Here is a 115,627-nt window from a genome sequence, read left to right as displayed (position 1 = left end):
CTGAAACGATATTACCTGCCCAGCAAAGGCAGACAGGCTCAAAACGATTATATGGGCCCTGCCAGTTTTGCTCAGCTGTTAGAGCGTCAGCCGGCGGACCAGTGACGCACTTGTTCCATTCGGTCAGGGCACGTGGCCCTGGTGGGGTCGTGTGGGGAACTGGTCGCGCTCTCCCATCCATGTTTCCCTCCCTCCCACTCTATCTGGTGATAAATGGGAAAATATCCTCAGGTGAGGATTTTTTAAAAAATGATTATATGGGGCTGGTATTGATGTGCAATGCTTGGCCTGCTCGGATCCCTGGGTCCCTACAATCCCGCTCGCTTTCCCCCAACCCTGCTGGTCCTCACTCCAGCAGTGGCTTGGAGGTTCGAGTGCAGCACAGCGACAACTAGCACAGCATTTCTTGGAATATACACTGTGGTCCTGTTAAAAAGATCTGTAGGAAAATATACCTTGTATCCTGTACTGATGATTCAAAGCATATGGTGCAGCGTAAAAGATCTAACATCCTGTAGAAGCCCTTTTAAGCTGCTTGGCAGAAACACTTTGACCACAAAAGCTTACCTTTTACACTTAACCTTAGATGTTGAAGAAATTTGAGAGACACCTGCTGCTTAGGGACCAAGCAACGGGTTGAAGAGCGAACATCCTACAGTTCTAACAAGGAGCCATCCCTTTCTATATAATAACCCAACCCTGCAGATCCGGATATAAACCTGCAACACGCTGTTAACGACAATTGGATCAGACGTAATGTTCTCCAATTTGCCAAATATTGTCTTAGCATTTTAGATAAGAAAATGTGGGCTGTAAGGAAAAGGTAAACATAGCAAACACCTGTCAAAATTCATAGTCTTATAGGGCATAGCTTTTTAATGTCATTGTTTGGGATAATCATTACTAATTTCTAAATTATTAAATCCTAGCTGTAGTCTACTGAGGACATACTATCAGATTGGGCTATTTTTGACCTATAGAAATGGCAAGTTCATGTTTCAACCTGACAGAATTTGCCCATAGGAGAAATTGGGCAAAACTCAACATCTATAAATCAGGGTGTTTGCTTTCAATTCATTGAGGCCATTGGAGCTGATACCTGTAACACCTCTCTGGAGCTGTTTCGAGAGTTGAGAACGTGTTGGCCCCTCTTGCCAAGCGCTTAGAGCCTCGCTTAGAAGTTTGCGTGTGCCTCTTAACCTGTATTTCAAGTCGGCCCACCCCAAAGACAGTCTTCGAGTTTGGTGAAAATTTGTCCAGCTGTTTTCAAGTGTCATAATAAACAAGGAATTATACATAGGAAAGAGGGTCAAGAAAAAGAAGAAACAGTTTTTAAGTCACTAGTCAAAGTGGCCCTTGGGCATGTGCTTATTTCATGACTAAAATGATCAGTTTTGAAAATTGGTGGCTTTCTACAGTCAACTCTAGGAATCAGCCCTGTTTTACCCTCCACCCACAACCCCAGTTTAATTTGAAGAAATAAGAAAATTCCATTCTCACCCACTCCCATGTAGTGTTCTCTGTCAGATGCTCTCTCCAACTGAAAAGCATTCTTCTGGAAAGAGAAAAAGCACTCATGGCCTAGTAGACTATCTTTTTTTTCTTCTTCTTCTTCTTTCTCTCTATTGACTTTAGACAGAGAGAGGAAGGGAGGAGAAAGAAACATCGATGAGAGAGGACGATTGGCCGCCTCCTGTACCCCCCCCCCCCCCCGGGGATTTGGCCCACAACCTGGGCATGTGTCCTGACTGGGAATCAAACCGGCGACCTCTTGGTGCATGAGCCCTCGCTCAACCACTGAGCCCCACCGGCCGGGCCCAGTAGACTATCTTCATATGAGTTTAATTGAGGCTGCTGTCAGTAACCACTACAAAGAGCAAATAGTTTTTCTAAGGAGATAGTACCCATGAGAGAATGTCCTTCATTCTCAGAACTAAATCCACGTGTCTGCATATATCCTAGAGAAGAACCAGCCTCTTTTCTAATGCATTGCCGCCACTTTAGCGGACTGAAACCAGGGTGGGTCCAACTTCTCTAAAATAAACGAAGAAGTGATCAAGCCAGCCACATGACAGGGCCTGGAAGGGGAAATGATTTTGTGTGCTATGCCCAATTCCAATTCTGCTTTAGCACCACGGGGAAGAAGAAACAGCAAAGCAAGAGGAACCTGTTCCTCAGTGCGCGGGGTTCTTGAGGTTTTCGATTCCTTTTGACGCTGCTGGTTTGTACTTCATTTCCATATTTAGCTCTATTAAGTGGAAACCGTGAAAAGTCCCTTGGACAGAGCTCTAAGCTGGGGACCGTGATCTATGGAGAAATGGGGATGCAGGAAAGGGCTGGATGCCACAGCTGGCGGAAGCTGTGGGCCATTAAGTGACAAGGACAACTCCCGGGCCTCGGAGCGCATCTGGGTTTGCGGCTGTCCAGGTGGGCATGCTTTCTAGAGCGCCCCCCAGGGCCCCGGACACCCCACGGGTTCGAGAGCAGGCGCTGACTTTCCTCCTGCCACCTGCCCACGATCAGGACACCATGGACAGCTCTCCAGGCGCCGCCCCGCGGCTGCCCGCCCCTCCCCGGCCCCGAGCCAGTCCGGCCGCCAGGGCGACAGGGGTGGTCCTGACACGCGCCGGCGCGCGCATCCGGGCCCCAGAGCCCCTCCCTCAGCTCTGAGGGGCCCACGCGCGGGGCCAGGGACGCCGAGCCTCCGTCTCCCGGCAGCCCCCGCGGCGCACCTGCGGCCGCGGCCCGGGGACACCGCCCGAGGGGACGCCCGTGCGCGTGGAGGCGGCGCGCAGCCCCCCGGCGCCGGCCGCAGGGCGCTCCGCGTGGGCGGGGCCTCCCGACGCCCCGCCCCTTCCCCGCGAGGGCCGCGTCTCCGCCCCCTGCCGCGGCGCAATGCGGAAGAGATGGGCCTGCTGGAGCGGAAGTGACGCTGCCGGCGGCGGCGGCTGCGGGGGCGGAGGGAGGCGGAGCCGGCGGAGCCGGAGGATCCGGAGGACGACGTGAGGGGGCGGGGAAGCGAGCGGGCGGGGGGCGGGAGCGGCGGGGCCGCGTCCGGAGGCAGCGTCCGCGGTCGCAGGCGGCGGGAGCGGTGAGGGCGCCGCGGCGGCCCGGAGGGCGGGGTCTGGCGGACACCGCGGGTGCGGGCGCCGCCGGGCGGGGCTGAGGTGACAGCGGCTGTCAGCCGCCCGCGCGACGGGCACCGGGCGGGGCGGGCGCCGCCTTCCCGGCGGGCGACTGTCCGCCCTCCCCGAGGACACGGTCAGGTCGGGTCCCGGGCCGTGGCTCCTGCCGCCGGCTGGCCGGGTCGCCGCCGCCCCGCAGCGCCTTGCGGGGTGGCCCCCTCCCCCCGGAGCGGGGAACCCCTCCCGCCCCTCCCAGCCCCCGAGGACCGGCGTCAGGCCCGAGTCGGTTCCCTTCCCGGTAGCGACAGACCCGCAGCAGGAAGCTGATAAGGGGCTCCCGCGAGATACGCCCCAACGGCCGGCCTGAGCGCCCGGCGCCCGGCAGCGCGGTCACCGCCCGCTCCGGCTCCTGCTGGCCGACCGCAGGCGCCCTCCTCCCCGCTCCCCGCTCCCCGGCGACGAGGGGACGGCTCGCCTTCGGGATAAGCCCTCTGCCCGTGCGCGCTGCGCTCGCCCCCGCCCCGGCCGCCCGCCGCCCGCCGCGGGGCCCGCAGCCCGCAGCCCGCAGCCCGGAGCCCGGAGCCCGGAGCCCGGGGCCGCAGCTGCTCTGCTCGCTCCGCACAGGCCGCCTCCGCAGCCGCGAGGATGGCGTTCAGCAAAGGGTTCCGGGTCTTCCACAAGCTGGACCCCGCGCCTTTCAGCCTCATGGTGGAGACCAGGCACAAGGAGGACTGTCTCATGTTCGAGTCCGGGGCCGTGGCCGTGCTCTGTAAGTGCCCCTGCAGCCCGGCTGCTCGCGGGCCTTCCCATCGGAACCGGAACCGGCTCCGAGCCCTCCGCTTCGCAGAGGCGCCCCCCCCCCCCCACTGTCCCTCTAGGCGATTCTGCTTTTATTTTCTTTCAGTCAAACCTTATTTTGGCTTAGACTTTCATTTTCTTTTTCTCCCCCTGAGGCAGGTTTCTTTGGGGGGGGGGCACCTCTTGGCTACAGGATTTTGTGGGTTCCTCTGCTGCTTCTGAAAGTAAGCCTTTCAAGGGAATATTGCTGCAGTTTCTGTCACATCCCGTGGGCCCATAACAGGGCTTGCTTCGCATTTTGCCTATAATGAAGGGAATTTCTTACAGGCCAGTTGGAGTAATGAACTGTAAGAATATGTACTTGATGGTTTTGGAGTGTCTTACGGTGAGGACCTTAGGTTTGGGTTAAGAGAAGTGTCAACAGTTTTTAAAATTTCATGTGGAATATGTGATTGCTTTCATGTCATTTAAAAAATTATTTTGATGGTCTGTTTTAAAGAAAAGGATTACTGTATCACACAAAATATCATAGATTAGGCCCTGGCCAGGTGGCCCATTTGGAGTGTCCTCCCCTACACCAAAAGGTTGTGGGTTCGATTCCTAGTCAGAGCACATACCTGGGTTGTGGGTTCGATCCCTGGGTGGGGAATTGTACAGGAGGCAACCAGTAAGTGTTTCTCTCACATCGTTGTTTATCTTCCCCTCTCTGTTTCTTACTCTCAGCTTTTCTCTCTCTAAAAATAAATTTAAAAAATATCTTTGGTTGAGGATTTCTTTAAAACAGGGAGACTAGCTCTGGCCTTGGCTCAGCCGTTAGAGCTTCGGCCTGCAGACCAAGGAGTCTCGAGTTCAATTCCAGTCAAGGGCATGTACCTTGGTTCGTCCCCACCCTTGTCCAGTCGTGTGGGAGGCAACCAGTAGATGTGCCTCTTTTGCTCACATCGATGTTTCTCTCTCCTCCCCCCTCTCTCCCTCCTGCTCTATCTGAAGATAAATGCGAAAATGTCCTTGGATGAGGATTAAAATAATAATAATAATTTTAAAAAGGTAGACTAATATGGTTTGGGTTATTTTATGGGCAAATGCATGAAATTAAAAATAAAATATTAATTTGAATATCATACTTCTTTCTTAATATAAGATTTTGGCAGATTAGTCCAGTTTAGGGTTATTTGACATGTGAGTGTGTTTTTAAGAACATTCTAGTGATAATTGCTTATTCTTTATTATGTTTTTGCTATGTAGAGGCACATATAGCAGGAAGGGGCTATATGTGTTCTCAGAAGCAAGTGTTAATAATATGGGTTATACTCAGTGAGGACTTAACTTACTCAAATCATTTTTTATACCTAGTAAACCAAATTAAACTTGCTGTAATATTGATTTGCATAGCATATTTTTTCATAGTACAATTATAATTCTATACTGATGAATTCTTAAAATATCTAGGGGAACATGTTTGTTTTAGCAAGTGAAACATTTTTCAGCTGCTTGTGTTTTGGTGACAGTACCTGATTTTCTAATTTGTCTAAATTCTCAATGTTTCTTTAATTGCGGTTACTGGTAGCAATAGGGATCCAAATTTTCAGCTGCCAAGTATGCATTACCTACAGTTACTAGGGTCATTGCTGTACTTTACTCCAAGGGCAGGAAACCTAAGGATAATCGCACTTCCAGATCTCCAGCAGCTCTCTCTTATGCCAAAAAAAAAATGTTTAAAAAAATCCCTAATCCATCCATTTGGCATTGCCATTCATTTTAAAGGAAAAGAATATCAAAAATACTTTTTAACTACTCATTCATTGTACTTATTGTCAGTAGATTTAGACTATGTAAGCAATTCTTTAAGAAGGAAGTTTGAACATTGCCTCTGTGAAGCTCGCGTATGTGGACGTGTAATCTCCTGGGTATGTTATCAGCTCTCTCGTTTTAAACTTTACAGCAATACCTAAAATGTTAATGTTTAAGAGCTAACAGACCCTCTTATAAATCACTTGACTTATAAAGTTGATTTGACATTGAGTAGAGGGTGATGATGCCAAGGTGTGTATCGTGCTGTGGTGTTTATCTTTACAACCTTCCCATTTATAATTGCCTGCTGTGTTCAGGGAACTGTGCTTGGAAAGTGCCAAGGAGCGCTCTTCACCTTCAGCAGTCCCAGCCCCTTGAATCGTGCACGTTAATCTACCAGGAGAATCTCCTAAAACAGTGTTTATATTAAAGGAAGTATAACCCCATTTTTCAAGAAGATTAAGTTCAAATGCCTCAGCTTGTTAATCAAGGCTTCCCGTAATTGGGCCCTACCCCGTCTGTCCACTGTTGAGCGATCTGCTTTAGGGGAAGCTGGTGCTCCTCACCGTTTTCCCCAAGTACCGTGCTTCTTCCGGCCTTCATCATGCTGTTCCTGGCCTGCCCTCTCCGAGACCACGGAGTGCTCTTTTCTTCCTTTCCAGCGCAAGCCCGTTAGTTCACCTGCTCGTCCTGCTCATAGAATCTGTCCCACCGAACCCTCCAGCTCACTCCTGCGTCGTCCTTCCCTTGCTCTGTGTAGGACTCTGTCCCAAGAGGAACTGTTTACGTGCTGGTTTGGTTGGTCTCTGCATGCTTGTCTGCAGGCATTTTTTTTTTTGAAAGTGGATGGTGAAAGTAACCCCGGCAGGACTCAGATTCAGGTACCAAGGGTTTGTGATTTCTGCGGGCTCTAGTTGTCCTGGCTTTAATGAGTAAGGTTGAAAAAATTAGACATCTTGGGCAGTACCTATTGAGGGTCGGTGATCGCTGACGTGAAGTCTTATCTTTCATATTATTAGCACGTATCAACAAAGGGGGTGCAAGTGAGATAATCTCCGACCACGGATCCTCTTAGGGCCAAGTGTCCTAATGCAGCCTGGGGACTGCTTGATGTTGATAGGATTCCAAGCTTAAATCAGTTGTGATGCTAGGACTTGATCAGAGGGCCCTGGGTACACATTATAATCACCTGGGAGACTTTATAAGTACTAGAGCCTGGGCCCCAGCCCCCCACCCCCACCCCCACCCCCACCCCCACCCAGAGATTCTGATATAATTAGATTGGGATGATAATTTCTAAGCATAGTTTACATAGGCCTTTTTTGTGATCGATACATTTTATTGAAAATAACTGTGCTTCCAGAATTATAATGCTGTTATTGCTATTCTGGGGCCAGTACTGAGTTTCATTGAACCGAAAGCCTGGGCCGAGTGCTGATGCTCCCGCAGCACTTGCAGTGTGGCGCCGGCACATCGCGTGGAACTGCGGTGTCTGTCTGGTGCTCACTCACTCCCAGGTCTTGGTCATCTTCGTACCCCTAGTGTTCGTGCAGGGTTTGCTCACACTTGCAGAATGCGTGGTTGTTACGTAAGTGGCGTAGGGAAGAAGATCAACCTAAACTAGACAGCAAAATTGACAAACATGCAATATTCTGCATTTGAAAGTAGACACCTTTTTCTATAAAATTTATTTTCTCTTTTAAAGAATTACTGTTTGACTGAGCTGCTGATATAAAAGATATCCATATTGTTTGGATTTGTTTATGAAATAACTATAAACACATTCTTAAGTTCTTTCTGAAATGTCAATTACAAATGAGGTATGTTATTTATGATTTCTATAAATACTATTAACAGTTTGTTCTCAAATTTTCTTTAAATTAAAAATAATTTCATTATTGATTTCTTTTACTGCACTTATTTAAAAACCCTTCTGGACATTCTTATCCTTAGATAAATCAATATGTGCATTTATATTGTACCTTTGTTTAGTGTTACTCCTTTTAAAAAATAATAAGTCTAGAAGAATGTTCACTTAAACTGGAAATTGGACATCTATGGAACAGTGGTCCAGTAGCAAGGGGTCTTCTAACTAGTGTTCTGTGTCTGGCCCCGGGAGGCTGCAAGTGTGATGGTCAGCAAGTGGCAACACTGCCTAGAGGAGGGTTCGGTTTCCCCATTCTTTCTGCAGCTGTAGACACAAAAGGGCCATCACGGGAAGAACAGGTAGCCAGTCAGACGCATGTGTGCATTAAATTCACAAGCTATCTCATTTTCCAACCCATTTCCTGCTGTATTATTAAATAATGACTAATTGAAGAGGTCAGCACTTGGGAAATGGAAGAGGATTCCTCAAACAGAACTTAGGGATCACCTCTTTAAAGTATGTAGATTCCTCTGGAAAGGAAAGCGTTTGCTCTTTTGGCTGTCACATGGTAGTAAGGATTGCTTGCTTTCCCCTTCCAGTGGTAGGTAAGATCATTTCAGGCTTTCCAAGTAGCGTGAGTTGAGTGAAATCAGCACCCAAGTTGTGCACTTTAATAGACAGCACACCATATCCCTTAACTCTAGCCTGGTTTTACTCCAGGTTGTTCATCTGAGTTTCACTACCTGATGTTTTCTTTTATCATAGAAATATGAGCCATAAAACCATAGTACAGTATTTTGGGGATCTTTGTCACAGAATCTGAGTATCACCTTTTCTGTGAAACTGCATACTGTAAAGGAGTAATAATAATGAAATAATAGTGCCATTTCCTGGATGCCTCCTCTGCCCGTCACGGCAGTAAGCCAGAGGTCCCCAACTTTCTGGTTTCATGATATCCTTGGTGTCTCATTACATTCCTCACAGCACACTAGGCCACAGTTCTGTTTATTCGATAGGCCCAAACAATAAATAATTCTTTCCTAACAAGTTGTTTGAAAAAATAATGCAGATAAGTTGAAAATAACGTAAATAACCACAGTTATTTACTAATGGGATGCGTGTGTTGCAGATTGTGGGATAGCTTCTCAGACCCTGGAGTCAGATTGGACAGTGCTGTCTCGTTTCCTGTTCCATGCTGATGTTTAGAAATCAAAAAGCTAGGATGTCGGCCACGGACTGCACTGCACTGTGATGTGGAAACTCTGAACTAACGTGTTGGATATCTCCATGTTTCCTCCAGTTGAAATACCCTGCAGCGCCCTGGCCAGGTGGCTCAGTTGCTTGGAGTATCGTCGCATAGGCCAAAGAGTTTTGGGTTCGATCCCTAGTCAGGGCGCATAGGCCAAAGAGTTTTGGGTTTGATCCCTAGTCAGGGCCTGTGCCTGAGGCAACCAATCAATGTTTCTCTTTCACATCGATGCGTCTTTCTCTCTCCCTCTCTCTTTCTCAACATATATCCTTGGGTGAGGATTTAAAAAGAAAGTATCCTGCAGCTCTGGTTGGGGGCCTACTGAAGAATCCTGGAGCACCTCAGCATACATGTGGGAGATGTGGAGTTAGACACACTATTGCATTTAATCCTGTGGGTTTGCTGTACTCCACATTGCAGACGTGCCCACTGAGGCTTGGAGAAGTGAAATAATGGCTCCAATGGCAGTCTTACCGTCCGGCTGTCTTCACGGTACTTAACTGTGGGTGCCATTGTGAGGGCGGTGGCTGTTCTGGGGAAAGTTTGGGGAAACGGGGTGCTAGCATGGCTTGGGCAGCACGCTCTAGTGAGGAGGTACTCAGCTCGCTGGTTTCCACCCACAAACTGGAACACCATGGAGGGGAGACCTGGCTTAGAGTGGGCATTAAAGGCACAGTTTCTTTGGTGGGCGAAGTTTAATGTCAGCTTCTAGAATTGTACGTGATAAGTGGCATAGGTGGTGACAGCACTGTGCACAGTTGTTCCTTTGTATTGAATTGCCAGGTGCTGCCAGGCATCCTGATTGCCCTGTAGAAAAGTTGTAGTGTCCTGTCTCTTTAAGAAATATTTTCATGTTGAGAGAAGTGACTTTATATAGTTGACTTTCTGCACAGAAAGGATGAAATGTAGACTTGGATATCACTTTATGATTGGGTTGCAAAAATTCACTTTTGTTTTGTGAATAATTTTTGGAATGTTCATATTTAATGGAAATATCTTAAATGTCGGCTTAAATATCAACCCTTAAAAAAGTGCTCAAGCTGGCTCCCCCATGCTGCCTGGGGGCAGGGTACCCAGGAAGGAGGCCCACGAGTGCTTTGCCTCTTGCACTGAGGTTTGCTGTGAGCAGCGAAGGTGAGGCAGGGCAGGCTTGCCCTCTCTGAACAGTGAAACCCCATAGGAGACTTCATCACGTGATTTAAGATCTGTCAGATGTTCCAAATCGGCCTATAAATTGTGTGTAACTAGCCCAGGACTAGAACAGGGTGTTTGCTTCTGACCCTGATGGTGTAACAGTAACTGATTTACCCCCTCCCCCACAAATAACAACACATAATACAAATAAGCATATGAAACAGTTTCCAGATCTTGAGCAGCCGGCAGCTCCAGAGAGAAGGGGAATGAATGAGGTGAGCCTAGGCTGGCTCAGCTCACACCGCCACAGCGTCCAGGTGGCAGCAGCAGGACAGGAACCCCTCAGGGCCTGGCGGTCTCCCAGCGCTGAGACGGTCCGGACGTCGGGGAAACTAAGGCAGTCGAATTCTCCAGGCTGGGTGCCAGAGAGCAGATGGCTGCACAGAGAGCCCCAGAGCTGTGGAGGCGCTGCCACTTGAGACTCCAGCCACAGACCCATCAGTGCAGCACGGGAGGAAGCCACTGGAGGCAGGGAAAGGACCAGAAAGGAGCAGGCAGACCTGCCTGGAGCTCGCCTGGAGCTGCGAGTAGTTGCTGTTCTGACCAGCCAGGGTGGAGCAATTGCAGTGCTTGGAGAATTGAGTTGAAGACGCAGGCGGTACATTGAGTGCTTCAGTAGTGGGGCAGAGTAGGCCTTGACTGCATGCTGCCCTGGTCCCCCCGGACCTTTTAAAAGCAAGGCCCAAAGGGATTGAACTGTTTCCAAATAACTTAACTTTATTCCAGAACAAAGTATAAGAACATAGGAATAAATAAATACACACACACACAGCATTCAACTCAGTAAAATTCGGAGTGTCTGCATTCAGTTAAAAAGCACCACACATGCAGAGATGCAGGCAGATCCAGACACCACCTGGAACAGAAGCTGCTTTTTCCATCAACCCAGGAGCCTTCTTTCTTTGTCATGGGGGCACAGAGAGCCCATCACCTCAGACTGGACCAACCTGTGCCCGGCAGCGCATAGCTAACAGGTGTGGACTCCAGTTTCGTACAGAATTGTCCTGCGTTATTGAGGCTAAAAATGAGACAGTTCGTGGAGGTCTCCACCAGACTCTGTGTAGCTGTTTCCCTTGAACCGTCCGTTCACTTTACAGCTGGTTCCAGCTCTGACCAGAATTGAAAGGCTTTACATCAGCACCGTGGGATTTCTGTTGCCCATTCCCCTACTCCCTCCTTTTTAAACCTTAAATCAGAAAACAAAGATGGTTAAGTACTGACGCAGGATTTAAGTCATGGCTTCAGTGAGGAATATCAGGTGTATCCAGTTCTCTCCTCTTTTGCCACAGTGAATTGCGAGTTAAGAGGAACGCAGCCTGCACAGGAAGAGGAAGACAGCGTAGGCTGGGGAGCTGCAGAGCAGCCTGGGCAAGCCCTGGGCAGAGCGCTGTGGTCCAAGCACATGCTTCCCTTACTGGTGCCGCTCAGAACAGGAAATGCTGCGCAGTGCATGTTTACGTCCTCCAGTAACCTGGACTGGAATGAATATCTTTGTGTCCCCACCCCCAATTACCATGCATGAAAAGAAGCAGGAAAATACACCCCATAAGAAAAAGAAAAGTCAGTCTGTAGAAACTGATGCTAAAATTAATACATAAGGACATTGCAATAGTAGTATCAATGTGCTCCATATGTTCAAGAAGTAGAGGAAAGAAGAAGCATATTAAGGAGAGACATGAAAAAATGTGAAAAACCTAAATTAAATTGTACAAACGACAGTAATATCTGTAATGAGAAAAACAGCACACTGATAGGCATCAATAGATTAGACACTGCAGAATTAAGTGATTGGTGAATTTGAAGACATATAATGGGAACTGCCTAAAATGAAACACAGAAACAGAACTAAAATAAATAAATAAACAGCATCTGTGGGCTGGGGACAAGTTCACATGGCTCAATTATATGTGTGATTGGAATCCTAGGAGGAAGGGGGTGGGGCAGAAAAATAGTTGAAGAAATAATAGCTGACAATTTTCCAAATTTGATGAAAACCAAAAATCCATAAATCCAGGAAGCTAAATGAACCCAAACAGAAGAAACATGAAATAAACTATACATACCCAAATACATAATAAAGTTGCTTAACATCAGTGATACAGAGAAAGATCTTAAAAACAGCCGAGGAGAAGAAGAAGACACATGTACAGAAAAAAGAAGAGCCCTGGCCGGTTTGGCTCAGCGGGTAGAACATCGGCCTGCGGTCCAGAGAGACCCAGGTTCGGTTCCCATTAAGGGCACGTACCTTGGTTGCAGTTTGTTCCCAGCCCTGGTTGGGTCGTGCGGGAGGCAGCCACTCGATGTGTCCCCTTCACATCGATGTTTCTCTCTCTCTCTCTCTTCCTCTTTTCCCTCCCACTCTTATCTGAACAAAAAATTGAAGAATGTCCTCAGGTGAGGATAAAACAAAAACGAAAACAAAAAAGAGAGAGAGAAGATACAAATGATGTAGACTATTATAATCCAAGGGGACATAGCAAAACGTCCTTAAAATACTGAAAGAAAAAAAACAACAACTCCCCACGTGGGATTCTACCCCCAGCCACAAAGATGATGGAAAGACTTTCATATATTCAAAAGCTGAAAAAAGTATGAGCCAAGTTTAATGGGTAGCAGTTTAAATAGCATTACTTTTCTTTGCAGCTAGTGCCAACATTTCCAGAAATTCTGTGCTAATCAATCTGATTCAGTGAAATTTTGTTAACTTAGTTTGCATAGAGAGGAATGGACTAGTGTAATTGGGCCTAGCCTCGCAATTAGGGTGCCAAAAGGGGGTTGAACTTTAAGAACTGCGTATTATATTTTTACTAGTGGAAAGCAGGTTAGATTTGCTTGAGTTTTTAAAATAAGAATATACAGTTTGTCCTCTTCTACCAAAATAAATTTTTCAAGTGCAAGTCGTCGTTTCTCTGTGATGTTGCATAATATGGCACAGGTTCGCCTTGGAGTGTGTTGTGGCTGCTGAACTAGGCAATTACTGAGAGTAAAGTGGGCAGTTGGACAGCCCTGACCTCTTCCCGGTCGATTGGACACTCTTTAGTTACTCCTTCAGTGCCGGTTGAAAGAATTTCTATGCCCTTTAAATTCCCGGATGATTTTGAGATAACAAAGTCAGTGAAAAGGACAAATAGAAAACATAGTTTTCATGAAATTATTTTCTTTTTTTTTTTTATCCTCACCCGAGGATATATTTTTCCATTTTTTGTACAGATAGAGTGGGAGGGAGAGAGAGAGAGAGAGACATCGACATGAAAGGACACATCGAGTGGCTGCCACCCGCACGACCAACCAGGGCCGGGGACAAACTGCAACCGAAGTACGTGCCCTTAGCGGGAACCGAACCCGGGTCTCTCCGGACCGCAGGCCGACGCTCTAACTGCTGAGCCAAACTGGCCAGGACTGAAATTATTTTCTTAAACATTAAGTATTTTTATATGTTGGATGTTATACTTCTTAAAATACCCTTTTTTTGCTTGGTCCGTGTGGCTCAGTGGTTGAGCGTCGACCCATGCATCAGGAGGTCGCCAGTTTGATTCCCGGTCAGGGCACATGCCCAGGTTGTGGGCCTAATCCCCAGTGTTTCTATCTCTCTCCCCCTTCTTCTCTCTCTAAAATCAATAAAGAAAAAAATTGTTAAAAAAGTAAAATACCCTCTTTTTTCACTCGGTGTCAGGTGGGAGAGATCACCATGTTGGCGCCTGGGGCAGTAGTTTATGAACTTGTATGGCTGTGGGTGTTCCCATGTGTGAATAGTCCAGTGTGTGTTCTGTTGGCATTTGCCTTATTTCCAGTCTCTCCTATTCTGAATGACACTAGTGTGAACATCCTTGTCTGTGCCCATGGGTGCACATATGTACACATTTCTGTTGGATATATTCTTAGGGACGGAATTCCTGGGTCACAGGCTGTGTGCATGTTGCCTGGAACATTTCTATCTCCACTTCTCATTTGGCTGACTCCCTGTTAATTCTGCAGGTTTCAGCTTGAAGGTCACTTCTGCAGAAATGTTAAGTTGTTGCAGTCTATTGGAATTCCATCATAGTACTCACCATAATTTGTGATTTTGCATGTGTATGATTATATAATGCCTGTCTTCCTAACACAAGGATTGGGGCACTGTCTTTTTCTTGCTAGGTCCTGGTACGTGGTAGACATTCAGTAAATACTTGTTGCACGAAAGAGTTTTATTTGGGGCTGTCGCCAAGATTGAAATGGGTAGTTTAAGTGGAACATTAATTTGGATAGCTTAATGTCTTTCCGCTGGAATTTTAATTACTTAATTATACAGAGAAAGAATTTTCCCTGTAAAAGAATCTTTCCCTTTGTGCTCGATGAAATGGAAAGCAGCTTACCTGCTGCTGGTTCTGTGGTCTTAGATGCATCACCTAACCTCCTGTCTTCTCCTGAAAATGAATGGGTTCCCTGCCTCATCTCTAGGCACCTCTGCCTGGAGGCTCTGAGTCTGCACCCCAGTATTGCCTGCATGCAAATCCACAGACCACAATCATGGGCATGCAACCACAGGCAAATTGTGGTTCTAGGACGATCATGCTCACTCGTGTTCTTGTTCCCACCTTTTGTTAACTTTCTCTAGCTCCGTCTTCCTCCCTGTCCGCTGGAGAAAGACAGTCTCTTCCCCATCTGGAAGGTTTGGCCACAGCAGAATGTTGACATTGATTAGAAGGATCTTCATTACGCAGCTTATTGTTTACTTTAAATTTTTGTAATTCATCAGAAGTCAGAGAAGCCCTGGCTGGTTTGGCTCAGCGATTGGAGAGTTGGCCCGTGGTCCAGAGACACCTGGGTTCGGTTCCCGCTAAGGGCACGTACCTTGTTTGCAGTTTGTCCCCGGCCCTGGTTGGGTCGTGCGGAAGGTGGCCACTGGAAGGTGGCCACTCGATGTGTCCCTTTCATGTCGATGTTTCTCTTTCTCGCTCTCTCCCTCCCACTCTGTCTGAACAAAAAATGGAAAAATGTCCTCGGGTGAGGATAAAAAAAAGAAGTTAGAGAAATTTACATTTAAATTTTATCCTCAAAATACCATTTAAGTTAAAAACAAATGACTTTTAAATTACCTGATGGTGTTAGGTAGTGAGTTGATTTTGTTTTTTTCTGTTCAGATGGCAGAGTTAGCAGTGCAGATGCGATCACCATGAGTCAGTTATGCTGTTTCCTAAGCCTTCGCTTTCAAGCCAGAACTCATGAAAATAGGAAGTGGGTATATGACTGTTGCCACCTGGATTTCTATAGTCTGATCGTGTGCTTCCCTATTTGCATTAAATTCTCACTTGAGCAGGGAGGGTGTAATGCCAGCCATGCTGAACACTGCCGGTGTGTCATGACAGTGCTGGACCCGTGAACCACTCCAGCAAAAGGGGTGTCTGATAACTGATGGGCAGCAGTTCATATGTTAGGTTTTGTTTGTTTCGAAAAATGTTTTTTGTTTTTTGTTTTTTTTTTAGAGAGGAACGGATAGGGAAAGAGAGAGAGAGAAAAACATCGATGAGGGTGAGAAGCATCAATCGATCTGCTGCCCCCTACTGGGAATCAAGTCCGAAACCCAGACATGTGCCCTGACCAGGAATTGAACCACCGACCTCTTGGTGCATAGGTTGATGCTCAACCACTGAGCCACACCTGCTGGGCAGTATGTTTGTTTTGATAGAGAACAACTGATGTATTTATGCTCTATTTTCTATCACCTATAAATAGATCGTGTCTATAGCTTCTATTTTCATTGCTTTCCTGTAGCTTGAATGGGAGATATAGGTTAGGCCTGCCTTCATGAATCTGTTCAGTTAAGAAAACTTTGAAAACATGCACTGAGCTAAAACAATGAATGAGTTAAGTTATCGGAATTAAGATGTAGGATATCACTACTTCATGGCTTTAAGTACTTTTAAATATTTCTTAACCTCTCTGTAATGAGCAAAGATGAGCTTATTTCTGTCCAAGGATAGTTTCTATATAATAGGATATGAAAGCTAAGTTACTTAGGATGGATGTATGGAAAACATTATGACAGTATGGCAATATTGACCCTTTTGGGGGTCTCCGACCTGGAACTGCCAGTTCTTCTGCTTTCTCAGATGTCCGTTGTGCTTTTGACTAGATACCTCCGGTCGAGGGAGATCGGAGGACACACCGCTCTGACTTGGGATTTCCGAGGCCTCTGCTCTCTCACTGACTGGACAGTTACCTTGTCTTCCCTCCTTTTTGAATTTATCCAGTATGTCAAAAAAATGTTGTTAGTATAAATTTTCTATTATTTTATTTAGGGAAGTATCAAAAATACATCAAAGAAGAGAGGATAGTGGTGCTGACTCCATGAACCCCTCACCCAATCTCAACCATGATCAGCTTGTGGATACTTGTGTTTCTCCAGGTCTCTGTCCACTCTCTCCCTGCCCCCATTTATTTTGAAGGAAATCCCAGACATCATGCAGTTTCATCCATAAATATTTGTATGAGAATCACTGTATCACATATTTTGTTTGAGATTTTACTCTGTGGATTTATTTTCACATCCACTAAGAGTAGAATCAGAGGGCCTTCAGCTGACCCGTTCTCATGATGTGAGGAAATGTTCAAAGGAGAGCTGTAATGATAGACTTGCATGTAAGATAGCTCTGCGTTCTCAGGAAATGCGTGTTCGCGTTCCATCGGAAACTAAGCAAAGGTTACGGCGTGAGCGAGAGCTGACAGTGCTGACTGTGACACGGGAAGAAATGTTCCCTCTGAAGAGAGCTGTTGAGGGCCCTGGCCGGTTTTTGCTCAGTGGTTAGAACGGCGGCCCACGGACCGGGGAGTCCAGGTTTGATTTCCGCTAAGGGCACGTACATCAGTTCCGGTTCATCCCTGGCCCTGGTTGGGGTTGTGCGGGTGGCAACCAGTTGATGTGTCTCTCTCACGTTGATGTTTCTCTCTCTCTCTTCCTCCCACCCACTCTCCCTCCCTCTTCTATCTGAAGATAAGTGCAAAAAAAAATAAAAATAAAAAATTAGGAGAGCTGTTGAGGGACTTAGGTGCACTGAGCTAGATGTTGTGGTAGTAACTCCAGAGTTGGGCTTTGCCTTAGTTTACATGTTTGACAGGTGCACTGAGCTAGATGTTGTGGTAGTAACTCCAGAGTTGGGCTTTGCCTTAGTTTACATGTTTGACAGGTGAGCAAAGGTCCAGGGCCCCCTGCCTTAGCCTAACTGCTCCAGATCTTGATAGGCTTGGAATTACTCCTAAAACACAGTCAATTTGGACATTCAACCTGCTAGTCGTTAGAAATCAATAACACATGAAAGGAAAGGGTTATTTTTGTTTAACAACACCAAACATGAGCAGGAGGAAAAACAATCGAAAAGCAGTCTATTCCCCTCATTGAGAGCACAGTGTACACTTTGAAAGACGGCTCTAGCAGGAGACAGACCTGACTTCCTGTCACTATGTCCCTGAACTGCCATTTCTGCTCATTCTTTCACTTGGCTTATCCACACACCTTATCATTTGATAAGCTGCGGGTTTAACCCCTGGAGGAAATAACTGAACAATGCCTGTCTTCCCAACCTCCATGTCCCACCACAGACATCCTGGTGAGGGATCCTTGGATTTCAGTCAGGAGAGCATTCAGATACTATCGATGCTAAGGTAGAATGCTTCTCTTTTTATGTATTATTTTTAAACTAAAAACATTTCCTTTCGTGCTGCAACTCTCTATTTGTTTTTGTCTAGTAGATGAATACTTAAGAGCCAAACTGTTGGGCGTCTCTGTGTCAGGTGGTGTCCTGTTGCGGTGTGAAGAAAGGAGACCGTGTTCCTACTGCTGTCAGTAAGCAGGGCTCTGGAGTGGGAGATAGAGAGAGAAGGAGATTGGCTTGCAGCCCGAGATCGGGGGCACTCGGGAAGGAAGTGCGTTTGAGTTGGGTAGAAGATGGATGGGTAGTATTTGGAGAGATGACTAACAGATATTCTCGATGGAAAGAACATAGAACGAGGTGGAGGGGGAAGAGTGTGGCTGCTGTGTGGGACACGGGGGAGAGCGGGAAGGGACAAGGACGGTGGGGACGGACTGAGTAAACTGTTTACAGATGCAGGTTAGTTCTACGCAGTGTTTTAAAGTAGTATGGCTTTCTTATTTTAACTAATCTTAGAATGGAAGACTGTTTTCTAAAATTAAATTACCAGAGAAATGGGACAATAATTTGATTAGGTCTCTCCCTGTTACATGACTTATTTCTCCATATTTCATGGAGTTTCATAAAATAAAGGGATCTCCCTCATTTTAAAAAATGTACAGGAAGGGGATAGATTGTCAGAGAAAGTTGATTCACAGGGGGTTCACCCATATTCCCCCATTTTTGTTTGGAATTAATAATTTTAAAGTAGCATGAGCACGTTCATCAATAGCTTGTCCTGTAGGGTTGTAGGGGATGCCAGTTTTATGCCCAGTGCTCCGTTGTTGGAGAAATAATTTAATGCTTTGAGATGTATAGGCTAGCCTATTATCTGTGTTAATTCCCAGTGGCACCCCCATATGTGCAAAACAGGACAGCCAGTGACACTTAACGTCTTTGGCTTTTTCCTCGGTAGTGGCGGTTGCATACAGAAACTTGGAATGGATGTCAACAGCATGTACCCACCCAAATCGATCAAATGATGGAATATGTGTTACATCTGTTTGCCGTAAGGCATTAGAGGTTAAACCCCGAGGATTGACTCCTGCTGATGTTGGAGTCCCTCCCGAAAGTTGGCAGTCTGGGCAAGCCTTAATAATGTCTTGAGCTTGCAAGAGGGTCAAATGCAAGGTTTTCGTGAGTGCTCGCGCATTCTGGTGACAAAGGCCTGCGGACACTGGACTTGCTGAAATGAGAATTGCTGCTACGATGGCATCCGCCTGCGTATTTCCTTGTCTTAAAGGTCCGGGGAGTGTGGAATGAGATCGAATGTAGGTTATAAAAATAGGATGATTTATTTATTTATTTATTTATTTATTTATTTATTTATTTATGTTTTTTATCCTCACCCGAGGACATTTTTCCATTTTTTTGTTCAGATAGAGTGGGAGGGAGGGAGGGAGGAAGGGAGGGAGGGAGGGAAACATTGATGTGAAAGGGACACATCGAGTGGCTGCCACCCGCACCACCAACCAGGGCCTGGGACAAACTGCAACCGAGGCACACGCCCTTAGCGGGAACGGGTCTCTCTGGACCGCAGGCCGATGCTCTAATCATTGAGCCAAACCGACCAGAGCTAAAAATAGGATGATTTAGTTGGTCTATCAAAGTTTGGACAGAAAAGAATAGGGTTAATAGATGCTAATCAGCTAAAGGCTTAATAAAAGCTTGCTCTGTTCTTTGTAACACTTTACATACTGTGAATCACCAACTGTATTTAAGGGCTCTTCTGTACATTGTTGAAGAGCTAGTATTGCAGCCCGTAATTCAGCACACTGAGTTGACCCAGGCTCAAGGCTGCTAATATTTCTCCCTTCCTCCTTTTCTTTCCTGGCTACTCCTGCTTTGTGAGATTTACCTGATCCATCAATGAATATAGTTCTAGCCCCAGGTAATGGGGTACTACTGAGTTTTTGTACCATGTTAAGAGGTAATTAAGGAATATTTTGTAAGAATTTATTTGCCAGAATAGAGTAATTAATTTCCCCAAAGAAATCTTCCAGAGCTACTTGAAAGTCCATTGCCTGGCAAATCAAAATGACAAATTGTTCTTGAGTAAGAGGGAAATGTAGAATCTGAGGGTCATATCCTGTCTGTTCTGGTGTTCTTTTTTACCTTTGGTTATTAGATTTGCTAACAGTTCGATAAGTGGAGTTCTTGTTTTAGACCGGGTAGCTGGGAGAAAGATCCATTTGAGATATTTTACTTCAGGAGTTCATTGTCCTATTAATGCTGTAGGGTACGGCACAGTTGGATTTACAAATAGCTGAATAGGGTCCTTGAATGACCGTGATGAGCTTGTCAGATTTGTATTTGAGTGGTTATTTCTCTAAGTTCCTGCTGCGCTTCTACAGATAGTTCTAGGTGAATGGTTCACCCTGAGAGTGTTAATAAATGAGTTAAGTGCCGAGTAGTGATACCAAGCATGGGTCGAAGCCAATTTGATGGCCCCCAATAATTTTTGTAATTCATTTAAAGTTGTTACTTTTACTGGAATGGTAAGTTTCTGGGGGCAAATAGTTCTTGCCCCTAATATCCACCCTAAGTGTTGCTAAGGTTCTAATTACTGTACCTTGTCTGGAGCAATTTATAATCCTGCCTCTTTCAAAGTCTCCTGAAGCATTACATAGGCCTGATTCAATTCTTCTAGGGTAGAGGCAGCTAACAAAATTTCACCCATATAATGGTATAGATAAATGGCAGGAAATAGTTTCCTTACTGGATCAATAGCAGGATGGACATAGTATTGACAAATTGTTGGACTAGTCATCATTCCTTGGGGTAGTACCTTCTATTGAAACTGTTGTATTGGTTCACTATTGTTAATGGAGGGAACAGAAAATGAATTTTTCTCAATCTGTAAGGACTAAAGGGATAGTGAAAAAATAATCCTTAAGATCTAATAACAATTACAGGACATTTTTCAGAAATCCTTGTAGGATTGGGGAGCCCAGGTTGTACTGCTACCATGGGTTCCATAACAGTATTGATTGCCCTCAAATCGTAGTCATCTCCATTTACCACCTGTTCCAGGGACTGAGTGAAGGTTCTATATGACCTGCTTCCGATTGTTCTTTTACTAATTTGCTTGTAGTAATTTTTCCCCTTTTAAAGGCCACTGATCAACCCATACCAGCTCTGTCGTTTTCCAGGCCAATGACCCCCTAGCCAATCATTCCCCACAAATTTAGGGGAGACTCCATGACATAAAGTTGAATCCATCTTTTTTGTCCATCTGGACCTACAGAGGAAAGGGAGCGAGTACTTTGTTGAGGAGCTCGAGTTTCTCCCACTCCTGTCACTGACAGGGGTACTTCTGGGGCTTTAGGCCATTTCTCAGGCCACCCCCTAGCTGTTAAAATAGAAATGTCTGCCCCTGTATCCAGTAATCCTGAAAATAGTTGCCCTTATATATTAATGGAGAGCAAGGGCTTCCTGGTTTTAATAGCAGCCTGTCCAGAAAATATCACACTGACCAGTGCTCCCCAGCTCTGCATTTCCTCTTACTGTGGAGGTGGCTCTGGGGACCCAGTATGGTAACAAGAGGAGCTGAGCTGTTCGGGTCCCTGGGTTCCAGTGTTAATACATGAAAGCCCACTGCCTTAAGTGATACTTCAGTCTGTCCTTCAGAAATCTGAGTCAGTTACCCCTGGCGTCAATTAAATTCTTTTCATTGTTAAGCTAGATCATCCAACCACTAAACCCATCTTTCCCTCAGGCAAGGGGCCATAAACTCTAGTAGGAGCTAGATAAATAATATCAAACTCCTTAAGGGTTAATTCTGTGGTGGTGATAAAGTCCAGGCCAGCACTTCCTGCTGTTGATGCTGAGGTCTCCAACCCTTTGCTTGATTGGCTGAGAAAAGCCTGAAGCTGAGGGACCCAGGCAGTGCCGGAGCACTGGGCCTCGCGCCCCTCCTCCCATTTCCAGACAAGGAATTCCCAATTTTGTGAAGTTTAGACTGGCACTGATTGGCCCAATGCAGCCCTTTGCCACATGGAGAACAAGGCTTAGTAGGAGTGCCACTGGTTCCGACTGCCCCTTTTCTACATTCCTTCTGAAAATGTCTGGCTTGCCACAATTGAAACATAACTCGGACCCTTGTGGCCCTTTTTAGAATCCTCCAGTTTGCAATGTTCTGAGAGCAGCAGCTAATGCTCTGGACCGATGCGCTCCTGTCCCTACATTCTGACGTGCTTTGATATGTTCCCCTGCTGTGGAGGTTCTTCCCTTCAAGGAGCAAGTACAGCCCGACAATCTGCATTAGCATTCTAGTAGGCTAATTGTAATAACAATGTATCTGCTGCTTCTGTATTATCAACCTGTCTACTTACTGCTGCTTGGAACTGATTAATGAATGACACAGATTCCTGTGCCTAACTGTAGCAAGAGAGCCTGTCCTTTCTGCAGACTCTGGAGGCCTTCGCCAAGCTTTAGTAGCCAAATCTGAGGCCTGACAAAACAATCCAGCATCTTGCCTTACCTGTACTCGGGGATCTAAATAGCTTCCTTGTCCTAGTAACATGTCTTGCCCAATAGGAATCCTTGCTCCAAGATTTTCCAATGCCTGTTAGGTGTCCCTCTCACATACCTGTGATGGTACCACACAAAAGCAACACTGCACCCCTGGCCATCCTCACTGATTCCTGGTAACACTGCACCCTGGCCACGCTCACTGCACCCCTGGTAACACTGCACCCCTGGTAATACTGCACCCTGGCTACGCTCACTGCACCCCTGGTAACACTGCACCCCTGGCCACCCTCACTGCACCCCTGGTAACACTGCACCCTGGCCACCCTCACTGCACCCCTGGTAACACTGCACCCCTGGTAATACTGCACCCTGGCTACGCTCACTGCACCCCTGGTAACACTGCACCCCTGGCCACCCTCACTGCACCCCTGGTAACACTGCACCCTGGCCACCCTCACTGCACCCCTGGTAACACTGCACCCTGGCCACCCTCACTGCACCCCTGGTAACGCTGAACCCTGGCCACCCTCACTGCACCCCTGGTAACGCTGCACCCTGGCCACCCTCAGGCTCTGGTCAGTTGCACTGGTTGTCCCAACAGTGACTTATCCCAACAGTGACTTATTTCATAACAAAAAGATCTAGTTCATTTTGTGTGTTTTATTAGTTGTCACGTCTTTTTTGTTTCCTTAAACCTGGAGAAGTTCCTTAGTTATGGACATTTCTGAATTAAAATTTGTTAAGGTGCAGGCCAGTTGTTTGTAGAATATCCCTCACCTTGGGTGGGTCTGATGGCTCCCCTTGCTCAGATTCCGGTTATAGGTCTTGGCAGGAATGTCACCGAAGGGGTGTGGTTCTTTCATTGTGTTCTGGCAAGTGGCTCACAATTTGACTTGCCCCCTTATTGTGGGTGTTCACTTTGAATACTTGATTAATGTGGTATCTGTAAGCCTCTGGCAGACTCTTTTTCCTTGACAGTTAATAGGCGTTTTGAGGTGAGGTACTCTGAGACTATGTAAATATCCCATTTCTCATCAGACTTTCAGTTAATGGACTTAGTGAGTCAGAATCTGTTACTCTTATCATTTATTTTGATGTTCGGATTGCCCCAGGTTTCTCCAGCAGTCCCTTCATGCTGGCTTCTGCATCTCTGTGATTTGTCTCCATTGTTCTTGTTTTTTTTTTTTTATCCTCACTCGAGGACATTTTTCCATTTTTTGTTCAGATAGAGTGGGAGGGAGAGAGAGGAAGAGAGAGAGAGAGGGAAACATCGATGTGAAAGGGACACATCGAGTGGCTGCCACCCGCACGACCAACCAGGGCCGGGGACAAACTGCAACCGAGGTACGTGCCCTTAGCGGGAACCGAACCGGGTCTCTCTGGACCGCAGGTGGACGCTCTAACCGCTGAGCCAAACTGGCCAGGGTGTCTCCATTGTTCTTTGAAGAACCCCTACTCTCCGGCACAAGAATGTGCTCCAGGCTCCCCTTGTCCAGTCCTCGCCCTGGACTCTGCCGTCTCCCCCAGGAGGCCTGGTGCGCGTGGTGGAGCGTGTGCTGGAGAGCGAGGCCAGGGGTTGAGCATGCTGGCTGCTGTGGGGTCTGGCTGGTTCCAGGTGCTGTCCATGGACAGAGCTAAGGAGCTGTGCATGTGTGTGTGTGATCACACATGCCTACTTTATATCTGCGTCTGTCTGTCCAGAAAGCTGGGAGTTCACACTGCCAACTCCAGTTCCAGCAACACTCCAGAGTGTGTGCTCTTTGCTCTCTCTCCGTGTTTGCACTCACTTCCCTGATACGGAGAGACCTGCTCCCATCTTCATCTTTCTCCTGTGTGACCACCCGCTCTCCTGTTGCCCCTGCGGCCTGTTTCATGGGTACCCTCCTCGGCCCACTGGGCCTCCCTCCAGTGCCTCTGCCCTCCCCATACTTGTTCAGCTTTAACTTACCATGCCAGGACCATGCCAGGCTGCTCCTGACATTCCTGGGCGGACACCACACAGACCTCAGTGTCTCACACCGACCTTTCCCTTCCCCAGTGGATGCCCTCTTTCCCCGCCTCTTTTGCACAGAGCCATCTTCCTGGCTCACTGGGCTCTGGCAGCCTGCAGAGAACCTCCCTGCCTTCTCCCCAAACCTTGGCAGCCTGTGTGGAAGAATAGAGGAACATCTGCAGTCCTCTACATCAGAAGTGTTCGGAGGAAACACTGTTCTCGTATGGACTTGGAAGAGTCTGGAGATTAAAGTGCGGGTGGTCTGACATTTCATCCACCAACTCACTGAACGTACAATTACTGAGCTCCTGGTGAGGGCCGTGCTGCGCTGGGCCACTGGGAAGGGCCATGAACTAGACAGGACCCCCTTGTGGAGCTGCGCTCGCTGGCTGTTCACACTCAACAAGCTAGAGAGAGTTAGGACCTCTCAGCCTGGTTCCTCATATGTCAAATGGAAATAGTAGTAACTATAATTTGGGGTGGTTGTGGAAATTGAATAATGCATGAAAGATACCTAATACTGTTGGTGGTCAGTACCATAATCATCACCGAAACAGTGAACCGGAACCTCAGCTGGAACATCACTGGTCACTCTAAAAATGGTCTACAGTTCTGAGGGCAAGTGACATCTCCTGTTCTCGTCAAGCTCTTCCTTGCCTTGACCTGTGAGTGTGCACGTCAGTTACTTGTGAGCTCGTCGTGTGCACCTGTCCCTCCTGAGTGAGGAGGAATGCGAGAGTGTGGTGGCCAGGCACTGTGGCCTCTGTTCGCATGTGGAAATCAGGTGACAGTCTAGTGGGTCTTCTTTGGGCCTGAGAGATGTGACATATTCTTATATTTGGAGCACAGTTAATGAAAAGGCAATCACAATGCATTGTTAGAAGAGAGAACATTTTGTTGCATGGTAACTTAAGTTATAACATTTTTGTTTTCTAAGGGAAGGTGATGATTGAATATTTAAAAAAATATATATATATGTTGTTAATCCTCACCCAAGAATATTTGCCCATTGATTTTTAGAGAGAGTGGAAGGGAGTGAGGGAGAGAGAGAAAAACATCCAGGTGAGAGAAACACATTAATTGTTTCGTTCTGCGTGACCCCGATGGAACCTGTAACCCAGGCATGAGCCCCTGACTGGGAATCTAACCTGAGACTCTTCGGTTCGTGGGCAGTGCTCCAACTTCTGAGTCATACTGGCCAGGGCTAAAAATAGATTTTCTTTTTAACTATTACTAGCTGCTGGTATTTGAATCCAGGTGTTCATTGCACTTGAAACTGATATATCTAGTAATATCTAGCTTACTGTATGGTGATAGTATTTAAATGCACATAGCATGTAATTTATAAAACTCTAGAAAAATAGTTGCCCCGGGAGACATGTTTTCTATCATCAGAGATACAATGAGCCTCCTAATGTTTTAGGGGTAGGTAGTCCTTTATAAAATATAATTCAATTTTCTGTTGTGTTGTTTTATGTTCATGTGGCTTGTCATGGAACCTTAGGAGTAACGGTTCTGTAAACATGGCAATATAGTAGCAGTAGGAACTCTAGGAATGTAGAATGAAATACAGATCCCCATAACGAACGGCCTGGCGAACTATTCCGCACTCCCAGATCTCATGCGTGTGGTCTGATAAAGACAAAGGCTGCCCTGATGATGAACATACAGGGATTGTGAAAGTGTCCGCTACCTGAGCGGTTAGTTAAATCATTTAGCCTTAGCGCGTGCTGCCAGCGAACGGAACACACCTCTGAAGGTGGCAGTGGGACAGCTAGGCAGAAGCTGGGGAGGGGTCTGCAGAGAGGGGCAGCAGGCAGGGAAGGGATGACCTGTGGAATCCTGAGAAGAGTGTGGCGGCAGGGGAAACAGTGAGGCACAGCGCTAGGGAGTGGCAAGCAGAGCCCTATCCCAGAAGACAGTCCTGTGTTGACAGTTTAGATGGACAGGAAGTGGGAAGGCCACAGGCTGTGCTTCTGTGCTGGCTGGGGTCCTGTGGAACCCATCCAGGTGCACTGCCCTTCTGTGCCGCAGGTGAGTGAGGGCAGGAGAGGGGACAGGTGACTCAGCCACAGGTGAGAGGGCTGGGGGGAATGGGGAGGGGAGGGCAGTAAAAAGGAAAGAAGTTGGAAGAGAACAGGCACAGTGAACAAGAGGGCCACACCCCTCTAGGTTTGTGGACTTGAGGAGGTGTTTCTTGTGATTATCCGTTGAGACACTAGCTGTGGTTTATATTTCTTTGACTCTTTGTCAAAGTTTTAATAAGTGTATTTGTTAAGGACTAGGAGGATTTTTCCTTCAGAGTTTCAGAGTTTGTGTTTGTTTGTTTTTTCTTAATAGAACAACCACAACAGCCTGCCCTAGGAAACTGTCTGTGGGTTATGTTCATTAGCAAGATAACATTAATTTTATTGAGGAAGAAATAAATCAAGACAAAGGCCAGACCAACGAGTTCCTGTTCCTGTGCTAAAGTGTGGTCATTAGCTTTTATTATGTAAATGTGGGTCAGTCCTTGTGGAGCCCTAGTCTAAGGGCTGGTAAAGAGCTGACTAGGACAGGGCTCTGCCTTCAAGGAGCAGGTGGCAAGTGAAAGAAAAGGTTTCGGGAACATGAAGAGGGAGCTCTGGGGGAGAATGTGCTGGAGAAGTAAAGAAAGGTTCCCGAGAGTAAGCGTCTGCCTGTGTGTATCAGTGGATGGAGCTGTGCCAGGAGGCAAAGGCTGGGGCGAGCCTTGCAGCAGAAGGCTGGATTGCTGTGCAAAGGTGCAGAAATGTGAAGCATGTCTGGCGCCAGAGAGCGTTGTACGTGGTTGGAGCATGGGATGCAAGGAGTGGGGCTGATGAAAAACGAAACAAAGACTATGTTGAGGCCAGATTCTGAAAGATTTCTTGTTAAGGAGTTGGGTATTATCCTGTTCGGAACATCATAGCAGTGTGGTACTCGTAGTAAGAGCAGTCGAACACATCATTGGGAGAGAAAAGAAAATTCTAAAACAAACCCCCAAACATGAACATTATTCAAGGTAACAGCACTTCAGATCAGTGGGAGGGGATGGATCAGCAGACAGTGATGGAGCATCGCTGAACTCTTTGGGAAGAACAATTAAGTTACTAGTTTGAGAAAGCATTTTATATAATACATTTGTTAAGAATGTCAGATTTAGATTTAGAAATTTGGGTTTAAAACCTTGACTTTATAGCTAAATAGAATCTGATGTTTCAGGTCGTATTTCTTACCTTAAAACTTTTTTGTGCAGCTTCTGCAGAAAAAGAGGCAATCAAGGGTGCATACTCCAAAGTACTGGATGCATACGGACTACTAGGTGTTTTACGATTAAATCTTGGTAAGTTTATTATTCAACATAATTAATCTCTTTTCTCATTTCTGTTCTGTAATTTTAAGGATTTGAAAAAGACTATTTATAAATGTCAGATTCCATATGTGAGCTATGAGTGTGGTAACATCTTTTAAGAGATCGGTGCCATTTGTCAAAGGAGACTGTCGTTACCCTTTTTCTTTGCCTCAGTGCATTTAGTAAAATATCTTAGTGGGAACCATACAGTCGTTTATCACAGTTAATCAGTTCCAGACCCTACCATGATAAATGAATTTCCACGAAGTAGGATTCTTTGTTTATACAGGTCGTCCCCCCACTTCGCGCTTCTACCCGACAGAGTGAAGCTGCGAACGTCCGAGTGCGAAGTGGGGGGACGACTGTGCTGCTTCCCTGGCTTACAGTGGGAAAGCGTCTGCTTTGTCAGGGGGTCTCAGCTTGGGTCTGCCTCTGCCACTTAATGTCACCGTGGGCTGCAGAGTGGCCTTTGCGATGACAGGTCTGAGTGTGTGACAGCTGGCCGAGCGCGACCTGCCAGGGCTGTTTTGCTGCTCTCTGTGGTGACAAGAAGCCTGCACCGTCACACAGCTCAGCACATGGCTCCTGATAACGTCAGGCGGCGGGCTCAGTGGGCCGCCGATCTCCACTCTGGGGCGAGCACCTTTGCTCGCTGTGAGCACGGGTCCAGGAAATGGAGAGGCACCATCCGCCATGACTCCGTCACGTGCCTTGGTGCTTAGCTAACATAGTCCTGGGTGATCCTCAGAGCCCAGTGGGATAGGCTCAGTCCCGTATTAGAAGGAGGACAGCGCAGGTTGGTTCTGTCCACACGAGTAGTGGGGCCAAGAGGCAGAGCCCCCGGTCAGGCTGCACCGCTGCCGAATTCCAGCTTCACGCTGACTTCACTGGGTTCTTGTCAAAAATCCCACGAAAGTTTTTATAAACTTAATTGTTTATAAATTGTCCCAGGGACTCTGCCCACATATCATCATCAGCTCACATTCTATACCCTTTTTTCCACATGACTGCCAAGAACTCTCACATTCATTGAACTTCCTAACAATCACAAAGGAAAAGTAGGGAAGATAACACATTTTTTTTATTTGATCATTTTTGTGTACCCTCCGATTAAGTAGTAAACAGTTTCATAAATGTGAGATTATTCTGTTAATGTTTAAATGCTTCATTATTCTAAATGTGCTTAAACAAGGATTTCTTCAGCTTTTGCCAAAGTCTAGATGTGACCATAAACACATCTCTGATGCGTTTTAAATAACCATGATGTGAGATTTTAAAAGGTGGAGACAGGAGAAGAAAGTTGGAAGAAATTTTGAGTAGCTTGAAAGATACTGGAACTTTCCATCCACTTAAATCTCTGCTTCTTTGCAGGTGATACCATGTTACATTACCTGGTCCTGGTCACTGGATGTATGTCTGTGGGAAAAATTCAAGAATCTGAAGTTTTTCGAGTTACTTCCACTGAATTTATATCCCTGCGAATCGATTCTTCAGATGAGGATCGCATCTCAGAAGTGCGAAAAGTTTTGAATTCAGGAAACTTTTATTTTGCATGGTCTGCCTGTGGAGCCAGCTTAGACCTGAGTCTGAGTGCGCATCGCAGCCTGCAGGAGCACGCGACCGACAACCGGTTCTTCTGGTGGGTGTGCCGCGCCTGCCCTGTCCTCCTGCTTGCGCTCGGGCCAGACAGCAGGTGGCCCTGCGCCCAGCCAGCGCACTCGGCCCTGCCCCAGCGCCCAGCAGGGCAGGGCAAGTGCCCGCTGTCTCCTGATGAGAGTTGTCCTGTGACCTTCCATTTCAGAAATAGATTTAAAACCTTCCTTTTAAAATTGGGAATGAATTAGATGTAATAGAACTGTGTTACTCAATGGACTATTCTTAGTTTTGAGATCTTGTCTCTAGCAATATGGCCTTTCTAAGCCAACATTCCCTTATTATTATTTTTTGTTTTTAAAACATGTTTTTATCAATTTTTTCAAAATATGTTTTTATTGATTTTTTTTTTTTAGAGAGGAAGGGAGGGAGAGATAGAAACATCTATGTGAGAGAGAAACATTGATCACCTGCCTCCTGCACACCCCCTACTGGGGATCGAGCCCTAAACCCTGGCATGTGCCCTGACCGGGAATTGAACTGGGACCTCTCAGTTCATGGGACAGCGCTCCATCCACTGAGCCACAACCACCGGGCTTATTTTTTCATTGTAGTTGTAAGCAGATGATCTTGATTCAGTAGGAACAGCGTGCTGGGGTGCGTTCAGCAGCATAACGTAAGAGTCAAATCAGTAACGAAGATGCTCCCTGCTCGTGCACAGGGTGTGGTGGTGTCAGCGTGCATAGACAAGCGGAACGTGTGGCCGTGGTGAGGACGGCTTGATTGGAACAGGCCCAGTGTTCGCTGTGGTGTCCTCTTATCCACAACCGGCACCGCACCAGTGTTGACTTTCCCCTTAACACCATGTACACATTCTATTTCCTTATGTTTGCACGTGTTCTTAGGCCAAAGTTCAGGACCTCTCTGGGCCTCCCTCAGCAGTTCAGACCCAAGGTGTCTCCTCCTACAGTGCTGCTCTCCTGAACTTTCACCATCTGTCTCTCTGGCCCTCAGTAGCACCGTCAGGTTGGACCCGTTTGCCCTGGGGGTCACAGGGCTCAAAGTCAGCAACAGCCTCAAGACAGCAAACTAGCTAGAGCAACGACTTGGTCACCTTCTGGCTCACGTGTTCGGTTCTTGGCCCAGAGCAGTGGGAGTGGGGAGGGGAGAGGGCCATGGGAAAGGAGCACTGGAGGCAGAGACGTGGAACCCAGCAGAGGAGGAGGAGCGGGAAGGAGGGGCGCAGGTGAGGGAACAGAGTCCTGGCTGCTCGTACCAACCCTCCATCTGTCCAGTGAACAAGACATTGAAGTCCCAGGACGAGGTGAAGGAAGGCGTTGCCGTGGGCTGAGGGCAGCTGTGCTCACTTTCCCGCCTGCTCCTTCTCACCCCCGGTTCCTCAGATCCAGAGAGCACTTTTCCTTCCGGAATCTGGAGTCCGAGCAGGTGTGCTCTTTAATCAGAAGGAATGGGTCACGTATCTTTTCATTCTGTGAGGGTAACTTTTGACCCCAGATTGAAGGTTTACACAGCAGTTTGCCCAGACGTGTGCAGAGGCGGGCACATTTAGAGACTGCACGGAGGGTTATCCAGTAGGAGGAAGGTTAAACACAGGGAGGCTGAAACAACACGGGTGAGTTCGCTCATTTCACACTTTCCAGTTTTGCTAAGGATTAGCATTGTCGAGCCTCACTTTGCATAAGAAAATGAAAGCTTTAAGAACTCATGTTTGTTACACATACTCTTGCAGTTTAGTAGAAATCTCCAGGATGTAGCCAAGTCAGCTTGTCGCTGCAGGAGACTGCAAATACCTGTCATAGAAGCCGGTGGTTTTCCTCCACTGGAGCCTGGAAGCCGCTGCCATTAGAGGTGTTTGTAGTTTAAATAGAATTAAAACAGCCACACATTCACTGCAAAGAAAACTGAAAACTGACGGTGCAGGGAGAAACTCTGCCTGAACGAACGCATGGGATCCCACACACTGTTTCAGTGGGGACACCCGGGTCTCCTGTCCCTCTGTTGGGACTGGGCCTCCCTGTGGTGTCTGGATGCACTGGGTCACAGTCTCCTTCAGCCTGCCTCAGGTCAGTGCAGGGAGCAGGTTATGGAACCTTGTTGTATTTTCTAAAATAACTGGCCCTGGCCGGTTTGGCTCAGTGGTTAGAGCATCGGCCTGCAGACCAAAGAGTTGTAGGTTCGTTTCCGGTCAAGGGCACGTACCTAGGTTGCATTTTGTCCCGGCCCTGGTCGGGGTCGGCAGGAGGCAACCAGTCGATGTGTCTCTCTGGCATCGATGTTTCTCTCTCTCCTCCTCCTCCTCCTCCCTCCCACACTATCTGAGGATAAATAGAAAAATATCCTTGGGTGAGGATTAAAAAATAAATAAAATAAGGACTGGTAATTGGATTCACTGTTCTCCTGGTGGTGATTTCAGCACCTGTTCACGGCCCGCATGCTTTCTCATGTGGGTGAGGAGGGGTGTGGCTGGGCTCCCAGAGCTGCATGTGACCAGCATCTGCTATTTCCCCTGCAGCCCGAGTCCCAGGAGGAGGGGTTGGGGACTGCTGGACATTATTGACATTAATGACCCCAATCTTCAAGAAAATGCTGTTCATTGTTTTTATACCTTTAAGACAAGATGGTTTAGAGCACTTAGGAAAGGTTTCCACTTACTCCAGTAGGAGGGTTTTAAAACTCAGAGAGCCAAGCTCCAGTATCACAGAAAATCCCCTGTGTGAGGCACCTCGTTATTTGAAATACCAGGTAGAAAGTTTCTGCACAGGATTCTATTTTCCTTGGTGCTAGATGGGTTAGGAGCTCCCCAGGTGTTCTTTGGAGAGACTCCTGAGGAGGTGGCAGCAGGATGGGAAGGTGGCCGGCCTGGCGGGGCTCCAGTGTCCCTGCTCCGGGGTTTGACAGCCTCGGCCTTCTGCACATTGTTTGAGAACAACTGCTCCGAGTGTTGGGGAGCCAGGCCCGTCTTTCACCTAGAACACTAAAGTATTTAGTGAGGGAAAACAGGCATGCGTTAAGACATGGCTCTTTAAATTTAAATGCATTAAAGTTTAGCCTTATGAAATTCAAGCCTTAAAAGCAGAGCTTTATAAAGTGGGGTGGGATATGGAAAAGTTAGTTATAAATACATTGTCTGAAAGACGACAGGAATGGGGCACAGATACCAAAACCATGAAAGATAGGCTTCTTTCTTGTGGACCGCAGGCCTGCCCAAGGACCTCATTGCACAGCCCCGTCCTCTGACGCCTAGCACACCACCTGAGAAAGAACGGACGCACTCCAGGTGCCTTTTCACCCACTAGCATTAACGCGATGTCCTAGGAGTACAGTGCGGTCCAGAACTCGGTCGGTAATGGCTCCCCCTCTCTCTGCAGGAACCAGTCTTTGCACCTGCATCTCAAGCACTACGGTGTGAGCTGTGACGACTGGCTGTTGCGCCTCATGTGTGGGGGAGTAGAGATCAGGACAATTTACGCCGCTCACAAGCAGGCCAAGGCTTGCCTCATCTCCAGGCTGAGCTGTGAGCGAGCGGGCACCAGGTTTAACGTCCGGGGAACGAACGATGACGGTCACGTCGCTAATTTTGTAGAAACAGAACAGGTGTGTAGTGTCTTATGTCGCTTAATTCGTGTGTGAGTGAGGGGCACAGCAAACATGTTTCACTCAGGACTGTGTGTCATGTTATGGCTGTTCCCAGCTACTACTGGCGCTCAGATAAGGAGCGGAGTCTTGCTGCCAGGTGGCATGTAAGGGCCCTGTCCCCGCACTGAGCCAGCCTCCTCCTGGACGCAGTGCCCCGTCCCCGCACTGAGTCAGCTTTTCCTGGAGCTAGCCCACTGGGAAAACGGCTTCTGTGACATAGAGTCAGTCCCGTCTCCCACACATGGGCATACGAACCGTCTAAAATAAAAAGTTATGGTATTGCCCTGGCCGGTTTGGCTCAGCGGTTAGAGCATTGGCCTGCGGTCCGGAGAGACCCGGGTTCGGTTCCCGCTAAGGGCACGTACCTCGGTTGCAGTTTGTCCTCGGCCTTGGTTGGTCGTGCGGGTGGCAGCCACTCGATGTGTCCCTTTCACATCGATGTTTCCCTCTCTCTCTCTTCCTCTCTCTCCCTCCTCCTCTGTCTGTACAAAAAATGGAAAAATGTCCTCGGATGAGGATTAAAAAAAAATAAAATAAAAAGTTACGGTATTTTTGGCTGTGAAACTATATACTGTAATTGTAAATTTAGTCCGTGCATTGAACCCAACTCAGATCTTCAAATCCCTTTAATATTTAAAAAATATAAGTAACTAAAAAGACATTATGTGAAAATAGAAAAATAAATGTATAAAATATTGAGATTTAAAAGGAATTTCTTTTTAAAAGCTGTGATTCTTATGCTTATATTTTTAATATTTTCCTGGTTAATATAGGGAGGGACAAAAGTAGGTTTATAGTTATGAATACATAAAACTCAGAGTTTATTCTAGTATTATTGTTATTAATTATTGTATTATTTTCCACATGAACAAATGTAAACCTACTTTTGCCCAACCTGTATATATAGATTTTTTGTTGGGACAATTTGTATAGGAGCAATGGATCATAACATATAACTAGTGTGCAGACATGTTAGTAAATTTGTATTCTAATGTGGAGGTAACAGCTTTGTCTGCAGAAATATTTTATACATGTTTTTCTCTGTAGGTTGTGTACTTAGATGACTCTGTTTCTTCCTTCATACAAATCCGGGGTTCTGTTCCATTGTTCTGGGAGCAACCAGGGTTGCAGGTAGGTATTTGACAGTGTGGTGTTTTTTTTTTTTTAAATCTTTATATTTTTTAAGTTTACATGATTGTTAGTTCATTGGACACTTGTATTATTCAATCTAATAACATCAGCTAGATTCATAAACGAGGACTTAAGTGCAGAATTCCTGGAAATGTTAGATACTTTTTCCCTGTAATGTTCTTTCAAATATCTAGAAATCCAGCCACTGTGTTCAATATTAAAATTTTGATGTTTTCATACTACACTGATTTTTAAAGTGTTTCCACGTTGACTAGTATCTTGGTCTCTGTAGGTGGAAAAACATCATAGTTGAGACACAGCTTCTGAAACTAGACTTCTCAGTTTGACTGTGACTCTTCCACTGCTCTGTGTGACCTTGGGCAAGTGATTTACCGTTGGCAGCATAGTGCCCGGCACAGTCAGCCCCGTAGAGGGCTCCCTGTGGTCCCCAGCATAGTGCCCGGTACCGTCAGCCTGTGGAGGGCTCACTGTGGTCCCCAGCATAGTGCCCGGTACCATCAGCCTGTAGAGGGCTCACTGTGGTCCCCAGCATAGTGCCCGGTACCGTCAGCCTATGGAGGGCTTACTGTAGTCCCCAGCATAGTGCCTGGTACCGTCAGCCCCGTGGAGGGCTCCCTGTGGTCCCCAGCATAGTGCCCGGTACCGTCAGCCCCATGGAGGGCTCCCTGTGGTCCCCAGCATACTGCCCGGTACCGTCAGCCCCGTGGAGGGCTCCCTGTGGTCCCCAGCATACTTCCCGGTACCGTCAGCCCCGTGGAGGGCTCCCTGTGGTCGGCTCCCTGTGGTCCCCAGCATAGTGCCCGGCACCGTCAGCCTGTGGAGGGCTCCCTGTGGTCCCCAGCATAGTGCCCGGCACAGTCAGCCCCGTAGAGGGCTCCCTGTGGTCCCCAGCATAGTGCCCGGTACCGTCAGCCTGTGGAGGGCTCACTGTGGTCCCCAGCATAGTGCCCGGTACCGTCAGCCTGTGGAGGGCTCCCTGTGGTCCCCAGCATAGTGCCCGGTACCGTCAGCCTGTGGAGGGCTCCCTGTGGTCCCCAGCATAGTGCCCGGTACCGTCAGCCTGTGGAGGGCTCCCTGTGGTCCCCAGCATAGTGCCCGGTACCGTCAGCCTGTGGAGGGCTCCCTGTGGTCCCCAGCATAGTGCCCGGTACCGTCAGCCTGTGGAGGGCTCCCTGTGGTCCCCAGCATAGTGCCCGGTACCGTCAGCCTGTGGAGGGCTCCCTGTGGTCCCCAGCATAGTGCCCGGTACCGTCAGCCTGTGGAGGGCTCCCTGTGGTCCCCAGCATAGTGCCCGGTACCGTCAGCCTGTGGAGGGCTCACTGTGGTCCCCAGCATAGTGCCCGGTACCGTCAGCCTGTGGAGGGCTCACTGTGGTCCCCAGCATGTCTGCTGCTGGAGTTGCCCTTTGTTGTTCATAGTGGCCTGTCAGCTTGAGGGTATTCTCTGGCTTGCTTTCTGATTAAAAAAAAAACAACTTTCCTTTGTTGATATAAATGTCTAATCTTTCAAGTATAAGATATTTATGTAAGAGCACACTATTGGCACAAAATCACAGTGTGATTTTGCATTTTATTTTTTTTCAAAAGTCTTTAGTCCTTAGGTGTAAGTTGCATTCGTTTGAGGCATCCAGTGTGTGCTGTCTGGTAACTTCTGTGCCTCCGTCTGCAGCATTGAGAACATGGACAGGCAGAGACTTTGCTGCTTTTTAGTTCACAGCAGATCTCTGACATTCCAGGACGGTTATTATGGATTGCAGACCCCTCAAACTTTTTCAGCAACGCAGTCCCCTGGGGACAGGCTAAGGTGGAGGAGGGTTCAGTCTCGCGTTGCTGTGCTGAGATTCTCGGGTGCTCTTGGAGACTGGGCTGACTGGCGTGGTTCCCTCTGCACATCGGTGCACTCAGTCGCTTGGGAGGGAGCCATCCCTGCGCCACTTCCCCGGCTGCCTGGTCTGGGCAGGGCGTCCGCAGCGTGTGCTGTGGGGTCCCGAAGCCCTGCCTGCAGCCCGGCCGTGCTCTTGCTGTGGCCACAGGCTCGGTGAGAGAGCCTGGCCCCCTGCTCAGTCCTCGGCCCGCGGTCCTGCTGCCTTCTGTGCTCTTTCGGTAAATTACTTCATGAGGTTGGATCCTGAGTCATTACCTGAGGGACCCTCCGTGGGCGGGACTTCCTTTCTGCTTCCTTCTGTGTTCTGTGGCCTCACACACAGTCAGGCTGCCGGATGCCACGTGACCGTGGGCTAAAACCGTGCCGTTCTTGACAGAGTAATTTCTGAGATGCCGACAGTCCAGTAGCTCTGAGTCACGCTCACTGAGCTGGCCTGTAGATGGGCTGGGTTGAGCATTGGGTCAGTGGTTCTCAATTATTTAGTAGTGTTGAAAGTCAGCCTGTCTTTGAACAGGAATAGATTAGTTTCATGAGTAGGGTCTTTTATCCTTTTCCCCCACTACTCTATAAGAGTAGTTAATAGAGGGATGAAATATATAATTGATTTTAAAAACTGGAAGATAGATGCTGACTTAAAAATAAAAATATCAAGTTCAAAAGTTAATTTCCCCATAGAAGACAAACAGAGACCTTGGACTCAGGGTGATTATCAGTGGTGATGGGGTGTCCTGTGCATTCTTGGGATGGAGCTTATTTGGGGGACCCTTGAAGTCATCGTTGCCCAGGGAGATGACCCACTTCAGGAGCATGTGCAGGACGCCTTAGGCGGGTCTCTTGTCTTGCCTCATCTCCATGATGAAGTCCTCGAGGTTTCTTAATTAAAAGGTTTAAAGGAATCATGTGACTTTAAAATGCGCACTTCTGGCCTCAACTATTTCACATCAGCTGAAAGAGAACCTCCTGGAGTGGGGTCAGGGATCTACATTTTTAACTAAGTTCCCTTCAGGTCCACTTTGAGAACTTTGTTGTGCAAGACCTGTTCTGATGACCTCGAGCCGCCAGTCCGCCAAAGCCCCGGTGACACTGAGCCCGGGAAGGTCTTCCTCGTTTATCCTGCCCTGCGGACTCTCACAGTGTTACAGCTCGTCTCCTCCTGGCTCTCCGGCAGTTCTTTGAGTTTTCCCCCTTCCCGCTTTTGATGCATTATGCTCATGAGATCTGGGCAGCCCTTGCTCACGATCTGGCTTCCCCCAGCCGTCCAACTCCACGCCCTGCTCCTTTCTAGCAGGGACCCTCCTCCCCACTCAGTCTCATCGAGTGCGTGCCAGTCACAGCTGCACGCTGATCTCATGACATCCTGAGACCTGCCCTGGCTGGTGTGGCTCAGTGATTGGAGCGTCGGCCTGCAGACCAGAGAGTTGTGGGTTCGATTCCGGTCAAGGTCACGTACCTCAGTTGCCGTTCAGTCCCCGTCGTGCAGGAGGCAACCAGTCGATGTGTCTCTCTCACATCGATGATTCTCTGTCTCTCTCCCTCTCTCTCTATCTGAAGATAAATGGAAAAGTATCCTCGGGTGAGGATTTAGAAAAAAAATCCTGAGTCCTTCCAGTATACAGTCCTCTGTACGAGGTGTGTGGCCTTGTGGTGCGAGGAACTCGGAGACTAGAATGACACGGAAAGAGCTTTGTGCCCTGTTCAGTGGGCAGGCCTCTGCGGAAAAGGTAGATGCAGTCTGGGCTAGTCCCAGGCCTCGCGAGTTCACAGGGTGCTACCCAGGAAGGATGGTGTTGTAAGTGCTGGCAGCTCACTCATTTTACTTATGATTTCTCTCTGAAGTTATTAGCATTTGTCATTTATAGTGTTACTCTGACATATTACTGCATTATATTATAGCTAATATTAGTCTTTTTTTAAATATGGAACGCTTCACGAATTTGCATGTCATCCTTGCACAGGGCCTAATCTTCTCTGTATCATTCCATGTTAGTGTATGTGCCGCTGAAGCGAGCACACTAATATTAATCTTAAAAGATAGTAAAATTATGAGCTCAATGTCTTGAATAGTGTTGCACGCTGAATTTTTGGTCAAATTCTCAGAAATATGTGAGCATGAAACAGTAATGTTGGAAAATGCTGTTTCGTATCACCCAATTAAGTGGTTTTCGAAAAATGTCCTTGACATAATAGCGTTTTTATTACATGATTTTTTTCTTTTTCACTGAGTGATGAAACGCAGTCTAGCTTGCCCAGTAGAGTGCTGTGTGTGCATGGGGCAGGGTACCGGGACAGCCACAGCCGCTGCCCGGAGAGCGGAGAGCTGGTGTTTTGTCACCTCTTGGCAGTTGAGAAGACTGCACAAGATAAATATTAATGATAAACACAATACTAAGTTTTGGACTTTTTCTAGAATTATAGGCAATAACCTGAGATTGTGCCAAAGAAAAAGTACTGACTTGTGCCGAATTGTCTGCCATGTAACATGCTTACGGTCCTGGAGCACTGAGCTCTCAACGTTTGACATTTTACACAGGCTCTTCTGCAATATAAAATGAAACTGACTATAGATGTGACATCAGTCTAATCAATGTCTTATTTAAAGAGAGAACGTACCATTTGTCAGGACGGTCTTAGATCGTCTCACTTTTCAGGACAGAAGGGAGAACCCTGAATGAATGATGATACCGTTCACTCAGTTTGGGGGTTGGCCGAGCATATCAGAGCTTATTCACAGTGTTTGCTGAGCTGCATACCCGACTGGCAGCTCTCCTCCACGCCCTCTGAAGCCCCCTGTCCCAGGTTAGCAGGTGAGCCCTGGGCAACGCAGGCCCGGAGGCTCAGAGGGTGGTGTCACAGATGAGGTTCAGGAGATAATATTGTCTTTCTTTTTGACATCTGTTATATATTTCTCAACTCTGCCTCATCTGTAAAACAAAATAGCAATATAAAATAAACTATAACAAAACAAATAGTTTCCTTTTTGTTTAATTTTCTTAACCCAGGTTTTTGATTCTGCAAAATATGCTGTTACTATAGTTGTGCGGCTCCGAGACTGACTTTGGAAAGTCTCTTCCCAGGAGCGGTCCCTTTAATTCGCTGGCCGTCTGGGTGAGAGAACAGAACAGCGCATTGAGCGTAACAGAGAAACGCGTCGCCATCGTGCTGGCAGGCAGCTTGCAAGAGGAGGGATGTAGGGATCTTTTTTGACATTAGTGATGTCGACCTAGTAGGACAAGTTATTTCACTGGGCTGTATTTGTTTTCTTAGTTCCCAAATGGCAATGATATCTGTTGACTTACACAGGGCACGGAGTGTGAGTTTCAAACAAGGTAACGTATATGAAAGCACTTTTAAAAATATTTTCACAACTAAAATTTTCTGTTAATTTACAAATGTTTCATAGTGGTCTAACTTCTAACTCTCTTTATATGGGGTTGCATTTTTTTTTTAAATAAAAGGGAGGAGAAACTCCTAGAATCTGTTTTTTAAAGAATATCATTAATGACAGTTCTCTGACATACTGCTCTGTGTTCAGAATTATTGCGTCTTGTAAGCAAGATTCATGTCTTATCTCACCTTGGCTTTGGTGTGACTGAGCATCTTTCTTGTCCTAGGTGGGATCGCATCGTGTCCGCATGTCCAGGGGTTTTGAAGCCAACGCTCCAGCCTTTGACAGGTGGGACGGGGTCTCTGACTCGGCGCTCCCAGTTCTGATATTGTTAAGCAGTGGCACTACTTGTAATTATATTTACCCTTTTGGGCTCTAAAATTTCTTCTGACTCCCTAGTCTAACTGGAAATGATGCCTCCTAGTGTTAGGGCGTGTAGCAGAGGGAGCACCAGGTGTGGGGTCTGGGTCTCGGCCTTCGTGCTCCCTCCACGGGGCTGGGGCTGTGGCTGCCGAGAGCTCGAGCCACCGCCACATCCAGATGTGCTGGGGTGTGAAGTGTGCGCTGGATTTCAGGCAGATCAGTATTACCTGTCAGTATTTTTCACACATGTCGATGACACGTTTGAATGATATTGTAGCTGTACTGGGTCGGGAGCTCACGGAGGGTGTGATATCCTCACGTGGGAGGGGCAGCCCTACACCCTCTGCACCCACTGCCCGGTCAGCCCAGTGGGAGACTAGTGTTCTCAGGGCTGGTCCAGCAGCAGCCGCTCCGGGTGAGAGGGGGCCCCGGGTGAGAGGGGGCCCGGGGCCCGGGTGAGAGGGGCTGTCTGACCCGCGCCTCCAGCGCTGTGGGAGCCTAGCGCTCGTCCTCAGAGTTCACTGGGTCTCCGCACGTGCAGAATTCAAGACCCTGTGGAACGAATTTGTATTCAATTTTGCCAGTTCTGTGAGTTTAAAGGGAACTATATAGGTTCTGATTAATAATGGATTCTTATTTATTGAAAAAAATTTTAGATAATCACTGACGTGCTTATTTTCTTTCTTTAATAGGCATTTTAGAACGCTTAAGAATTTATATGGTAAACAAATAATAATAAATTTGCTTGGATCTAAGGAAGGTGAACATATGCTAAGTAAGGCCTTCCAGGTAAGATTGGTATTTTTAAAATAATACAGTAGAGTCATTGAATTCTTCCAGGAAGTAAATGACTCCCTAGAAAAAGGCTGGGTGCTTGTTGGAACCATTAGCTCTTGGGACTGGACTTAGGGTGATGTTGCTGAAGTTGGGGTTGTGGGAAGCTTTCGAGGCTGTTGACACTCTTCTCAAATGGGCTTTTTTACGCTGTGGAGAAGCAGAGTGCCCCTCCCCGAAGTGTCCTTCTGTCCCCGTAGGAAGGTCGCAGGCAGTGCCCTCCTGGGTCTGTTCATTGCGTGCCTGCTTCCTGGAAATGGTCATTGTTCCCACCTGTGAGATGGTGACGGCCACATCGATATGCACGCGAGCGTGTGCCTTCTTGTGCTGGAGAGAGAGAAAGTTGAGACTTTCAAGTAAAAAATAAGGCAAAAAAAATCTGACTTCTAAAGAAAAAATATTCTTCATAAACACTTATTGAATCAATAATTAATGTAAATTATCACGTTACATAGAATTAGAAGCTTAAACAAAATAGTTAAAGAACATTTTCTTAAATTTAATCTTGATATACTCCAGAATTAATTATTTGGTTATTTTGTTTGAACCTTGTGAAATAAATATTGTTAATAAATAGATGATATTTCAGAGAATGACTTTATGGTAAACTTTTAAAGCGTTTGTATGTATTATATAAAGATATAAAAATGAATTTCATATGTTTTATAGGCTTTGTCTTAAAAACACAAGTTACTTTATTTTGAGATTCTATAATAGATACAGTTATTAAATTTGGATTGTAAAAACTAAAATGCTAGTGGTTGGAAGTAATTTTTATTTTCTAAACCAGATGAGAAGGTTGAGTTCTCTGAGGGCCCGTCGCTAGGCCCCGAGGGGCGGTGCAGGAGGCCCAGGGAAGTGTGCCCTCAGATGTCTCAGGTCATTGTTCCTCTCGCCGCTGGTGCTGGTGGCAGCCCTGGGAGACTAGGGTTGAATTTCAGTGTGAGGCCCCACCGATGACCCGGGTGGACGGACCTCACTCAGGCGCCGATATGATGGATAACCCTTTCTACTTCAGAGCCACCTAAAAGCTTCTGAGCACGCTGCCGATGTCCAGATGGTGAATTTCGACTACCACCAAATGGTCAAAGGGGGGAAGGCGGACAAATTACACAGTGTTCTTAAACCTCAAGTCCAGAAGTTTCTAGATTATGGATTTTTTTATTTCGACGGAAATGATGTTCAAAGGTTTGACTTGTTCTGTTTCTCTTTTCTTTACATTGGAACTTTGCTATAATTTAAAAATTATTCTTAACATTGAACTCTTAAATTTCTTGTTTTAAAATCAAAGTTTATAGTTAAGCTATCTTTCTTTATTATACTTGACTTTAGGCTTGTTTTTCTTTCTTTAGAATTTACTATTTCCTGACTTTCCTAAGGACAACTACATGCAAATAGAAGTAAAGGATGTTACTTATTGTCTGTTTCAGTATACTTTAAATCTTTAGTTTTTGCATATAAAGTAGAGGAGAAAAAGTATTGAAAGATTGAAATAAGGAATATAGCTTGAGGTAAACTTTAGTAAACAAAGCTCAAAATTTTTCATGTACAATATTTAGTATCAGCGCTATAGAAACTTTGTAGGACAGTCAGTCGAGATAATAGATCTTAGGTTTTTAAAAATTGTTCCTTAAAAATTTGATATCCTCTATGTGTAAAGAAGTATGGTGTTATAAATAGTGTATGTTTAGCTCCTAACTCCTGGCCTAATTAAAAATAAGTGGGTATTGCCCTGGCTGGTTTGGCTCAGCAGTTAGAGCCTTGGCCCACGGATCAATGAGTTGTGGGTTCGAGTCTGGTCAAGGGCACATACCTCAGTTGCAGTTCATCCCCGGCCCTGGTCAGGGTCATGCAGGAGACATTCATTGTGTCTCTCTCACATCAATGCCCCTGCCACTCTATCTGAAGATAAATGGAAAAATATTCCTGGATGAGGATTGAAAAAAAATGCTTGGGTGTGGATGAATGGATAGATAATGTGATAAAGAATACATGGGAAAACGTTAACAGGTGTAGGTCTGGTGGTTATGTGGGTATTCTCTGTAAAAGTCTTTCGTCTTTCTTGTGTGTCTGAAAATTGTGATATAAAAAGTTCAGGGGAGAAAGTGAGTGCTACCTTTTTTTTTTTTTTTTCTTATCCTCACCCAAGGATATTTTTCCATTTTTTGTACAGATAGAGTGGGAGGGAGAGAGAGGAAGGGAGAGAGAGAGAGAGAAACATCGATGTGAAGGGACACATCGAGTGGCTGCCACCCGCACGACCCAACCAGGGCTGGGGACAAACTGCAACCGAAGTATGTGCCCTTAGCGGAAACCGAACCCGGGTCTCTCCGGACCGCAGGCCGACGCTCTAACCGCTGAGCCAAACTGGCCAGGGCGTGAGTGCTACCTTTTAATCACCTTAATTTCTCTCCGTTTGTTTTAGTTTTGTTGTTTAACCTGAGTGAATTTGTTACAGGTGCCAGAGTGGTACAGTTCGCACCAACTGCTTGGACTGCCTCGACAGAACGAACAGTGTGCAGGCCTTCCTCGGCCTCGAGGTACGGGTGTGGCTGCGTGTGGCGTTGCGTGCCCTCCGTACCCACCACCTCTCGTCGTGTTTTATCCAAGGCATTCTTCTCTTCTAGTCTTTTTTGTTTTGCCAAAAGTTCCTCGTCATTTAAATGTTTCCTTTACCTGTTCTAAATACTGTCTGTGTTGCTGTGTTTTCCTCTTATTCCTTCGCTTTTCCTAAAAAAAACAAGACCCTGCTATTTACACTATTCCAATAATTGCCTCTTTTGCCTGTCTTTTGGAAAAAGAATAAACAAACGTGTGTGTGTGTGTGTGTAACTGGCCTCATTCTCTGTGTTGTCTTTCAAAAGTTTCTCTGGGCCCTGGCCAGTTTGGCTCAGCGGTTAGAGCGTCGGCCTGCAGTCCGGAGAGACCCGGGTTCGGTTCCCGCTAAGGGCACGTAGTACTTCGGTTGCAGTTTGTCCCCGGCCCTGGTTGGTCATGCGGGTGGCAGCCACTCGATGTGTCCCTTTCACGTCAATGTTTCTCTCTCTGTCTGTCTTCCTCTCTCTCCCTCCCACTCGGCCAGCTGTCATTATAATTTACTTAGAAAATACGACAGAAACAAGAAAGTGGAAGCAGCATTTGACCATTTGGATGGAGCTTTTTACATGGCTGTGTTTCTAGTTCTGTTTTTAATTGGTTGAATACATTTACTTAGATTCTGAGAGGAAGCTTACTGAAATACTTGAATGTCTTCATTCAAAGTATTACAGGTTTTGGCCAGTTTGGCTCAGCGGTTAGAGTGTCGGCCTGCGGTCCAGAGAGACCCAGGTTCGGTTCCCGCTAAGGGCACGTAGTACTTCGGTTGCAGTTTGTCCCTGGCCCTGATTGGGTCGTGCGGGTGGCAACCACTCGATGTGTCCCTTTCACGTCAATGTTTCTCTCTCTGTCTGTCTTCCTCTCTCTCCCTCCCACTCTATCTGAACAAAAAAATGGAAAAATGTTCTTGGGTGAGGAAAAAAAAAAATGTTTAACAGGTTTTAAGCCCGGCTGGTGTGGCTTAGTGGTTGAGCATCGACCCTGCACCCCGAGAGGTCACCAGTTCGATTCCCAGTCAGGGCACATGCCCAGGTTGTGGGCCCAACCCCCAGTGAGGGGCATATAGGAGGCGGCCAATCAATGTTCTGTCTCATCGATGTTTCTATGTATCTCTCCCTCTCCCTCCTCTCTCTCAAATCAATAAAGGGGAACATTTTTTTTTTTTTTTTAAAGTATAACAGGTTTTTGTTTTCAGACACCAACTTAGCTGTTTATCCACTGTCGTGTAAGACAGAGTGTAGTTAGGTGTGAGAATACTTCCTTGTACAGAAATTGGTTAAATGGTTACCACATTTACTGGTGAAACAGGCAAAACCAAATAAATAGTGAAAGCAGTTTTGCCCCATTTCTTGAAGCCCGAGAGCGTGGTCTGGGTGGCAAACGCGGGTCTGGGCGGGTCTGGCTGTGCTTCGTGCCAGCAAGGAGCAGCTCTGCCCAGCCCCCAGGCAGGCAGACCGGCTTGGGGTTTTTCCAATATGATTTGAGTTGTTGATGCCTCGAGAACTGTGGGTAATCTCCATACTTACAGGTAAGGTAAAAGAACACCAAACAGGACGGAATTAAGTAAAAAGTGAAGGAATGCAATATGGTGGATTCCAGATAAGAGAGGCTAGCTGCGGGCTGTGTCTTGTTCTGACCGCCGGATTCCAAATCTAGAATCCACGCTGAGTGGAGAGCATGCCTTTCGGACACTTTGCTCTCTGCGGCGAGGGAGAGAGACCCTGCACCCTGTGTCCCTCAGTCCTGCTCACACGCCAGTGTTGGTTTTGGTGTTTGTGACAGTCCAAGTGCAGCTCTTTTGTGTTCACCATTTCTTCACCTTATTACCTGACTTACAGACCAAATCTGATAATTGAGGGGACTTAGTTATTCTAATAGTTAAACTAGGTAAATGTTTTTTCTACTCTACTCCATGCTATTCAATAATTCTTTTAGGTAAACAAGGTAAAATAGTATGATTTGTAGGGATATTTCAATAAGATTAATTATATTATTTAATCAGAAAGGTGTTCTCATTACTACAAGGGAATATTCATTGCTTGTAGGTTTCATTAATGTGCTATTTACTTTAAACATAGAAATGGTGGGAAACAACACAATTTGCTTAGTAAACTAGGATGTTTTCAGAATTTAGTCCTACGTAGTCCTATAACTACACATTTTTGGTTTACTTCTGGTAGTTCTTTTTTCCCCTAAGTTTTTAAAACGACTTTCAGAGCCCTGGCCGGTTTGGCTCAGCGGTTGGAGCGTCGGCCTGCGGTCCAGAGAGACCCGGGTTCGGTTCCCGCTAAGGGCATGTACCTCGGTTGCAGTTTGTCCCCGGCCCTGGTTGGTTGTATGGGTGGCGACCACTCAATGTGTCCCTTTCACGTCGATGTTTCTCTCTCTCTCTCTTCCTCTCTCTCCCTCCCACTCTACCTGAACAAAAAGATGGAAGAATGTCCTCGGGTGAGGATGATAAAAAAAAAAAAAAAATGACTTTCAGAGAACAAGATGGGGGTGGGGGAAGAGAAACAGATGAGAGCGAAACACTGATTGGCGCCTCCTGTGGCCCCCACTGGGGATGGAGCCCACAACCCTGCCCCGGCCGGGAGTCAAACCAGCCATCTTCCGGTGCCCAGGATGATGCCCCACCAACTGAGCCACACTAGCCAGGCTACTTCTGGTGGTTCTTAAAAAGTCACATCACAATTAAGATATTAATATGCTTACAAAAATTTCTCTTTTGCGGTTGTAGATGCTAACTAAACAGTTGGAAGCTCTCCACTTGGCTGAGAAGCCTCAACTGGTGACTCGCTTTCAAGAAGTTTTCCGGTCTATGTGGTCGGTGAACGGCGACTCCATCAGTAAGATCTATGCGGGCACTGGAGCTCTGGAGGGGAAGGCCAAGGTGAGAGCAGCTCTGTCGCGCAGAGGACGCCCTTCTCCTCTTCGTGAGGCTTTGCAGTGGGCTCTCTCACTGGGGTTGCGAGGTGTCTGTTTCAGAACTGTCCCATCATGCTTTTACTCCCCTGTGACTTTGCCTTCTGTCGTGGTACTGATAGAATGGAAGGTGTCTCCCCCCAGGTTGGCAGGGTTGGGGGCTTAAGTGTGACATGGTTGTCCATTAGTGAGGGTCCACTAGGCCTCTGTATTGCTTACATTTTTTTAAATGAGTTTTCCCTTGCATATTTGTTTTACTTTTTATATTGTTTATTTTTATATAAATAATGTATTTTTAACCTAGTCATCCTTATAAGGGTCCTATCTTATTTGGTTTGGGTCCCTGGTACTTGACACAGTGCCTGTTATTTAATAGATGTGACAGGTATTAGAGGACAAATCAGTGAACAGTTCATGCAACACCTATTGGGAGCCCAGCATTAACAGGGCTTGATTAAGTTTATTTTTTACTTACCTTACCTTGAAAGGGAGACTGGCAAAATGTGCAGAAGAATGTGAGACGCGGACCTAATCACAGTGCTGCGCCGCGCGGTCCCCTCCCCTGCCGGCGTTGTCTGCCTGTTTCCCACGCGGTGTGTGGCCTGCGCTGAGGGACTCAGGAAGCGTACTGGAGATATTTTTCATTATTTTATATACAACACTGACTTTTTAAGGCTCCTGGCCCTAGTTGAATTGAAATCTCTACAATTCCTCAAATTACTTCAGAATAGAAACAAGATCAGTGACCACTTGTACGATTCTCATTCAGCCCATTCAGTGTAACAAGTGAAATTCTTTAAAGACCCATTCATCATCTCAAAGTCTTCTTTTCATTCCTTCATCTGCCTCCTCTTCTGTGTCTCCTAAAATGCAATGCCTGTGTCCAGAGGTGGGGCCTCACCTGCGACAGTCCCTTTTGTCCGACTCAGAAATAATACGTATTGACAGCTACGACTGTTTCTTCTCAAATGACCCTGTTTTTAAAAACCTGAAATTATTAAAGTTTCATTTATTCCTTTTACATTAAGAACATAATTCTTCCTATTAAAACTCAATTCTCTACAACTGTTGCTTAAAATTGCCTTTTATGTTTGCTTGGCTTTTCTTTTCTGCAGTGACTAAGACAGTGTATGTGCAGAGGGTACACACATTGGCGGTGGTCTCTGACTGCAGCCTGACAGATAGGAAACTGTGTGTTCATGTGCTAGTCCGCCTCGAACCAGGGTCTAACATCCCACCTGTTCTTTCTCTCCTTTCTCTGGGCTCCTTTGGTAATTGCCTGACAATGTGAATGGTGAGTGTCTTTTCAAATAACGTCCTTCGTGTGTGGAATCGCATGGAAGGGGTCACATTTTTAGACTCAATGACTGTTCTTTAAAGAATAAAAATAATATATTGCAAACTATTTTCCTAAGAGACAAAAGTTGTGGTGTTCTTTTTTTTAAAACAAGTATCCAAATCTGTAAGGTCAAAATAAATCTTTATGGTAATTAATATGCCTAAGTAAATATATGTTCATTGAAAGTTACATAGCTTTCACTGTATGAATTATTGTGAGTTTATTGTTTATATTATTTATATATATACATAGAATACAGTGACCTAAAATGTACAGATGGTAGTTTACATGTAATCTGTATTTATGAACTGTAATTAAAGTATCTTTTTAGATACTTATTCTTATGTTCAGTTATAGCTTTAACTAGTTAAGTTGCTTGGGAGTAATTTTAATTTATTTTCTACTATTGAAGTCCTTTGCAGCTTTTCTGAGAGCCTGTGAGTGCAGTGTGTCCTCCTCTATCCCCCTGCTTCTCCTCGCCCACCCGCCCCGGGTCTGAAGGGACCTGTGAGAAGCCATCCCTGTTCCAAGTGTGCTCCCGCTCACCTCTGCACTGTGAACAGTGCCAGACAGTCAGTGCTCTGGGGGTGCAGTTGGTGCAGTTGTGGCCTCAGCTTGTCCATCTCTGCAGAGCTGTCGTCCAAGAGAGGAAAGGACTCTGACATCTCGAGCCATTTTAATGTGATGATTTGATATTGAAAATAGAATGATTAGGTCCTTTATTACAATCAAATTACATACACCTTAGAGTTTCAGAATACCTGCTGAGTGAAAATAACAATATCTAGAATGAAAGTCCATGCTCCTTTCTCCCCCAACAGGCTGGAAAGTTAAAAGATGGTGCTCGTTCTGTTACTAGAACGATTCAGAATAACTTCTTTGACAGCTCCAAGCAAGAGGCCATTGATGTTTTGCTCCTTGGAAATACTCTAAATAGTGATTTAGCTGACAAAGCTCGAGCACTTTTAACTACTGGAAGTTTGCGTGGTATGCGTACTTACTTTATATTTTACCTACTGTGCGTTACTTGTATTCCTTCTGAAGTCCAAGAGATGAGTGTGAACTTACTTACATAAACAACTTTTAGATTGAGTTCATTATGATAGATTTGGAAGGATTTTCTATCAATATAATTTTTTAAAGTTGCTTTCTCCAAAGGAAGTTTATCTCTTTCAGAAGGGTTATATCATCAGTGGTATTATTAAGCCATAAATGGAGGCCTATGTATGTTTTCTTTCAGAGACTATGATGGAGGGGTAAATGGGTTAAGGATTGCTAACTTTACATAAGGCAGGATTTCATAGACTGTTCAGTTAGTAGAGCATACAATGGCCTAATCATTGTAGAAAACAATGCTTTACTGGAAAAAACAGTACCTATATTGGTTATTTTGCTGATCACCACCCCTAAAGTTTCTGTAACTTAGTCTTACCTTTTCATTGCTATTGCTTGACTACACAATAATTCATCTTTATTAATAATTTAAAATATTATTATTGGACACTACTATTCCCAGTTTTAACATTTGACTTAAATATATGGCTTTCAGGATGGCTTTTATCTTTTGCTGTGTTTTTTATTAAAATCAAAAGCATTTGAGCTCATATTAGTGGACATAATATTAAGTAGTATCGTGGGAAACAACACTCACTGTAAAACTTAATAAATTAGACTTCTTTACCCACATTTTTTATTTTAACTTTCCAGCACTCTGAACACTTTCATTTCCTCTCTTACCGTCAAAGCACACCTTTCCACGTCTCTCGAGAGGAGTTGTTCCTCATCAAGCATTGTACTCCTGGGTAGTTACTTGGTCAAGTGGGTCATCGTAGGTTTTTTCAGAATTTCTCTGTAGGCAGTAATTGCAGCAGCTCCTCAGGGGTCTGTGAGTGGGCTGGGACTGAGACCCACTGCAGCTCTAAAACACAGTCTGGTGCTGGCAGTGTGGCCCCGTGGATTGAGCATTGTCCCTGCACCAGGAGGTCATGGTTTGATTCTGGTCAGGGCACATGCCTGGGTTTTGGGTTCAATCCCCAGTCAGGAGCCTGCAGGAGGCAGCTAATCAGTGTGATGTTTCTCACATTGATATTTCTATCTCTCCCCCTCCCTTCCTCTCTCTTTAAAATCAATTTAAAAATTTTTTTAACAATCTGATCTTACGCTTTTGGCTCCAGGCCTTCTTGGTGGCTTCCAGCAGTGGAGCTTAGCTGATCTTCACCCTAACCCTCCTTCTACCTGCGCCTCCGGTGATGTGAGGCCTTGCAGAGAACCACTGAAAGCCAGCAGCTAAGGGAAAGGAAGGGGAAGGCGAGGGACCTAGAATTCCCAAGCTTGGTCATCAGTTGTTTAGTCTTCGGAACATTTTCCTGTACATAAAATACACCTTGAAAAGCAGTAAGGGCAGTTCTGCTGTGACACTTATTCCAAGACCTGGGGGTGTTCCATCGGGTGCATATTCAGGAACGCTGTGCGCTCACTGCCAGGTCTGCCTCAGTTTCTGCCTGATTTTGCCGGCAGTGACACCAGGACACACAGAACACTGGCCGCGGCAGAGGGAGGTGAGTAGAACATGGAACACATACAGGCGTGTGCACACACCTCGCACCCTCTGCCCACCCATCCGCTCTGGTGCTGTCCTTCCCCCATTCCAGAGACCCTGCCTCTGGCACTCAGTGACTCAGACGCTGCAGCCCTCCAGAGGCCGATTTCTGCAAGCACGCTTGGGTCTTTTTCAAGATGAAGTGCCATATTAAAGGAATATTTATTTATACACCTCTTAACCACTTAACACATGTAAAACTGTGCTGTTGTCTTTATCAGGTTCCTGTCTTTTTTGGTATGTCACTGCCGAAGCAATGTTTTGCCCTAACCCTGTTTTTCCCATAAGCTCTGTGGCTGGGACTTTGCACAGTTTTGCACAGCATACTGTTGTTTTTGGAATGTGTATGTTTTGTTAAAACTGAACTGATTGGATTTATCAGTTGGTGAGTCCCAGAAAGAATTCTAAAAGGTGTATGTTTGGGCAGTATCTTCCACATGGTCAGTATCCCCTGGCCTCTTGGGTTTCCAGTTCATATTCTTCTTTACGTGCATGTGCCCGCGCGCGCACACACATGAGCAGCCTGAGAAGCAGGCCCAGAACCTGACATAGAGTCATTGTAGGGCCCGGCCGGTGTGGCTCAGGGATTGAGTGTCGACCCTGTACCAAGAGGTTGCCCGTTCGAGTCCCAGTCAGGGCACATGCCCAGGCTGTGGGCCCGATCCCCAGTGAGGGGTGTGCAGGAGGTGGCTAATCGATGTTCTCTCTCATCGATGTATCTATCCCTCTCTCTCTAAAATCAATAAAGAAAAAATAATCTAGAGTCACTATAGGGTTTTTCTCAGATGCAAATGGTTTGCTTTAGCTGTTGTCATTTACTTTTCATGTCGGTGTCCTACAGCCATCAGAAAAAATAGTCATCAAATGAGGCCATCTGAGGATGTTTTGTCACAACACTAGATTTTACCTGTGACTTGCTGTTTTACTAACGATCCTTTGTTTTCTCCCTAATGCATCCATAGTTTCTGAACAGATGTTACAGTCAGGTAAGGTATAGAAAATCGTGTATTTATGAAAGTAACTGTTTCTTTTAGTTTTCTAAAGTTGATTCTGTAAATAAAGCCATGTAAATGGAAACTTTCTCTCATTTCCCCCTCAGCTTCTAACAGCACAAATGGATACCTTGTTTTAACCTGAGAAAAGAATTTTAGATTTGAGAAAACTGAGTAACTTCATTTAGAAGGAAATATGCAGCACTCTTTGTCATCCTGTAGCAAATGTTTCATTGCAGTGAATCCAGTAGTTTGCATTCACTTTGACTTCGTTGACAAACGTTAGTGGTATGCCTTGCTCGTGACATGCCAGTGGAAAGGCCCAGATGGGACTGTGTTCATTCATTTCAGAGAACTATCTGTGGTATTTGTGATACTCAGTGTTCCTCACTCCTAATATTTGAAAATACTTTCAAAATATTTGGAAAGGACTCATTTCTCATATCGTGGACGAAGTCGTCCCTGTCGCTGGAAGCCCCGCACGAACGTGATCTGATGACTCTTTGGAGGCATCAGGTGCAGCCAGGCGAGGGCCAGCCGTGGGGGAGCCCGCAGGGTTGCCTCCTCGCCCTTCCTCGGTGCCCTCATGCCTCGTTTTCTGGACAGTTTGTGCTGAAGGGCACGGCAGCCAAACTCCTGCCAGAAAGTTCCGTGAAAAACACATCTTTCCCCTCGCTTCAGACCTGCTGTCTCTTAAGACTGGTTTTGCTTCATCGTTGTTCTGAATGTTTTGAAAAAACTGGTTATTTTTTTGAGAAGGATGGATGAAGGGAGCAGTTCATATTTCTCTGAGTAATGTGAGCAGTCGTTTTCTGAAAGGGCAGTGTGGTGCTGCGGGACGGACGTCTGTTTGAACAGACTCATTTCTCTGCACATAAGGTGCCCACCATTGAGACAAGGCTGGGATTTTCACTGACTTTGTCAGTTCATACAATGTGGCAACACGTTTTTGTTCACACAGTTCATTAGTTGTCTTTCTGATTATTTTAAGCAGTTAGATCATTATAGAACTGGTGTTTTGATACAGAAAGGATCGCAGAAACTGTTTCATGGTAGTAACGATGGCAGTAGCTTCACTTATAGAAACCAGTCAGCCAGACCAACAGGCTGGAACAAATAACCTGCTTTCTTTACCCCAGCACCTCTGTGCAAGCAGTCAAATTATATACAGTAGTAAGAGGGCAGAAGGCTGTGTGTCTACCCCTAAGATCAGAGATGGTACGAACATGTTATTCCCTTTTTTTTTTTTTTTGCTCTCATTTTCTCATAAAACTATTGTATATTGGTATTGTAAACATAGAATAAAACTATATCATATGGTGAAAGGTAAGAATTGTTTTGATTTTCTTTTCCTTTGACCAATTAGCTGCATAATCTCTGTTTTTAGAAGAAGGGCGTCTTACGGCTCCATCCACTTTAAGGGTTGAGAATTTAACTTAACCAAAATGAAGTGCACTTCAGAAGGAAGAAAAATAGGTGTCAGTCAGAAAATATGCAGGAAGAGATGGGGGATTTCAAATGTATGAACATTTATTCGTTTAACAATTATTTATTGAGCACTTACTATGTACCAGGTACTCTTGGGCATTAAGCTAGCTAGTCCAGAAAATAAAGTAGACAAACATTTCTGCCCTCATGGAGTTTTTATTCTTGTGAAGGGAGACAGAGAGTTACAGAATAAATAAATGAAATACATAGTTTGTAAATGATGATAAATACTATGGAGAAAAAGCAAAGAGAGGATATATGGGAGGTTGGGACAGAATGCAGGTTTTAATAAGATGGTCAGGAAAAGCCTCCCTGCAAAGTGCAGACATGAAGGAAATGGGGGAGCAGTGTGGCAGGTGGTAGGAGCAGCCAGTGCAAAGGCTCTGGCAGGAGCCGGCCTGATACCCCTTTGAAATAGCAGGAGTCCAGTGGCTGGGCAGTGAGTGAACAGGGAATGGGTAGCAGGTGAGGGCAGAAGGGCAAGGCAAATCATCTAGGGTGTTGTCCACCACAGTTGAAGTTGCTTCTGCTCTGAGATGGCAGCATTGGTTAGTGACTCCCCTCTAGGACATCTCATTATCATCCATATTTGACTTTTCATCAGGGAGCTGGAATTCATCAAACCACCTGTCAGTAGCTAGAACTGTAAATATAAATGTTCTTAATTTTTATTGTTTGGGGAGAAATGAAATTTATATTTTTACCAGTCTTTGAATGAAACATCAATTGGCTATATTTCTAAAGATGTCCCGTCTCCATTTTCGCTCCTTATAAAAAAACAGCATCTCATCGAAACAGAACTGTTTGTTCTCCATGTTCTTTTTTGCCGTAATAACTTCATAATAGCTTTTCTCACTCTGGTTTATTGCATTTATGTGGTCTATCTTTAAATTGTGTTAGTTACTTGTATCAGGCTGAGCTCTGTGTTTGAGGCTGGTATCTTTCTGTGCCTGTGCATGAGTCTTATGATTGTGCTCCAGACATTCCCAGTTATGAGAATGTTTCAATGGTTGTTTTAATGCAGTTAAACTTCTATTGTGTTTTGTTTTTCATTAGCCTCTTCCAAAGTACTGAAGAGCATGTGTGAGAATTTCTACAAATATTCAAAGCCCAAGAAAATTCGAGTATGTGTTGGAACCTGGAATGTGAATGGTGGGAAGCAGTTTCGCAGCATAGCTTTTAAGAATCAGACGCTCACCGACTGGCTGCTTGATGCTCCCAAGTTGGCTGGCATCCAGGAGTTTCAAGGTTGGCTTTTGTAATACAGATGTAATGAACACACCTGACTGATTTCTTAACCTGACAAACACAGTAGCACATCACAGTATGCATTTCTTTATCAAAGAAGCTTGGATTTATACATTTGAAGGCCAGCATTTTTATAGAGCAAACCTATCAAAAGCTTTCATCTTTTTTTATTCCTATCCTCACCCGAGGACATTTTTCCATTTTTTGTTCAGATAGAGTGGGAGGGAGAGAGAGAGGAAGAGACAGAGAGAGAAACATCGACGTGAAAGGTACACATCAAGTGGTTGCCACCCACACGACCCATCCAGGGCCGGGACAGACTGCAACCGAGGTGCGTACCCTTAGTAGGAACCAAACCCGGGTGTCTCTGGACCACAGGCCGACGCTCTAACCGCTGAGCCAAACCGGCCAGGGCAGCTTTCATCTTTTTTGTTCCTAGATTTTTATTTTCTACTTTATAAGAAAATATAATGGTAAGATAAGCCTTTTCTTTTGATATTTGATCCTCAGGAAATGGAATCCCTACATAAACAAATATCTTTAAAGGCAACCATAAATATAAGAAAAACCAGTTCTTATTCTTTTTATTCTTTTAAACTGACATAAAGCCAACTTATTTTGTAATTGATCATTCAAGTTCCATTTTTCTTTCTTCTTTTTTTTGTAGGTGCCCCTAGTGGGAACCAAACCCGGGACTCTCTGGTCCGCAGGCCAATGCTCCAGCCGCTTAGCCAAACTGGCCAGGGCTCCATTTTTCTTTCTTATTTTTTTTTTTTAATCCTCACCCGAGGACATTTTTACATTCATCCTCAGATAGAGCAGGAGGGAGAGGGGGAGGAAGAGAGAGAGAAAGAAACATCAATGCGAGAGAGACACATCGACTGGTTGCCACTCACACGACCCCAACCGGGGTGGGGACAAACTGCAACAGAGGTACGTGCCCTTAGTGGGAACCGAACCCAGGACTCTCCGGTCCATAGGCTGACACTCTAACCACTGAGTCAAACTGGCCAGGGCTCGAGTTCCATTTCTCAAACCTAGTCCTCAGTTTAACCACTGAGATGAGAAATATTCAGGGTGGATAGGACACAGTCTTACATGACTTGTAGTAACATTTGTTGGTACTTGGCAGCGTAACTTACTTTCTCCTTGTTAAAAGTGGTGGTTGTTTGAATCGAACATTGAAATGAAGATGCTGTTATTAAGATTTTGCTTAGAGTTATGAATTTGAGGCTGCTTCTTTTTTTAAGTCAACTTTAACTTCATTTTTAAGATGGTAACGTTAGCCAAGTATTCTATGTGGAGGTCATGTGTGGAGGAAATCATGTGAGATGCAGATTTTACCTTTTTTAGTCATCTTCAGTCATCACATTCTAAACCTGGGGTTTCCCCCAAACTTTTATTAAAATGCTCCTTTTCACATTTTACCTTGAACCTAACTTGAAGTTGTAGTGATAATAATTATAATAATAATAACTAACACTACAGTTCTCAGCCCTTCACACCTGTTTAGTCCTTAGAACAGACATACGACAGACACTGTCAGTCTCACCATTTCACAGAGGATGAGACAGACTCGTCAGGGAGGCGACCTGCCCAAAGTGCTGCCACTGGTCGTGGCAGAGCCGGACCGACTCCGGCCGCTGGGCCACAGAGTCCGCCACTGCGCTGTACTGTGGCCTCGGGCAGCGGCTCGTTCTCCGCAGCCTGTCTCCTGTCCGCACGGAAAAGGCGAGGGGATCGGACTCGTGACGTGTGTTGTGATCGCTAATGCCATGACTTATGCAGGAGCCTCGCATGTCATAGCAGTCAGTAAATATTCTTGACTTCTCAGTATCAGTTTATAGTATTCGTAGGCTCTTACTAGCTTCTATCCGAGTTTCTGAATACTTGGGAATTACCTTGAGCAGCTTCTGTTCTTTCTCAGCCTTAGTCAACTCTGAGAGCTGGTGGCTACAGCCCAGGGCTCTGTCCTGACCACGTCTCTTGTGGCCCCGGGTTTCTCCCGCCAGGCAGAGGCAGGAAAGATCAGGCCTGTGCTTTTCACGTGTGGACGTGAACATTCTCTCCCGACAGTTCCCTCTCCTTTGGTTTCTCCGCCACTTTGTGTCTGTGCCTTTCCTGAAGACTTCCTTCCCCCGTGTTGGCTCACTTGCCTGTTAGGAGCAGCTCATTTCTCTGCTGTCCATGGTAGGAACTGGAGCTTGAACTGGTTCAGAATGATTTCTGAAGAGTCTTAAGGATACTCTAGAATAACCACCTTAAAGTAGCAAACTTAGGACCCCTGAATAGAAAGTAAATTTAAAATAATTTTGTCCTACTCATGGGTTTTTGCCTTCCATTGGAATCTGGTTAAACTGAAAACACCAACATGGGTTTTTATGAGGTCTGGTGTTGAGTGATCTAGCTGTGTTGGGGATGGGGTGGAGGCAGGGTGCCATTGAACTAAGGCTGTATTCTAATGGTCTGTCTCGGTGCTTCATTGTAGAGAAAAGAAGTAAGCCAACCGACATATTTGCAATTGGCTTTGAGGAAATGGTGGAGCTGAACGCTGGAAACATTGTGAATGCGAGGTGAGCCACGAGAAGCGCCCGGGCACGGGCTACCTGCAGACATGGAGGGCCGGTGACTGAGCAGTCATAGTCAGGAGAGACTGAGAACATGTAAAGTTCCTTTTTAAACTGTTAAATAGCAGTTCTCAAACTTGGGTATCAGGATGTTTTCTACCCTCTTAAAAATATTGAAAATCTCAAAAAACTTTTATGTGATTATATCTCATTTATCACATCAGAAATTAAAAATGAAACATTTAATTCATTTAAAAATAACAATAATAAACCCACTATGTATTTTTTCCTCTGAAAATTAACTATTTCCCTAAACAAAAATGTGCTGAGAAGGATGGCATCATTTCATAGTTTTATGAATCTCTTTAATATCTGGTTTAAGATAGCTGGCTTCTCACACTTAACTTGCATCAGTCTGTCATAGTCTGTTGGTTTGGTTGACGTATATGAAGAAAATTACATAAATATGTAGTTAGAAATTGAAATATTTTAATAGCCTTTTCTAATAATTTCCTCTCAGAGACTATACCAAAATTCAGCAGAATAGTTTCTTAAAGTTTAGTTGCAATGTGGAATCTAAAATCACAGCAATGAACTTTTTGTGCAAACATTAATTATTTATAGGTCTCTCTTTTACTCATGCATGGTTTTGAAACATTGCTTATTGTTCATTTGGAGAATACGAGTTCACTGAGTTTTGTAGATCTTCAAATTTTGACACATTTCCTTATACAATATCAAAACATCATATTGGTTGCCATTATCACTGATGTAATCAGCACACTCTTTTAAATATTTGGAAGCTGTCAAGATCATGGTAGCAGATAGAAGTTTTCTTAAATTCTCATTTTTGCTTAAAAACTCAAATTTTATCATTGGGAATACATGCCATTGGTTGTTTCCCTTGAAAAGACAGGATTGGTTGAAAAAGTGTTTGCTAAATAACCCAAGTTTGAATAACCAGTCTGTCTTTAGTTTTTTCAAGTAAAAATTGTTTTCCATTAAAAAAGTGACAGCCCGGCCAGTGTGGCTCAGTGGTTGAGCGTCGACCCAGGCACTCAGAGGTTGTCAGTTCAATTTCTGGTCAGGGCATATGCCCAGGTTGTGGGCCAAATGCCCAGTGGGGGGCATGCAGGAGGCAGCCAGTTGATGTTCTCACTCATCAATGTGTCTGTCTCTCTCTCCCTCTTCCTTCCTCTCTCTAAAATCAATAAAGAAAAAAAAAAGTGACAGTTCACCTCTCAGCTCGAACTGTCGAGTGCTTCTCCAGGAAGCGACTGTCCACACGAGTGCAGGGCTGTGTGTGCTTCCGGTCATCCCGCGGCGCTAGGGGGCATCAGTGTTTGCCGCCTCATCGAGGGTAGTCTTAGGGGAAGTGGCACTGTTTACACTGCTGGTGCATGGTGGCGAGGGCAGTGGCAAGCCGGAGAATGGTCTGATGCCTGGGTCCGTGCTAGGGCATCAGTGTTTTTATCCATTGTGGCTTTGCGTCGTGGTGCCGATAACGGTCAACACAATGGAAGAGGCACACAATGCCTTAGTAGTATCACGAAAATGGTTTTGAGCTCATAGGTTTTGGGGTCCCCCAGAGATGTTCCCAGACCATACTTTGAGAACTGCTGTTCCAAAGCCTCATTACAAATACAGATTATTTGAGTGAAACCCAAAGCTTAAGTGCTTTATTTTTCCAAGTATGCCTGCTTTTTAAGTTGAACAGTTGTCCACCTTTGATGACATTTTTAACGATTTTCAGAATAAAATTATGGGCTGAAATAGTAAGATATCAATCTTGCATATAACATTTTTTAAAGAAATTTTTGCAGTTTGACAAAAAATACATTGATTGCACAGTAGACACCCAAGGGTGCTCTGTGGTTCCCTTGGCTTGAGTCTGTGGAGAGGGAGGTGTGCCGGGACGGGGCTCGCCGGGACGGGGCTCGCCGGGATGGGGCTCGCCGGGACGGGGCTCGCCGGGACGGGGCTCGCCGACATGGTGCTGGAGGCTCGAGCTGAAGAAAGAGATGAAAGCCATCATTCTCTTCAAAATCTAAGTCATGGTGGAGGGACGACAGTGGGTAGAAAGTCTGTCTTCCGGGTTTGTTTCGGGAGGCAGTATGGCAGGCTGTTAGGTAGGTAAGATAGCTGGGTGTGAGGTCATCTATCTGGTTCACCACGTGTCATTTCTCTGACCTGGAACAATAAGAAAAAACTTCTTTTGCTCTCCATTAGAGGTTCTTGGGCATAAATGTATTACACTGAAATTTTATAGATAAAGACTTAAGTATTTATCCTGCCTTCTTTGTATGAACTGTGTTTAGGGCAGTTGTGAAGTTAAAAGTCCTTTCTAGAAGAATTCCAGCTTATTACAAATGCTTGTGGAATGCTGAAATTACAAAATCAACATTTGCAACCCCTGATGAAAATAATCCAGGCAGTAATCACCAATGGGTGCTGAAGCCTTAGCAGGATTGAAAGGGGAACTTGTTACCATAACGAGTTCAGATTGTCATGTCTGAACATCGAGTCAGATGTGACATCACAGAGATTGTGTACCTCCTGCTGCAGTGCAAGGGTGACATCATACCTGTCTGAAAAGCCGGTCAGGTGTGACATCACAGAGATTGTGTATCTCCTGCTGCGGTGCAAGGGTGACGTCATACCTGTGAGGTTCTCTTTGCCCAAACAAGTAAATAGAATCAAATGTGTTTCCTAAGCGCCTACATTAACAAGTTTAAAACAAATGTGAGAGGGGAGGGGCAAGTTAGATACCATGAGGACACACCAGCCAAACCCAGACTGTTGAATATATTACAGACAAATGGCCCAGCTTCTTCAAAAAGAGGGGTGGGGAGGATTGAAAGACAATTAAAGATTAAGAGAAATTAAGCAAAGGAATGTGTGGGCCTTGTTTGGACCCTGTTTTAAAGAAACCAACTGTAAGAAGACAGTTTAGATAATCAGGGAACATGAGCTAAGGATTAGGTCATGTTAAGGAATTGTTACCATGGAAGTGTGATGATGGCATTGTGATGATGGAGACACGGACATGTCCTCTTACATTGGAGATGTACGCCCCGTATTTCCAAGTTAAATGGCATGTTTCTTAGATTTGGTCTAGAATATTCCAGGTTTACCCTACCCCATGAGAAAAAAAAAGTGAGAGGGGATAGAGAGAAAGGGTTGGTAGATGTTGACGATTGTTGAAACTGGTAATAGATGTGAATGGTGGTTTATTTTATGATGGTCTCTTCTGTGTCTTACTTGAATTTTTCTATAATAAGTTTTTTTTTTAAATGTTATAATCCAGAAAAATAAGAAAAGGGTGGGGGGAATGCATCTGGAAACATACTCCTCTGTTACCCCCCTTAAGGGAAAAGCGAGGTGTGTGAGCCGAAGATCATCCCAGGTGAGTGCGCCTTCGAAATAAGCAGCTGCAGTGTCTTTGTAACACAGTGCAGCTTGGATTCTGAAATGTGGATTCTGGCTAAATGTCGGGCTTTCCTTTTTAAAGGAAACAAGCCCACTTCCGTGAATTTCACTGTTGGGATAAATTTCGTGACTGCTGGTAGTCTTGCTAAATTGGGGCATATGCACTATTGAGCATGACGGACTACTGTCTGACGAAACAGCTGTGTCCTGTCTGCCCCTCTGCCTGACAGCACCACGAACCAGAAGCTGTGGGCCGTGGAACTGCAGAAGACCATCTCCCGGGACAGCAAGTACGTGCTGCTGGCCTCCGAGCAGCTGGTGGGCGTCTGCCTGTTCGTCTTCATCAGGCCCCAGCACGCGCCTTTCATCAGGTCAGCCCAGCATGCGCCGGCCACCTCGAGACCCTCCTGCGCGTGCTCTTGTGTGCAGTGTGTTTCTGATTAAAGAGTCACTGAGCAGAGTTGTGAACATAGCATACTTTCAAAACCTCACCCTCCAACTGCCACGTTCTGCGCAGTTCTGTAGTCACGTACCACACATCCCTAACTCTTGCGCACCAGGACCTGTCGAAATGCTGGATTTGGACCCAGGTTCTCTGTGTTACAGGGACGTCGCAGTGGACACGGTGAAGACGGGGATGGGGGGTGCGACTGGAAACAAGGGAGCGGTCGCCATCCGCATGCTGTTCCACACCACCAGCCTCTGCTTCGTCTGCAGCCACTTCGCCGCAGGGCAGTCCCAGGTCAAGGAGCGGAACGAAGACTTCGTGGAAATCGTCCGGAAACTGAGTTTCCCTATGGTGCGCCCTGCTGCCATGCCCTGAGACGGAGCTCTGCCACTGTGATAGGCACCCACTCCGTGTCCATGCTTCAGGGTTTACGACAGCCCCGGAAACCGCGATGGATTGATTCCTCTAGCTAGATATTCCGTGTGTTGTTGCTGTTGGGTTAAATAAGTGGAGCATGTCCAGGGTCGAGGCTGCCGTATCTGAGGCAAAGAAATAGTTGTAAACATTTTTTTTTTTTTTTTACTTCCTCACTTGCTATTTTTCCATTTATCTTCAGATAGAGTGGTGGGGTGGGGAGGGAGGGAGGGAGGGAGAGAGAGAGAGAGAGAGAGAGAGAGAAACATCGATGTGAGAGAGACACATCGACTGGCTGCCTCCCTGACCAGGGCAGAACCGCAACCGAGGTAGGTGCCCTTGACCGGAATCGAACCTACGACTCTCTGGTCCACAGGCCGACACTCTAACCACTGAGCCACACTGGCCAGGGCTAATTGTTAATATTTTTAAATAGTTTGTTTTGAATTTTAATTCCATCTCCTTCTTGTAGGGAAGGATGCTGTTTTCCCATGACTACGTATTTTGGTGTGGAGATTTCAATTATCGAATCGATCTCCCTAATGAGGAGGTGAAGGAGCTCATCAGGCAGCAGAACTGGGACTCTCTCATAGCAGGAGATCAGCTCACCAACCAGAAGAACGCTGGGCAGGTCCGTCGGCCTCGGGAGGTGCTGTGCGGGTGGGGGGGGGCCTTGGCTCCGCAGCGCGCTCGCCTCCGCTGCTCCGGATTCTTTGTGCTTAGTAAACATATGCCTGTAGTTTCACAGGTACAGAATTACACTTACTTTAAAAAAAGAAGATAAGGAAAGGAAAAATCCACATTAATTCCCAGGAAGAAAAATATACTGTCTCCGTAAGATTAATTTTAAGTAGAAGAAGATACTTTTTTCCATAGTAATAGTGAAGTTAGAATCTTGGTCTTTGGGACTATGGTTTTTTTATTTTAAGAACCTGTGGTAATATGCTAATATGCTTTATTTTTTTTCTCCTCTCATTGCTTATATCATCTGCCTTTTTGCAACTTACTCCTCAAAACTTAGGAGCACAAAATTTTGGAAGGATTATGTAAAGTCCTCAGAGTAGAGGCGACTGTGCCCCTTGCGGCGGTGCCTTACGGCTGCCGGGCACCCTCGGACACATGCGCCACTTGCCCTCTTTGGGCCCCGGCCCTCTGAGCAGGGGACGCAGACCGCGTGGTTCCCAGAGCCCCGAAGGTCTGTCTGCCAGGGCTCGGGGCGGGGGAGTCCCGTATTCAGAGGCCGGACAGGTGGCATGAGGAAGGCCGCGTCAGGTTGTTTGTCCTGAGCTCTGTCCCCTCAGTCGAGGTGTTGATCAGAGCACACACGGTCCGTGTGAGAGTCCACACACAACCGACATGTAATGAATGGCTGTCTCAATGAAAACAGCTTTTTTGCCTTTTAAGCAACTTATATGTATGTAAAAACTTACTTTGTATATGTTTATTGTAGATTTTCAGGGGATTTTTAGAAGGAAAAGTGACCTTTGCTCCAACATACAAATATGATTTGTTCTCTGAAGACTACGACACCAGTGAGAAGTGCCGCACCCCCGCCTGGACCGACCGTGTCCTCTGGAGGAGAAGGAAGTGGCCTTTCGATCGATCAGGTTGGGGGGCTTCTTCCTGCAATGAGTTGGTGCAGCGTCTGTGAGGAAGAGGGGTGATGTGACTGTAAGAAGAGGAAGCCATGTATTTATTTTTACATCTCTAATTTTTCAAAATTAAATCTGTTAGGGTGACAGTGGTTAAGAAGATCATATCGGCTTCCGATGTACAGTTCTGTGATACGTGAGCTGTGTGTTGCACTGTGAGCCCATCACCCAGAGTCAGATCTTCCCCCACCAGATATTGGACCTTTTACAATTTTTTTTTTTTAATGGGCAGGGATTGTCAGCCTTTATTTTATTTTTAATTTTTTTTTCTTTATTGATTTTACAGAGAGAGGAAGGGAGAGGAAGAGAGATAGAAACATCGATGAGAGAGAACATTGTTTGGCCGCCTCCTGCATGCCCTCCACTGGGGATTTGGCCCACAACCTGGGCATGTGTCCTGACCAGGAATCGATCTGGTGACCTCTTGGTTCATGGGTCGACGCTCAACCACTGAGCCACACCAGCCGGATGCTTTACAATATTTTTAACAAAGGTTATCTAGGATAAAATAAATAAAATTTAAATATAAAACAGAATTTAAAAAATATTCTCAGCCTTGCTTTTAATTATTTATTTTTGTCTATTTCAATGACCTTATTTCATAGAAAGAAGCAAAAAAAGTCTCATGACATTTCCAGTTGAACACTACTTGGTTTGAACATGAATCAAGTGTCCACATATATTAGGAGCTGCTACATCTCTATTGAATTATTTACAAAATACTGTCTGGTCACAGGCCTTGAAGTAATCCGAGAAGTAAAGCCTCATCTTAATTTTTATTTTTATTAAGTAAACATAAAACGAAAACGTTACCAGAAAGCCTTTCTAACTTTAAGGTGTCTGGACACTTGCCTGTTAGGCAGTGTGTGTGGCCCCCGGGCTCAGACGGCGTGAGCTACCGGCACAGGCAGACGGCTCCGCTCTGGCTCCGCTCCGGCCCCGGCTCCAGCTCCTCCGGCTCTGGCTCCAGCATGGTTGCGCTCACGTGGCTTCTCCTGTGTTCTTGTCTCACTGTAGCGGAAGACTTAGACCTTCTCAATGCTAGTTTTCAAGATGGAAGCAAAATCCTCTACACGTGGACTCCTGGTACTTTGCTGCACTACGGGAGAGCCGAGCTGAAGACTTCCGACCACAGGTTTCCAGTCTTGGTGTTTCTGGTGGAGCTTGAAATGTATTTGATCTGTGTCTTTTCCGAGCCTTTCTAACAGTCTGTCTTCATTTTTGCCTGAAGGCCTGTCGTGGCGCTGATAGACATCGACGTATTCGAAGTTGAAGCTGAAGAGAGGCAGAACATTTATAAGGAAGTCATCGCCCTGCAGGGCCCGCCGGACGGCACCGTGCTGGTCTCGGTCCAGAGCTCCGGCTCAGAGAACAGCTTTTTCGACGACACCTTGATCGACGAGCTGCTGCAGCAGTTCACGAGCTTCGGTGAAGTGATTCTCATCCGGTGAGTGGGACATTTCTGTGCAGGAGCAGCTCGTGATTCATAGATCGTGTTTTCTGTATTCGAAATTATCTCATTTTAGTGTTTGAATAGTATACGAATATTTTTATTTTCAAACTATAGGAAAATTATACTACAGAAATGAACTCATAGGTTTTAAAACTGAAATCTCTACTTAGAACATTTAAGTTGAGTAGTGAACTCGATATGGATGATTGATGACCAAATGCGTGCACACTTAGATGCCATCTCTGAGGCCCCTGGCTGTACAGCTCATGCGCCCTGTGACGAATGAAGATGTTACTACTGTTTTATTTTTTAAAAGACAGTAAGAGTAAACTGGAGTGATATTTTTTCCCCTCTTCAGTTTAAGAAATTTTACGTTTTAATTAGTTTTAACTCATTTCATTTTCAATTAAGGTCACTGGCCGATACACACACAGAAGTCATGCATTTCCTTGCATTTCCTGAGTCCTTGGGTGACTCAGCCTTCTGCTGAGAACCAGCGCCTCTTTGGTTGTGTAGAAAGGGGTCCTCTTCCCAGTGCAGGGCAGCTTTGAGAGTTCCATGGGCAGAGGCGCCTTCGGTTTCTTCTGTGTCGTCTGTCTGCACACTGAGGTGCTTCATAGGGGTCTGGTGCCACATCTTCGTTAGGTGCCTGGGAAAGCAGAGGGGAAACTGGACACTCGAGTCCTGTTCGCAGTCTACGGGGAAGGTCAGCGTGTCGTGGCTTCCCCAGTTCACAGAGTGGAGGTGGTGCGGCCTGTCGAGTGAGAGCAGGCCTCAGAAACCCAGAGCGTAAACGAGAAATGGAAAAGTAACTGTGATTAGACTTCCCAAAAGCTTAAAAATGAAACAAAAAATTCTCAAAATCTGAAGACTTTAGGAAGTCTACAGTGAAGTCTCCAGGGTTACAAATGGCCGTAAGCTTTGCCAAGTGCAGAAATGCCAGACCACCAGGAGCATCTCGTGGGCTGGGGCAGCACGGTAACAGATAAGTGCCCTTGGCGCGCGTGTCAGATGCTGCACTGGCTGGGAGGACCCACGGTGTACCCACGGGACGGAGACTGACACAGGAAGAGCCCGTCTGTCTTCACCACCTGGTCTCTGAAGGGCGTGGGGCTGAGTGGGAGCCAGAAGCTTTCCTCGGCATGCTTGTCGTTAGGAAAGGCACTGGGAACAGCACAAGGCCTGACACAGAGCCATGAGGTGCCTCCACAGCTGGACGGTGCTGGGGTCACTCCTCCGGGCAGCCAGTCGGAAGAGAAAGGACTCCTGTCACCGGGAAGACTAAACTGATTATCACCTTCGGTCTAGAGCGAGACAGCCACCAAGGAGTGACTGAAGTCTGAAGTCCCTTACATATAGATAGGAGGCTCCCTGGAAACAGGGATGGCCCCACTTCAGTGTGTCTACATACTTACCGTGATTGGAGGAAAACTCTAGAAGCTTGTACCTTAGTGAGTGAGGGGGAAGAAAATGCAGCTTCTAAAAGACCTACATAAATCCATGGCTGTTAGAACCAGAATCTTTGGTTAAGTTAGAAATGTGAGAGGCACATTGTAGTTAAGAGAAGGACCAGGAGACCAGCCCTGCCATGTGACCACAGGAGCTCTGGCCCGGCAGACAGCCCCCTGTGATGGGGGCGGGCCAAGTGCAGCCCTGTGGGGTGGAGGAATTCTCCACGGTCAGCAGTTTGAAAACGGTCTTCATAATGCCTAGGTAAGAGTGGCTTCTCTGTCTTTGAAATGACAGCATACGGCAGCTTCATAACTGGGTGCAAAGAAACTGGGCATGTCTGAGTGATCATAGGAATCTGTTCTGGGCCTTTGATTTAAACTGCAGAAGGTCATGGTGCACGTTTTTGCTTTTAGCCTTTTCCTCTTAATATCCATAATTTATACTTTTGAATCCTAGGTTAAGTGTGTGTGTGTGTGTTTATACATGGATGTGTTTTCTCTCCCATTGAAAAATCTGCAGGGATTTCTGAACTTGATTTATACAGTTGGGAGTATTCCAACTCAAAGTTGCTTCTAAATAAGACTGACATTGTTACATATCAGTGACCATCTTCTTCAGAACTTATCCTAACGTCCTTTTTATTTTTCACTCTTGGGATTTCTTAGTTCAAAATTATAAACTTAGAATCATAGCAGAGGCTCTTGAAGTCCAGACAGTCAGTGGTTGTCCTTGAACAAAGACAAGGACCCTAAGCTGTGGCTCCCTGGGGGTCTGAGCGAGCCGACAGGTAAATGGGTCTCACTGAAGGCTCCTGTCTTCTCTCTGGGTCAAAGGAAAGTTGCTCAGGGAAGTCACTGAGGCAGCAAAGTCACATCATGCTGGGTGGGCTGGGGTTCAGGAGCCTTGGACGCCAGTTCTCAACTTACTTGCCTGTGAGGGCACTTGGAAGAAGCCATTTAACCCCCGGCCCTTCCCTGGCCGGTGAAGGGCAGGATGGGATGTGCAGAGTCACAAATGGCAGGCGGTCCACCGGCCTGCTTCCTCTGCAGACTGTGGTAGCCTGGTGTTGGAAATTCATTTGAATGGGAGTGCCTGGGGGAAGAGCGCCCTCTCCAGGTCACTCCCCGCCCTGCTGCTCGCTCTCCTTTTTACCCCCTGGCCTCCAGAGGCCCTTTTCATCCACAATCATCAGACTAGTCACTGCGCTAGTTAGGTCTAATGTATCAGTTACGTTTCTTTTACTGTTTGTTTCTCTCTTTCTTGAAGGTTTGTAGAAGATAAAATGTGGGTTACATTTTTGGAGGGCAGTTCTGCCTTGAGTGTTCTAAGCCTAAATGGTAAAGAGGTAAGGAGGTGCTATTTACTGATTCCAACTTCTGTGATTAAGTGTCTGAGGTTACATTTTACACACGCAGTAAGAGTATCTGTATTTCCAGGTCCAGAGAATGAAAGGCCTCACAGAGTTCTTTAATGTTTATTATTTAGACTAGGTTTCTAACTCAGGATTATTTTGGTTGTTCCCTAGAGATATTAACCATTGATTAGATTAAAAAGAAAACGTGTACCACCTAATTTGATTTTAATTATGTTCTTTTTAAATCCTCACCCGAAGATATTTTTTCATTGGTTTTTAGATAAAGTGGGAGGGAGGAAGGGAGAGAGAGAAGGAGAGAGAGAGAGAGAGAGAAACATAGATTCACGAGAGACACAATTGGCTGCCTCCCTCACAATCCCAAGAGGGGCTGGGGATCAAACCTGCAATCCAGGTATGTGCCCTTGACTGGGAATTGAACCTGAGACTCTTCCATTCACAAGCCAATGCTCTAACCGCTGAACCAAACCAGCCAGCGCTGATTTAAATTATTTTTTTATATAAAATCTTTTTAATTCTTTTTTTTTTTTTTAAATCCTTACCCAAGGATATTTTTTCCATAGATTTTAGAGAGAGTGGAAGGGAGGGAGGAAGGAAGAGGAGAAGGAGAGAGAGAAACATTGATTGATTACCTCTTGAACGCTCCCCAGACCAGGGCCGGGGGTTGAACCTGCAGCCCAGGTATGTACCCTTGACCAGGACTCAAACCTGCGACCCTTTGGTGTGAGGGCCAATGCCCTAACCACTGAGCTGGGGCAAAATTTTAAATTCTCACATTTGAATGCATACTCTGGCTCATCTATATAGTAGAAAAGATTTTTATGAAATTCAGAAAATGCCCGGTCAGTGTTAACCAAGGAGCCTTGTGGCTCTCTGCAAGGTTTTTGAATGTATTTTTTATTACATCAGTAGGTCAGGGTAACTTGAATATAACGTGTTGGTGGTTTTACATTATACTTTCATCTGAAAGCACTCAAAGTTACTGGTCCTTTTACAGATGACAGTCATTTGGTTTGCAGAACAAGTCACTTGTCAGAGATTCACAGTGGGTATTCTGACCTCTGACATGCTGAAAGCACTTTTGCAGTACAGCAGTTTTCAAGACCTGTAGGCCAGGCCGGGGCGTGCTGCTGCCGCCTCTGTATCCGACTCACACTGGAGCAGGTGCCATCCGTGCATCAAAGCCAAAGGAAGTGTGAGAGGATGGAGCCAGGCTGTCAGTGAATTGCCGTCCACCTGGGGAAGGAGCTGGCAGCAGCAGAGGAAACTGCACGTGTCCTAGGGAAAAAGGCCTTGATCGAGAACAGGCTTGGAGAGGAAGAGGGAATGTTCACACGAATGTCCCGCACCTGTGAAGCGGTTACGTCGAGTTAATCTGGCTGAGCTAAGCCTGTACAAGAGAGTTCATTTTCATGCCAATGACTTTTCGTGTTGTATCTCTTTTACTCGACTAGTTGTTGGGCCGGACCATAACCATTACTTTGAAAAGTCCCGACTGGATCAACACTTTGGAAGAAGAAATGAGTCTAGAGAAAGTTAGCGTGCCACTGCCGTCCTCAACCAGCTCCACCCTGCTGGGCGAAGATGCGGAGGTGGCGGCAGATTTCGACTTGGAAGGTTTGTTACTGAACATACACGCATGTAATTCTGTACGTGTCCCTCCCGTCCGTGTCCACGCTCATCCTGGTCACTTCCTATAGAAGTGCAGTGTTAGACTTCTTTCCGCGTTGTGCTGTGTTTATTTTGGCTGTGCCTAGACTTCAGATGCATTAGCCACTCTGCCTCCGAAGGTTAGGGCCCTTGCAGATGCCCGTGTGTCGTGCGACAGGAGCACAGTGGAGTTCCTGGTGGGTGGTGGGGTCCCGCTGGTGGCAGTGGAGGCAGGAGAGTGCTGTGCAGGGGCTGCCGGGAGCAGCCGTGAGCTCAGCAGCTACTGCACGCGGGGTGCACGCCACAGTCACTGCCATTCTGAAACCGACGTGCTTAAAACTGAAGGCCTGTGGAAACGCGGCCACTTCAGACTTAGCACGTGGGACAGGTTCTCTGGATGATATAATTCCCTTAAACGTGATTAACGAGTCGCTTTCTAGTGCTACATGCATGTTGTTCCAGCATGTTTCCCATTGCAGCGAGTGCCTCTGTTCACAGAGGGCCGAGCATCATGCTGTGATGCCCTGGCATCCAGACAGTGCACTTAAGTTAAGATCTGAACCCTTGCGAGATTGCCTCTAGTTCTCACCAGTCTCTGTTCCTTTGCACTTCTCAGCCCACACGTTCTATTGCACTTCTTATGTGTCGGGTACATGCTGGCTGCTGGAAAGTCAGCAGATGTCTTCCTTGCCCTCCCAGACCTCACAGTTCAGCGGTGTTACCCAGAGAGGCAGGCGGTTGCAGGCGGTGATGTCAGCGCAGTAGTGAGCAAGCTGGCTGTTTCCAGGAGAGTCGCCTTGCCTTCTCTCAGCCTGCCGGGATCCGTGCAACGCAGTGAACCTGCAACCACACGCTGGTTAGAGTGAGAGGGAGCTTTGCAAGAGAGCAAATGCTCCAGATCTCTGGACGCAGTCCCATTTATTTGCAGGCTGGTAACCCCAGGTTACAAATGGATTTAAGTAAATTATTTCCTTGAGATGGGTGTCACTGCATACACTCTAGCTTTGTCTCTTGCTTTTTACGTGAAACCAAAAGAACAAACCCTTATTCACATGCAAATGAAGCACCTGGTACACCTGGGCCAGGCCCCCCACCCCCACCCCCAGCTAGGATTTTGAGAATGTGTTAACACAAGGTTGAGAGTGCTTAACACAGGGTTTAAAAACCTCCATCTTCCAACCCCACATCGCCTCACTTAGATTTGGGAAGTGGAGAAAGGTATCCCAGAGGAGTTGGAATATAAACTGACAATCTGAAGATGGAATGAGAATTAAATTCAAGAGGGTTGCAAGAGTGAGCCAGGAAGAAGGACTGTGCCGGGTTTTGGGGACAGGATCTCAGGCGATGTGCAGGTGCACGGGTGAGGGTGCACAGGGAGGAAGGTGGAGGAGGAGCAGGCGTGGGTGCAGGTGAGTACAGTGCGGACATGTTGGATGTGAGTCTGCACAAGGCAGCTCTGATGGCCCTGGAGCCGCGGTGTCGGTCTGCTTGGCCACAGGATGTGTGGAGACGGGGAGGCTGACCCCAGGACTGAATGCAGACACAGGCTAAGTGAGGGCCCAAGAGGGCTGCCCAGGACAGGAAAACAAGAAGGAGCAACCAGAATTGTCAGGAGGCCGAGAGAATGCAATGGCTTAGACATCAAGGACAGAAATGTAACAAGGAAGGAGTGGTTCGTGTGTCTTGTCACGAGGAGCAAGGCCTGCAGCTGTCCTGTGAATTGAACAGCATGCAGGAGGCTGCTGTGACCTTCCCGGGAGGCCTTGGTGGAGCGATGGAGCAGATGGTGGTGCCTGGAGGTGGGGTGGAGGTGTGGAGGGGCTCTCCGCAGCAGCTCTGTAAGGCAGTCTGGCTCGGGAAGGGGGTTGTTCCCGGAGAGGGTCAGGGACACTGTCTGCAGGAGGAGGTGCCCGAACATTCAGTGCTGGGGGGAAGAGCTGTCATGGGGAGGGCGGTGTGGAGATGGAGCGAGTCACCCAGAGTGGGCGGGGAGGTCCGAGAGTGCCCCCGTGCAGTCAGACTCCGCTGAGGGCAGGTCGTTGAAGGGGTTCCACCTCCAGACTTCCCTATGATGTGTAAGAGCGAGGTGATCAGCGGGAATGGGGCAACCCAGTTTCAGAGCTGAAAAGGTTTGAGGTAAAGCTCCCAAGCAGGAGTAAGGGGGAGAGCTAACCAGAAAATCCTGGAGTTGCCAGGCAGCTCTGGGAGCCAAATGAGGCTGAACACCCCATGTTGGATGTGCCCGCCTCACCAGGCTCTGGTTTACTCCAGCAGCTCGGCAGCCCGGGTGCAGCTGTGCAAGACCAGCCGGCAGCCTTGGGTTGGGTGCGGAGACCAGTGTGGCGGGCTGGTGCGGGCAGGTGCAGTGCCAGCGGCTCTAGGCCCGGTGCTGAAAAGCAGACTTGGATGGGGGCCAACATACAGGAATCAGGCCAGCTCCTGGTGAAGCCAGAAGAGGAGGGAAGTGGGGAGACTGGAGCTGGGAGGCGGTCGAAGGAGGTGTTGGAGTTTGTTATATCAGAGGGCCTGCAGGTCTGTGTGGGGTTGGGGAGATGTTTGGAGTGGAGGAGAGTATCAGTGAGGGTAAGACCAAGGTATTTAGGTAGTTGATGAGTTGTCCACGTGGACTCTGATGTCATCCAGAAAGATGTCCCTCACTCACCGTCTTGCTCTCTGGTTGGTCCCCATTGAACAGGTTCAGCTTAGGGGAAGGGTGGCGGCGGACAGTATTGCAGCAGGGGGAGAACAGGGTGCTAAGTAAATTCCTGGTGGCATAGCCTCAAAGAAATAGGCCATTTGTCCATGAAGATCCATGTTCTTGAATTTGAATTAGGTTGCAAGGCCCCACTTTCCAGCCCTGAGGTCAGGAGAGAGGAGGAGGCCTGGGAGAACCAGCGTTCAGTTAAAGCAAAGAAATCCATGTTGGGTGGGGGCAGGGGACGCAGAAGAGGGGTAGTGAGGAGGCTTCTGGGAAGGGGTGTGGCCCTCTGAAAGCCTGGTCACTACAGGGCCACACCTGCAGTGAGGGCAGGGAGGGGACAGTGCCCTGGCAGTAGGAAGGGTGGAAGGACAGCAGGACAGCAGCCAGCTGCCCCCTGGGATGCAGGATGCCCTGTGTCAGCTCAGCTCCCAGTCTGGTCCCCAGCATCCTGTTGCTCTGAGAGTCTCTAATTATGGTTTCCATAGGAGCACTTGTACTGATTCTACTTTATACATACACATTTCTGTATATGCCTACATGCCTCATCGATGCATATTTTCAGTGTCATAATATTAACGTGCTATGTGTATTTGACCCCTTAAAACCAGGTGGGTGAAGAAAATGTCAGAGAGAGTTGAGCAGGTGCTGACTTGGATGACCTTGTGTTTCCATAGGAGATGTGGATGACGACAGCGCGGAGGTGGAGGGGATTCTTCCCCAGCATCTCCAGCCTTCTTCGTGCTTCGGCCCCGGCATGTCCCCGACCTCCTCACCGAGGACCAGCCCCTGCCAGTCACCTACGATATCAGACGGCCCTGTGCCCTCCCTTCCCATAAGACCAAGTCGGGCACCGTCCAGAGCTCCAGGGCACCCGCCTTCACAAAGTGCGTATCACGTTTAGAGTTCTGTGCCACCTTCCCTGGCGATGTTTGGTTTCAGATGGTCACATCCCTGTGCCTTCGGCGCCCCTGTGGAGAGTCGTTGTGTTTAACTGCCATTCCTGTGTACAGTGTTCGTGGTTCTGTGCAGACGGGGAAGGGCCTTGTGGGTGGAGCCCCAAGTGGAGGCAAGATTCACACCACTGTCACGAGGCAGCACCTTGTTTTCACCCTTGTTGCACCAGGCCAGCATGTCCCCGCCTTGTCACTGCCGGTTTCCTATGTTGTAGTAAAAAGCCATGCCGCTGGGACCGGCCCTCCTTCTGTGCCCCAGCTCTTCTCATGTGAAGGGGATGAGACAGAACAAAGGCTTTGAATCGAAGCGGTAGTCATTGCCCGTCTGGAGTTGGAAGGTTGTCTTTGAATCAAAGCGGTAGTCATTGCCCCTCCGGAGCTGGAAGGTTGTCTTTGAATCGAAGTGGTAGTCATTGCCCCTCCGGAGCTGGAAGGTTGTCTTTGAATCGAAGCGGTAGTCATTGCCCCTCCGGAGCTGGAAGGTTGTCTTTGAATCGAAGCGGTAGTCATTGCCCGTCCGGAGTTAGAAGGTTGTCTTTGAATCAAAGTGGTAGTCATTGCCCGTCCGGAGCTGGAAGGTTGTCTTTGAATCGAAGCGGTAGTCATTGCCCGTCCGGAGCTGGAAGGTTGTCTTTGAATCGAAGCGGTAGTCATTGCCCGTCCGGAGTTGGAAGGTTGTCTTTGAATCGAAGCGGTAGTCATTGCCCCTCCGGAGTTGGAAGGTTGTCTTTGGAAGCTGTCTCACGCGAATACATTGTTTCATGCTCACCGACATCTTCATAACATTTCTATTTTCTAAACATCTCAAGTTTCCCCGTATACTCTTAGCGGGCTGGCTTCATTAAATGAATTCAAGATAAGGTGAGGTGCAGAGCAGAGTAGAGACTCCTTTTCTTTTGTTTCTCTGCGGTCAGCAGACTGCAAATACCTTAACGCTTTTTGATGTCCTGATGGGTCCCTCAGTGAGTCTTCGTCAGCACCTGGCCCAGGCGAGAGTCCCTGCAGAGCGCACAGATTGCTCCTGTGGTACCAAGGGAAATATGTCGGCACAACTGCTATGTCACTGGTACTACGATGCGTGTGATTGTGCTACAGTGCGAGCTGAGGAAATGAGCGAGCAGAGACTTTGCCGGGCGTGTACGGAAGCACCGTTCCCCTGCGCCACACCCACCTGGCCTGCTCTTCTCACCCAGCTGCTTTTCTAGGTTCTCCCGGCGACACTCAGCCAGCAGCACAGCCGCAGCAGAAAGATGCTCCTCAGGCCCTGGAGCCCAGGCGGCCTCCTCCCCCCCGCCCAGCGGTTCCTCCCGCGAGGCCAGCGCCCCCTCAGAGACCACCTCCACCTTCAGGTAACAGACCGGTGTCCACTTCTAGACGGAAAACCCTCCTGATGCGATGGAAAACGTTTGCATGTTTCAGCTCTCTAGCTTCCAGCGTGTATTGTCTTTCGGTCCTTGCTGCTACTTCTCAGCTTTTCTCTGCAGACGGGGGAGGCAGGGCAGCAGGTGGAGTTTCCCACTGGTTCTGTGGGCTGTCTCCATGGCGGCCTTACACATGTGCACGTTTGTCCCTGCCGACTGGGCGCAGTGTGCTCACAGCTGTTCAGTGTGTGCTGGACTCAGAGACCACACGTGTGCTGGTTTCCTGTGCAGTTTTACATATTTACTTAAACCAGTAACCTTTTAAAGCCAGTATGTGTTTTTTCTTACGTAACTAGAAGTGTTTGCATTAAAGAACAGCTTTTCTGTGACGCCCAGACACTAATGCATAGTCCCTGCCTGGCATTGACACCCGGTGACTGCAGTGCATCGTCGACGTCTCAGTGCTCACTAGTGCCGCTCCCTCTCTGCCGCGTCTCTCCTTGCACGCCGAGGGCCAGGGCCCTGCGCCTGCCGGGAAGGAGCTCGCAGGGAGCCCCGTTCATCGTGCGTGCGTCTCGGCTCACGATGCTTGGAGTTGATCCCTGTCACTGAAAGGCGGTGTAGGTTTGTTTGAAAGTCACAGTGAATGACATGTCTTTAATAGCTCCAAACTCCCATTCTGTTCCTGTTGAGTAAACGCCTAGAGCTTTTCTTTATTGGTGACTAGAACCCACAAAGGCTTCCCTTTCCCAGACAGACATGGTTGGGTTACTCACTAAGGCCTGATACACTTTCCTTAATAAGTATAGTCAGTTTGGTTACAAAGATTAAATTCCCCCAAATCATACCAATTTTAAAAGGGAGCTGTAGTGACTACAGAACACCCCCAAGGGTTTGACGGATAATGCTCCGTTTAGTGTGTGCCTTCGCCCGGCAGCTCAGTGCATTCCGTGGCCAGCAGAGTTGGGAGCGTGGCCCGCGGTGAAGGTGGTTATCAGCGGGCAGTTTCCCTTTGCGTGGCTTTGCCGTAGCTTGTCGTCAAGCCTCACTTCTCAATGTAAGGGCAGTTTTACTTTTTACTTTATTTATTTTTCTTTATTGATTTTAGAGAGAGGAAGGAAGAGGGAGAGACGGAAACATTGAAGAGAGAGAACATTGCTTGGCTGCCTCCTGCACGCCCCCCACTGGGGATCAGGCCCACAGCCTGGGCATGTGCCCTGACCGGGAATCGAACCGGCAACCTCTTGGTGCCTGGGTTGATGTTCAACCCCTGAGCCACACTGGCCAGGCACAATTTTACTTTTTAAATAAGAAAATATTTGCTAGATGGGTCACTTGGCTCACACAGAGCTTGCTGGGTACTGGGCGCTGTTGTCTCCCAGCACAGCTTCCACGGGGCCCTGCAGGCTGTCCGCCGGCTTGCAGAGCTGTCAGCTTCCCTGCTTCAGACTCCTGCCGCTATTTACATTTTCATGATAATTTCATTTGTATTTTCCTTTAATGAGGAAAACAACCAGTAGAAAAGAATTTTTTAATGAATTTGAGAAAAGTTACATCATAATAGTAACTCAGTGACTTACTTAGACATCTGATTAATTTCTAAAATTGCCTCACTTCCCAGTTGTTGTATAGGCAGTATGTTGGGCGTCCGCTCCGCCCTCCGAGCCAGTGTCCCCCTCAGGGCAGCAAGTTTAGAGAAGGTCCCCGTCGCACTTTTATTTTTTATTATTATTTTTTAATCCTCACTCGAGAACATTTTTCCATTTTTTATTCAGATAGAGTGGGAGGGAGAGAGCGAGAGAGGAACATCAATGTAAAAGGGACACATCGAGTGGTTGCCACCCACACAACCAACCAGGGCCAGGGACAAACTGCAACCAAGGTACACGCCCTTGGTGGGAACCGAACCCGGGTCTCTCTGAACCACAGGCCGACGCTCTAACGGCTGAGCCAAACCGGCCAGGGCTACCGTCGCACTTTTAGAGTGTGGAATAAAGAAGGCCGCAAACTGACTTCGGAGAGGCTGACAGTCTCGTAGAAACTGAGGATGAAAGTCTAGCTGACATTCTTCCTTTCGGGCTGCCTAGTACTGGAGCTCTGGGTAGCGATTTAACTCTCAGCATATAGGATGAGGTGGTCACAAGGAAAGACGTGGTTGGGTCCCTGCCGCCAGTACTCTCAGAGAGAAAGGAAGCCCTTCCCTCCACTCTTCTCCCGGGCGGAGGACGCAGTGTCGGATTGGGCGTCGAAGCCCTTTGGTTTGTATTGGTGGACTTGAAGAAGCTTAATGCAGACAACGAGCCTTTTTGCAAAAGTGAGTTTAACACAGAAATGGTCTTGTGTGCCTGCCATTCACTCTGCCACGGGCCCTGAGCAACGCTCAGCTTCTGCTCTTTCTCTGAGAAGGCGCTGGAGCCCGCCCAGCCCAGGGTAGCTGGGCAAGAGAGGGGAGGAACAGGCTGTGCGTGTAGCTCTGTGTGGGCCTCTGTCCTGGACGCTGCCCTCAGTGCTGAAGGCGTGTAAGCTTCTGAGGCCGCCTGCCCTTCCTGCCCTCCCGTGTGCACCTGTGCCTCGTCTCTCTCTCACCGTGCTGTCTGAGCTCTGATGGCTGTCCGTTCCGTTTCCCTGGGTTCCCATGCTGTTTGATGCTGTTTCTGTCTATTTCATATATGCTTCGGATGTAGAGTTACTGTCCAATGTTATTTAAAGAAAAATTCCTTCAAAATTCTTTTCAGAATAAGTTGAATATTCAGAAATATACTAACTCTGAACTTCTAGTAATTACAAATAAGCCCTATTAATTCAGGTGCAAGAATTATTTGTGAATGATTTCAGATAAACATTTTTATATGTAATGCTGAACTAAATTGGCTTAAAAGACCATTAAGAATAGAAGCCATTCATTAAGATTATAGTTGTTAAAGGGCTGATGTATTTCACATAACAACTGCAGTGAATTTCTTTTCAAAAAGAGTAAATTCAAGGTGCTGTATTTATTAGTCCCCCTGTTCCTTCACCTCGACCTTGGCCCACCTTCCTCATGAGTGTGAACCACATTTTACCACTTTTTTCTTAGGCAGATGTTCAGCGATGAGACATGCCTGTCCTCTGCCTTAATCATAGGCTTTGTCAGAGGACCCTAAGGAGCTTGTCCTACACCTGCCTTACCCACCAGTACATCTGCAGCTGACGCCCAGAGCAGTGTCGTTAGGAGCCCCTTGTAACCAGCTCTGTGTTCTCGGGAGCAGCTTCCTGGCCAAGCTCTGAGAGGCAGGGGCCACATCTCGTGAGCTGACCGCATGTTCCCAAGGCCCACAGGAGAGAGCTCTTTTGGAAAATCAGCTTGAAAGTGACCCTGTTATGAAGTATCAGACTGAGAGCTAAGTTGTCCCCCATAAAGGTCATGATAAGTACCCTAGTTTTTCTCCCTGGGGAATTTCAGGACTGATGATACCCTTCATCATTATCCAAAGCCAAGTCCTTGGTCAGCATCTCATGCCCCTTTTCTGCCGGTGAGGAGACAGGGCAGCCACCCAACGTGTGAGGATGCTGTGTCGTGTGCTCATGACTCTTTTCTTTTCTTTTCTGCTTCGAAGCACCCAAAAGCCCTGGGATGACACGGAAGGAAAATATAGGTAAAAACACTTGAATTGAGCTACTTACCTCAACACTAGACCCTGACTAGACACTCGGGACGTGGTACGTGGCTCCTTGTCTCTCTATGAGATGCTCAGTTCATGTTGTGTCTGTGTTCCAGGGTGCGGCCAGCCTCCGCCTCCTGTGGGACCCACAGGCCCAGGACCTGCCGGACCCAGCGCAGCCCGACCGGTAGGCAGCACCTGCCCGGAGCAAGAGCTCTGAGTTCTGGGTCCCGGTTTGCTCCAGCCAAGGGGTTCCCTTGGAAACAGCACGTGCCCACCCAAGGCCTTGGCATCTGTGCGGGAGATGTGGTTGGGCAGCGTCTTATCATATTTCCTGAGTAGCTGATGAGGACATAGAAGTCATCCTCCAATAAGAATAATTTTTAAATTCAATTTCAGGAAAAAGATTTATGATAGAGTCGGGAACTAAAACTGCTGCTCAAGGTGGTGAAAGGCGGAGAGCAGAGCAGGCCCAGGGCTTGTCCCCATGTCCCCGTGTGCTGCTGTTCACCCAGCAACAGTGCTCTCTGCGTGTGACGTTAGAACAGGGCTTGTCCCCGTGTCCCCGTGTGCTGTGCGCATTGTCCGCTGTTCACCCAGCGACAGTGCTCTCCGTGTGTGACGATAGAACAGGGCTTGTCCTCGTGTCCCCGTGTGCTGTGCGCATTGTCCGCTGTTCACCCAGCAACAGTGCTCTCTGCATGTGACGTTAGAACAGGGCTTGTCCCCATGTCCCCGTGTGCTGTGCGCATTGTCCGCTGTTCACCCAGCGACAGTGCTCTCTGCGTGTGACGTTAGAACAGGGCTTGTCCCCGTGTCCCCGTGTGCTGTGCGCATTGTCCGCTGTTCACCCAGCGACAGTGCTCTCCGTGTGTGACGATAGAACAGGGCTTGTCCCCGTGTCCCCGTGTGCTGTGCGCATTGTCCGCTGTTCACCCAGCGACAGTGCTCTCTGCATGTGACGTTAGAACAGGGCTTGTCCCCATGTCCCCGTGTGCTGTGCGCATTGTCCGCTGTTCACCCAGCGACAGTGCTCTCTGCATGTGACGTTAGAACAGGGCCTGTCCCCATGTCCCCGTGTGCTGTGCGCATTGTCCGCTGTTCACCCAGCGACAGTGCTCTCCACATGTGACGTTAGAACAGGAAGAAGGAAGGAAAGGGGACCAGTGATCAGTGACACAGGCTAGTCTGGTGGGCCTGGCATTGCTGGGAGCCTCCAGCTGAGGAGGGGGAACTGGGACCTGTTACGGTAACTAGAAATTAATCAACTTCATCTAATGAAACCACTTCTAATTTCTAATATGACATTCTGATAGGATTTCTAAGATAGAACTGTTCTGTCTTTTCTCTCGTAGCTCTCTGTAACACCCAGCCTCATGTCCTTTCTGTATGTCACAGTGCACAGTGTCTGCGGAATGTGCCTTGACACCCTGTCCCCACTCCTGCTTTCGGAAACACGGGAGATGCCTGCTCGCTCACTCCCACACTTCCCACAGTGCTTTCCAACTGCTCACTGCTCAGGGGACAGGGAGGGAAGTCTGGGTTCTGTGCGATGCATTCATGACGGTTACGTAAAGTGAGAAGGCCCGGGGGTTAGAGCCGTCAGCACACGTATGAAAATAGGGAATACCAAAGGTGCTGGGCTCCATTCCGTTAGGCACATTCCCGGGTTTCGGGCTGGATCCCAGATCGGTGCGTATGGGAGCCAACCAGTGGATGTTTCTCTCTCACAATGTTTCTCTCTCTCCCTTCCCTTCTCTCTAAAATCAATGGAAAATATCCTCAGGTGAGGATTTAAAAAGAGAATATGTTTTTCAGCTGTGTGTCTTCTAGTATGTCGAACTAGCAGATTGAGTTAGTCATTCGAGGATTTTACTTCTGTGTATAAAACAAAGCCTCAATGTGGTTTCCCATAAGCCTCAGCTGCTCGGGCTGCGTCTCTGCACCTGCTCGGAGCTGTGCAGCATGTCCAGTGTGAGGGACGTGGTCCGGCAGCTCCCCACCCCTCCTCACACTTGCTCATGGATCCTGCCTTCATTTGAAAGCTTTGTGGCCTCGGAAGGTTGTATGCATGTCTGGTCTTAATGTAAGATAGAGATGGGAAAACAGTGCCTCCCTCTGAGGGGAATTTCGAAGATGAAATGCTTCTATTGTGTTTAATTAACACAGGGCTTGCACGTAATAAACAGTGAACAATAAAAAGGAAGACTTTGAACCCCGCTGGCGTGCTCCGTGGATGGAGCGTGGGCCCATGGAGTGAGAGGTCCAGTTTGATTCCCGGCAGGGCACATGCCCGTGCCGATCCCCAGTAGGGTGTGCAGGGAGTGCTGATCGATGTTTCTATCTCTCGCTCTAAAACATCAATGAAACGTATTTTTTAATAGAGGACGACTTTGAAACTGATGTATAGCCCTAAATAGAGAACAGTTAGTTAGCACAAGGCGCTGGGAACTGCCCGAGAGGAGATGAAGGAGGCGCAGACGCAGAGGTTTCCAGCTTCCCTGTCGGAAGTGGCGAACTCTGAGCGTGCTCCCTTCCCTTCAGGTGATCCCGCCCCGCGCAGGAGTCATCAGCGCCCCGCAGAGCCAGGCCCGGGCGTCTGCAGGGAGGCCAGCCGCGGACAGCCAGAGCAGAGCCCCGGAAGACCCGAGAGGTAGGCACGACACTGAACACCCAGGGAGGAGACCCAGAGCCTTGTCCGGGTTACCAAGGGGGGAGGGCACTAAACACAGTTTCCCAGAGAACACCTAACCTCGGAAAATGACTCGTAGGTCCTGCTCTTCTACCTGAACCGCTGAAGCCTCAGGCCGCCGTGCCTCTGCAGCCTTCTCTGCCCCCACCTGCTCAGAAGATGCAGGAGCCTCTGGTCCCCACAGCAGCACCGCTGTCTCAGGTGGCCCCCCAGCCGCCGCCTCGGAGCAGGTCCTCGCACAGCCTGCCTCCCGAGCCCACGCCGCAGCCGCAGCCGCAGCCGCAGGTGAGTCCAGGGCGTGGTGTTGGAACACGCTCCTCAGTCACTAGCTTCTACAGAGGATAGACAGTACCCGGTTTTATTTGTTTTTCTTTGTGCTTTTTTTTTTTCTTTTATTCTCACTCGAGGACAATTTTTGCATTTATCTTCAGACAGAGCAGGAGGGAGAGGGGCGGGGGAGAGAGAGAGAGAAACATTAATGTGAGAGAGACACGTTGAGTGGCCCCCACCCACAGGACTCCAACTGAGGTACGTGCCCTTAGCAGGAACCGAACCCAGGTCTCTCTGGTCCACAGGCGATGTTCTAACCACTGAGCCAAACTGACCAGGGCTCTTTGTGCTTTTTGATGGTAATAGCATCCTAAGATATGACTTCAACGCATGAGCATCCTTTGACATCTCAGATTAGCCTAGCGTGCTCTAGGGTTTGGCTTTTTGTTCCAACCTGCTGCTTAGACGGAGGTCCCTTGGAGAGCGAGCCTACGCTAGTCCCGTAGGGAGTCCAGTGGCTGCTAGCTCGGAAGGACTTGTGACTGCTTTAATGCACACTTTACTTTGGGTAGTAAATAAATTAGAATGAGAGGCCGTAGTTTACTTTTTTTACTGCTTTTGCTTATGGCTAAGACATTAGTTTGGGCTCTTGCTTCCTGGAGAGAAGGCAGTGAGGTCAGCCCCTGGCCACTGGCCAAGGGGTTCATCACTCATCACCAGTAAAAAGAATACTGCCTGTATCCCTGCTGGTTCGAGCAGCGTTCTTTTCTGTGCTGGAGGCCCTGGCTTCTCCAGGGAGCGGAGACAGTTTCAGTCCCGTTGGAGCAGATCGGGGCTCGAGTGCGTAGCAGCAGGGCGAGTCCCCAAAGGGAAAACCCTAAAGTGCTGTCATCTCGCGGTGCTAGAAGACAGTGCTGTTGCCTGAGTGGCTGGAGATGAGAAGAGCAAGGGCCTTGGTTATGCCTGAGGGACCTCACCTGGCAGAGACTTCTGATCCCGCATTAGAGGTATTTTAATGCAGGAACAGTCCCACAAGGTAGATGGTTTCTTTTTATTTGGGTGCTGTTTTACCTAGTGTTCGTTATATCCTTTCCAGTAAACTTTTTAAAGTAAAATTATATTTAGGAAGTACATTTTCTGTTGTCTAGCCTTATGTTTTATCTTATCCTAAAATTTTCACTTGAAAATACCATCAAGATCAAAGAAATGTGTGAAGTTTTAAAAGTCTGCTTTTAAACTTTGGGAAGATCTGAAATACAGAAATGCACATACTGGCACTGTCCCTTGCCCACCTTGATGAGTTCTAGTTGCATTTGCTCTGACAGCTGCCTGAGTGTGCCTGGCTGGGTGGCAGAAGTTAGGTTTTACTTCTACACAATGAGAAGAATATTAAAGTGAACACGACTTAAGACAGCGTGGATATTGTCAGCAGTGGGCACTTACTCAGACTGTTGTCCGCTTCTGTAAAGCTGAAAAAGGATATCTAATCGAGAAGGATAATAGGTTCTCTTAAGCTAATGAATACCTAAAAGTATTCTACGTTTTTTAATTCAGAAATTGAGGATCCTGAAGATACATAACTGTTCACTGTTCTTTTCTCTCCGAGACTTGTTGTGAGCATGACTTTTTATTCTCGTTTCCTTGTAAGGTGTACTGCTGTGTTTTAAAAATGTAATTGGAGGGCAGAACCCTCTTGGACTAGCCACCTGGGAGCTTTCTGTTGTTTCAGGACAGAAAGTGAGTGTTCCTTTCACAGCAAAGTGAGCCTTCTTCCCCGGCGTTCAGAACGGTGTGTCCCCTTCCAGTGAAGTATAGGCGAGCGCAGGGGCTGTCCGCCTAGGGTGACACGCAGCAGGAGCTCGCTGTCGTTCACGTCGCCTGTCGTAGGAGAACTGGCTTTGTCAACCGACGTGGCTTCGCTGCAGGTGGAGAGCCCACCTCGCACTGAGGACTCCCTGGCCTCCGAAAGGCTGCGGAGAGAGCAAGCTGTCACGGTGCGGCCTCCAGTGGAGGGCATCTCGTGACACAGCTGCTAGAGGATGAACACTGCAGTGACTGCCACACGTCATCGGGTCAGCTCCGGTGCCGACTCTGGGTTCAGTGGCTTGGCTACAGTGCAGGGCCGACAGCAGGTGCTCTGTGTGCGGCCTGGCGGGTTTGCGCTCAGATCTTGTATTCAGGTCATCAACTACCGAGATGTTGTTTTCAATTCTGAATATTCTTTTTGCCTCAGTCTTTGATAGCAAACCCCTCCGAACAGTATATGCACAGACACGCTCCTCTCTCCGGGGTGAGGTCTTCCTCATGTCCTGGGGGGCTCCAGTTTTCCTCCCGCAGGCTGTGTGCTGGGAGCAGAAGGGAGGGGAGGTGTTTTACCTTTTTGTACCTTTTGAATTGAAAGAAAAATGCCTATTCAAAAAAATAATAAACATTTATAATTTAAAAAATTTTCCACAGTGGCTATATTATGAAAAGGATGAGATTTTAAAGTACAACATATTTTTGGTAAAATACAAAATAGTGTTAGAATTGAACATTTAGTAATTCTAACGTGTCTTTATTAACTCTGCCCCGAATCTAAAATGTATTTGAAACATAAAAACATACATGACATAGCTTTCTTTACTTTTTATCACTATTTGAATGTTTTTCACTATAATTTTGTATAGAAAAGATTCTCTCAATTCAAATGATTATATAACGTATTATATATTCTTTACAAAATGTACCAATGCCTCACTTGTCTGTCTGACTCAGTCGGACGCCTTGGTCACCTGGCGCTCAGCTCAGCACTGAGGTCAGCGCAGCAGGCGCAGAGGAAGTGTTGCTGCGGGGCTGTCGCCACGAGAGTGGCCCGCGAGAGGGCAGAGCAAGCGGGTCCTGCCAGCGTCCTGCGTGTGCTGCCCTCTCCACGTCTTTGCATAAGCCCACTCGTGCTCCCGCCAGGGCCAGAGCTGAGCCTCGGAACCTGAGGGCCCCGGGGGAGTGAGTGGCCCCTGAAACCCAGGAGCCTGTGGTGAGGCAGGAAGTCTGAGCATACTTACCGCACCGTAGAAGGGTGTCGGAATTGTCAAAGTGCGTTTTGGCATTTAAAATAAGGTAAGCTTTAGACATTGGGGAAGATGTGCTCAAAGCTGCTTCCTGAAAATACTGTGTTAAAACAGTGCTTTATTGCAGAAAGAGTGTTTAAAACAACAAAAGCAGGTCCAATTCCGTAGCGCGGCACCTTCAGTTGATGGTCTGAGGCAGATACTGAGTGTCGGCCTTCAGAAAAGGCGAGGGCAGAGAGCAAGCCTGGGCACTGGCCATTTTGTTAAAATAAATACTAATTTTCACTTTTTTTGCAAAAGCTGCCATTCTGTACATGTTCTGTCATGACGATAGCCCACAGGCTGTCCGGGCTGTCCTCCTCTCCTTGGCCGCCACCAGCTGGCGGCCTGACCGGCGGGAACTTGTTCTCTCGCAGTTCGGGGCCAGCGCCGTGGGGTCTGGCGAGCGCTGCCTTCCTGGCTCGCAGACAGGTGCCCTCGCCCCCTCGCCGTGCGCACGGCCTCCCTGGGCGCTGCTCCCAGCGTCCGCGCGGCGGCCTCCGAAGCCCCTCCCCAGCACCGCCGCAGTGCGGGTGGGGGGGTACAATATTTCAGAGCTTTGACAACCTATTTGGATGATTATTCTTGGAATAAAAATACTTTGAACCCGTAGGTTAGTCGTCAACCTCAGACAGAGTTAAAGTTTGAGCCCTAATTCAGCAGCAATACGTTTTCATTCAAAATTACGAAAGTAACTGGAATTGTTGCTTGAATTTATGCACATAGCACGGCTCTCAGATCGTGGATATAGTGCAGAACGAGATGTAGCTTGAAGGCTGGGTTGTTAGGGTCGCGGGCTGGTCTCAGATTGTCCTAACGCTGTCCTTTGATGTCTGTTCCCTCTCTCAAAGCAGGAGCAACCGTCAGGGTAACAGGTATTGAATTCTTTCTCAGTCTCCTTGTGCTTCCCGTCTGTCCTAGCGCATTGGATGTATGAACCTTGTGCTTCATACATCTGAAGTTTACCATTTGTAAACCACCTGTCCACATTAATACATTCTACTGTCATACCATAAAACCTGCTTTTTTTCCTCTTAGTATTTTGAGTTTTTAGGAACCATTTTAGTTGTTCTTGCTAATGCTTTACCAACCATATTTTGCTTTGTTTTTAATGAAAATTATCAAAACTAAAAAGTATAACTTCAATAAGGTAAGCTTTATGTATATGCAAGTATTTGACAACACTAAATTGATTCCTGGCATAATTAATTTTTTTCTTCGGTTTCTTTTGGGAAAAAATGTTTTCAAATGATTTTATTTGCAGGATTCTTTTTAGTAAGGAATTATCAATGATTTAGAAAGATGAAAGTTAATATAATAACAGGATTATTTAAAGGTTCTTCCAACACCCTTCTCTGTAAAAATATCACCGTTTTTAATGTGAAGTCATCACAAATCCTTTGTAGGTTATAAATTAATTCTAAAATAAAGAATGGTGGGTGGCTGTCATAACTTCAAGTCTAATTGGGCAAAATGATCATGCTTCTACCAAATTATCTTCAGCTTATTCTGAAAACCAAATTTCTTAAACATGAAAATAAAGATATTTCAGTGTCTAGCATTTGCTTGGCGAGGGCCTACTGTCCTGAGCTGTACAAAGCATAAATTCTCCTTTCCTGTAGCATCTGTGTGGTGGGCTGTTTTATCTGCCATGGGAGAAATCAAGAACTTCTGTTTTGTTATATTAGTCATAAACAATCCAAACGTTATTGGCACTGTAGAATTAACTGTAATTTCATGATGTCTATAATACATTTATCTCTAAAGTAGATTTCCATTTATAGGTATGCTTACCTTTAATCTACTTAGAAAACACTTTGGAGTCTATGACATGTTTACTCTTTAATTTTGTACAAATTTATTGTCATTAATTTTGAAGAAAAATATACTTATTCAATTGTAAAGCATGTTATAGGACAGTTGAATAAAACACTAATTCTGTTTTTAAATTTTTTTTTTTTTTTTTATCATCCTCACCCAAGGACACCTTTCCATTCTTTGTTCAGGTAGAGTGGGAGGGAGAGAGAGGAACAGAGAGAGAAACATCGATGTGAAAGGGACACATCGAGTGTGGTCGCCACCCGCACAACCAACCAGGGCCGGGGACAAACTGCAACCGAGATACTTGCCCTTAGCGGGAACCGAACCCGGGTCTCTCCGGACCGCAGGCCGACGCTCCAACCGCTGAGCCAAACCGGCCAGGGCTAAAACACTAATTCTTGAAAGTCACTTATGAAGCTGTCGTCCCAGCCCCTCTGCAGGTGCACAGCCCCCCGCTCTTCAGCGCTGGGTTAGGGATTGAGAAGGTCCTTCATGTTTTACGGGGGGTGCTGCTCTTCTTCCAACGCAGTTCACGAACGTTTAGTTATTGAGCAACTAAATTCATCGTGGGTAGTGCTTCGTTTTGTTACATTGCAAGTCTTGAGCTAAAATTCTCCCTCTTCTGTTTTTTTCAACCCAAAGGTTTGTTCCTTTATTTTTAAATTCAGCATCAATATCCAAGTCATCCACCTAGTTTTCAAATGAACATGAAGTACCTGATGAACTAATCTGCTCCTGTGGCCGGGATCATAGTTCTGTTCCCATGAGAGAAGGTGGTGGAGCTCAGTCCTGTGAACAGGCCCAGGCTCCCATTGGCGTGTGACTGTGACCCTGACCCAGTGCCAGTTCACAGACAGCTCTGTCACATGGCGGGGGCTGGGCACCACTCGGCACAGCTGCACTTTGGTTTTAGGATCAATATACCAAATAGAAAATGGGATTTTTTTAAATAATGGGTTTTAAATCATTGTGTTTGATGATTAATAAGATATCTAGATGTTTTGGATCATTTTTACAAGATGATTAGGTCAGTTAAGGAATATGGTCACGCTATCCACAGAGCTGACTCCACAAAGGAGAGCTTGTGCTGAAAGGCAGAGAATGCTGTGGAAATTCCCTCCCAAGTGGAAAGGAGATGCATTCTCGCCAGCCAGGAGCACAGGTGTGCCGGGAGGCAGATGCTCGTCCGCAGGCCCACTCCATAGCCACCTTGCCTCGAAACGAGCGGCGGTAGAGAGAGTGATGCGCCACATCAGCATCACAGATGGGTGTTGGAATCTTACCTAGATTTAGCACACACAGGTTTCTCAAGTTTGTGCTGACATCCAGTAGAACTGGGCATGAACAGAACTCATCTGCTAATGCTGGACAATTCCATATCAATACTTGCATGAACGAAATAACCTCCAGTTAATAAATGGATTTATTTAGTTGGGAGTCTTTCAAGAATAAGATTTTAGCTGTTTTATCTTACTTAATCCAACAGATTAACAAGCTACAAAAGCTGCGTTTTATTTTCTGAATTTGTATACTTGCCCCCCAAATCGGGAATAATTGAGACAGAAAGCAAGCCCAGGGAGTATTAAGAGTGAGTCTGTTACTTTAACTTACTGTTTTTGGTTATTCACTGCTCTCTTTCCAGGTGAAAACCAACGGAGCCTCTGCTGTCAGACTGGAATCCCCCCTGAAGAGCGACCCCTTTGACGATCTGTCACTGACTCTGCTTGCTGCACCCAAGGCTCCGCCCCCTGTGCACCCAGCACCTGTCCTCCCCCCAGGCCTGCTGGGGCTGGCCCCGCTGCCCTCGGCCACACAAAGTAGTAGTATTTTGAGTTCTGTGAGTTGCTTGCCGACACTGCCTCCAATTCCAGCCCGGAGTAAATCCCAGGAAAACATGCGAGGTTCTCCAAACCCCTTCACTGCGAGCGTGGCCGGCACGAACCCCTTCCCCGACAGGACTGCCACTCCCCGAAACCCATTTAGAGCGGAGTCTCCGGAGTCCGGGGCGGCTCCGGGGCTCTCTAGGGAGGGGCCTGTTGCTCTCAGCCCCTTCCCTCCTCCGAAGCCGCTGGGGCACGGCGCCAGCAAGTCCCCATCTCCACCTGACGACTCCCAGGGCAGCTTCGGTCTGCAGGGCCAGTCTGCCGTCAGAATCGGCCACCCGAGAGGCTGGGTGACCTTCGAAGAAGAAGAGGACTTCGGTGTGAAAGGAAAGTTGAAGTCGGCTTTTCCAGACTTACTGGGTGAGCAGCCAGGCCTGTCTTCTGGCTCCGGCGTAGCCTCTGATGCCGGCTGGAGGAAAGGTACAGATGTCTCTGCCTGTGTGTTGCCATCACGAAGACCACCCCCGCCTCCCGGGTCCCTGCTCCCCGCTGGCCCCACCCCTCCAGCAGACCCTGTCACAGTGCCGGCTCTCACGCTGGACTTCACGGAGAGATAGTGTCCGGCCATGGAGACCGCTGGTCCTCGCTCGGGCGGGGCAGAGCCAAGCCAAGAGAGTCGGGCATGCATTCTTCATTATGTGCAATAAGTCGTTGCTGAGTGCACTGATGTCAGGAAATACCACTGTTTAATGTGCGCAGAGTTGGAATATGTGTATATTGGGAATAAGGAAAAAGTCCTCATTATTAACTGCAGTTTTGGTGCATTTCTGTTTGGATAACAGAGAGAGTAGTGGCCATAAAAAGTGCTCAAACTACTTTAGAAAATAGTCCTCATTCAGAAATTCTGTTATAGTCTTCTCTAAAGAATCTCCCAAAGCCAACAGCTTCTGGCGAACGTCACTGCGAGCTGCTCGCACGGTCCACAGCTGGCTTTTACAGGGTCTACCAGAGCTGTCGGAGGGACCCCGGAACAGGATTTTGAAAGGCGTTGCTTTTTACAGAAAGTGTGCGTACACATGCGTGCACTTGTGTGCATATGTGTACACCTACACGTTTGTAAAACTCACCATTTAAATTCTAGGATATAACTCAGACCAAATTTTTACCTAAAAGTTCTGACTGAGTTCTTTTTTCAGTATTTCATTATCAGAAGGATGTCTGTAAGTGAAATTTGGACATTTCTTCAATTTTCTTTCCAAAACTAGAATAATCCTTACCCCAGCACCAGAATGTTCTTCCCGTACACACATGCACGACACATCCTCCTCTCTCCATCCACCACCCCCCCATGAGCTCCCGCTGGGAGCAGCAGACTTGATGGTGACTGTCCTGTTACGGACACCCCAACCCTTTCCAAAGAGCAGATGGCCTTTTGTGTCGGGAAGGCACATACCACTGGGGTCAGTGAGAACGTGAGCGCCAAGTAGACCCTCCTCTGCGTGAAGGTACGTGCTGCCGGTTCCCTCCGCACCTCCCCCAGCTGCCTCGCTTCCAGCCTCCCCAGCGGGAAGCAGCAGCCCTGGGTTGCCCCAGCTGGGATCTTCCCGGGGCTGCGGAACACTCCTGTGGGCTGCTCTCCGCTCGGGCTGCTCCCAACTTGGGCTGCTCCTTGGCCTGGACTTCTCTCCGGTCCTGCCAGTACACAGCTGATCCCGCTTCGGTCCGCAATGCAGGCCCACGCGGCCTTCGTGCAGAATGCGGTGTTTGTACCGCTAAGTAATCCCAGTCGGGAAGCTCCTTGAGTGGCTGCTGGTTGTGAGTCTAAGCTAACGTCATCTTCACCCACTGAGTCTTCCATTCCGTCCCTTTTATATAGAGCTGTGTGTGTCCACCTACATTCCGTTGTCGCATGTACCTTTAAGGGTGTGCCGGGAGTGTCAGCAGCCAGAGCTCATGGCTGAGAGTATGTGAAGTTGAAAAGCACAGAGAACTGCATTGCTCTTAACCATGTGAAGCAAATCTATAGGGAAAAAGCACTTTCCTAAATGCTCAAATGTTATCAAAATACTCTTATTTATAGAAGCAGTCTCTCTGTTAGTCAGGATTTGCTATTAGAAATATACCTTGTAAGTTTTATATTGTGCTTTTTGGGGGTTCTAATCATTTCAGCATTGGTACATTTGAAACAGCAGTATTACTGTAAGCAGTGTGCGTTAAAAGGTCAGCTGACTCGGGACCGTGGCTTTAACATCTCTGTGAGCAGTGTGTGCATTCGCTCTCCATCAGCAAGCACCTCGTCATCCACCTCAGCGCAGGCCGGGCTCTGCGGGCAGCCCTCCCTGCGGACCAGACCACATGCCTGCAGCAGCTCAGCCTTGAGTGGGGAAGTCACATTTGCAAGTTGCTGAAAGTGCACAGTCGGGAGGGTAAAGGCTGCTGCAAGCAGCTGCCATCATTCTGTGTGTCACTGAGAATCACCAGCTCTGTCAGAAGCAAGGCAGAGGCCAGACACTAAGGATCTCTTTGTGAATTCTTTGTTCTCTATAGTAGATTGATGTTTATATGTAAGAATTTTATTGCTTATGTGGCATACAATATTTATAACTATATACTTTATAGAAGTATATATTAAGGTCAGTGGTATACAAACATTCTGTACATATCCTGTGAAATGTGCTGTCATATGAAATAAATATACCTGTCTTTACCATACTGACTACTTTGTTCAAAAAAGAATTTTTCTCAATCATTTTCCTTGATCTTTACTTACATATACAAGTTAGTGACATTTGGGGATTAATTTATTGTCAAATCAGGTATTTTAATTCAAGATCACATTTTCATCCATTTTACTTCTCCATATAATACTCTAAAAATAACAAGACAATGAGAATAGTAATCATCATTAAGAAGCCCATGCATGGGGGTGGGGGTCCTCAAAATCTTGTTGGCTTGAAAATAATACATGAAGCATGAATGATCATTTTCTAACCACAGCAAGAGATAAAGAGATGTGGAGGTTGGAGGGGGAGGACTCAGAGTGAAAATGATCATATGAATAAACAGACAAAAGGAGAGGCTGGCTAAAACCCAAAATAAGAGGACAGGCAGGGCCAGCAGTTTCTGTGAGCATTGTCTTTTTTCAGCCTTACATGATTGCTACTCCAAACTAACAGCCTTGACTTGGAAATAGTTATGTTCATGAACCTCTGAGAAGTTATAGGTACAGAATAATAGGCTTCTAATTTTTTTATTTTAAGATAATTTGAGATATATATGCAGCTGTAAGAAATAAGAGATACTATGTACCCCTTACCCAGTTGCTCCTAGTGGTAACATTTTGCAAAACCCAATTACAGTACAGCCCTGGCCGGTTTTGCTCAGCGGTTAGAGCATCGGCCTGCGGTCCAGAGAGACCTGGGTTTGGTTCCCACTAAGGGCACGTACCCTGGTTGCAGTTTGTCCCCGGCCCTGGTTGGGTTGTGTGGGTGGCAGCCACTCGATGTGTCCCTTTCACGTCGATGTTTCTCTCTCCAGCTGAACAAAAAATGGAAAAATGTCCTTGGGTGAGGATAAAAAACAACAACTCTAGGATAGTACAAAACATTTCCATCACTGCCGATTCCTCCCTCATGTTGCACTTCTCCCACTACCTCCAGCCCATCCTTCTTTCCCTGGTCCTTATCTTCTGGTCCCCACTAATCTATTCTCCATTTCTGTAATTTTGACACTTCAAGACTGTTACATAAATGGAACCATGTGGTATGTAATTTTTTGGAGGTGTATCAATAGTTCATTTCTTTGTATTGTTAAGTAGCATCGCATGGTATGGATGTACCACCGTTGGTTTAACCGTTCGCCCACCCACTGGAGAACAGCTGGGCTGTTCCCGGTTTGGAGAGACCTTTGCGCATGTGAGCAGGACCTCATGTTCCTGGTCTGGGTGCTCCTAGGTCCAGTATCGGCCTCGCAGCTTTCCCAAGAGGCCCGGACGGGCTTGGGGCATGCCCAGGCTTCCTGCCCCTGGAACCAACGCCAAGGAGGCGGTTTCCATGGAGAGCGCCAACGCTGCAGGGAGACCACGCGGCGGTGCTTGTAACACTCAAATCCACCCCTAGGGCCACAGCCGGCACGAGAAAGCCAGAGGTGGAGCCTGCAGCCCGGGCTCTGCGAGCGTCACCCGGCCCTGCACGGCTTTCCTTGCACCGGTCCAGACGGCAGCGCCGGCTCGGTTTCCCTGACACCTCCGTTTGGACCTGCCTTGTCCGTTTGAGTTTCGTTTCTTCTGTTACCCCGGATAGGAGCCCCCCGATACTGCGCCAGCACCTGCCCGGGCCACCAGCGCCTGGGCCGACCCCGTTCGGTAAGAGCGTGTCGGCTGCTGGCTGGCTGGACTCGTCCCCGGGCCCTCGGTGCCGAAACCATCGCAGCGCGTGCGGCGGGGGCGGGGGCGGGCACCGAGCGCGCCTCCCAGGCCTCCACGCCGGAAGCAGCGGGGCGTTCCCGGAAGGAGGCGCTGCTGGAGGCGGAAACGCCGCGAGACCGAGGGGCCAGGAGACCGCCCCGCCCACTCGTCGCCCCGCCCACTCCCGGTCTAACGGTCCCCGCCCCGCTGTCGTCCCGCGTGCGCTCTGGGCCCGCGGCCCGTGGACGGGGCGTTCCGCGAGGCCCTCGGCGGCTCTGTCTGTTAGGAGGTTGCCCGGACAACAGCCACTTCCGGGGACGGGGCGGGGCGAACCTGGAGCCGGGCTGGGCGGACGGGACTGGCCGGCGGTGGCCTGTGCGGGTAGTGGCCGGCGGCACCTGCTCCAGGTGTGGGTCGCCGGCTCCCCGCGCACGGCAGCTTCCCCGCCCAGGATTGGCCCTGAGCAGGTGGCCCTCAGGCTCTGTTTCTTTGTTGCCCCTGGTAACAGCCACTTCCGGGAGCGAGTGCCCCTTCCCCCTGCGCCGCGGACGCGGGAGCCGAGCGTTCCGGTCCGCAGCGGCGGTCGGTGGCGGTGGCCGCTGCCCCCGGACTCCCGCCGTCGGCCTGCTGGGCGCCATGGTGCTGCTGCACGTGAAGCGGGGCGACGAGAGCCAGTTCCTGCTGCAGGCGTCGGGGAGCACGGAGCTGGAGGAGCTCACGGCGCAGGTGGCCCGGCTCTACAACGCGCGGCTCAAGGTGCAGCGCGTCTGCTCAGGTGGGCCGGCGGCGGGGGCCTGCGGGCCGGGGTCTGGGGGCCGGGGGGCCTGCGGGCGGAGAGCCTGCGGGCGGGGGACCCGGGGGCCTGCGGGCCGGGGTCTGGGGGCCGGGGCCGGGGGGCCTGCGGGCGGGGGACCCGGGGGCCTGCGGGCGGGTTGGGGAGGGGCCTGCGGGCGGGTTGGGGGCGGGGGGCCTGCGGGCGGGGGGGGGGGGTCAGGGACCGGGGCCTCTCGGGCCTGCCAGGCTTGAAATGCGACACCAAGGGTCGCCAGTGACACCCCGAGAGCCGGTGGGCTGGGGTGGGACGCTGTGGGAAACACTGGAGCAGCTAGGACAGAGGGAAGAGCCCCAGGAGGGACCCCAAAGACAGGGCCGAAGAGCATGTGTGAGATGGGGGTGGGGAGCACTGGGCGTTCGAAGAGCGTGAATTCAGTATTTGGATGCCCCGGGAGCCAAACGAACAGCTCAGGTGTGAACCCCCTGCCTGTCTCTCCGGTGAGAAGATGCTGGGTCCCGGTGCCCTTTCCCTTCCTGGGACACCGAGCCTGCCCCTGGGTGCAGCGTCGTGGTCGCCTGCAGAGTGTCCACCAGCCACAGGTGGCCGCTGAGCCTCCAGCTGCGGCCAGCACAAGGCAGGAGCAGCATTTTACATTTCTTACTTCATTTTGATTGCGTCCAAACACTCAAGTGCAGCTGGTAGCTACCTCCTTGGACGCCGGAGCTTGACACGGTGCCTCTGCAGATGTGGTCAAGGAGCTCAGTGTCTCTATAGCTAGAGCAGGTGACGTGGGACCATGGAACTCCTTAAGGGTCCTGGCCGCTGTCTTTATGAGGCACACACATAGTTCCTAAAACGCACCGATTCCAAAACAAGCTCAAAAGCAAATGTTATTTCAAAATTAAAGCATTTAGGGGGAGAAAAGAGGCTCGACTTGTTTTTATAAAATTATCCATGGAAAATGTGGTGCTGAATGTCGTTAGGTTAGTGCACATGGAATCCCTACATTTATTCCGCAGTCGCCATTGTCGTCAGAGACTCAGACAGGCCCTGGGGCCAGAGACAACTTGCATGAAGGAGGCCCACCACGCCCTTCAGCTTCACCACTTGTCCTCTATTGTTATTCACAGACCACCTGGTGTCTTCACAGGTTATGGGGAGACCCAGGTCCCTGTGACCCTTTCTAGTTAAGGAAGAAAGAGAGGGGAAGGAAAAGGAAATGAAGAAGGAAACTTTGTAAGGTTAAAATATGGACTGGTTTGGGAGTGAATACATATAGAAAAGGAAACTATAAAGCCATCATTTGAATAGTGAACACGAACCTAGAAAACAAAGGATTTGCCTTGTCTCTGCCAATTCCTGGGGGTGCAAGCTGCCTTAAATCCTCCCCATTGGTTGGATTTACATAAATTACTTATGAAGTATTTACCTAAAGGTGTTTTTTTTTAATTTTTTTTATTTTTTATTTATTGGTTTTTAGAGAGAGGAAGGAAGAGGGGGAGAGAGATAGAAACATCGATGAGAGAGAACATTGATTGGCCGCCTCCTGCATGCCCCCCCCCCATCTGGCCCACAACCTGCGCGTGTGTCCTGACCGGGAATCGAACCGGTGACCTCTTGGTGCAGGGTCGACGCTGAACCACTGAGCCACACCGGCCAGGCTCCCTAGAGTTTTATGTAAAATAGCTGTTTGACTGAGCCAGCCTCAGATAATACGGCTGTAAGTCAGGTGCGATGAGACGTCTTGCTTACCTCACGAGGTTAAATGAACTGAGATGGTTTATGTGAACACACTTGGAAAGCCCAAGGCGGATGTATGTTCAGACTGTCCGTGAGTTTTCATCTGGGCCTCCTGTGTCGGGAGGTGCAGCGCAGCACAGAGGACCGGAGCTCAGAATCTGCAACCGGCTGCCTGTGACCTCGGGCGAGCTCCCCAGGTCTCTGCTTCCATCGACCTAGGGCAGGGAGGTCATTTGTTAAAGGTCAAGGATGGTCTGGCACACATCAAGCGGTAGCTAAGTGTTTGTTAAATAAAATCGGGGGAGCCAGGCAAGCCCCCGACCCCCGAGAAGGAAGGAGGCGTTGGGGTGACGACTGTGACACGTGCTCTTTGTCTTGTGGTTAAGAAATGGAGGAACTGGCAGAGCACGGTGTGTCCCTCCCTCCTAACATGCAAGGACTGACGGAGGACCAGGTTGAAGAGCTGAAGCTACGGGATGAGTGGGGTGACACGTGCGTGCCCAGCGGAGGCGCAGTGTTCAAGAAGGACGACATCGGGCGGAGGAACGGCCACGGTAACCCCGCCTTCTGCTCTGGGCCGGGACCTCGCTGCGTGGAGCCAGAGCGCTCACCCCGTTAGAGCAGAGCTCACGTTCCACAGGAGGTTAGGAGGTGCTGCCCCACGTGGCTTCTCGGGGCAACATGCCAGCCAGTGACTTAGTGGGTGAAGAGCACCCACTTCTTGCTCTTAGTTGCAGCTGGCTTTTAGATATGTCAGATGAGCCCTATGAAATTACCATTTCTGTGGGTCGCAAGTGATTGAAAATTGGCAATTTCATATGGTATAACCTAATAGTTTGGGGGGATAATCATTGAATATGTAGTGAAGGTTGTGTTCTGTTATGACCAGCAGAAAGGGGCTGTATTCAGAGATTCTGTGTGAAGGAAGGAAGTGAATGTCAGGACAAGGGTCTCCACCTCGGGGCAGGATGTCCTCTCTGGGGCAAAGCACCTTATGCCTGTCGGCACCAAGGTGATTCTGCTCCGTGAGTGTGGGCTGAGTGTGGAGGACAGAAGGGTGGTGACTCGTGTATGGCTTGTCCTTCAGCGGCACAGAAGCCCCATTTAAAAGACTGATCAATTATTAACAAACACGGAAGTATCCTCTGTGCCCCCAGAACACTGAGCGAAAGACACACACAGTGTCCTGCGCGGTCTCCCCACGCTCAGCGTCCTCGCAGCTGCTTGCCTTTCGCTCGTGAACACGCGTGCCGGGTGCCGGGCTTGTGTCGTCCTTGGACTTTACCTGGAACGCGGTTCGCTGCCTTCCGTCCCCGTTGGCACCTGACCCCGTTCTCAATTTGGAGAGATTCCTTGCTTCTAGAAGGAATTGTATCAATGAAAAGAAAAATCTTGTAAGAGTCGTAGATTTCTAGTGTTTTCAGTGTCTAATTGATACTGTTCTTAGGAAATAAGGTTTGAACTTTTCCATCTCCCTTAGCTTTGGGTCTCCATTTCCACTGTTTTTGTTTTTAAACTTTCGAGGTATGACTTTTTGTTCTTGCTGGGACTGGGCGGACTCGGCCCCAGGCCCAGGCGCGCCGGCACCCGTGCTCGTAACCGGGGTTGCGCCGGAGCGCGGCCCCCACGCGTCGACGCCACCTGAGGCTGGTGTGCTGCGGGGACAGGAGCAGCTGCAGGAGAGACTGTCACCTGCACGGCCTGGGGTGTCTCCTCTCCGCCACGCGGGAGGACTTGGCCAGCATCTGCCGGGACACGGTCCTGTCCTCTGCTCCGTGAGACGCTCACCCAGCCTCGCACCTCCAGCTCCGTGTCCCTCGCCCAAATCTGCACTTTGTCCCCTTCCACTGCTGCCCGGCTCTGACTGCAGGGCTCGGGGTATTTCAGGAGAGTTTGTGTTTGTTTGTTTAATTTATTGATTTTAGAGGGAGAGAGAGAGAAACAGAAACACTGATTTGTTGTCCGCTCACCCGTGCGCTCGCTGGCTGAGTCCTGCATGACCGGGACTCACCCCTAACCCGGGCGTGGGGCAGCGCTCCAGCGGCTGTGCTGCCCGCCAGGGCAGGGGCGTTTGTAAGACGGCTCTCTTCCTCTTCCCTTGTTTATATTTCAGCTCCAAATGAAAAAATGAAGCAAGTGCTGAAGAAGACTGTGGAAGAGGCCAAAGCAATAATATCTAAGGTCAGCTTTTAAACGATGCTCTGAAGCTCGTCCTCTGACGTGGTCTCCCGTGATGCCCCAGTCACCTGCCGCAGCCCCTCCGTCCCTGAGCCTCCTGAGGTGCGGGCATGGGCGTGCTGGCGGCCTGGCTTTTCCTGGCACAGTCTGCCCTTGGTCCTGAGCCCGCCCGCCCCCAGCAGACACGACGTCAGCCGTCCGTGGAGGTGGCTCGCCCGTGGTTCTGACGGGCTGATGTGTGTGGTTCCCTTTCCGTTGCCTCCTCGAGGAACCTGAGAAAGTGAAAGGCCCGGCCCCTGACTCGATCGGTCGCTTGGACGTGAGCTTGACGGATGTGTGTCGAATCGATCAGCTGCGGTATGATAACCGTGCGTCCCACTTTCAGAAACAAGTGGAAGCTGGCGTCTGTGTTACCATGGAGATGGTGAAGGACGCCCTGGACCAGCTCCGGGGCGCAGTGATGATTGTGTACCCCATGGGCTTGCCGCCCTACGACCCCATCCGCATGGAGTTCGAGAACAAAGAAGACTTGTCGGGCACTCAGGTATGTGCTCTGGCGTCAGGCGAGTCCCCGCCCCACAGAGCAAGGGCCCCTCCGATCTGACCCCCCTTCCCCACAGAGCAGGGGCCCCTCCCATCTGACCCCCCTTCCCCACAGAGCAGGGGCCCCTCCCATCTGACCCCCCTTCCCCACAGAGCAGGGGCCCCTCCCATCTGACTCCCTCTTCCCCACAGAACAGGGGCCCCTCCCATCTGACCCCCCTTCCCCACAGAGCAGGGGCCCCGCCCATCTGACCCCCCTTCCCCACAGAGCAGGGGCCCCTCCCATCTGACTCCCTCTTCCCCACAGAGCAGGGGCCCCTCCCATCTGACCCCCCTTCCCCACAGAGCAGGGGCCCTGCCCATCTGACCCCCCTTCCCCACAGAGCAGGGGCCCCTCCCATCTGACTCCCTCTTCCCCACAGAGCAGGGGCCCCTCCCATCTGACCCCCCTTCCCCACAGAGCAGGGGCCCCGCCCATCTGACCCCCCTTCCCCACAGAGCAGGGGCCCCTCCCATCTGACCCCCCTTCCAGGGGCCGTCAGGGACCCCGCGGGCCGGGAGGGTGGCGCCCGTGGCCAGGCGTGTGGCGCCCGTGGCCAGGCGTGGCGCACACAGCAGGTGGAGAGAAGGTGTGGCTGCCCTGCTCTGTGCCTGCTGGGCCCTGGGCCCGGGATTTATGTGGAACCTCTGGCTTCACGTCGTGTTCAGCCCCATTGGGTCTGTCAGAAAACCCAGTGGGACCCCATATCCTTCCCCGGCGGTCTCCTCAAATCCCACCTCCGAGGGACCTTACACGCTGGACGGGGGGTAGATGAGATGGGACACCCCCACTTCCCAGAGCAGGGAGCTCACTGAGTCAGGGCGCCACTGGGCTCACAGGGAGGCGCCAGAATGAGCGGGGGCTCGGAGAGGTGGGGTCCGCGCTGCCTGCGGGGAGCCCGGGGGGTGGGGGGGGTCAAAGGGGGAGGCGGGCACGGTGCCAGAGGCCAGGCCCCGGGGCGCGCAGGGCACCGCCTGGCTCCCACGGGGACCACGCCGCGTGCTGAGCGGTGGCCCGGCCCAGGCGGGGCTCAGCGTGGTGGCGCAGGCGGAGGCGCAGCTGTGGTGGGCCGCCAAGGAGCTGAGGAGGACGAAGAAGCTTTCCGACTACGTGGGCAGGAATGAAAAAACCAAAATCATTGTCAAGATTCAACAGGTGAGCACTTCAACATGCACTGTTCCTGTTTCCAGACTGATCAGAGTTTACAGTAAATCTGAAAGAGTTAAACTCTTAGCACAAATGCTCCAACTGGTCTGGACCTACAGTAGCCTTTCCTCTTGTGTCCCGGCCCGACTGGAAGACACTGGGTCAGCTGACAGTGTCGGGAGTTTGTTTCAAGGGGCGGGGTTGCCACGTGAATGTCAACACTAGGAAGTGGGCTGCGTGTAAGCAGTCACCTCTCGGGTGCACAGTGCGGCCCAGAGCACCCCTTCGGGGGCCGGTGGTCCACGGGGCAGGTCGGCCGCCGTCCGTGTGACGTGAACGTGTCTGCGGGGCTGCTGTGTCATGTGCCCCTCCTAATCCAGGCTCTCATCGGGGGCCAGCCCCCCGCCCCCCCGTTACCTCGGCCCTTCCCCACGTCCCTGCATGCGCTCTCCTGTCTTTGCAGCGGGGGCAGGGAGCTCCAGCCCGGGAGCCTGTCCTGAGCAGCGAGGAGCACCGACAGCTGATGCTGCATTTCCACAGGAGGCAGGAGGAGCTCAAGGTGCGCGCCCGGGTGGAGGGTGCGGGTTCTCTCTCCGACCTCCTCATGTTGCGGCTTCCTGAAACGCCTTCCTGAATGAAACATTTATTTCCAGAAACTGGAAGAAAATGACGACGACTCCTGCTTAAACTCTCCGTGGGCAGATAACACTGCTCTGAAAAGACATTTCCACGGAGTGAAAGACATCAAGTGGAGACCACGGTGACTCGCCAGGCTCCGAGGCTCCGAGCCCTCTGGCAGAACAGTGCCGGCGGCACCCAGAGGGCCTCCCCGTCGGGGCTGGGGTTTCTGGTTCCCGCTCTGTCTGTTTGCATTCTCGGTGATTCATTAAAGGTCGCAGAGCTGGACGCAGCCTCGGGGGCCGCCTGCAGCGCCTTCCTTCCGGGGCTGTCGGAGGCTCTTGCCCCGAACACTGGGATGTGTTTGTTCACAAACCTGGTTTCTTCTTTTTACCTTCTCGGCCCCGCTGTGGAGGACACGGCCTCTTCCTCCTCTGCAGCCCAGGGCCCCGAGTGAAAAGCCGTCAGTGGCCACCAGGGGCCGCTGTCACCTGCCCGGGTTTGCCCTGGGCCCTGGGTCTGGCAGGCAGTCTGGGTCCTGTTGGAGGACCTGGCAGCTCTGGCCCCAGGTGAGGCTCACCTGCTGAGGCTCCGCCTGGACGGAGGGGGGCAGCCGTGCGGCCCCCAGCAGGACACTTCTCAGGTAGTGGCCAGGCTCTGCCTGACGCCGCTGTAGTGCCCGGCTGCTTCCACCGGGGGCCGGGCGGTGCTGGGCTCGGTGCACGTGACCGCGGGTAGCTTTCCCAGGACACCTGTGGCTGTACCTGCCCAGCCTGCCCTCCCGCACCCGACACGTCACCAGCTCCCAGACTGGCCGCGCACCGGAGGTGGCCTAGGGCCCTGTGCTTACTCGGACTGGGGGACGTGGCCCTGGGTGGAGGAAACCACCCCGCCCTGGGAGGAGTGACCGCTGGCCCTGCCTGGCCCTCTGCTGCCACCGCTCTGCTCCCCAAGCCTTCTGACCATCACAGGCGTGGGCCCTGTGCTGAGGCCCCCGCGCGGCCTTTCCCTGGGGTTCCCACACCTTGCGGGGAGCGGGGACCGGCCACCTCCCTCTGCTGGCCTGGCCACGGGGGTGGGGTCGGGAGGTCACTGGGACCTGCACGCCCACCGGGAGGGCTCCCGGCAGGGACTGGTCCGCCAGAGAGCAGACCCGAGCACCCCACACAGGGTGGCACCCCCCGCCATCTCCGGGTCCTTCAGCACCTGCCCCGGGCTGTCCCTGCAGCGCCTGCAGCTGCGTTTTCGGAAGAGGGTTGTGGCCGACTGCATCACGTCTCACTCTTGGTGGCCTGTCAAATTTTGTAAAACCAAATTTGCATTTATCTTCTTGACTTTCATTATACTGTTAAACATCTCTGAGAAATGTTTGTTCCTGGCTGATGTCAAGTTTCCAGTAAGATCCTTTGGTTTTCTCCGAAGAGCACGCTGCCTTTGTGTCGTCTGGGCATTACGTCTGGGCCCGACTCGCAGCCGGTCACCACGCCACGCGGTCCCAGGAGAGCCGAGAGCCACTGCTCCTGACGTCGGGGTTCTGACTGGGACAGACGTGCGCCAGCGCCCCCTGCAGTCACCAGTGAGGGGCCGCTGGCTCCGGAGTAGGAGCACTGGATCGCCAGCCCCACACAGCGCTTGACCAGACACCAGTGAAACACCAGGCCCCGATCCCCGAGTTCTGTTGGGACAAGCAGCTCGTTGGCTATGGAAGCGTGAGGAGCCCCGCGAGGAGGGGCGGCCGTCTGGAGCCCACTCTGCCCCCCGTATTGCTCGCAGGGCAGGGCCAGGGGTCACGCCCAGGACAAGCAATCAACAGCAGCAAAGCCACCTTGCCAAATGGCAGGCTGGAGAGAGCAGAGGTGTGTGGTCTCGGGGTGGCCGTCTTCAACCCAGCGTGTCTGGATCGACACCCAAAGGGGGCGCAGTGCCCGTGACCGTGCGGGGCCCCTCTGAGGGTGAGCCCTTCCGCACTGGTGGGTGCTCACGGAGACAGGGTGCAGAGGGCGGGGCTCCGCCAAGGGCACCTCGCTCCTGGGCACTGCTCTGCCGAGAACGTGCCTCAAGCTCGGAATGAACCCGGGAGGGGGAGCGGTCTGAGCCCCCCGCGCTCTGACACGGGTCCCGGAGCCATTCTGCACTGCAGGAGGCGCCACTGGCCCCGGAGAGCCCGAGATGCGGTGGATTCCCCGGGTCCCGCACCAGATGCCACCGTCACTGGCTGCACTCGGCTTCCCAGACGGCCGCAGTAAGTGCTGACACACATGTCCTTTCTTACCCCGTGGGAGCCCGACGAGAAGCTCGTCTGTCTTCTGACCAGTAAGGAAACTGAAGCCAGAAAGTGAATCCGCTCAAGGTGAGGCGCCTCCGCGCCCACCTGCTGGCCCATCTCCGTGACTGCGTGGACGTTTCCGTCTGTGCCACACGTGGGTTCCACTCACATGCTGGTGAGCAACACCGAGCAGATGTCCGCGGAGCACATACCTGTAGGGCCACACGCATGTGCTTCACAGTGAGCAACCGGCAGCCTCCGGTCACCGACGCCGGGCCAGCACGCTGGACTGTGGGTCCTCGGACCGCTCTGCTTCACCGGCCGCCGGACGAAAGGACACGAGTCCGCCCTTGACGTGCTCTAAGCGGGTGGACACTTGGCTCAGCTCTGGAAGCCGGTACCCCCATCAGTGAGACCTGGGGGTGTCCTAGCAGCACACAGGTCGGGGAGTCACGCCAGCAGGGATCGGAGGTGAGCAGACAGACAAACGCACACAGGCTAAGCCCTGGTCTCGGTACCTTGAGCAGACTCAATCCTACACGTTCCGACCCAAACCAGCGGCCACGGCGGTCCTGTTATTCCAGCAAGGAGGCTGACTCCAAGAGGCCCCATGAGCCAGCATCGCCAACCCTCCTGGTTCTGTCCCCTGATCCCACACCCAGCGGGTAGGTGGCCACACTGCCCAGCAGCCACATGGCCACCGCCCTCCTGACCCTGTCCTGAGAGTGCTCAGCACCTTCCGCCCAAGGCGCCTGGACATGCCTCGTCATTGCCCCTTGGCTCCTCACGGAGGCCACCGTGCTGCGGGTGCCAGGCGCCCCCTGCTCTTCACCCCTTTGTGGGTCACAGCATTTTGAAACAACTAAGCCTTAAGTGGGTGACATGACTATGGTGCCATAAGTGGCCACAGCCCCTCACTCTCTGTCTCTACACCGAACAAAGCAGACACGGTAGCAGCATTATTCTGTGACCTCTCATTTCTTGTTACCCCACAGACTCGGAGTAACTGTGCTTTACAGGTACGTTACAAAAGACAAGGTGCGCTCAAAGCTCCTGTTATCAGAATTCGCTGTTATGACTGAATCACTATGATTATAAAATAAAAAGACAGTGATAAGACAATTGAGGGCACTGATATGCCAATCAAAATCTGAAAACAGCTGCTGTGGGTTTAATTCTGAGACCTCCATTCATTTCAGTGCACCCAACTCACTGCACTCAGCCCACTACACCCAGCCCAGCTCACTGCACCCAGCCCAGCTCACTGCACCCAGCTCAGCTCACTGCACCCAGCCCAGCTCACTGCACTCAGCTCACTGCACTCAGCTCAGCTCACTGCACCCAGCCCAGCTCACTGCACCCAGCTCAGCTCACTGCATTCAGCTTAGCTCACTGCACCCAGCCCAGCTCACTGCACTCAGCTCACTGCACCCAGCCCAGCTCACTGCACCCAGCTCAGCTCACTGCACCCAGCTCAGCTCACTCCACCAAGCCCAGCTCACTGCACCCAGCTCAGCTCACTGCACCCAGCCCAGCTCACTGCACCCAGCTCAGCTCACTGCATTCAGCTCAGCTCACTGCACCCAGCCCAGCTCACTGCACTCAGCTCACTGCACCCAGCTCAGCTCACTGCATTCAGCTCAGCTCACTGCACTCAGTTCAGCTCACTGCGCCCAGCTCAGCTCACTGCGCCCAGCTCAGCTCACTCCACCCAGCCCAGCTCGCTGCACTCAGATCAGCTCACTGCGCCCAGCTCAGCTCACTGCACTCAGCTCAGCTCACCTGAACTGATGTCCACCTATCTTGCAACTATTTCCAGGCCCAAAAACTTGGCATTTCTGGAGATAATTTACATTTAACTGATGAGTTACAGCTTTTGATTTGTCCTTGGAAGGTAAAAGGATTTAAGTTCTTAAATATAAGATTTAAATAGCTTTATCCTAAAGAAACTCAGAAGTCAGTGAACATGTCTAAAAAATACATGTCACAAGTTGACTATTAGCAAAAGTAATTGACCTATTCAAATCTAATGGACGCATCATCTATGGTGGAAAATTTGCCCTGAGCGGAGACAGGGCAGCTTGGGCCCGTCTCAGGTGGGCCACCTGTTTCTACCGGTGCTGAAGGGGACGGCTTTGCCTTTGAGGCAGGACACACAGGGGCGCGGGCCGCCGGCCGCTGCCTCCAGTCCCCCAGAGCCAGCAGCCCAGCCTGTACACGGGTCCCGAGGTTGGGGTGCAGTGACGATCTGTCTCGCCTCCCAGAGCGAGTGTCAGAGCCCATATTTGGGGAACTGAGAGAGTCTAAGTTTAGAAGCTCAGGGAAAGGCTCCCGCCTGTGAACCTAGATGCCTTTCGGGCCCTGTCAGCCACAGGAAGTGTATAGAAAGCTGTGGGAAACGTAGCACTTCCTCGGATACAAACAGCCCAGCTACACGTCAGCCCCCGATTTCATCATTGTGAGAGTTTCAATAGCTGGAGACCAAGTGAAACCAGAGGGGCAGGAGCCAGTTCTCGCCCTGGGTCTCAGCCTTGGGGCACCAGGCGCTCACAGACGCGGCCCCGAGACCCTGAGCGAGTGGGTGGGGAAGTCATCACTAGCCAGGCCCACAGAACCCAGAACTGCCAGGTCACACCTGTAGGAGTTTCCAGACACCAGAGGTGCACCTCCTCTGTGGAGCTAACAGGCGTCACCCTGAGGCCTCCGCCAGCTTCCCCGAGGATTGCGGGCCGGCAGGAAGCAGTCTGTGCAGACACCGACCCCCTACGATGCGGCCACAGGAAGAACGAGACCTTGCCATCTGCCCCCACAGGGAAGGACCCAGAGGGTATCATGCTGTGAAATAAGACAAAGAAAGACAAGCACCATATTATTTCATTTATATGTGGAATCTAAAGAACAGTATCAACAAAACAAAGCAGAAACAGACTGCTGATGGCCAGAGGGAAGGGTGTAGGGGGATGGATGAGAAGTGAAGGGACTGAGAAGTACAGGTTGGCAGTTACACAGTAGTCGCAGGGATGGAATCTAATCGGTAACATTGTAGCCACTCTGTGTGGTGCCCGTCGTGCTGGAAATACCGGAGCAGTCACTTTAAAGCATATGACTGTCTAACCACCGTGCTGCAGACCGGGAACTAGTACAAAATGACGTTGAATGAAAAGGGCCGTTGGGAAGCGGAAGGAAGCAGGAGGTAGCCTGGCGGAGGAGCGGGCTGGCCAGTCCTCTGAGCTTCGACGGAGCTCCCTCTGCTTCTTCACGGGTTCTGCCTGTACCCGGGGCTTCCCGCACAAGCCCGCGCCGGCCAGTTCTCAGCAGCGCCCCGAGGACCCTCGCTCACCTCTGGGTTCCCTTGTGCACCTGTCCCGTCTCTCACGCTCCGTCCTGGGTGCCCCAGCCGCCCGTCTCCCTGGCCCCTCAGCTGCGCGTCTTCAACCTATTGCCACAGGCTCCGCCCGGGCTGTCCCGCCCTCCTTGTCTGCCGTCCAGGGACTTGAAGACGCTGTTTCACACATTTTCCCAGTTGTTTAGGGGGGAGGGTAACTCCACGCTCGGTCCCTCCTCTTGGCCTGAAGCAGAAGTCCCGGGGTGCTCCCGATCATCGAATGTGATGCTCACTGTGGGCCTGTTGAGCGATGACAACGTACCACACAGCCTCGATCCCATCGATGCTGGACGACTGGGAAGGCGATGTGGAGTCTCGGGGTATCCTGTGGGCTCCGAGCGGGACCTCTGCCTCGAGTTCCTCCAGTTCTGCCGATTCCTGCAGGGGCCCATCACGCGTCAGGTTCATGTGGTAGACGACAGAGATGACGGATGAGTGTCAACAGCAATGTAGGTGGCGGAAGGACACCGCGGAGCTCAGGGGTCAATGGGAGGCCCAGGGAACAGGCAGCACCACGGACCGGGACCCATGTGAGCAAAGTGCCACGCCGCTGCCGCCCCTGCACCTGGCTCCTGGCTCTGCTCACGCTCTCCGGCCTCCAGGTCCCGGCAGGGACCGGCCCGAGCTGAGCTGACCTAGGAGCAGAGGACGCCGGGCGCGCAAGCCCACCTGTGCTTCCTACCGGGAGGCAGGACGGGAGGAATCGCACGGTGGGGGTGCCCCGCCACCCGAGGAGCTTGATGTAGTGCAGGGTGGCCAGAGACCGAGGAATGCCCGCTAGCCTTTGGTCACCTCTAGGGCTCCCCTCTGACCCGGTTTGGTCCGAATTTCTCATTCTGGTGGGAAAGGCCAGTCCTGGGTCACAGGGGCACTGTGAGCAGGGCCCAGCTGGCTACTCCGTGGCTCCCATGTGGTCACTGCTGAGCACCCCACCCCTGCCCTGCTTAACTGGGCCGATGCCATCCCCTGCCCACAGCTGTGAACTGCTGGCCGCCGCCTGTTCCCTGGGGATTGCCCTCTGCCGGATGGGACCCCTCTGGGTGGGGAGGGAGGTGGGCACCTCTACCCGGATTCCCCACCAGCGGCTGACTGGGACAAGCCCATGTGCAACCTGTGCCGCGGAGCCCCGGAAAGCAGGTGCACCCACACGTCTGGGCTCTCTCCCCTGCTCCATCCGGACCCCCGTGCCGTGGAGCCCCGGAAAGCAGGTGCACCCACACGTCTGGGCTCTCTCCCCTGCTCCATCCTAACCCCCATGCCACGGAGCCCCAGAAAGCAGGTGCACCCACACATCTGGGCTCTCTCCCCTGCTCCATCCGGACCCCTGTGCCGTGGAGCCCTGGAAAGCAGGCGCACCCACAGGTGTGGGCTCTCCTCCCCTGCTCCATCCAGACCCCCAACCCCTCCAAGAGCCCCCCTAACAGTCTCTGAAACAACAGTCCCGTCTCCGGCTCTGCTTCCAGGGACCCCAACTTAGGATGTCCGCAAACAGGCTCCTCACGTCTGGTCTCCACCCTCTGCCCAGGAGACCCTGTCCTGACACACTTCCGCCTGAGAAACCCACCTTCCTTCAGTGGCTTGCACAGTGGCCGCCTCCCCCAGGAAGCCCCCCTCACAGAATGAGCCGGAGAGGAGCCCGCTCTGCCCTTTTCCTTCTCGGGGAATCGAGCTCAGGAACCCTCACTGTCATGGTTGTTGGGAAGGATGGAGTCGACCAGCTCCGTCGATGTTCAAGAGGCTGTGCTGGGTGCTTCATTACCCCGCAGAGACCGTGGTGGCCCCGACATCCCTCCACTGCTCCACCAACAGAAGCCTCCTGTCAGGCTGGTGGCCATTCGAACAAACCGGCCTTTGCCAGCTGCCACCAGCTGTGGTGCGGGGACTCTGGCCGGCGCCGGGCAGTGCAGGACGGGACAACACGGGCTCTGTGTCAGTGCTGATGGGGCTGGAATTAGAAGGTGCTGATGGATCCCCCACTGCACCCCCACGAAGACACCTTGTGGGCGATGCAGAACACATCCAGGCTGCAGTCAGGGCACAATGACAACTGTGCTTTGAAGGAGAATTGAAACAGCCCCCGTCCCCGGGAGAGGGGAGAGTCCCAGGGGCCAGGATGAGACCTCACCCAGGAGCGGCCGACAGACCGAGCCCTCCCAGATCCCAGGCCCGGCCGGCCCGCCCGGGGCTGCCTGTCACGCTGACATTTCAGAGTGCAGCCGTCCACGTGCAGAAAGGGCTTTGTGTTAGACTGAAGGGCGTTTTATATTCACACACTTGACTTTCAAGACCCTGGATGAATTTTGCTGAAATAAATATTCCCCTTTGGGTGGAGGCCAAGCCTGTGAAGTTTTAGTCCCAATTGCCTTTTCCCTTTGTTTCTCTTTAAAAGAATATTAAAAGTGGCTGAAAAGAGGGATTTAGAAATGAATGGCTATTTTTCAACATGTCTTATAAAATGAAAAGGAGCAAATGCTATAAGATTTCTTCGAGACGTGGTTTTAAGGGAGATGAGGTGGAGGACCCTGGGGCGGCTCATGTGATGTGACCTTTCTGCCCCGCAGGCCTTGGTAGGCAAGGTCACGGTCAGACAGAGGTGAAATTCGAGGTGACCATCGTCCGATTACCCGGGACTCCACCCTGGTTGTAGCACTGAGAGTCCCTGTGGCCAAAACTCTTAGTCCCCAGCAACAAGGGAGACTGGTCCCCCAGTTGAGGTTACCGCGGATGTGATGGGTGTTCCCCAAACCCCACTCAGCCCAGCCCGGGGGACCCTGTTCCCCGTCATTGCCGCTTCGCAGAGCATCGCAGCGAGAGCTGCACACGACGCCAAGTGCAGGCTTCAGAGGGCTCGAGAAAGGTCACTCATTTCCAGGTCTGAACCACTGGGCAGCGCCTCCAGGACTGGGGCTGAGCCTGCGGACCGGAGCCAGGGTGGCGGCCGCAGAGGCTGGGCCACAGACAGCTGCGGACGTCCGGGCACGGCCCTGCACTAGATGGTAAGCTGCGGGAGGGCGAGGGCTTGGCCTTTCTCGGGTTAGTATCCCCAGTGCCGCCCCGCTTCCTGGCACAGCAGCCCTTAGCAGTGGCTGTTGTACTGGAGAGAACAGTCACGGAGTGTGTGTGCCCGCATGCGTGCAAGTGTGTGTGCATGTGTGTGTGTGCATGCCCGCATGTACCTGAGTGTGTGTGCATGCAAGTGTGTGTGTGCATGTGATGTGTGTGCGTGCACGTGTGCAAGTGTGTGTGTGCGCATGTGATGTGTGTGCGTGTGTGTGTGCATGCCCGCATGTACCTGAGTGTGTGTGCAAGTGTGTGTGTGCATTTGATGTGTGTGCATGTGTGTGTGTGCATGCCCACATGTACCCGAGTGTGTGTGCAAGTGTGTGTGTGCATGCCCGCATGTACCTGAGTGTGTGTGCAAGTGTGTGTGTGCATGTGATGTGTGTGCGTGCCTGCGAGGGGAGGAGATGTGAGCAGGTGGAGCCGGGCTCGGCCTCACAGCCTCACGGTCTCTCCCCAGTCTGCAGGGACGCCAGATGCCCAGGTGCAGTCCCCCCCCAGTGCTGAGCTCAGGGCAGGTAAATGTTGACAGCCACCAGCTGTCAGCCCACAGCTGGTCCTCAGCCTCCTCTCCCCCAGTCCTCCTTCCAGGTGTAAGCCCTGCCCCCTTGTGCTATCTCCAGGGACCCGTGGGTCAGTGGTGTCCCAAGCAATCGCAGAGGTCAGCTGGGGGGCGTGGTGCACATCGGCCAAGGCCCACCTCACAGCTGGGCTTCGTCTCCTCCCCTCCACCTCTGGGGCAGGGGCAGCTGGCCCAGAGGGGTGTCTGCCCTCAGGGCTGGTGAGAAGCGGGGGGATGTGGACGGGGGTGCAGAGGACAGGAAGGGCCAATCTGAGGGCCCCTCCGAGTGGCTGTGAACAGGAGTGTTTAGGGGCCCAGGGCCCTGCCAGCCCCTGTGCCCAGGCCAGCCTCCCCTCCCCCCAGGGCCTACCAGGCTTGCCCACCACAGCCTTCCAGTCCCCCCTATAATTCACCACCTGGACTTATATCACATAATGTAATGTTTTCACAACAGAAATACAAAGGAGGGGAGGGAAATGAAGTTATATTGGGGTTTTAACACGTCCGTGACCTAACTACATGCTGCGTACAGGAGCCACGCTGTGTATTCAAAGATACAACCAGGTTGAAAGTAAAAGTGAGAACAGACACAGCATGAAAACTGCAGCACAGCAGGGCTGCAGGGGCCGCTCCGGGAACTGTCACCAGCCTCAGGGAGGGACATTCTGTGGCAACAAAAGGGTCCGTCGAACAGGAAGATACAATTATAAACATATATGCCACCAACAACAGAGTCTCAAAATACATAAATCGTGAAAGAACTGAGGGGAGGAACAGACAAGGATACTCAGAATTCGACAGTAGGAGTTGGGTACCTCAGACCCGTCTCTCAGACGTGCATAGAATAACCAGGCAAACCCGACAGGAGACGTGGAAAACACGCCGACCGACCAGACGCCTGCGGAGAGCTCCGCCCACAACAGCCTTCCCTCAAGAGCATGTGGACGTTCTCCGTGGGAGCCCACGTGATGCGACAACTGCACGTGGACGTTCTCCGTGGGAGCCCACGTGATGCGACAAGTGCACGTGGACGTTCTCCATGGGGGCCCACGTGATGCGACAAGTGCACGTGGACGTTCTCCGTGGGGGCCCACGTGATGCGACAAGTCTCGACAGATTGATGAGGATGGGAATCACACAATGTTCTCTGAGCACAGTGGAGTCCAGTTAGAAACCAACCACAGAAAGAATGTGGAGAAATCCACAGATATGTGGAAATTAAATACATAATAATTTTTTTTTAATCCTCACCCCAGGATATTCCTTCATCTGTCTTCAGATAGAGGGAGAGGGAGGGAGAGAGAGAGAGAAACAGCAATGTGAGAGGGACACATCGACTGGTTGCCTCCCGCACGACCTCGACCAGGGCCGGGGATGAACCGCAACCAAGGTACGTGCCCTGGACCGGAATCGAACCCGCGATTCTTTGGTCCCCAGGCCAGCGCTCTAACCACTGACCCACACCTGCCCGGGCAAATAATGATTCTTAAATAACCAATGGGTCAGAGAAGAAAGCACAAGGGAAGTTAGAAGACACTGAGATGGATGAAAATGGAACCAACACCCCAAACTCGCGAGATGCTGCTAAGGCTGTACCCTGAGGGAACTGGATGGCTATCAGGGCCTATGTTTAAAAGACTGATCTCAGCTAAATAACCTAGCCTTCCACCTTAGGAATCTAGGGAGAGAAGAGCAACAACAAGAAAAAGAAGTAATAATGGAAATAAACGAAACAAATAATAGAAAAACAGTAGAGAGAGGAATTAAATCAAAAGTTGATTCTTTGAGCCCTGGTCGGTTTGGCTCAGTAGTTAGAGCGTCGGCCTGCGGTCCACAGACACCCAGGTTCGGTTCCCGCTAAGGGCATGTACCTCGGTTGCAGTTTGTCCCCGGCCCTGGTTGGGTCGTGTGGGTGGCAGCCACTCGCTGTGTCCCTTTCACATCGATGTTTCTCTCTCTCTCTCTTCCTCCCTCTCTATCTGAACAAAAAATGGAAAAATGTCCTCGGGTGAGGATTAAAAAAAAAAAAGTTGATTCTTTGGAAAGATCAACAAAATTGACAGACTTTCAGCTAGATCCGAGAGCGAGAACTCAAATTACTGGAGCCAGCAATCAAAGGGGACAGTCTACTGATCCTAAAGCAATAAAAAAGATTAGGAGAGAAGACGATGGATAATAACATGCTAACAAGTTGGATAACTTAGCAGAAAGGGACAAGTTCCTGGAAAGATACAAACTACTGAAACCGACTGAAAAATGCGGATAGACCTATAACAAGTAACAGAACTGAATTAGCAGCTTCAGCATCCACAGAGGGCCGGGCCCAGAGGGCCGTGTTGGTCGGATCCCACCGCAGTGCCGGGGGCGGGGCTGGCACAGTGCGTGGCAGGCGGGCCCCCTGCGCAGGTAGGACGTTTCCGCTGCGTGTTTTCACACTCACCACTACCCTGCATTGCCAACTCCTGCGGGCAGAGAGTCTGTCTCACTCTTCGAGAGAAAATAATCTCAGAGCGCAGAGGAGGGCCGTGCGGGCCGAGCCTGGGAGGTCCGTGGAGAACGGGGTGTGAGCCCGGCCTCACGTGGGCAGGATGGCCAGGAAAGCTTCGAGAAAGAAGAATCTACAGAACGTAGCCCAGAAACCCCTCTGCGAGGTTTCTCTTGGAGAGAAACCTCCCCGTTTAAAGACTTCCCTCGATCTGCTCTCCCTTTCTCTGTCCTCAGCCTTCGCGACGCCTCTTGGAGACCAGTGTTCCTCCCCTGCTTCGTGTCGATGCTTCCGATGACCCCAAGAGGCACGGTCTCCACTTCACAGACGGGGACACGGGGGCCAGCGAGGTGAGGGAGGCTCCCAGGTGCACGAGGGCCGGCCGGCAGCGCTGAGCTCCCGGGAGCAAACCGGCCCTTCAGCTGGGGGACCAGACCGAGCTCGCAGGGGACTCTGCTTCTGTCCCTCGGACCCTCCCTGCTTGGAGAAAGTACAAGCCGATAGGTTCATGGAACAGCATTTAAAGACATTTTGCTGCTGTACCAGGAAGGCGGCCACTCAGCGGTCCTGCTCACCACACGGCGCCCCGGCCTGCACGGCACCCCCAGCGTCTGTCCCCGACGCTGGCGCGCACCCTGGGCCCACGCTGTCCCGGGAGTGCTGGCTGTCCGCGGGTGGGGGGGACAAGCCTGGACACACGGGCCGTGTCATCCACTCCGCATGTATGGAGGGGCCGGGGGGGGGGACTGCTGCCCCCCCATCCCACAGCCACTTCTCAGCACCCAACCTCAGAGAGGCTGGGCATTTTGAGTTTGAACCTGGTCTTCAAGGTCATTGTCGAGGTATCTTTGTCAAGCGAGGAGAGAACGTATTTTATGTAATCTTTTGTTTGGCTGGATGCACACGTTAGGGGCAGACGACAGGTTTCTGTGCAGACGTGGGGAACGGCCGCCGCTGCGTCGTCTTCCACAGGCACGAGCTCGTCACCCGCGTGCTGGCTGGACGTGCCCGCTTCATTTCACAGGGTGACCTCCGGAACTTTCTAGCCTACTTAAAGACACAGTCCTGTTATATATGTATTGCTTGCTCCAGGGCAGCTGGAATTCTTCCCAAGAAGAAACGCTGTCCCCGCGCACGGCAGGAACGGACAGACGTGGCCCGCCTGCTTCAGCAGAGACCCCCCTGCGGACTTGGGCCTCCCTCCCGGGCGGCCTCTCGGGCCTCCCCACCCAGGGCAGGTCCTCAGGAAGGAAGTCAGCGGCAACTCCCTGGTTTCGCAAATTCTTCGTGGGTTAGTAACACGTCCTCCTGCTGGCTCACTGTTGCGAGGGCCGTTTTCCGTCCCGCCGGGGGGCGCGGGTGAAGGGACACAGGCCGGCCCTCGGCCCCTCCCTTCCTCGGGACCCGAGCCGGGTTCCAGGTCAGCCTGGCGCTGAGTCACCCCTTCCTCTGGCCTTCACCTTCAGGCTGGACGTGGTCTGTGGAACAATAGGAAATGACAGGACCTACTTTTCTCCCCCTGAAGGACCCGTCGGGCCTGCTGGCAGTCCATCGTGAGCCGTCGGAAGTGACCGGCCTTCCTCTCCCTGTCCTGCGGGCCCGCCGCCCGAGTTCGCGCTGGCGCGGGGTTTACCGAGCGGCAGGGAGGCAGAGGCTCACCTCCAGACACCCCTGACCTTTCTGTCGGCCCGAATCCGAAAGAGCACGGTGGGCTATGAGCAGGCCCCAGGCAGAGGGGCCGCTGGAGCCAATTTGCTGGGCCCTTGACCCCCCCCCACGGGCAACGTTAACTGCACCCCAAAGTGTCCACGGGGCCAGGCATCCCTGGGGAGATGTTAATGTCTCCCACAGAATTTAGCTGTACGTTGGTCCTCTCCAAGGCGTGGAGACCGCTGGACAGTGCTCGGCCACCTGAGACCAGGAGCAGTCACTCCTGCAAAGTCTGAGGCCGAGCTGGGAGGCGGGTCCAGCCCGTGCCTGGCTGTGGGTGGGCCGAGGGGAGTCCCGTCCGAAGGCGAGGCTCAGCCCCAGCCTCAGGAGGAGGGCGGAGGACTCGGGGTGTGCATACGCTCTCGTGGGGGGACTTGTCGGAGGACTGCTCTCAGGGAGACACAGCCGTCTCTCCTTATCCACGGGGACCTTCTAAGACCCCGTGGTGCCTGAGACCCAGACAGCCCGCTGCCCTCTGGGTGTGTCCTGCCCGGGCACACGCCTGTTCACCGAAGGAGCGCTGCCAGCCTCCCTGCTCCGGCCCCTTGGGGTCGTTACTCAGTAACATAAAGGTCTCTGGACAGAAGCCCCGCGATACCCTCAGAGCGGATCTGGCCACCCAGACGGCTGCTCAGAGACTCGGGTGGGAGCGTCTGTAGCACGGGGACTCGGGACAGAGGAGCCACAGCCCAGCCGGGACAGAGCGGCCTCGGGTTTCATCACCCTGCCCAGAAGGCACGTGGTTGGAAACTCATGAATTTTTACGGCGTGTGATAGAACTGCACACCTGAAACCTATATAGTTTTATTAACCAATGCACCCCAATGAATTCAGAGAGAGAGAACAAGGGGAAAGGATCGTGATGTGTGAAAGTCATTTCGGACTACGGTGGACCAGAGCAGGTAACGGGGATCGCGGGAGTGGACCTCAGACACAGGGGCTGCTGTATGTGTGAGATCACTAGTCTGAAGGCTGGTGACCCCAACGAATTCCCGTGTTGAATCTGAGCCCCCAGGTGATGGTGTTGGCAGGTGTGGCCTTCGGGAGGTGACTGGCCTGAGGGTGGAGCCCGAGCACAGGCCTAGCGCCCTTGTCACAGACACCCCACAGGGGGACACACCCAGGAAGAGGTCCTCAGCCAACATCCTGGCCCCCACGCTCGGGTCCAGCCCCCAGAACAGGGAGACATCGATGGCCACTGGTTCTAAGCCACCGGTCTGTGGCATTCTGGTCCCAGCAGCCTGAAGGGACAGAGCCGAGGACAGTCAGAGGGCCCTGGGGCGGGTCTGGGCGGCACAGCACCGTGCCGGCCCCGTGTGGGGTGGGCCGCGGGCCGCGCACAGCCTCCCAGCGCCTGCCGGGCCTGGGTGTGCGCTGGCTGTGAGGTCTCAGGCAGCAAATGGCCAGCATCCACGAGCTGCCCGCAAGCCCGGTGACACCGGAGGGCGGTCCTACCGCAGAGCCCTGGGTCGGGAGGGAGGCGGTGTTTGCAGCGGGTATCGGGGGGGCGGGCACGCACAGACCTGCCACCGGGGCGGCCTCCTGTGGCAGCTGCCATGCCCTGGAAGGGCTTCCTCCAGCACGCCGCCATCCACGTGGGGCCGGTCCCTCCCTCCGGCTTCGGGCTTCGTGCCCAAGCAAACACCGTCTCAGCAGGACCCCCGGGCTGTCCGTGAGAACGTGGTCTCCTCTGAGCTGAGAAAGTGCAGCGGGCAGCTCGCTGTGTCTGCACTGGCCAGAGCCGGCCTGGCGCTGGGGCCTGCCCGCTAGCTGCCTCCTCGGGGTCCTGGGGGCTGTGCCTGAGGGGTTGAGGTGTGGGGGAGACTCCAGTGAAGGGAAACTACTGTGGGATCAACAAAAGCCTTGTGGCTGAGGTCAGTGTGGACACAGCTCGCTCTCCAGGAGGAGAAAACCTGCAGGGGCCACATGCTCTTCAGTCCCAAGAGGACGGTCATCAAAGGGACAGTGTTTATGTCCACGGAGCCAGAAACGATGCTGCTGGAGAACCGGAAGTGAGCTGGGACAGTACCGAGTGCTCCTCGCTGGGCGCAGGGCAGGGGGAGGGCCAGGGTTCGCTCGGATTCGGGTAGAACCTCAGGAAGAAGTCAGCCATGGAGCTGTTCACCTCGTTCTCCGCGACGACCTTAACAAGACTGGTCCCGCGGCCTCCCGTCCGCTTCTTCCAGGCTCCTGGTCAGCACGAAGCACTCGGGTCCCTGGGGGTCCTGCCGGCTCCGGCCTCTGTCCAGACCACCCCGCCTGCCCAGATGGCACCTCTCTCGACCGGTCCCTCTGACCCCCTCACCCCTTCCTCTGTGGAGGAAACCAGGGATTTCCCACCAACTCTGGTTGCTCTTCTGTGCGACATTTTCTGTTAAAATACCGAACGCAAGTGTTTACAGCAGTACCGTCGCAACAGCCCACAGTGGAAATGACCCAGGTGCCCGCCGAGGGAGGACTTGGTGAACGGGACGGTGTGTCCATACCGTGGAGTACTGTCCCGCCACGGGCAGGGGTGAAGCCCTGAGTCACGCCAGCCGGAGTGGACCCTGGACACGGTGTGCTGAGCAAGAGTCACTGAAGCCCGCGTCATGTGATCCCGTTTATGTGAGCAGGTAAACCGGACCCAGAGCAGACGGTATTCCAGGAGCTGGGATGAGGGGGACCGCTTCGTAGGTGGGGGGTTATTCCAGGTGCTGAGAATGTTTGAGGACCAGACGGTGGTCGAACAGCATGTGAATGTACTAAGTGCCACTGAACTGTGCACTTTCAAATGGCTCATTTTACTTGATATGAATGTCAGCCCTGCTATCGACCAGATGTTTGTGTCTTCCCCAAACTCGTATGTTAAATCCTAATGCCCAATGGGATGGTGATTGGAGCTGAGCCCTCGGAAGGCGATCGGATCGTGAGGGTGGAGCCCCATGAATGGGATTAGTGTCCTTATCAGACACTCCCCACAGCTCCCTCACCGCCCCGCGCGAGGGCACAGCGAGAGGACGGTCATCGGTCCTCACCAGGCACCGCATTTACCAGCACCTTGACCTTGGACCTCCCAGCCTCCAGAACTGTGGGAAATGCGTGTCTGTTGTTTATGGCCGCCCAGCCTACAGTATTTCTGTTACAGCGTCGCAAAAACTAGGACAAACTGAATAAAAACACAAAACTGCAGACCCCGCGACCCCGCCCCAGTCCGGGCAGCGGGGCTGGTTGCTGAGACACCAGCCTCTCATCCACCCCACCCTCCTCGGCACTCACCCTGGGGACCCGGGGGGCTGAAAGAGAAACCCCTTCTCCCGTACCCCCCATTGCTCAGGTTCCTGAGGAGGCACTAGCGTGTCTCGATTGCCTCCCAGTAAGTCAGCTCCAACACCTGCCATCCTGGGCCCCGCCCCGCGCTTACCCTCTCAGCCTTCTCGTCCTCCTCCTCACACACCAGCTTGCAGGGTTGATGTGGTGATGGAGTGATACGGCAGGGGGAGCTCACTCCGGGTGGGCCCAGGACACAGCATTATTTTAATACTCAAAGCCCCCCGCTGGAAGCCTCCTGCCCACCAGGGGGAGCCACTTCTTCCATCGAGAATCTCTGTTTTCCTTAACTCGCTCTCTTGTGCCCTCCCCGCCCCTCCCCAATATGGTAGGGCCTGTTTGGGGTTTTTTTGAAATATGTTTTTATTGCTTCTTTAGAGAGAGAGGAAGGGGGAGAGACAGAAACATCGATAGGAGAAACATCAATGGGCTGCCTCCTGCACGCCCCCTACTGGGGATTGAACCCATGGCCTGGGCATGTGCCCTGACCTGGAATCGAACCGGGACCTCTCAGTCCATGGGATGGTGCTCCATCCATTGGGCCACACTGGCCGGGCCGGGGCCCCTTTTTTGCAGTGACGTGAAGGTAAGTCCACCTGATCCCTGTGCACAGAGCGGCTGGGTAACCTGGTCGATGGCTTTTACCACCGGAAGCCCTGCAGGTCTACCCTCTGCAGTAGGAGTTGGCGAAATTCTTCTGTAAAGGGCACGTCAGTAAGTGTTTTAGGCTTAAAGAAGAAGAATATATGACGTGAAAATGAAGTCAGATGTCAATGTGGATCGGTAAAGTTTTATTGGAACACAGTCACGTTCATTACGGATTCGCTATGGCTACCTTTTTTTTTTTTTTAATCTTCTTCTTGAACTTTTTTGTTTGTACGTGCCCCGAGTGGGAACCGAACCCGGGACTCTCTGGTCTGCAGGCCGACGCTGCAACCGCTGAGCCCAACCAGCCAGGGCTCGGCATGGCTGCCTTTGAGCCACAAGGCAGAGTTGAGTAGTCAGGGCACAGAATGCCCACACTTTTATTATCTTGCCATTTAAGAAAAATGTTGCC

The 115,627-nt window shown here is 49.8% G+C and overlaps 2 protein-coding genes and 1 pseudogene across 5 annotated transcripts; 2 read left to right on the top strand and 1 right to left on the bottom strand.

Annotated features, from left to right (window-relative positions):
* The first annotated feature begins 3,754 nt into the window (after window positions 1-3,754).
* Window positions 3,755-89,064, top strand: SYNJ1 (synaptojanin 1). Of its 3 annotated transcripts, XM_036242574.1 has the most exons (30): window positions 3,756-3,894; window positions 27,414-27,500; window positions 28,881-29,148; window positions 32,492-32,717; window positions 33,807-33,890; window positions 39,407-39,468; window positions 40,236-40,332; window positions 41,396-41,565; window positions 42,836-42,917; window positions 45,710-45,862; window positions 48,055-48,220; window positions 50,795-50,818; window positions 53,369-53,560; window positions 55,637-55,750; window positions 56,049-56,133; window positions 59,787-59,927; window positions 60,163-60,355; window positions 60,891-61,049; window positions 61,869-62,025; window positions 63,088-63,205; window positions 63,302-63,517; window positions 66,242-66,320; window positions 67,802-67,964; window positions 71,373-71,582; window positions 72,845-73,000; window positions 76,609-76,647; window positions 76,770-76,840; window positions 79,198-79,306; window positions 79,425-79,630; window positions 86,168-89,064. In XM_036242574.1, the coding sequence occupies exons 1-30, from the start codon at window positions 3,771-3,773 to the stop codon at window positions 86,963-86,965; spliced, it is 4,749 nt and encodes a 1,582-aa protein (XP_036098467.1). In that variant the 5' UTR covers window positions 3,756-3,770; the 3' UTR covers window positions 86,966-89,064. The 3 variants fall into 3 exon arrangements, with proteins under 3 accessions (XP_036098468.1, XP_036098467.1, XP_036098469.1); XM_036242576.1 differs by lacking the exon at window positions 55,637-55,750; XM_036242575.1 differs by lacking the exons at window positions 50,795-50,818; window positions 55,637-55,750 and having other exon boundaries at window positions 3,755-3,894.
* LOC118617958 lies at window positions 37,706-37,806 on the bottom strand (annotated as a pseudogene).
* Window positions 89,065-90,995: 1,931 nt separating the features above from the next.
* Window positions 90,996-98,150, top strand: LOC118617289 (cilia- and flagella-associated protein 298). Of its 2 annotated transcripts, XM_036243135.1 has the most exons (7): window positions 90,996-91,528; window positions 93,655-93,822; window positions 95,382-95,449; window positions 95,832-95,990; window positions 97,053-97,184; window positions 97,639-97,734; window positions 97,829-98,150. In XM_036243135.1, the coding sequence occupies exons 1-7, from the start codon at window positions 91,390-91,392 to the stop codon at window positions 97,937-97,939; spliced, it is 873 nt and encodes a 290-aa protein (XP_036099028.1). In that variant the 5' UTR covers window positions 90,996-91,389; the 3' UTR covers window positions 97,940-98,150. The 2 variants fall into 2 exon arrangements, with proteins under 2 accessions (XP_036099028.1, XP_036099029.1); XM_036243136.1 differs by lacking the exon at window positions 93,655-93,822.
* Window positions 98,151-115,627: the final 17,477 nt, after the last annotated feature.

The sequence above is a fragment of the Molossus molossus genome, unplaced genomic scaffold, assembly GCF_014108415.1.
Source record: "Molossus molossus isolate mMolMol1 unplaced genomic scaffold, mMolMol1.p scaffold_m16_p_5, whole genome shotgun sequence".
Lineage (NCBI taxonomy): Eukaryota > Metazoa > Chordata > Mammalia > Chiroptera > Molossidae > Molossus > Molossus molossus.
Note: the sequence above shows the minus strand (reverse complement) of the source record. Positions and strands in the feature narration are given on the sequence as shown.

What these genes read in the sequence shown, in the direction of transcription:
- LOC118617289 (XM_036243135.1), top strand. Translation starts at nt 91,390, where the DNA reads ATGGTGCTGCTGCACGTGAAGCGGGGCGACGAGAGCCAGTTCCTGCTG. An exon ending in GGTGCAGCGCGTCTGCTCAG is followed by an intron (nt 91,529 to 93,654) that starts GTGGGCCGGCGG and finishes CTTGTGGTTAAG; the next exon opens with AAATGGAGGAACTGGCAGAG. An exon ending in GGAGGCAGGAGGAGCTCAAG is followed by an intron (nt 97,735 to 97,828) that starts GTGCGCGCCCGG and finishes ATTTATTTCCAG; the next exon opens with AAACTGGAAGAAAATGACGA.
- SYNJ1 (XM_036242574.1), top strand. Translation starts at nt 3,771, where the DNA reads ATGGCGTTCAGCAAAGGGTTCCGGGTCTTCCACAAGCTGGACCCCGCG. An exon ending in AACGCTCCAGCCTTTGACAG is followed by an intron (nt 39,469 to 40,235) that starts GTGGGACGGGGT and finishes TTTCTTTAATAG; the next exon opens with GCATTTTAGAACGCTTAAGA. An exon ending in GGAAACATTGTGAATGCGAG is followed by an intron (nt 56,134 to 59,786) that starts GTGAGCCACGAG and finishes TCTGCCTGACAG; the next exon opens with CACCACGAACCAGAAGCTGT.